Source organism: Cheilinus undulatus, linkage group 11 (genome assembly GCF_018320785.1).
Source record: "Cheilinus undulatus linkage group 11, ASM1832078v1, whole genome shotgun sequence".
NCBI lineage: Eukaryota > Metazoa > Chordata > Actinopteri > Labriformes > Labridae > Cheilinus > Cheilinus undulatus.
The window spans coordinates 9,814,970-9,937,581 of NC_054875.1; the positions used below are offsets into that span (position 1 = coordinate 9,814,970).

At 38.5% G+C, this 122,612-nt stretch overlaps 4 protein-coding genes across 12 annotated transcripts; 1 reads left to right on the forward strand and 3 right to left on the reverse strand.

The window, feature by feature from the left end:
- Nucleotides 1-1,725: 1,725 nt before the first annotated feature.
- On the reverse strand, nt 1,726-26,965 carry nr1h5 (nuclear receptor subfamily 1, group H, member 5). 3 transcript variants are annotated; one of them, XM_041799197.1, is made up of 11 exons: nt 26,872-26,965; nt 17,501-17,640; nt 8,342-8,740; nt 8,108-8,248; nt 7,867-7,991; nt 4,855-4,953; nt 4,630-4,726; nt 4,260-4,376; nt 4,069-4,158; nt 2,494-2,607; nt 1,726-2,270 (listed from the first exon to the last, which is right to left on the reverse strand). In XM_041799197.1, exons 2-11 carry the CDS (start codon nt 17,595-17,597, stop codon nt 2,068-2,070), a joined length of 1,482 nt encoding a protein of 493 aa, XP_041655131.1. In that variant the 5' UTR covers nt 17,598-17,640; nt 26,872-26,965; the 3' UTR covers nt 1,726-2,067. The 3 variants fall into 3 exon arrangements, with proteins under 3 accessions (XP_041655131.1, XP_041655132.1, XP_041655130.1); XM_041799198.1 differs by having other exon boundaries at nt 17,501-17,636; nt 26,872-26,947; XM_041799196.1 differs by lacking the exon at nt 26,872-26,965 and having other exon boundaries at nt 17,501-18,704.
- A 3,796-nt stretch (nt 26,966-30,761) lies between these two features.
- Nucleotides 30,762-45,288, reverse strand: slc66a1 (solute carrier family 66 member 1). Of its 4 annotated transcripts, none has more exons than XM_041800401.1 (8): nt 45,171-45,288; nt 42,097-42,293; nt 41,876-42,005; nt 41,013-41,100; nt 40,449-40,618; nt 40,255-40,347; nt 35,071-35,256; nt 30,762-31,721 (listed from the first exon to the last, which is right to left on the reverse strand). In XM_041800401.1, the coding sequence occupies exons 2-8, from the start codon at nt 42,285-42,287 to the stop codon at nt 31,635-31,637; spliced, it is 945 nt and encodes a 314-aa protein (XP_041656335.1). In that variant the 5' UTR covers nt 42,288-42,293; nt 45,171-45,288; the 3' UTR covers nt 30,762-31,634. The 4 variants fall into 4 exon arrangements, with proteins under 4 accessions (XP_041656335.1, XP_041656334.1, XP_041656332.1 ...); XM_041800400.1 differs by having other exon boundaries at nt 42,097-42,290; nt 45,171-45,277; XM_041800398.1 differs by lacking the exon at nt 45,171-45,288 and adding an exon at nt 42,900-42,988.
- Nucleotides 45,289-48,808: 3,520 nt separating this feature from the next.
- Nucleotides 48,809-104,630, reverse strand: trim33 (tripartite motif containing 33). Of its 4 annotated transcripts, none has more exons than XM_041799246.1 (20): nt 104,021-104,630; nt 96,367-96,485; nt 93,181-93,334; nt 92,724-92,856; nt 87,984-88,100; nt 87,728-87,842; nt 83,316-83,462; nt 82,826-82,943; nt 80,446-80,723; nt 78,421-78,615; nt 72,872-73,072; nt 71,570-71,699; nt 70,064-70,127; nt 66,571-66,724; nt 65,790-66,187; nt 59,413-59,524; nt 59,259-59,333; nt 55,973-56,125; nt 52,982-53,032; nt 48,809-49,648 (listed from the first exon to the last, which is right to left on the reverse strand). In XM_041799246.1, exons 1-20 carry the CDS (start codon nt 104,613-104,615, stop codon nt 49,427-49,429), a joined length of 3,531 nt encoding a protein of 1,176 aa, XP_041655180.1. In that variant the 5' UTR covers nt 104,616-104,630; the 3' UTR covers nt 48,809-49,426. The 4 variants fall into 4 exon arrangements, with proteins under 4 accessions (XP_041655180.1, XP_041655182.1, XP_041655179.1 ...); XM_041799245.1 differs by having other exon boundaries at nt 48,812-49,648; nt 72,872-73,075; XM_041799248.1 differs by lacking the exon at nt 52,982-53,032.
- A 3,653-nt stretch (nt 104,631-108,283) lies between these two features.
- On the forward strand, nt 108,284-117,024 carry bcas2 (BCAS2 pre-mRNA processing factor). The gene is made up of 7 exons (XM_041799513.1): nt 108,284-108,462; nt 111,659-111,751; nt 111,849-111,919; nt 115,686-115,847; nt 115,934-115,984; nt 116,072-116,152; nt 116,233-117,024. Exons 1-7 carry the CDS (start codon nt 108,370-108,372, stop codon nt 116,357-116,359), a joined length of 678 nt encoding a protein of 225 aa, XP_041655447.1. The 5' UTR covers nt 108,284-108,369; the 3' UTR covers nt 116,360-117,024.
- Nucleotides 117,025-122,612: the final 5,588 nt, after the last annotated feature.

A 122,612-nucleotide genomic window follows, 5' to 3' on the forward strand; every position in this document is an offset into this window, starting at 1 on the left:
TACCAGCATCCAAAAACACAGACTGGCTGATGAAGTAAAGCATCAAAGTAAATTATAATTTATGAAAGTAAGCCTATGAGCTGATGTGGATTAGCCTTAATTCACACTTACACATAGTGATGCTCTTTGCCAAATATCCTTCCTGTTCTGTCCCCTTCAGCTGTGTTAATATTAAGTGTTACACGTTTGTGAAGTATTTTTTTCTGCTTGAAAACCAATTTTTCAAATGTTGAAAAAATCTTTTGTATAGAAAGACTCACACAGTGAAAAGCTTTAGTTGACATCATGCTATCTTTTTGTCACTCAGTGGAACAATGTCATGAAAGATGTCCTGGGAAAGTGGAACTCACCTTACTCACCTCTCTGATAATCATGTGGAAAAAGGATGTATGTGACTAGATCAGGGGAGTCAAACCTGAGGCCTGTGGGCCAAATCCAGCCGAGGGTACAGTTACACCCTGGCCACTAAATCATGTCATATTTTTATTATAACTGGCCCACCAGGTCTGCAGAATTCCTCCTGTATAAAAAAGTAAACTTACCCTTTTTGATTTAAAATGTCCTTGGTTAGTCATAAAAATTAGAACAAGTAAAGAGTAAAAACAATAAGATAAAAAGTGATGATGTTATGATATCAATACATGTGTGTTGGATCAGAAGCATTGGTGCAAGCATCCTGAGCTGAAGTGTGTCAAACTATAATTGGGCTCTGATGTTTGAATGATTTCTTTGTGGTAAACCACTTTCAACACTTTTTTTCTGTTCAGCCACATCTTTTTGCCACTTTTTATCCCATTTTGGTCCTTATCACCCATTTCTGCCACATATCTGACCATTATTGCCCAAATTTGAAACAAAAAATTCTTTATAATATTATAATTTTCCATCAAGGCTCACTACCGTATGGTGATAATTATAAAAATCCATTCATTTTCTCGCTTTTTTTTCTGTTTCAGCAGCATCTTTGCAACTTTTTTGGCTAATATTGCCACCTTTTGCCTGTTTTTGCAACTTTTTGTCTAATTTTGCCACTTTATGCCATTTTCCAACCTTTTTTTCAACTTTCTGCCCATTTTTTGCAGCTTTTATCCTGTATGTGTCCTTTTCCACCCATTTCAGTCACTTTTTAACCACTTTTGCCCTTTTCTACTTATCTCTTCAACATCTTTAAACATTTTTTGGCTGTTTTTGCCACCTTTGGTCCATTTTTGCCATTTTTGTTGCATTTTACCAATTTCTTTTGCTGCTTTTCATCGATTTTTGCTACTGTCTGCCCAGTTCTTGCCACTTTTTTTTTCAAACTCTTTGCCACTCTTTGCCCATTATGTCACTTTTCCCATTTATGTCGCCTTTTGCCCCTTCTCTGCTCATTTATGCCACATTATTTGATTTTTTTTGTCTATTTTTGCCACTGTTTTGCTACTTCTATCCTGTTTTTGTACTATCTCTGTCACATTTTGTGTGGCCCCTTTTTTTGCTCATTTCTGCCACATCTTTGTGCCTACTTTCACTGCTCTTTGCCACTTTTTGTCTTTATTTGCAATTTTTGTTGCATGTTTCCCATTTTTGCTACTTTCTGCCTAATTTTTGCCCAATTGTAATTCTGCCTAGGGCACCAAAATAGCAAGAGCTGGCCCTGATCCCATTCAGATATGTTCACAAATCTCTGATGCAGCTGATATAAGAAATATGATTCTTTTCTTATCTGGCAAACATCACATAGTCCAAGGTTTACATATTTTTAATGTAACATTTCTTCTCCTTAAAAACAAATGTGTACATGTAAGCTGTATACAACATTTATAAAAAGACCTACTATAAAATACTACAAATGTCCATTACCACATTAATACACAATCTGAAATAAAAGGGCTGCAGAATTAAAGGACTGAATTGTTGAATTTGTGTCAGTAATTCAACAACAGAGCCAAAAAATTCAGTTAAGTTTGATTTTTAAAATCTGAATTGCTTGAATAGTTGTTCTATTTCTCTGCTCACACAGGTCCCACAAGTCTTTATATTTGTACACAAACTCCACAGAGATGACTGCGCTGGTTTTCAATATTTTCAGAGTCCCGGCTGCTGTCTCATAAGGAGGAGGTAGTTGTGACGGAGGGTTCGTAGCTCCGTCAGTCTGCCCAGCAGGCGGCCAAACCTCTGTGGTCCCCCTCGTGCAGCTCCAGCCTGGGCCCCACACACTCTCGACAGCAGGTCTAGAATGAGTTCCTGCATTTTCTCAACACAGTTTGCAGCATGCAGGGATGCACGGTCTGCAGGGACAGGGACACAGAAAGAAAACTAGAACTTGCTGAGCTTATAGTCTGACTGGGTGAATCATTTACAGGTGTAATTTTTCTATCACATCCTGCCAAGTTTCCAGATAGCTGACATTGTTTATTTACAGATAAATTGTGTGCCTTTTCCTGGACAGGTGATTGGAATTAATGCATGACAAACATCCCCTAAATGAGAATCAGAGATTGTTGTTCTGACCTGAGCAGAGCAGAGCTGTAGCAGTGAGCAGTGCGTATTCAGCCTCCGTCACTCTTAGTGTCGCCATGCTGTGGAAGAAGTTGAGCACAGGGCTGAAGAGATCCTCACTGCCTCCTGTTCACACAAGAAATATTTAATACAAAGGTACAATGTGTACACTTTTTGCAATGAAATGTCTACATTAAATAAAAAAAGATCACTCTTGTGTTATCTAGTTGAGTATTTAGTGCCTTTACAAAAGTATTCACCCCCTTGGATGTTTTATCCTTTAATTGATTTTATAAATCAGTCATGGTCAATATAATTTTGCTTTTCAGCAGAGATCCAGCTAATTGGTGCCAGTAGTCTCACAGTTAGTGAAATGAGGATCACCTGAGTGCAGTGAATGTGTCTCAAGTGATAGTAGTAGTATAAAGACACCTGTTTCTGAAAGGTCCAGTCACTGGTTAACCAGTATTCCTTTCTACCATTACACAACAAAGACAAAAGAAGAACACTCCAAGCAACTCAGAAAAAAGGTTATTGAAAAGTTTAAGTCAGGGGATGGATACAAAAAAATGTCCAAGGCACTGAACATCCCCTGGAGTTCAGCTAAATCCATCATCAAGAAATGAAGGAATATGTCACATATGTAAATCTGCCTAGATCAGGTCGTCCTCACAAACTGTGCAAGAAGGAGACTAGTGAGAGAGGCCACCAAGACACCTATGACTACTCTGAAAGAGTTCCAAGCTTCAGCAGCTGAGATGGGAGAGACTCTGCAGACAACAACTGTTGGCCGGGTTCTTCACCAGTCAAGCTATATGGAAGAGTGGCAAAGAGAAAGCCACTGTTAAAGAGAACTCAGATTAAATCTGGACTACAGTTCATCAGAAAGCATGTGGGAGACTCCATGGTCAAGTGGAAGACAGTTCTTTGGTCTGATGAGACCAAATGGTGCTTTCTGGCCATCAGACAAGACGCTATGCTTGGTGGACACCAAACACTGCACATCACCACAAACACACCATTCCCACTGTAGAGCACGTTGGTGGCAGCATCATGCTGTGGGAGGATAAAATGAATGTTGCAGAATATAGGAAAGTCCTGAAGAACAATCTTATTCAATCTGCAAGAGAACTACAGCTTGGGAGAGAATTTATTTTACAGCAAGACAATGACCCGAAGTATACAGTGAAAGCCACAGAGAAACGATTAAAAGACAAGGTAAATGCTCTGGAGTGGCTGCTCTGTCCCATCATCCTCTGCTGTTTACTTCCTGTTTTTGATTAATGACTTCAAATGGTAAACCTTGTTTTTGTTTCATTATTTAATTCCACATAATGAGAGAGAAAAGCAGTTAAAAGTGTTCTTTCTGTTCTGTTCATGAAATCCCAGAATGCTATCTGAGGAGCTCACAGGAAGGCCACTTTTAACAGCTTTTCTCCCTCGTTATGCAGATTTTATCCAAGAATCCATGTAGTTGCTTGTCTGTGAGCCCTCTGGCAGCAGAGCCTACATAGTGTGCATTTGATTTGCTTTAAGAAACCTTTCCAAACTTGCAGGTTTTATATATTTTCTAAGTGTAAAATTCACCTGAGTTGACCTGCGTCTGACTGTGGATGTTTTCCTTTGACTCTACATTTCTCAGCCAGTTGTGTGTGGACATACTGAAAAGCTGCAGGGCTGGTGAGAGAAGAAAAATGTTTTTTATCAGAGTAAACTTGCTTCATACTGAGTGAAAAGCATGCATCAATCTTTCAAAACAGGTCTGTTTGTGCACTCACCTGGACTGGGGCTGGTTGGGTTGTGTGAGAATAGCTGAGCAGAGAGGAGAAACATGACCTCCAGAGAGGAGACGGACAGCAGAGAGCTCTGATCGGAGAAATCCAGGAGGTCAAAACCTGCAAGGAAAACAGCATTTTTAAGTAGTTCTTTGAAGAGAAAAGGAGTTTGTTATAAACTTTATAAGTTCAACTTCCTTATAGTTAAAAACACCTGAAACTCTTTCCAATCAATGACCACTAACCTGACAGAGATAAGACTATGTAGTTCACAAAGACTAAACACAAATTTCATCAAAGGAGTGACACATTTTTGTGCTGATTTCTGAGAAGATTTTAGATAAATCAGGTCACATATTCCTATCTATCTCACCTGGTACCGCCCTGGCGAACTGCAGCAATCGTTGCAGGTTTGGTGATAAAACATCAGAAAGACTCTCCCCTTCCTCCGTGCAGGGCCACTCAAACAGCTGAGCACACAGACAAGAAACCATAAGGCTAACATGGAAATATAACTGTGTTTAGAGATTTACAATGTGACGAAGATGTGTGAAGATGAAAGTAAAACCATGTTAAATAAAAGTACTCTGTGTTGTACCTTGCAGTGGCTGCTGTCCTGAGCTCTGTACAGTCTGTGGGCCTCCACCATCCTCTCTACAATGTACTTCTGCTCTCTACTTAGACTGGACGACAGAGCCTGGAGCAAAGACATTAACACAACACAAGGTTAAATCAGTGTCAGGATGATTATATATCATTATAACGTACTTTAATATAATTACAGCATACAAAGTGCATGGCATTAAAGTTAAGTGCTGTCTTGTCTTGCAACAACAAACAAGCCCATCAACATTAAGACTGACTGTTTCTATAGTTAATGCTGCTGGGTCAGTGTCAGATGTACGGATGAACAGCACAATGCTGAAACAGCCTGTGTTTACTTTTCCGTTGAAATATTCTCACAGTCAGATTTGTATAACTCAGTGATAGCAGAAAGATTTCTGTTTTTCTGAGGACAGCCCAAAACCGCTGAAATAACATTTATAGGGAGACTGAAATTTGCCAAAGCTTAGGAAAAATGATGTAAAATATAATTTCCATCTTCATTTCAGCAGCCGAGGCCTCCCACTCATTCTACACTGAAAACAAAAGATGGCACAACATTTATTTTTCTGTTCTCTTAAACAGAGCTGCTACTTGGCAGCCATGACGTACAAAACAGATGTTCTCTCAACAAAAGACTCCCCCAGCTGCAGTGCCATGCCTGGAATAGAGCACTCAGTCAGTCAGTCAGTCAGTCAGTCAGTCAGTCAGTCGGTCAGCCAGTTTATCAGTCAGTTAATCAGTCAGTCACTCAGGCACTCAGTCAATCAGTCAGTCAGTCAGTCAGTCAGTCAGTTAATCAATCAGTCAGTCAATCAGTCAGTCAGTCAATCAGTCAGTCAGTCAGTCAGTCAGTCAATCAATCAGTCAGTCAGTCAGTCAGTCAGTCAATCAGTCAGTCAGTCAGTCAGTCAGTAAATCAGTCAGTCAGTCAATCAGTCAGTCAGTCAGTCAATCAGTCAGTCAGTCAGTCAGTCAGTCAGTCAGTCAGTCAATCAATCAGTCAGTCAGTCAGTCAGTCAATCAGTCAGTCAATCAGTCAGTCAGTCAGTCAGTCAGTCAGTCAGTCAATCAATCAGTCAGTCAATCAGTCAGTCAGTCAGTCAGTCAATCAGTCAGTCAGTCAGTCAGTCAGGAAATCAGTCAGTCAATCAGTCAGTCAGTCAGTCAGTCAGTCAGTCAGTCAGTCAGTCAGTCAGTCAGTCAATCAGTCAGTCAGTCAGTCAATCAGTCAGTCAGTCAGTCAGTCAGTCAATCAGTCAGTCAGTCAGTCAGTCAGTCAATCAATCAGTCAGTTAATCAGTCAGTCAATCAGTCAATTAATCAGTCAGTCAGTCAATCAGTCAGTTAATCAATCAGTCAGTCAATCAGTCACTCAGGTAATTAATCAATTAGTCACTCAGTCAGCCAGGCTGTTAATCAACCTGTAGGTCAACTCTCAGGGTTAATTAGCCAGTCAGTCAATCAGTCAGTCAGTCAATCAGTCAGTTAATCAGCCAGTCAGTCAATCAGTCAGTCAGTCAGTCAGTCAGTTAATCAATCAGTCAGTTAATCAGTCAGTCAGTCAGTTAATCAGTCAGTCAGTCAGTCAGTCAGTCAGTCAGTCAGTTAATCAATCAGTCAGTCAATCAGTCAGTCAATCAGTCAGTTAATCAGCCAGTCAGTCAGTCAGTCAGTCAGTCAGTCAGTTAATCAATCAGTCAGTCAATCAGTCAGTCAATCAGTCAGTTAATCAGTCAGTCAGTCAGTCAGTCAGTTAATCATTCAGTTAATCAGCCAGTCAGTCAGTCAGTCAGTCAGTCAGTCAGTCAGTCAGTCAGTCAGTCAGTTAATCAATCAGTCAGTCAATCAGTCAGTTAATCAGTCAGTCAGTCAGTTAATCAGTCAGTTAATCAGCCAGTCAGTCAATCAGTCAGTCAGTCAGTCAGTCAGTCAGTCAATCAGTCAGTTAATCAATCAGTCAGTCAATCAGTCACTCAGGTAATTAATCAATTAGTCACTCAGTCAGCCAGTCTGTTAATCAACCTGTAGGTCAACTCTCAGGGTTAATTAGCCAGTCAGTCAATCAGTCAGTCAGTCAATCAGTCAGTTAATCAGTCAGTCAGTCAGTCAGTTATTCAATCTGTCAGTCAATCAGTCACTCAGTTAACCAATCAATCAGTCACTCAGTCAGCCAGTCAGTTAATCAACCTGTAAGTCAATCTGTGGGTTAATCAGCCAGTCAGTCAATCAGTTAGTTAATTAGTCAGTCAGTCAATCAGTCAGTCAATCAGTTGGTTAATCAGTTAGTAAGTCAATTAGTCAGTTAATCAGCCAGTCAGTCAATCAGTCAGTTGATCAGTAAGTCAGTCACTCAGTCAGTCAATCAGTCGGTCAGTCAGTCAGTCGGTCACTCAGTCAACCAGTCAGTTAATCGACCAGTCAGTCAATCAGTCGGTCACTCAGTCACTCAATCAGTCAGTTACTCGGTTGGTCGGTCAGTCAGTTCAGCAAACGGTCACTCGGTCAGTTGGTCAGTCAATCAGTCACTCAGTCACTCAATCAACCAATCAATCAGTCACTCAGTTAATCAATCAGTCAGTCAGTCCATCAGTCAATCACTCAGTCAGTCAGTCAGTCAGTCAGTCAGTCAGGCAGGTTATCATATACAGACCAAGTGCAGTGCTGACCCAGCACTCAGCTGAAAATGTAAATACAAAATTTTACAATCTAGAGATATTTCATAAATGAGGCATTTTAATACTGAATTGGCTTGCAAAGCATACTTAGTTTGAATATAAGTGGGTTTGAACCCGAGGTAAAGTCTATGTTGTTTATTATCTCAGTAATATCTATCATGTAGACACCATCCTAAGAGGAAAACAGCCACTCCTGCAAACATCAGGCCCCCCACCCCTATTAGATGATGATGCACAGTGTATAAGTGGAATCATTCTGACATTTCAGCACTGCCATTCACTAAGGCATGCATCAGATCAATAACATAATGATTCTTTCTCTGTAGTACCTGTCCAGGTAGTCTGCTGGTAGAGCTGACCTTCCTGCTGTCTGCTCCCTCCTCCTCCTCCTGTCCTCTGCCTTTACCTCCTTTTCTGAGTCGTTTGGACTGACACTGCACCTCTGTCAGAAGACCTGAGAAACAAATACGTTTACAGATTGACATTAGACAAGCTAATCTGTTAGACTGAAGTATTTCCTATAATTACATAAGTGATGACATGTAATTTTATGTAATAAAAGTTAAGTACACTCAGCCAGCATCCCTACAGCGCGGCACTTCCTCAGTCGGCAGTCTTGGCACTTCCTCCTCATGTACATGTCCATCTCACACCCACCACCGCTCTTACAGTGATACACCGCCTTTTTAGTCACACTACGCCTGAAAAAACCTACAATATTCAGGGGAAAAAAGAGGTAAAATACCAGCAGAGATGGTTGGGACTCAATTGTAGGGGAAAAAAGTTGATATACAACAGAACTACCTTTGCATCCCTCACAGGTGAGAGCGTTGTAGTGATACCCTGAAGCTTTATCTCCACACACCACACACAGCTCGTCCTGACCCCTGCCCTTCCCTCCTAACCCCACCCGAGTCCTCCGCCCCAGAGGGATCCCCACCACCCCGAGCCCTTGAACCAGACCCCCACAGAGAGGCTCTGGACTGGGGTCACAGGGGGGCTCCAGGTAGTGAGGGCTGTAGTGGTACTGAGGATGGCACGGCTGTGAGGAGGAAGAGGAGGAAGAGGGAGAGGAAGTAGAGGAGGGGGGAGAGCCGTAGAGGGGGAAGGGCAGGTTGGCAGAGCTGTACTGTTGTTGGCTGTATGGGAGCAGCTGGAGGTCTGGGTCCTGCAGGGGGTAGCCCAGAGGGTCTGCCAGCATATCTGAAAAGGAGAAAGAGGAAAGTCAATGGGAAATATGTACCCCTTTTATACATATCAGAGATGAGCGTTTGAGGATGAAGTATCTGCACATATGCAGGCAGGTTCTTAGGTGACTTTAAATTTCTTATTCTTTCTTTGCCATGTCTTTGCCAATGTAAGGTTCTTTGAAAGGCCTCTTTGTTTGAATTGTTTGATACTTATAAAGCTGCTTTGCCTTTCTGTGAGATTTCTGATCTGATTAATTTATTCTGACAATACTTCCTGGGAAAAAACTCCAGAGGGAAACTTTGGAGAGCGATGCAAGCCGGATTATTTTTAGGTCTGACATTTCAAGACAATGAGGAAAGAGAACTGGAATTTCCAAGAAAACGTTACATTTCATTGAATCCTCGGTATTTGAACTTGATTGATGTGAGGGATTTTAAAGTTATCAAGGCAAAGAAAAACCTGAATGCTGCTGCTGGACTGGCCAGAGCTGCAGTTTTGTTAGAGCTGGGCAAAGAAGAGCACCAAAAGCTTTTCTTAGCTGGAGAGATGTTTTAGCTCTTCCATGACCTTTCTTGGGGATCAGTTTGATTCACAATCTGGCTCCACTGATGGTGGACAACGATAGCTGCTGTCTGTCAAGCTTATTGATGCTTTGCACGCCCACAATGTCATAGTTTTTGTTGATATACTATATGGACAAAAGTATTTGGCTCCCTGACCATGGATTGTAATGGCACTGGATTCCAGTTCATGCACTTTAATATGGGGTTGCCCCTCTTTGCAGCTGTAACAGCCTCCACTCTTCTTGGAAGGATTTCCACAAGAGTTTGGAGTGTTTGTATTTGGATTTGTGCCCAAGGTATTCTATTTTAAGAGGATTACCTTTGTAAGAAAGCTTAGTCGTACTAAAGCACAAATAAAGATTGTTGATTATTAGGGTTAAATATACTGGTTATCACAGCTTAACAGTGGACCATGGGTTTGCTGACCTCCATGATCCCCCAGTTGGCTGAGACTCAGAAAGCTTCTCTTTACCCCCCTTATGGGCGGCCTTGACTGTAGCAAGAGTCTATTTTGCATTGATATGAATATGGTGTGCCTTGAGATTCTGGTGAAACTTCAGGTGTGCCTTGGACAAAAACAGGTTGAAAATCACTGATGTAGAGCATTTATGAGGCCTGGCTCACAATCTCTGCTCCAGATCATCTCAAAGGTGCTTGATGGGGTTGAGGTCAGGGCTGTGTGCAGGCCAGTCAAGTTCTTCCACACTAGACTCATCAAGCCATGTCTTTACAGTCCTTGCTCTGTGCTCTGGGGCACAGTCATGTTAGAATAGAAAAGGGCCTTCCACAAACTGTTGCCACAAAGTTGGAAGCATAGCATTGACCAAAATGTCTTAGCATGCTGAAGCATAAAGATTGGCCTTCACTGGAGATAGGCCTAGCCCAAAACTAGTCTATCCCTCCTCCACCTAACTTCACAGCTGGCACAATGCAATCAGACAAGTACCATTTTCCCAGACACACCCATCTGACTTCCAAACAGTGAAGCACGATTCATGACTCCACAGAATACATTTCCACTGCTCCACAGTCCAGTGTCAGTGTGCTTTACACCATACTACCAGATGCTTGGCATTGGACTTGGTGATGTGAGGCTTGCATGGAGCTGCTTGACTATGGAAACTCATTCAATGAAGCTTCCACAGCAGTTTTTTGCTCTTATATTAATGCCAGTGGAAGTTCAGAGCTCCTCAGTAATGGAATCAGCAGAGTTGGTGACTTTTATGCACCATGTGCCTCAGCAGTCATCGACCCCCGATCAGTTTATGTGTTTGTCAGCTTCATGGCTGGGTTGCTGCTATTCCTAAATGCTTCCACTTTCTAATAATATCACTTACACTTGACTGTGAAATATGATGATGAAATTTCACAAACTGTGTTATTGCAAAGGTGGCATCCATCACAATACCCCATTGACCCATTTAGGATCACAGATGATTGCAAAAGGAGACTGCATGGCTAAGGTGCTTGATTTTATACACCTTTGGCAACAGGTTTAATTGCACACCTGAATTCAATGATTAACAGGTGTCCAAATACTTTTGTTCATATAATGCACCAAAAAGCATGACAACATGAATCTAATAGTATCTCTATATCCCATCCACACTTGTGTCTGTATTTCTAGACATTTCTAAGCAGCCACATTTGAGCCAACAAAGAACATTCAGGAAACTGAATCAGGTCTTTACATACCTAATCCCTCCTGGAAGCACATCCAGTTTTCTGGGAGTTAAGATTTTAGCTGGCTTTTGGAAACCAGTGTGGATATTCATATATGAGATGCATAATATCCATCTTAACTGTAGTGCAACCATATAATCCAACTTTTCACAACACATTGTTTCAAATGTAACAGAGAATAACTTCAGGACAGAAAAATAAATGAGCATCTCAGCCAGCACTGTTACCAAGTCAGTGTGCGTCATAGAAAAGTGGTCTTGCGTGACTGCCTGGACTCTCCTGGTCTTTATGACTCTTCGGGGGATTCAATAAAGAACTGAGAGTGAGATCTTGTGAACTTGTCCTGACTGCTGAAACCGGATGCAGCTGAGAACTTGTAAGTGCCATCACGGATGTTTTGATCCTTTTCTGGATACTTCTCTCCATACTGGCTGTTCAGTGTTGTGACGGGCTGAGACATCTTTAATGACGGGTCGGCAGTTTGTGTTTGGTGAGTCCAGAGTCCTCTGAGAAAACATGTGTGACCACTGGCAGCCTCTTAAAGCACAGCTGGACCAGCACGACTGTGGGATCTGTTATTAACTGATAAAACAGGGAGCGCCCACTCGACTGCTGGGGACGGGAAGTTACAGGGGGAAACATGGTGTGTGAAGATAAAGGGTTAACAAATATCAGTCTAATGATGTAAATAATGTGAGTTTAACACTGTAGATAGAGCTTTGGCAGGGAAAGCTTCATCCTCGTAGCTCTGTTTGGTTATTTAAAGGGTTAATCTTTGGCTAGATTGGCTTACTGAACACAGAGAAACAGTCTGACCCCCCTAAAGGAAAATATAATCCACAATCCATCACTTCTAAAGCTCATTATCTAAATCTAGTGACTTTGTGGCAGGGCTGAGGCTCCAGGAGCCGCATTCATAAAGCTTTCTTAGTATGAAGAGTAACAAAACTCCAGGAAAATACTTAAAAATCATGTTGTGTCCTAAGAATTTCCCCTTAAAACCAAAGTACCTCATGAGCCCTTAAAAGGGCTCATGAGGTGAAAAACTGTACAAAGTAGCTAGCCAGGGGGAAATAAGAGGCTACAGGTTTTCTTTAACAGAGGAAAGAACAGTGAGAAAGGTGTTCACAAAAACAATCATACCTCTGCCCCAGCCTCATATCAATAGAAGTTTATCAGAAATTTATCAGAGCAATGTAGTTTAACTTCCTGCTCTCAGGTTTGACCACGCCCCCATTTGTGTCAAATCAAACCCTAAGACTAAACAGTGGTAGATTAGAAAACAGTGGTAGCAACAGAATTAACTGCTTAAAGGTGCAGTGTGTAAAATTGGGACTATCAACATCTAACAGTCAATTCTGGAGTGTGATGCTCATTTCTCTGGTGATAACTGTGGGAACCAGTGAAGTTTAAAAATCAATACATGCTTAACTGTTATTTGATTCCTTCTATGGTGCCATAGAAACAGGCAAAATGCAAAAATCCAAGATGGCAGCGTCCTTGGAGGGGACCCTCCCATATATGAATAAAAGGCTTATTCTGAGTTAATTTAAAACATAAATTTAAAAAATGTGTTATCAGATGTCAACACTAATTTAGATCAATCTACTTATGAAAATGAAAATGTTATGTTTCATTTTAACCAAGCTTGTTTTGCTAAATGCTAATAGGCTAAATATTACACACTTCACCTTTAAATGAAAAATTGAAATTCATGGCCTGTTTTTTTCACTCTTAAAGGTCACATATTGTGCAAAAATCACTTTTTCAGGCTTTTCTAACCAAAATATGTGCCTCTGCCCTGTCCACAATCCCCCCAAGTACCAGATAACCCCCCACCACCACCACCACCTGTCAGAAAATGTGTGCTAAAACAAGCTATTCTTAGATTTTCTCCTCATGATGTCATGTGGGGAGTTAGCTCTGCCCCCAGGTTTGGTTGGCCCTCCCCACTTGGAAGAAAGTTCCACCCTCCTCTCCTGATCCTCTTCTCAGCAGGCAGCTGAGAGGAGGATCGGGAGAAACATCCATTGAGCCACATCCATTTCCTGAGGGGGCGGAGTCAGGGGTGGAGTCAGATAGCTTAGTAACATTTAAAGACCCAGAAACAGCTCAATCTGAGAAGGGCTGAAACAGAGGGGTTTTTAGCCATGCAAAAATCCAATACTGGAGCGTTCTATCAGCAACAGACTTCACAGGCATGTTTTGGGGACCTCTGAGACCAATATAAACTTGTCTTAAAAGGGTAAAATATGTCCCTTTTAAAGAATCAAGGAGGATAAAAGAAGAGCTTTGTGGCTTTAGGCACAAACTAAAGAAGAGTAAAGTGGTGAAATGTGGGATTGGTGCTTTTCACTGGACTCAAAGTCAGCAATCCTTCTGTGACAGCAGGATCTGTAGTCCAACAGGCTGTTAACAGACTCTTCACTCACATACAAATAAAATAACAGTGTCTAAAAAGTTAAGCTCCAACTGAAGCAAGGCTAAAATACACACATGGGGTATTTGTTATCAGCTAAAAGCATCTCTGGTCACATCTATGTGGGGTACACCATGCTTTGAGAAACTCACCATGCACGTTTTAATCCATAATGAAAAAAGTCCAAAAGAGGCTCAAATATCTATAAACCCTTTTCTGTAAAAAGATGTCTTCAGAAATACCAAAATATCCCTCTAAAGTCCAAGATGTTTAGTGAATAACTTGCCTGACAGGGGAGAAGTAACCTGACACTCCAGATTGACTGTTTCAGTGATACATTGCATGGATGATTTCACATTCATGTGGGAAAGCTCCAATAGAAAGTGTTAGAGAAGGGCAGGACTTTAAAAAAATGCTCAGAAGAATACAATAAGCATACAATAAAATTAGTTCAAAAGCAATTAATCCAGAGTGGCATGAATCTTAACATGAGGGGGCAATAAGCTTTATGCTATTAAGGAGGAGGCTGGGGGGGGGGGCTATAGAAGGTGGGAGGCGATAATTAGGATGGTGTCAGCTGATCACAGCTGGCTGTATGACTACCATGTCCTGCATAAACTAACAGTAAGAGTCCTCATGTGGACAACAGAGTCCATCCCACAGGCTACTGTGGATGTTTGTATTACTTTGAAGATACCAACAATGACCTTCTTCCTACCTCCACGTCTACCATGTTTCTTGGAGGATGCAGTGGGTCCGTGCTGTGCAAGGGCATGGTTTCACTTGCATCTCCCATGTACCATAGCCAAGTCCACATTACTTGTGCCAAGAGTCCCTCTTGATGCGAGACTGGGCATGCTCTTCAGGTACGGTACTCTTGTGGAGTCAGCTGTACTCGGATGTGGTCTCAGGTCCTTAATATAAATCTGAATGAGCATGAGAAGTCCCAGCATGAGCAGTAAGATGGGGTGTTTTTACTGTTTTTAGGTAGAGGCTGATGCTTTAATGGTTCCCCTTTGCTCTTACCAGTCTTCAGTCCTTATATATATGAAACTAATATAAAATACTCAGAAAGTTTTGGTGACAGGAGATTTAAAGAAGTGGTGTATTTAGTAAAAGACGAATCTCTCTGATTATGAAATAAAAACATTTGCATCATCACTTTCACCCATCACTCCTCTCTGACTGTCCTTCAGCTCCCTGTCTCTCTCTCCAGATGTTTCCTGTCTCTACCAGACTGCATGGTGACATTTTTCAGGGGGGGTCCTTGTTTTCTCAGTTTGTGACAGAGCCGTGATCCTCACTGTTTGTAAACCACTGGAACACTGTCTAAACACTCCTCAGCCTCCCCTCCATCCCACGCACGACAGGGAGCCAAACAACACCGGCAAACCACCCCCCATAGCTGCCCCTTCAACCACCCCACTCCTCGGGGCAGGAGGGGAGACAACGGGGGGAATTTGTTGATGATAGAAATGGTATAAATAGATCCTCCAGGGCACGCTCAGTCTCCCTGCCTCCATGCTGCGAATGCAGCAAGCCGGCTGAACGTCTTCAAGAATATTTGCTTCATGACATCAAGATCTCAGAGGCAGTAAATAAATGTTTAGTGACATTCATTCATCAGCTGTGTGAGGGGATAAGATGAGGCAGAGCGTAGTCACTCATGTCTCATTTGTATATAAATTATGCTCTATAAAGAGAGGCAGTGTTACTTTTGTTGATCTAAGTATATGTAGAGAAGAATAGCACTGAAATGGGTTTAAAAAAAAACACAAATCAAGCAAGCTGACTGAGGAATATCAGTGTTTACAGACATAGGCTACAGCATCCTCCAGAAGTTTACAACTGTAAGCTAAGATTAGTCACCATTAGCTACTTCACACATCAGACCAGTCCTATCCGTAATAGTGAAAGTGATGAGTGAGTGATGCACCACTGTGTAATTTGTTGTGCACAACTTTAACGTTTAAGATAAAGGAAAGTGTGAGTATTTCTGACTGAACTAGATGGACTAATTTACTCACATGTAAAAATACTGACTATTAATAGAAAAAAACGTCTCTCATGAGGGCCTGTGTCCACAGGTGCCCCTTTAATCGTCGGTACTGGCCTTAGTTTCAGAGAGCTTCACCCCAGCTTACGAAAGTTGACTTCTACTGGTTCAGCTAATTGGTGCTACTTAAGATTAACTGTTTTAAGGAAATATCAAAAAAGTAAGATCAGTTTCTCTTCCACCATTATCTTGTTTTTTAGACTGACGAAGTGAAGGAAAGGTGTCACTGACGAGCACGGAGCTGTTCCTGAAGCTGAACTGTTTTCAACTGGGAACACTGGGAGTGTGGTGACAGAAACAGCTGACACCAAAGGCATTTAATTCACTCAGTTACAAAATAAAATGAGCGGTTGGGATGGAACCAAGATCACATTAATGTAAAAGGCTCATTTCTGTTACCTTCCATTAAGGTTTTCTGTTTCTTTAAAGGGTAAGTTCACTTAAATTAGACACTTGAAAATAAACCAAAAGCAATGGTGTAACATCACATTACTATTCAGATTATTTCAGTTTGGCTTGTACATTTAATGTTGGCAAATATTGTAGTCTGTTAGTCCCAGAGGAATGCTCAAATACATGCTCTGTGGTAAATAAGGGGAAAAAAGTTCACTGATTGAAGAAAGAGATGGTGGTAGAAAAAAGAAAGCATACTTTTTATTTGTGATATTCAATTTGATCTTTGATTTTCAATTTTAAATGTTAAACTTTTGATTTTTATTTTTTTTCTTCTGTTTTTAATATTTTATCTTTTTATTTTTTAATTTTTCAATTTTATTTTTTAATCTTTAATTTTTATTTTTTAATTTGTAATTTCTTAAATGTTTAATTTTTTAATTTTATAAATGTTTAATCTTTTAATTTAAAATTTTGTTTTTAATTTTTTTTTTTTTTAATTTTTAAGATTTTTTTTCAATCTTGTCCAGACATGTGACACACACAGACCAAAATACACACATAACCAGCACCGCCATGGCAGTCGACTATTCTACATGAACTACTGTGTAAAGAAAGACAGTAATTTAAGCCTGAGGTAAGAACAGAGCTCCATTTAGTTCACTAGAAATAAAAAATTACTAATATGCCCTCTACTTGACTTATTATTATATTATTCGTAAGCTATCTGTAAACGCCCATGATGTTAAACATCATCATCATTATTATAAGTACTAAAATTATCTCATATCATGAAGTGAATTCAAAAACAGCTAAAATTGCATTTCTGTTATCATCTTTATATATACAGCTTTCTTTTTACCGTCGTTATTTTTTGCTAATGCCAGCATTACAGTGATTATTGCTTTATATTTTAACATCATTTTTACATCTATTATCATTGCTAAAACAGTTTAATTGGATCCAAGAGCAATACTACTATAATAAATTAACGCTGGTCTTCTTATAATAGGGTATGGTCTTTATTATAATAATAAGGATTAACAATGGTCTGTTAAAGCAGGCCACATCAAGAGAAGACATGCCCTCTTTGTAGGGTGTCTTGAGATAACTTCAGATATGAATTGGCGCTATGCAATCAGGGATTGATTGATTGATTGATTGATTGATGGATTGATTGATTGATTGATTGATCCTGTAGCTACATGTCACTGTGTAGCTAGGTAGTGCACTGAGTTCCTAATTGCTCCCTCTGCTGCATCAGTGACGTGTGAGTGGGAATGAATGGGATCACTTCATATTTATGCACACTTTAGAGAGCAGCCTCTGCCATCAGTGTGCAAATAGGTGAATGGGATCTGCAGAGTAAAAAGTGCTTATAGTAGTCATAAGACTATAAAAGTGCCATACAAGCTTATTTATCACTTCACATAAGACATTAACACTTGTGTGGATGTTTTGTGTTTCCTAGCTCAGCCTTCAAACTTCATCAGAAAGTCGACTTAAATCTATTGGCAGCATCTGTTAGGAAAATGCAGCAGAAAACAGTCTCATACATGTCCATCAGTCTGTTATTGTTAGAATGAAAATGTCAGATATTTTTAGAGAGGCAACAAGAAGAAGAGGGAGGTTTAGCAGAGGTGTTGGCGTGGACTCACCGTAGTACTGGAGCGGCTCTGTGGTGCAGTACCCATCCGTGGAGGATAGAAACCCTCCTGCTGAAAAACTCATCTCCCACTCAGTCCACTCTCTCATCTGGACAGAAGATCTCCTCTTTAGTTTGTTAAACTGGATCTATCTTCACATGAACACAGACATAAAGATAAGTACTGAGAGGATTCACACAGATATGAAGGATCTGGGAGACATTCCTAAATCCCCATGATGCATCCAGGTCTCTGAGCTGTCCAGGCTGATGTCCGGGCCTATTTTTAAAAAGCAGAGAGTGAGAGAGCAGCTGAGGCTCTTGGTCTGGGGTGGATGAAGTGCTGGAGGAGGTCTTAACCGATCCCTGGGGGAGGATAGACGAAAGGGAAAGCAGGGACACCCAGGAAGCAGAGGGATGGGACTGTGGTCCAAACAGCTGGACCTGGACTTGACTTTACAGATCAGAGAGCGAGGAATGATTGAGGGAGGGAACATGGAGGATGTGTCTCTCATGTGCGGATTGAGTGACACTCACGTTGTGTTTGTATTTGTGTGTTGGGATTTGGCCTGAATGGACGAGTCCCAGAGTGCAACAGCTGGGCAGGCAAAGAAAATATTGTTTTTATTTGATCTGCATCATTACAGCAATGTTAAATGGGTTTTACATGGAGTAAATACTGGGTAAAACTTTATGATTAGGTCCAAAGAGGAAGGCAGAGTTTAAAAGTAACATATAACTAACTAACTAACAGCTAAGGAACCTACACAAAAACCGGCTTTTAGTCAGCTATTAGTTACCAAGGAGATGGTCAGTTACTCCTCATTATATGGTCTTAGTATATCCATAGGATCCTTTATGATTGCTTAACCCAAGGGATAACTTCACTCATGGTGCTATTGTGTTTAACATAAAAAACAACAACAATCCACCAGAAACATGAGCAAGGAAACCATCAGGGATCCCGGTACAACAGGCAACACATACACAGTGATTACATGAATATTCACCCACCTTAAGGTGACTGACCTGAAAGAGGTCCAGCTAATTGGTACTAAAAGTCTCACAATTAGTGAAATGGAAATCCCCTGAGTGCAATGAAAGTGTCTCAAGTGATAGTAGTATTAAGACACCTGTGTCTGGAAAGGTTCAGTCACTGGTTAATTAGTATTCCTGGCCACCATTACACCCTAAAGACAAAAGAACACTCAAGGCAACTCAAAGGAAAGGTTATTGAAAAGTTTAAGTCAGGGGATGGATAAGATCCTAGATCAGGCCATCCTCACAAAGTGCCTGTGCAAGAAGGAGACTAGTGAGAGAGGCCACCAAGACACCTATGACTACTCTGAAGGAGTTACACGCTTCAGTAGCTGAGATGGGAGAGTCTCTGCACGCAACAACTTCTACACCAGTCAAAGTCTTATAGGAGCATGGAAAAGAGAAAACCACATTTGAAGAAAACTTTAAATCTAGATAAGAGTTCACCAAAAAGCATGTGGGAGACTCCATGCTCAAGTGGAAGAAAGTTTTTTGGTCTGATGAGACCAAATCATGCTTTCTGGCCATCAGACAAAACACTGCACATCACTGCAAACACACCACCCTCACTGTGAAGCACGGTGGTGGCAGCGTCATGCTGTGGGGATGATTCTCAGCCGCTGGCCCTATGAGGCTTGTCAAGGTAGATGGCAAAATGAATCTAGGAAAATCCTGGATGAGAGTCTTATTCAGCCTGCCAGAGAGCTATGGCTAAGGAGATTTATTTTCTAGTGAGACAATGACCCGGAGCATACAGCAAAAGCTACACAGAAGAGGTTTAAAGACAACAAGGTGGCAGAGTCAAGGCCCAGACCTTAATCCAACAGAGAATTTGTGGACTTGTAAAGGGTTGTTCACACCCAATCCCTGTGAAACCTGAAAGCACTTGAGCAGAGAAGATTCTATATTCAACTGTCAACTCTGACACTGGAATCTAACACTTTTGATTTGGTTGTACACTTAATCCTCATTCTGGGTTGTCTTTACTGAAACATTACTTTATCATTGGTAGTTATCAGCTGTTTATTAGAGCGAAGCAGTCATCAATCTAGCTGGCTCTAGAATGAGATTAAAACTCTGAAACAAGCATTTAGCAAGTCTGGTTCCATGGTCTCAAAGTCTATCGAGTTTTCAGGAAGTTGTCTGACATAAAGTGTGTGGTATATCAAGGATTTTTATTTTTTATAACCAACTTATTTCTGGAAGTGCCCCTCTTGAGAAGTCTGGAGGTCTTTCATGTCATATAAAAGGGTGCATAGAGTGCGCATGTGACCAGAACTGTCCCATTTTCAGGTTCTGTGTCCCAACAAAGGTCTACACAACACTCGTATATCCCATTTTTTTATCAACCTGATTTGAGCCAATGGAAATATGAAAACAATGCATCATGCCCTCAACTTTCTGTATGGATGTCAGTGTTGCTGCCAGTGTTGTTGCTGTTTAACTAAAATGAACGCATTAACATGCATACCAAAGCTCACCACTGATGTGTCAGTATTTGGTTTATTCACTTCCGATCATCAAAAAAAAAACTGTCTTAACTGAACTATAAACTGAACAGAATGTGTGTAAGTGTGTTTTGTGTGTATCTGTCCGTGTTTGTCCTCCAAGCCTTGGGAGTGTGTTTACTCTGCCTTTTGTTTACCGCTGCTCTGTTTGTGCTGCAGTTAATATTGGACAGCCGTTAGATTTAAGGGGCTCAGAGACCTCCGCCTCCCCCACACACAGTTAACCAAAGTGGCTGAGAGCAAAAGGAGCCGAGGCCTGAGAGACACCCAGAGGAGACGGGGGAGTGACCTCCTCTCTGGCCTGTAAATCTGTGTTTGACATACAGCATGCTTACTGAGGATTAACGGCATCCTCCCACCCTCATATCAGCCCCTCTCACCGGTTCATTATGGGAACCAGGAGTGAGTCCGAGAGCCTTCAGTGGAGAGATCACCATCGATCTCAGGGACAAATAACACAGGAATTCAGTTTTAGCTGCACAGTGTTCCCCTTTAAAGACGGTGTCCAAAGGGTAAAGTGGTACACATGTGACCACGATGACAACAGAGCCGAGAGATAAGCTGTACTAGAGGAACAAATACTGAGCAGAGCAAATAAATAAAAGCACATGCCAAATAAAACTTACAGTAAGTGTTGATGCAATACGTGAAGACGAAAAACATCTGAGTTATGCTGGTCAGTTATTACACAGCATTAAAAATGTAAATGTGAAATTATAAAGGGGGTTATGTGAGGTTATGAGATTTACCCTGCAGAACTCAAAGCTTAGTTATAGTATATTTGCATACATTTCATCCAAAATATTCCATTTCACTTTGGCGCAGCCTCATTTCAGAGTTTTATCCCTGCTCCTCAATTCTGAGTGTCCTATTGTCCCTCTGAAACACATTTATAAGGGGTAGTGGTGCTATCATCCCCCTCGAAATGGGATGACCCTTAAAAGTAAAGATGGGTCATCAGTGGATGTTCAAAAATCAAAAGGGCCGTTGAGACTTTATCATGATAGATTATTGTCATAATTTTTAGATTTTGTTTTTTGGGGGGCCTTTTCGTGCCTTTATTAGAGAGAGGAGGACAGTGGATAGACTCGGAACAGGGAAGAGAGTGAGGAGAGACATAAAGTTAAGGGTAACAGGTAAAGGGCCACAGGCCAGATTCGAACCAGACCGTCCACGTATGGTGCGCGCCTCAAACCCCTCGACCATCTACACGCCCAGTGTTTAGATCTTGTTGATGATTTGCGAGGCATTCTTGGAGATTTCCCATAACATTCAGTTTGCAGTGAAAAATCTTCATTTAAAGGGTCATGTAGCCTGAACCCTTTCTTTACAATAAGATTCAAGGACGTCCCCCTCTTAGATGTGGACACAGAACATAGTAGTAGGGCAAAGTGGTGGGGGCCATGAGCATTAAAGTGAGGCACATTAGTTGGCAAGTCCAAATAAACATCCCATTTTATGATATTTCCAGCAAAATAAGGCCTGAAGTGCTTGCACTGAGTTGAAATAGCTGATAATAAAGCAAGAAAAGGTGCTACTCACACTTACTTAAAGGTTCAGTGTGTATTATTTAGTCTCACAGCTTTTAGCAGAACAAACTGTAAAATTAAACTTCATATATATTAGTAGGACGAGCTAAACTAGTGTTTATTGCCTGAGTATATAACTGTTTAATTTTGCTTTTTATTTGCTATACTGGTGTTTAAACACATGCACAAAACTTACAATTCTCTCAAATTGATGGAGTAGGCTGATGTGTGATGCAGCAGGTAATATTCAGAAAAGTTTATTATGCTACTGGTAGACAACTGATGCTCACCATTATACTCGCTCATACATCCTTTTACCAAATACATTATAGAGGCATCGACTTCTCATTATTGTGTTTGCCTCTGGTTGTAATTCTGCCACATCTGTGCCATCATTTTCCCATCCATGACTCCAGATACACTATATTGCCAAAAGTATTTGCTAACCTGCCTTAACTCGCATATGAACTTAGGTGGCATCCCATTCTTAATCCATAGGGTTTAATATAACTTCAGTCCACCCTTTGCAGCTATAAAAGATTGAACTCTTCTGGGAAAGCATTCCACAAGGTTTAGGAGTGTGTTTATGGGAATTTTTGACCATTCTTTCAGAAACACATTTGTGAAGTCACGCACTGATGTTGGATGAGAAGGCCTTGTTCTCAGTCTCCGCTCCAATTCATCCCAAAGGTGTTCTATCGGGTTGAGGTCAGGACTCTGCACAGGCCAGTCAACTTCATCCACACCAAACTCTCTCATCCATGTCTTTATGGACCTTGCTTTGTGCGCTGGTGCACAGTCATGTTGGTACAGGAAGGGGCCATCCCCAAACTGTTCCCACATAGTTGGGAGCATGAAATTGTCCAAAATCTCTTGGTATGCTGAAGCATTCAGAGTTCCTTTCACTGGAACTAAGGGGCCAAGCCCAGCTCCTGAAAAACACCCCCACATCATAATCCCCCCTCCACCAAACTTTACACTTGGCACAATGCAGTCAGACAAGTACCGTTCTCCTGGCAACCGCCAAACCCAGACTCATCCATCAGATTGCCAGATGGAGAAGCGCGATTTGTCACTCCAGAGAACACATCTCCACTGTTCTAGAGTCCAGTGGCGGCGGGCTTTACACCACTGCATCTGACGCTTTGCATTGCACTTGGTGATGTTTGGCTTGGATGCAGCCGCTCAGCCATGGAAACCCATTCCATGAAGCTCTCTACACACTGTTCTTGAGCTAATCTGAAGGCCACATCACGTTTGGAGGGCTGTAGCGATTGACTCTGCAGAAAGTTGGCGACCTCTGCGCACTATGCGCCTCAGCATCCACTGACCCGCTTCATCATTTTACATGGTCTACCACTTCATGGCTGAGTTGCTGTCGTTCCCAGTGACTTCCACTTTGTTATAATACCACTAACAGTTGACTGTGGAATATCTAGGAGTGAGGAAATTTCACAACTGGAGTTGTTGCACAGGTGGCATCCCATCACAGTACCATGCTTGAATTCACTAAGCTCCTGAGAGCGACCCATTCTTTCACAAATGTTTGTAGAAACAGTCTGCATGCCTAGGTGCTCGATTTTATACACCTGTGGTCATGAAAGTGACTGGAACACCTGATTTCAACTATTTGGATGGGTGAGTGAATACTTTTGGCAATATAGTGTATGTCCGCCCTCCTGTCTGATTGTGAAATAGAGCTGTCAAACTTGCAAAAAAAAAAAAAAAAAAAACCTGAAACCTTCCTTAAATTATAGGCTTGACATGCATGTTAGAATGCAAACAGCCAAATTATTCACTCTGACTTTACCTGGAATCTTTCCTGTCAATGCCCCACACGAAGTTGAGTAAGCTGATATGCGAATGCAAATGGAAATATTCAAGAAAATCAACCACATGCAAGAGAGAGAGAAAGATGGCATTCATATTCTGCAACTTTGGAAGATTTCAGAGGCAGAACTTTCTTGAGATTTTTGGGAATGAATGTGAGAAAAAAGGCCTAAGAGGTGGGAGTTAGAGCAAGCAAATCATGCTGATTTTAAGGGCAGCCTGTCCTCAAATTTCATAAAAATGTAGCCGTTCATATTTGAAAAAGGTTAAAATAATACATTTGTGGTATTTTCTGGAAATGCTTTAATCCATTGCTGAAAGAGGAGTTGGTCTGTTGTCATTTCTCATTAATGACCAGTGCGTCATATCCAAGAAGACGTGTCAAGATAAGCCATCAGCCACCCTCCAACTGTCTCTGACCTCTGAGGAGCGGAAGAGGAGTGGAGTGCAGGCAGCAGTGCTGAGAGCGACACTAAACGATGGAGACAGTGACTGAGAGTGTGCAAATGTCACCATGGATCTTCTGGAGGTGTCACACTGTTGGACAGATTGCTGAACGCACTCAAAGGCCTGACTTTAAGGACTCCCCCCATGGGAGATGAGTGTTTCGAAAGCACGCTCACATCACACATGGTTAGTAGCTCAGTAGATGTATAATGAGCTTCTTTCCACCAAATACACCAAAAATATTGCACCAAAAGGAACAAGTCTAAGAGATAAAGACAAGACATCCAGGGCATCCAAGACAACTTTTCCTCTGTGCTTCAGATCAAAAGAAAAATGCGATGGCATGTTTGTACCCTTAAACTCATCAGTCCTGAATCACTCACAGTACAAGCCTGGAGATAAATTCTGCACATCATAAATCCTGTTTAGAGCCTCCTATCCGTGTGGCCGACTCATCTCTTTATCAGAGAGCTGCTGGCTGGCAGCTTCAGCTCGATAATGGCCCGGTCTGTTTACTGATCCCTGCCGGAGACTGACACTCACATTAATGTGGCTTCACTGATGGTGAGTAAAGTCCACGGCCTGTGTTTGAGCAAATGTGAGTCAGTGGGGTTTGCAGGATTTGGCAATCATGAGTGGGAATACAAATTTCGAAAGGGTGGTTATTTTTCTTAAAGTATTTGTTTGAAACCTCTTCTGTAGACTTTTAAACTATGTTGCCACTCATTTCTCCCACATCTTTCTGTTTTTATATCAACACAATGTACAGTAGATACAGTTATTCCTCATTTCAGTCAGGAAAACTCACCATACTTTTTACCATTTTATTGCAAACTGGGTGTACAGTTTTACTTGGTGGAGAAGGCTCTGCTCAAAAGATGCTCCCTGGGTTAGTCAAGCAGCATGCTTTGACGCTCTGGGGAGTGCACAGCTAGAAATCCCCATAAGGATGGACACATTCATGACCATGAATATTGAATACAATAAAATTAGTTCAAGAGCAATTAATCCAGAGTAGCATGAATCTGAATATGAGGGTGCAACAAGCTTTACACTATAAAGGAGAAGGCTGGGGTAGAGGAGGTTAAGCCTTGCAGCAGCAGCAGTGTGGTGCATCAGCATTAATGTAAGCAGGGATTCGCAACAAGTACGTCATATTTAAATACACCACTCTGTTGAGAGAAAGAGCTGTGATTGGCTGTGGGAGCTGGGAGGGGAATGACCACAGTGTCCTGCATGAACTAATGCTAGAAAATTCTGTCCATGATGCAGCATGTAAAATCTGAGAATTGGAATTAAACAATACCATTAAGTCACTCAAAAACTGGCATAGTTACTAGGTCACAGAAGAAGTGCAATAAGATCTGTATTTGTAACTAAAAGTTTGGGTTTGTATATAAAAAAACAATGGACACTAAGAAATGGACATTGAAGCCATAATAAGGAATAACAAAGGTCTTAATATAGATCCTTGAAGAACACCTGATTGAATAGTTCATGATGAAGTGCTGAGTAACTAAAATTATGGTGTTCTACTTTACAACTGACAATATAAAATGAGTGCGCTATGTTTTAGCAGGCCAGCCCAGATGTTAGCATTGTGCTCTGGGTTCTATCAGTGGAAAAATACAATTCCATGGGTCAAAATTAGCTTCTGTTTATCTGTTCCCGAGTCCATCATGAAATGGATTTAAGGAGTTTAACCCATTTCATGCTCCTACAGCCTGGAATCTGCTGCAGGAGACCTTATGCCTTCAAATCTACTTTTACAGAAAGGCTTTTCTATAGTAAATCTGTCTGAATAGTTTTATCTCACCTCTGAGTATTATGCAAATAGTTTTATTGTTAGATTATCAGTTTAGACCCTGTCACCAATTTATAGTTGCCTGTTTACCTTTATTTTGTTTGTATAACCTGACAGTTTTAATCCCACTCTGTTCAAACTATGATCTTGTGCTCAGTGTTTTTAATATTTTTTATTTATTTGATTTTATGTTATGTTTTTGTTTTAACTGGTATGCATTTCATTTTATGATGTAAAGCACTTTGTAACAGTGTTTCAAAAGGTGCCATATGAATTATTAGCAATTATTAATTGATTATGTCCTGAGGGGCAGATCTCTAAATCTTTTTAAAAGTAGTTGAAGTTTTTGAGGAAGATGCATCGGGCTGTAGATGTTTCAACTGATGACTTTCTGTTCTATGAGACTGAATTTGGCTTTTCTGTGATTGTAACTGCTCTGGTTTTATATTTGCATGCTGCTGCCTGTCTTGGCCAGGACACTTGTAAATAAGATTCTTAAACTCAGTGAGGTTTTCCTGGTTAAATAAATGTAAATAGATGAATAAATAAATACATGTCTGTCAAGTTAAAGGGCCTAAAAATAAATATACACCTTTTGAGATATTAACTTCTCAGGTTTTCTCCCATTTATTAACAAAGGATCTTTTTTTTCTCTGCACCCTGGCATGGAATTGTCATTTGAAATGTAGCTTAGCTCACTAAAATATAAGATTAAGATATTTGCAACATTTTTGTCAAATTCTGAAAATCAGGTGGGGCCTTTTTTCCTTCTGTAATTATTTAAGGGTGCTGAGATTAAATTTGGATCACTACATCATTCCTAAAAGAGTCTAAAATCGCATACGACATAAAGTACCTGGTAAATTTAATGAGGAGTTAGTCTGGGTTTACATGTAAATGCATGGTTAACTAGTAGTTAATTTATCATTCTTCCCTTGCTTTACTAGCAGTTGAGTAAGTAACTGCCAATTTTTGTGAACCTTATTGGAAAGAGTTCCCAGTTGCACATGTAATCCAAAATCAACTGGTTGGAACTGCATTAAAAACCAAAGATTATCCATTTTGTGCTCAATCAACACGTCATTGCATGGAGAATAAGCCAATCATGTCAATTGTAGAAATACACACTGTTCTCTAGGTAGAAGATCACACACAAATCAACATTGCCTTTGCTTGTGAGAATACATTTTATGTTTAAGAAGTTTGCTTAGGGAAATAGAGGACTCACCGTTGGTTGTTCTCCGCTCAGTGTCCTAAAGTCTTCTGGTTTTCAACTGTCTAACTTTTTGCAGTGCTGGCTTCAGCCCAGCCTCCATGCAGCACTTTTAAATACACACACATACACACACACACACACACACACACACACACACACACACACAGAGTAAACAGAGAAATGAGACAGTTACTCTTGATGTGTGTTGGAGATTGAACCTGACCAAAGATCCTCTTTACCTGTAAATGGAGCAGCGCTGAAGTAGCAACAACAAAACACAGGAAAAACTGTGCAAGGAAGCATTCAAATATGAAGGTGATTTGAGTCATCATGCATGTAAACTTAATGAAAGTTAAAGCATCATATGTGTCAGGATACTGACACATATGAATACTTCCAGCATAGGGCCTTATGTCTGCACTGGGGAATTTAACTTGCAACCACCCAGTCCCCCTGCTCTCCTCCCAGCCTGGCTCATAGGAATCATCTCATTAAGAAATTCCCAGTATGGAGTGTTTATAAACAGCTTCTTGTCCATGCTGGTGATGGATGGGTGCTTCCTATCACTGGCTCTTCCTGCTAACTCCCCAGCCTGCTTCACAAACTCTCTGCCACTGTTTCACAACCCCTCGATTCTTCTCTGTGCTCCCTCTGTGTGTGGGCCCTTACTGTTAAAGTGTGTGCGATGTGATTGCATCATGTCTAATAGTGAAGCAAAAAGTGTGTGGGAGGGGGGCGCTATGAGGGAGGATGATTCTGAGAGGCCAGTGTGAATCTGCTAATGAAGAAAAACAACATGGCTGTCAAGGCCTCCCAGGAGCAGGTCAAACACAACCACTGAGGGGATTCAGGGTCAGCGAAGGCAGAGGGTCAAACGTCAACATCAAGGCCAAGAGCAGGCCTTGACCTCTGCTGGGCTGGAAAAAGAGGGAGTTTAAGAGAGAACTGTTAGGGAGGAAGAACTTCCAGTATGAGGAGCAATTATAATAGCATTACTAGCTGCATACTATCATGTTTATACTAACAATGACTTCATAGAGTATCATTCAGAGTATGCAGTGTGTATGCAAGAAATCTGCAAGTGTATACTAAATTTGACATCATGTTTAAGTATGGGAAGATAGGAGGTTAATTCATCAGACTGAACTGTCCCAGAATGCATTGCAGCTCTTCATACTATCCAGTAACAGAGCTTATACAAAGGGGAATATTTTAAGACTTTTCTTTTAATCTTAATGAGTACAGCTTACAGCTCACACCAATCCAAAAATATCACAAAACACAGGTCCAAAAAAGACTTATAATTCAGAAATTATTGTCTTCCGGAACATTATTCCCATTAATGCACTCAGTAATTGGTTGGAGCTCCTTTTGCACAAATTACTGCATCTATGTGACATGGCACGGAGCCGATCATGGCACTGCTGGGATGTTATGAAGCCCAGGTTGCTCTGATAGCAGCTTTCATTGAGTCTGGTGTTTCAACTCCATTTGCACAAGGGCCATCTTTTTCATGACAGACACTCTGGGGGGCAGACTTAATAAACTAAAATAAAATAAATATTCTGGTCTGATTAAAATATTCTTGTAAAAAAAAATATTGTTTCTTTCCTTCCAACATTAATGAAACAGTGAGATCAGTCCCTCTCATCTGCAGCCAGCCACAAGGGTACTGAGAAATTTTAGCTACATATTTCTGGAGCCCTTTGGATGTCTGCCACTAAGTTTGATGCTAAAATGGCTGTCATGAATGGCCAAAACCACATGCAGGAAACAGATCTTCTGTATAGATTCTTAGAAGGCTCTCAAAGAGCCAAATTTGAAATTTTGATTTAAAAAAAAAACAGCAGCTTTAATCAAGATAAGAATGCTAAGTATGCATTTACCATGAAAAATTACAGAAATATAATACTTGTGTGCTTCTTGACTGATAAGCTGCAAAATCAAAGGTTCTATTTAAATGTAAAGAAAAAGTTCCTTTTCTGACTGAAATAATTCTCTGGGGGCCTGATGTGGCCCCCGGGCCTCCAGTTGATGATCACTGCTCTATGAGGTTCAGGTCAGACCAGTTGGTTGGCCAATCAAAATACAGTAATACCATGGTCAGAAAACCAGTTTCTGGTAGTTTTGGCTTCACTCTGGTCAGGTGTCTCTAAATATACAGTGTTTGGGCAAGGGCAGAGCCTTTGAAAAAAAACTCAGAGGGTGATTGGATGAACATTCTGTCTGTCACATCTTAACGGGCCAATCAGAGCAACAAAACACTTAACAGAGGAGTAAACTCCATAGAGAACTGCATAACGCAAACCATGGTGACTGTAGACATGTCAGTACACAACTTTTGTGGTTATTAAAAGTAAATAACTCACTGCTGTTCTTTGTTTTCCTTTTAATGTAGAAATGTTGTCTACTTCTGAGAAAACTGGCATTTCAGTAACATCCACGTTAATCTCTTCCGCCATAATTCTACTGGCCTCTTGTCACTGCTTGCATACGTCACGACTCTGCCGCACCCGACAGTACTGCTTCTTACTCCTGATTGGTCCTGTCACTTTCTAACCAGGCCCAAACAGTTCAGACGGGAGCTTTGTAAGATGGATTCACCAGTAAGAAACACGCTGCTGATCTTCCACCAGACTCTCTGACCTTGATTTCAAAATGAAATCAAACCCTGACCAACGGTCCAGTTCTTTGTTTCCTTAGCCTAAGTGAGATGCTAATAGCACTGCCTGTAGTTCAGGAGTGACTAAACACTAGCAACACAAAATTTATAATCCATCTCTTGGACCTGTCTGAGTGTAGTGGCTCTTGATCCACTGACTCCAGGCTCAGTCCACTCCTTGTGAAGCTCTCCAAAGTTCTGCTTTGTTTGATAATTCTCTGAAGGCTGCTATCATCCCTGTTGCTTGTGCAACTTTTCTTACATCACTTTTCTTTTCCAGTCAACTTTCCATGAATCTGCTTTGAAACAGAGTCTGAGAACAGCCTGACCTTTCAGCAGTGTCTTTCTGTGGCTTACCCTCCTTCTGCAGGGTTCCAGTGCTCGTCTTATGGACATTTGTCATGACAGCAGTCTTCCCCATGATTGTGGTTGTGTGTACTGAACCAGAGTGGGAGGATTAAGGCTCTGGAAACCTTTGCAAATCGGACTTTTCCACAATAGTCTAATATTTTCAGACAGTTGATTATGTGAGCTGTGATCAAGATTACAACAAAATAAGTCTTGAAATAATTCGCCTTGTATGAGATGAATCTTGAATTATATTAAAATTTCATTTTCTGAGGTAAATTACTGGAAAAAACACAACTTTTACAGGATATTCATTTTTGTAGATGCACATGAATGTATATGTGTGAATATCCTAGGTTTAGTTACATTTGCTAAATATTGTATTTACTGTTAGCATGTCTGTTATTTAAGTTTGTATACCTCATGAATGATGCACGGTGGGGTGTTAGAAGGTCTCACTTTTGCTGGAGGCAGCCCTGCACATGGTGGTGGTTAGTTTCCTCAGCCAGCTGGATGAAGTAACAGAGGTGTAATTGGGGAAACAGTGATATTATCACTTCCATGCTAATCAGGCAGATCTTTGCTGTGCATGCATGCCTGATTAAGTGTATCCCCGGAGCTGCTACGGTATATTTAAATGCCATGTCTCTCATGCCTCTGAAACGTTGTAATGTCCTGTAAAATTAACACACTGGGACGCCACAGTTAAGCTGTTGCAGAGGCTTTGTATAAAAGCTTAGTGAAGGGCTAATTTTTTATGGAGTAGTGTGTAAAGATAGAGCAACGGCAATGACTTTGAACAATTCAGGTCTTATCTACAATATGAAAAGCCCCTGTTTTTGCTGTTTTTTCTGCTCTACTTCTTCAAAATAAAGAATTACAAAGAAAAAAAGGGTTTTTATATTTATTTAATCTGAACAGTTCACTGACCAACTGAACACACTTTATATTTCTCAAAGTACAAAACAAACTTTTGTTGTGCAAAACAATGAGAATGAAACAAAAAAGATATGCTTGAACTAAAAACGGTACTAAAATCGACATTCCATCACCAGTGCAAACAAAACTGGTCAAGAGTCTGTATTTAAAAATAAGAAAATTAAATGGCTTTAATTAAAAGATACCTAAAATACATCAAAAACATGCATAAAACATTCATGTTGATTACACCACATAAAAATGGACTAAATACAATTTACAGTTGCAAACATATTACAAGATATTTCTTATTCTGTAGTGAGACACATCACTGAGGCCCCAACAACAAAGATTCAAGTTACAGGAGCTTTTTCTGAACGCTGTAAAGGAGATCGGACAGGGCTTCATGTAGTGGTTAGTGTCAGTACTGTTACGTTTTTGGCAACTTAAAAACACAAAGATCCTTTTTAAAAATGGCCCCTGTGTGGTCTGGTAAACCCTACCAGCAGGTTCCTGATATCTGTACAATGCCTGGCTTTGAATCAACGTTGTGACCTAAAGTGTGCAGGAGTTCAGGTTGGCATCAGGAGTTTTGGTCCATGTCTGACACCTGAAACTCTCTTTAAAACTTTAACATTAAAGGCAACTAAAACCACATCACTGCAGCTGAACCCACGTGCAGAACTTCATGCTTCACAGTACACTTGTTTTCAAAAACACATGGTAAACATGAATAAAAGAGCATAATAAATAAAATCATAAAAATGTACACTGCTAATCCTGATTTTGTTTGAAATTTGATTCTGTGATTGCTCGTGTCCCTTTAGTGCACTCATGGTTGCTTGGCTTAGCTCCTGATCAGAGGCGTTCTTTCATCGCTGTCGCTGTCCACCTCCTGCTGAGGTTTGCGGTAAATCAAGAACTGGATGGAGATCTGAACCACAGAGTTAAGGAAATGTAAAGACATACTGAGAGAGACAACATTAGTGGATATGAATATCAAAGAAAGACATCCAACCATATAGAGGAGAAGATTAGTTGTATGCATGCACAAATTCATGAGTGCATGCATACATGCGTATGCCTGTGTGGATCTGTCTGCATGAATGTGCATATATACACAGAAATGCCTGTCATTAATATATTAAAATATTTCCATTGTTAATATACTATGAATTGACCTAGGGGCAGGGCATCACCAGGGCGGGCACCAAAGATCTCAGGGAGGGCACGGGACCCTGTCTGCTCTGAAGTTGTCAAAATCGGATGTTTATATTTTTTTTAAATCATTATTAGAAACAAAATTTGGTGGCATATTAGAGCCAACCTAAAGATGGAGAAAAAAAAAGAGAGAATCCTTTGATTATTAGTAAAAAAAAAATTCAAGTTTTTGAGGTTATGAAGTTGTATTCTTACAAGAAAGCAAACTCAAAAATTCAGAATTTAAATAGTTGGAAATTTACAAGAAAAACTCGAAATTTTAAAGTGTAAAGTTTGACATTAGCAACTCAAATACTTGGACTTCTTAACTACATAATTAAAAAAATTCTAATTTTTGGTTCTCGTATATCTACAACGTTTAAAGTTAAAAATTCTAGTATTTTTGCCCCCTGTAGCTAAATGACTTTTGAAACCAGACAATTAATTTATAAATCCTTTTACCTTGAAAATAAACAGCTCATCTTTATCACTGCTTTCTCCAGAGTGGCCCTAACTGACTGCTGTAATAACAGATAATCTATAGTCAAAATCTTCACTGCATCCCTATCCCGTACTGGATTCAATTTAAAATCCTGCTCCTTACTTTCAAAGCCCTAAACACACTGACCCCTCCTATCTCACTGACCTCCTTCCCCAGCACACTCCCGCATGTAGCCTCTGTCCTTCTGCTGCCAACCTCTTTTCTCCCCCTTTAAGAACCAAGCACCAAACCTGGGGGGACAGAGCCTTCTCCATAGCCGCCCCTTCCCTTTGGAACTCTCTCCCAACTCATAATCAAAACTACACGGACCTACCCACATTCAAATCACATCTCAAAACACACCTCTTTAGACAATTTTTGTCTATTTTGTTTTTTTTTTGTGTGTGTTTTGTTTTGTGTTGACTTTCTCTGCTTTTATGGTGCTTTTCATGCAATTTCATCTTTCTCTGCATTGTACAGTGTCTTTGAGTTTTCATGAAAAGTGCTTTATAAATAAAATTTATTATTATTATTATTATCATAAATAGATCTTTAGTCATGAACAAGTGCATGTAGGCCTATTTTGTCAGGAGTTTGTTAATAAAAAAAATTAAAATTAAGGTTTAATGATTCCAAGGGAGTCCTGGGGCTGGAGCTGGAGCTACATGCAGCTTAGTTTATCATAAAGACTGGATGCAGCTAACCTCACTGTGTCAAAAGTGGGGGGAAAAAAAAAACTTCGGCATAATTTCTTCAAGTCTTCCACATATGCCAGAGCGGATTGCAGTTGATCCTATAATATAAGGCTTGATCTGAAAACCTCTGATTATGTTTAAAATACTAATCTGATTATGAATTATTCAGTTGAAGCTTTACACAGTTACTAAACAGACTCTGAGTCCTGCACTGAGGAGAAATGTATTCACTTCCACTTGATTTTTGAAAGTGTTTCCTGCCAGCAGATAAAATCCTAAGCACTGCAGTGTGCTGGGAAGCTCTGCCTACAGGGTAAAAGAAGAAGATCTTACAAGCATCTAAACAGAAATTCTAAGCTATGCCAAAATCAATCAAGTTTAAAATTCAATTCCGATTTTGGCTTCTTGTGGTAATGAAAACGTGACGTTGTGTGTTCGTATTGTCCAAAAGCCTTTGTCATCATGTATGGAAAATATTTCAGAGATTGATTGTACATTTTTACCACAAGACTAAATAACCACTACTTAAAAAACAAAGTTTATCCCTTTATTCATTTTCATTTAATGTGATTATTCTTTATTCATGTATTGTGATTATTTTCACTTATTTTCATTTATTGTTTTTTTTTTTTCAAGTTGTTCAGAACTGTTAAGTGTCAAGAGAATTTACATCCTTTAAATTAATGTAATGCCAATGTTGCAAAATCGAGAATTGATCTCAGTGCTTTGCGACAAAAATCCAAACAGCAAACACGGGTTCATATAGATCAGTTTAAAACTATGACAATTGATGGCGCGCCGATATACGCCATATACACAGGCGACCCGGGTTCGAATCCGGCCCGTGGCACTATTTTCTGCATGTCTCTCCCCGCTCTCTCCCCTGTTTCCAACTCTATCCACTGTCCTATCAAATAAAGGCCAAAAATAAATCTTAAAAAAAAAAAAAAAAAAAAACTATGACGATTGACTATTCTGTCTTTGAATGAAACTGCTTTGATTGTGTTGTTGCTGTTCTTTGTATTATTATTTTAGATGCATATTTATTTTGTTTGGTTGTTCTCCTGACGTTGTTGAAATGAGCACATGCCCTCAGTGAACAAACAAAGGTTGAATGAATGAATATTAATGAAAATAGTCGTGATTATGGTTGCTCACAAAGTGTATTGGTTAGGTGGTGCATTTTATTTCTGTTCTATCACTGTGACCTGTTCACTAAATCAAACAACCATACAGGAGGCATTGTGTGTTGACTTTATTAGTCCTGTTATGCCCCTCGTCAAGCCCATAGGCCCCACTTTGGGAACCACTGGGTTAATACACCATAAAATTTGGTGTACAAGACAGACCAAACTTACATCTAAAAGTTCTCTGTGACCTATATACCAGTATATTCCAGTATAAAATGCTGTTTACTGGCCAAATATAGTAGATAATGTTAGTTAATGGGTTGCCAGTACATATTGCATTTACACAACCATAGTGGTTGTTGTGTAACCAGTACAGTTACAAAAAAATTATCAAAATGCATCAAGGTATGTCAAAATAAAGCATTAAAGATTACCACTTTGAATCCAAATGCCCAAATCAGATATAAATCCCTGTTAGTACATTGTAAAAATGGACAGCAATAAGTCATCAGAGGTAGGCAGCATAACTAATATTCACTGAAAACAAAGCAGCAAACAGCTGTGAGACAAACTGGTCTGCCCACAACAAGCAATAAACCACGTAAGTGAGACCTTTGATACTAGAGATTGCAATTCTACGAAAGCAGTCATGAGACCTAAATGATCAAGAGTCTCTCCAAGCTCAGCACTTCCTAAAATGTAGCATGTATGTGGGATTAAGGAGAGCCCAGAGGCCCTGCAGCTGCAGCAGCTGAGAGTTTTCTTTTTAAAGGATACCATGAGGTCTAAGGAGAGGGTACCGAGGCTGCCGATGAGCCAGGGCAGGTGGTGAACCAGGTAGCTCCTCTCCCCGTGGCCGTCATCAGGGTTCTTCAGGAGGACACTCAGACCATATAAGGTGTTTCCCAGGATGACCAGTGCAAAGAGGAAGTACGAAACCCCTTCTGTGGACTTCCTCTTGTACTGTGAGGAGAAATGAGAGGACGGGAGGGGAAATGGACACAACATTAAAAACTTTAAAGGAACAGAGGATCTGTCACACAGTTGTCACGTATATACTTTCCAATGACACGTGCCTTCCTCCACCCTCTCCTCTCAGTACACACTTTTACTCCATTTGCACCACGTTAAGTGTCATTCAAAACCTTGGAGTGCAGAGAGTGCATTATTTAACCCTCCAACAGTGGATGCAGACGTGATGAATAAGCAGACGCTCCCTGAATTATAATTCCACGTTATCACCTGCACAAACTTGGATGCCTATTTAAGTCAAAAACTAGATGTATCATACATTTATAAAACCTAAAAGTTTGCATTATTTTAACAGTCCATTTCCAAATATTCTGGTCTTGAAAACTGTACATGTGTTTATTTATATGAGCCACAGTCAGCTGCCAATCTCACAGTCGAACACTTGCTTATGAAACAAGGATCATTCCTTTCCAATTACATGGGGGTGTTAAGTGCCTATTTTTACATAGATTAGCCTTTTTCCTCCCGATACATCATGGCTTACTGTCTATCCTGGTGTAAAAATAAAGTTACTAATGCTTAAATGTATTTCTAATGACAGTTGACACACTAATAAATCTCCTTCGTGTGTGCATAGACAAATGTGAGTTGGATTAAACTGTTTTGCAGAGTGATTCCAGCTGTCCTAAATCTTTTTAGATTTCCAATGTAAGGGGAAAAACTCAGGAGGGTGAGGGGATTTTAAACAAGTTAAAAATTAGAGCAAAAATGTTAAATGCAAGCTGGGTCAACAGTTATTACATCACTCAACAGCAAATAACATGACCTACTACTTAAAACAGGTAAGTAGCCTGCAGGCAAACCAAACTATCGGAAGACATCAGCTGCATTTATTTTTATGGTTCATCTCTAGTTGCAAAATGCAATTATGAACCAATAAGTACAAAAAAGACATGCAACAAGTATTTATCTACAAGCCAGACCTGACTAACCAGCTCTGAACATTAGAGGGAGATGCCCTGTTTGACTGTGAATTGATTTATGTTTACAGGGATGAGTAAAACCAAGCGTCTTGTAAACATCATCAGATTGGAAATGACAAGACTGAAACGCAAATCTGAGGAAGGCCACTTAATGCATGTTGTACGATCCTGTGACAGAGTTCAAGAGTTTTGGAACAGAATACATAATAATATTACTGAGACTATGAGAGCACTAATCCCCTTTAGTCCCAGACTATTTGTATTAGCTAACGACTCAGTTTTAAATGGATGCGATAAACATGTTAAAAGTATCGTGATAGGCAGATTATTCTCTTCCCATGAGCAGTTTGGAAGGTTAGAAGTTGACCTTAGAAAATGGGGCAATAATTTTACATTTTGGGCGATTTAAGATGACGGCCAGATTCTATGTGATGAGGTTCCTATTGAGTTTTTTCTGTATCATTCTAACTGTACAGACAAAGTCAAATATTAAGTGAACATTTTCTGCTATTTATTAAACTTTATTTTATTATGATCATCATCATCATTGTTATTATCAATTTTAGAATTATGATTACTGTTTGATTGGAGTATGGTTTGAATTTGCCTTTTTAGGGGGGGTACTTGGGGAGGGTTCTGTATGTTTGTATTTGATTTCCATTGAAAACCAACAAAAATTTAACCTGACACAACAGATTTGTTTCACACATCCATCTGGAAAACCTTCGATGTACAGCATTTGGGAAAGGGCAGAGCCTTTGTAAAAAAAAAACAAAAAAACTAGGAGGGCGACTGGATGAACGTTCTGTATGTCACATCTTTACGGGACAATCAAAGCAACAAAACACATGACGTTGTCGCCGCTACCGAGGAGTAAACTGCATAACAGGAACCATGGCAACTGTAGACATGTCAGTACACATCTTTTGTGGTTTTTAAAAAGAAAACAACTCGCTGCTGTTCTTTGTTCTTCCTTTAACGAATAAATTTTGTCAAGTTCTGATTAAACTGGAGCTTTAGTAGTATCCACGCCAATGTCTTCCGCCGTAACAGCACCGGCCTCTTGTTGCAGCTCACGACTCTACCGCACCCGAAAGTACTTCTTCTTACTCCTGATCGGTCCTGTCACTTTGTAACTGGGCCCAAACAGTTCAGACGGGAGCTTTGTAAGATGGATTCACCAATGAGAAACAAGGAGACGGGCGTATCTATCTGCTTTGCAAGGTTAACGAAAATGGAAAATCCCCACAAAAATTGAAGATGCCCAAAGGGGAGAAAGATTGCTTAATATTGAGGTATTTTTTCCAGGTTGTGGAGTGATTTTAAAGAGTAATCCTAACATTATTTATAACGTACTATTTAAGAGGCATACAACCATGGTTACACAAGTTTTGGTTCCCCTGAGCTTGCTGCTGTATTTAAACTGTCCACATTAATGAAGCATAATTCATTCAGCTATTTATTCAGTCATTAGGCATGGGGTCGAAAAGAGTTCAATCAATGTCTGAGTGTGTATGTGGAGGGAGTTCTTTGAAAAATATCCATGCAGTGGTATGTGCAGAAGAAATAAACCATGCTGCTTAAGCGTTCTACATACTTGCATTTTTTGTTGCTCAGATTTCATTTACCATGAGTTTTTCCACTCACACCATTACATAATTATTTCACCTTGTGCTGATTTTACACAAAGCAATATTTAACTGATTTTCAGTTTTTTTCTGTTGCCCTCATCTGATTTATCTTTAATCACACAGACATTCAGACATTCACAGATGAGACTCCAGACATATTAATTTCCCTTCGGGGATTAATAAAGTTACTATTATTACTATTATTACTCTTGCAAGTGATTTCAATCATGTGCATTTTTACATATTGCAGACTCCTCAATTTACTCTTAAGGTGATTGCCTGATCTGATTGTTCAGACTTTATACCAGACTATCTAGATTTCTTTTTCTGGAACTTGTAGGGAGCTATATTCAGTTTAACTTGTATTTCAGCTGCATTATGTGATGCTTGGTGGTAGCTCATTAACATCCAAGATTTGAAAGCGGTTTAAAAACACCTTCTGTGAATTTTTTTGTGAAGTTAATGACCCAAACTGTAAACAATAAGCATTCAGGGCTGCAGTGGGAAAAGAGAGATTAATGATGATGGCTCTTTGTTTTTGTCATTTTTATTTACGACAGCTATTCTATTGTTACTGACCCTCTTTCACCAGAACCCATCATAGATGTTGATTAATGATGTACTCAGAAAAGATTAATGAGCAACACGTCTAACTGATCAGTCATTTTTAGTGCCATGTCCATTTGAAAGGCCACTGACTGAGCCACTAAACCAAGGCTGACATTCTTTCTCTTTTAGTATTTGGTGTGTTTTTTATTGTTATTTGTTATAAATGACCTGTAAGCAAAACTTGTTTTTGTATAAAATGTGTGTGCACTATATCTCGTTTTCTCCATCTGGTAGTGTGGGCATTCAATATCAATACTGGCACAGTTTTGATAATCTTTAGAATAAAACAAGTGTAATTATGAAGTAAAAAGTCAAACCATCATTATCATCATGCTGATGTTTAAGGCAACAATATTTAGGATTTCTGCACTGAAATGCCTTTTTTAATATGAAAATGACTACCCCTGGGTTAAATAAATATAACTGCTGAGCTCTTACATTACACATCATATTTCCAATAGTGTTGAAAGCCAGAAGTTTTTTAAGTATTATTGCAACAGGCTCGTCTTGTTACAGTGGCTGTCATGACAGAGCTATGCTACAGACTTGTTTATCCTTGCCATGGAATCCCTAGATGTTATGTAAAAAAAAATGCTTCATAATACACAGTGAGCTGTGACTAGAGGCTGTCATTCTGTTGCTGCATCTTATTCATGGTTTGAGCTGCGAATTCTCTGCCAAATGCTGTGCGTTCCTCCATGATGCAAAAAAAAAAACAAAAACTAACGTTTGGAGTACCCTTTACATTTCAAGTAGGGGTGTCAAACAATTAAAATTTTTACCTGTGTAAGTCTTCGCTGTATGTAGCATTTTATGAAAAGTGCTTTATAAATAAAATGTATTATTATTATTATTATTATTATTATTATTATTATTATTATTATTTTGAATTCCACTATTTTGGATTTAAAACTGTTTTATTTTAGATTAAACTAAGAATAATTGACATTTTGTCTCACTAAGGACCTGCTTTTATTTTGAACTTAGAGTAAAATAAAGGTAAGGTTGTTAATGTAACCAGGGGAAAGGAATTTGTTATGGAGAGAAGGCAATGCAAAAAAATTGGAAAGTTTGGTAACATAAGGTGCAGCTGACTTGACCACTGAACTGTCTGTGAGTATTTTTTTGTTTGTTTTTTTAACCAAATGAGGCATTGAGGAGCAGTGGTGGACTAATTTTACATCACTGCTGCTGCAGGGAGATGCTGCAGTGACTTTAACGTAGTGTGCAAAAAGAATGATAAAGAATGCGATTAATGCAATTAAAAAATAAATTATGCACTAATTATGGACCTTAATTATTTTCAATAAATGCATTAACTGTCAGCCTGAGCTTTAAGTAAACAACGGAGATGTGTGGAGTTGAGCAGCACTAGTGTCTATTCATCCTATTCTGCTATATTTTTGATAGAGAGCCCGCTCTTGACAAATTAACATTCTGTGCATTTTAAGAAACATTATGTTGTTTTTAACATCACTATTATTCAATTGTATTTCACTAGAGAGGTGCATAGGTGAGGAATGAATCCACCAAAAACTGAGGGCAAACTCCAGCACAAAATGTTGCCAGTCTTGTGGTGTATTTCAGACTGCAGCAGTTTTCGCTGCAGTTTTTAATAATCATTATCAAGACATTCAACTGGGTGCATTAGGCTTCTATTTGTTGATGTGATTTCTTAACTGGTATTCATATTGTTTGATTTTTATCAGGATGATAATAAAATGTAAAATTCTGAAATAATGGCAACGCTATTTAGTCGTACTCACGTTTGTGTACATCTGTGGAAGTCTGGAAAAGAGGTAGAGCACTGACGACACAGAGCCGATGGAGAATCCAATAATTTCTTTGGGAGTAAATGGCTGAGGGGACAAAAAAAGGCTCATTATGCCAAAATAAAACAGACAGACATGGCTACATCAATTCACCCTGAGCACATATTAAACACAGGAGTTTCACTCACTTTAATATGGTCACTGTCAGTGGTTGAGAGCAAGGTGCGACTCCTGAACCCTGAGGGAATGATCTCCTGTTGAGACACAAGCCCAGGAAGGCTGATGAGGCTTGTGGTGAAGCCAAGGACGCAGACTACACCAACCGCATTCACGATTGTACTGCTTGAAGATGAAACACCTGTTTACATCATGGATATAGAGAAAGAGATCTCAGCAAATTCCTTCAGGCAAGGGTTACTGTGTCAAAGGGCAATGGTAAGGAAACAAACACAACAACATGAGGCATGTGATAACATTGTTACAAGGTAGAGGGAATCTCCTCTTCCTCTGTCTGGACTTGTGTTGGATCATTAAAAGTATCAGCTCTGATATAAGAGGTCTATAACTACAGTTAAGTGATAAGAGACACGTCAAGGTTCAGGTCAATATGTTAACAAAGATCGAACTAATGTGACATCAAAATTAAGGCAAGGCAGTGCAAATTTTGAGGCAATAAAAGCTCAAAACTTAAACTCAAGTTTAAATTTGATATTTAAAAATTAACAAGTTGAAAAAACAACAAAGAAACTCACTTTGATCCATTTTGTTCTTTATTTTGTAGTAAATGTACATGGCCAGCATCACCAAGTCAGCTATGACGTAATAAATGGCTGTGTACGTCTGAAAGACAGAGAGAGACATAGAACAAAGCCACACACAGAAAAAAGATTTTCTCTGTACAAATAAAGCCACTGCTGTGAAACCAAGTTTAATTTTAAGCTCTTTATGTTTGGCCAATGAAAAATGACTTTGTGGAATTAGATTTATAAAAAGTTAAAAAGTCTTGATTGTGGGAAATAGGTGCAGTAGCTAAGTGTGATGGGGAATATATTATATATGAAGAGTTCTTATAACGATGACAGTTGTATTGTGTTTGAAAAGACTAAAGTGTAAAGGCATATGCCTTGGATCAACTTCAAAATACCTTGATTCTTATATTTCATTTCCCCCTTCTTTTATTAAACCTTTCAAACACTTGTGTTTTTTAAAAATAAATCAGCTCTAAATGAGTTTACATTGTATCTGTGGTTGCTGTTACTTTTCATGTGCTGAAGGCTATTTTTCTGGGTTTTTTTTTTTTTTGCTATTCTTCCTTTGGTCTTAAAATGTACAAACCCATCGATAAAACTTAAAAAAAAAATGATCCAAGTTAATTGTTAATACACAAACAATAAAAATAAGCCTGCACTAGACTTTAAAAATGTTGAATTTTGTTTGCCTCTTAGTCATGTTATGCTCTGAATGCAAGAAAACTTCCAATGTACTAATTTTTGCCAATGAAAGATAATGGCATTTTTATGGAAATTATTCATGTTTTCAGTAAAAAGGGAAACAAAGGGTCACAGCTCTGTACTGTCCTGGTGATCATTAGGTTAATCATATCATAAAAAGTCACCTGAAGAGGAAGCTGGTTTGCCAGGAAGGAGCCCACCAGATTGCAGGAGTCACCTCCCAACCATAACAACAGGAACCAAATAGAAATGGCACTGTCCATGTTCCCTGTTCTGCATGAGTTGTAGTACTGTCTGCAATTATAAAGAAAAAAAGACATATAACTGTTGCTGGGGGAAAAGAAAGCTTCCTCTGAGAGGCTGTGGAAGTGAAACAAACACTCACGGTAGAGAAGACACCATGAAGCAGAGGATGGATATGAGGCCTGCATAGACACTGGCCATATCCCTGGCGTCCTGGGCACATTCTCCAAGACCTTCCCAAACCCATTTAGACCCATTAGGGCAAATGGAAGTGAAGTTTCCATCGCTGGTCAATCCAACAGGACTCAATGTAGGGACAGCTACCGTCCCCATTATCTGCTAGAGAGAAGAACCTTTGTGAATACCAAACTTATAAAAAAATAAACACATTATCCTTCATTTATTTGGTTCTAATACTGTTAGAAACTTGTTTATAATGGCAAGGAAAGCATAACATATGGCTGACATTACTTTCTGGACTATATGTCAGAGATGTAGAGCTCTCTCACATGATCAGATCTACTATTTAGACAATTTAAACACCCATGAAAGCCTATATTTAGACCACAAACTCAACATACTGTATGCTTTAGTTAAACTATGTCTTAAAAGGCTGTTTAAAACTTCAAACCAACATCAGAGAAGCCTGTTCAGAGCCACATTTCACGCTTGGTGAGTTGATTAGACACGGAAATCCACAGTGGCGGATAAATACTAACGCCAATCCTATTTTTTGAGCACTAAAGAAAGCTAAAGGGAAAAGATATGAAAAAAGTCAACATTAACCAGAGAATAATAACGCATAATTATGAGTTAGCCTCTTAGCTAGCAAGCAAAGACGACAACAACGACCAAACACAAGGCACAAATTATTCGTTTAACGCTCTAACGTCGAAAATGACAACAAATTCGCACACTTTGAATAAATATGACATTTTTTCTTGCCTTTGTAGCCGCCGCCATAACGGCAGAGTCCTTAACAGAACAAAAACCTCCCCAAGACTGAGGGGGAAAACACGGAAGCAGCGGATAAACAAGCGACCACAGCGCTCGTGAGCTGATTGGTTTGTTTGGGCCGAACGTCAGTTTGCGTCACTGCAGGGCTCACTAGAATAAACACGTGACTAGCGGCGCGTGAGCTCCAAAACAAATTTAGCACTTTTCAGAATAAAGCTCAAGAAATTATATTTTGTCAATGTAATGGATAAAAAAAAATCCAACGCTATTGGGTTTGAATTAGTTTCAGATGTTTATGATGATATAATTTACTCTGTATCAGTTGTAAATCATACATCAGAGCAGGGAGCAAAGGGTACACGTTTACTGTACTCTTACTACCAGAGGCAGTAGTTGCCCAGGATGCTTGAGGGGCTGGGGCTAATAATAAAAAAGGCCACCTGCTGTATGTTGTAGAACACCAGCGCACAAAACTTAAAATGTAATTGTGATTAACTTAATTTTAACTTAAAGCCAGGGAATTTATAGCACTCCATTATGTTCTTCACTACACTTAACTAACCATGTCCTAGAGGGCAACAAAGGGGGCAATTTTTTTCCATTAACAGGGCACAAAATAGGGCAATTTGATGAATTTATCCATTTAGAAGGCAACAAAGGGGGCAATTTTTCAAATGTTGTCCATTCAGAGAACACTAAAGAGGGCGACTGTTAAATTTTGTCCATTTAGAGGGCACTAAAGAGGGCAATGGTCAAATTTTGTCCCTTTAGAGGGCACTAAAGAGGGCAATGGTCAAATTTTGTCACTTTAGAGGGCACCAAAAAGGGCCCTTTTGTCGCATTTTTATAACATTACTGCATCAGGAGGGGCAATTGCGCCCCCTAACCCCTCTGAGTCCACCAGTGATGAGAGGGCAAAATTGTTATAAATGTTAGGACTCCCTTAATATGAAAATAAAGTTACTTATAATTCATCAGAAAGAGCAAATATACTGAGGCTTGATGAGCAGAAATTTTGATGTGTTTATGGCTCATATGGCTTGCTAATGTTGTCTCAAACGCCTGAGCAAAAAAAGACAAGAAAGTCTGTTTAACTAGTCTGAAGTTAATCTTCATCCTTCCCTTTTATTCGATGACTATGAAAAGAACTTAAAGATCTTAGAATTCTTGTTGTCAAGCTCATGTGAGCTGGGCTTATGACTATGTATTACACAGTTAAAAAATTAATTAGTATAGCATTTTTGCTTCTAATTTTTTTATTTTACTTGGATTTTGTAACACAAAAAGAGTTAACAAAAACAGACTTTTATATCTATTAATGTCTTATTTACCAGCAAAAAAGATTATTGTGGAACTATTTCTTTTCTCAAACAAATGCATTCATTTTTTGTGCACAGTATAATACACATCCTTCAGGTCACCAGTTGTCCACCCCTGCATAAGAGTACAAAGCTAAAATAGCAAACTTTGATGCAGTTGTTTTAAAAAGTTCAGTTGTATAATAGGTATTTGTTAATCAAATACATTAAGAAAAATGATGTTTGTAGAGCCCTTCTGTTTAAACATTAGTTCAACCTAATGACCTTTTAAATATTTCTGTCAAATGAATTCTAAATCACAGCTCAGAATCCAGTTAATCCTAAACTCTGTATTTTGATTTACGACCTAATCTGATCAGCATCAGCCTGAGTTAGGAGACTGTTCAATTCATGGCAGATTTATGAAGGCTGTGGAACAAGCCGATGGTATGCTTTCACGTAAATGTTACTTTTCTGCAGAACTGGACAAAACACAACGGTGCCTATCGGTTGTTCTAACACATTTCACACATTCTCCTCACATGTCTACACACCCTGCTAAACTGGACAGTTTCTCTCCAGGTTAATTCAGTCATTAGTCCGGGCTCATCATTAGTACTGAGGCCTCCTGCATTCTTCAACAAGCTTTGCATTTTAGTGTGCAGCCGTGAAAAACAAAGCAAAAACAATGTACTTCTAATATGCAGGCCCATGAGTGCAAATCCTTCTTGAACAAGCTTGTATGCAAATTTTTAAACACTGTAAGACATGGTCTGTCTGTAAAGTTATATAATAGCAGCTTTTTTTCTTTACTCACTGCTGTTTTTAAGTCAAAAATATGAGTTAATATATGAGTTGATGGCAGCTTTACTTTGTTTTGATTTACTTGTCTCACTCCAAACAGCCGTTACAAAATAAAAATGGTTAAATTGTTTGCACAAGCCAAAGAGAGGAAACCTACCTGGAGGATGTGATTGAATCCAATTTCAGACTTTGAGTGGAAGCAAAAGAAAGGAAGTTACCGCCGAGATATTTGAGATGATGCGGTGTTTGTCATCTGACTTTTAGTCAGACTGACGACTCAGCACCAAACCAAGCTGATGTCAGCTCATCCAGCCTGCTTTATGCTCAGGTTTACTGCAAGGCAAGTGTCTACTATGTCATGTGCTCTTTCCAGACTGGGCAGAGTCAAAATCGACTTCTTCCTATCATTGAATAAACTTTCAACCCTGCCACTGACTACATTATGTAATGTGGTTTTCTTTAAAAACAATGCATATATATGCTATTTAGACATTTTATTACTCTTAGAAAATGAGGGACGGGTAAAAAAATACAATGAAAATCCAAGAAAAGTTAAGTAGTGTTCATCCTACATGCCCCTTTCACTTTGCTCCATCCAGCCTCACAAAAACTACGGTGGCCCTGTATTCCAACTGCAAAAAAGAAATTATTCTAATGTAAAAATGATTCTATGAAACACAAAACATTTTGACACTAAAAATGTGTAGTACAAAACCATTTCCTAAAACTTTTAAAGTTCTTTCTCTAAGACTTTTATGTATCAAATGTTTGCGTTTTATATTAAAATCTTTAATCTCAATTAATCTTTGAATTTTTGTAGTTAATCCTGATAAATCTCACCCTTTTTATAGCATTTTGAAAATTCCTCTATTTTGCATTTTTTTCAGGTTCTTAAACTAAGGGTAATTGACTTTTGGAGGTAGATTGACAGTAAGAGCATGAACTTAACCAGGGAACGAGGAACTTGTTATGGATTGAAAAAGAAATAAGGGGTCATTCAAAAGGTTCAGAAGACCTTTGACTTGTCCACTGAGCTTTCTTAATGAGACATTAAGGAACACTTGTGGACTTGTTTTAACATCACTGTGGCTGCAGGGAGACACTGACATGTCTGAGATTTATGGAGATTAAGGAATGAGTGCACTAATTGTGGACCTCAACTATCCACCCATCCTCTACACTGCTTACCCTGTTGGGGGTCAGGGGGGCTGGAGCCTATCCCAGCTGTCATTGGGCGAGACGCGGGGTACACCCTGGACTGGCTGCCACCCAATCGCAGCGCTGACATATAGCGACAGACAACCAGGCACACTCACATTCACACCTACAGCCAATTTTAGAGTCACCAACTAACCTGATTAGCAGGTGTTTGGTGGTGGTTCATAAAACCAGTAAACCTTGCATAGATGATGGACTAGCAAGACTTGATGTCTGTGATCAAACAGATCCATCTTGTTAAATCTTAATCACAAAATCGCTTTTCCCAGTCTGAAAGCGACTGGAACGATCAGCATCATTAAAGGAGAATAAAGGACTAGCTATGGGCGAGGTTTAGTTGTAATGAAAGCCCATCAACAATGACTGTTAAAGAAGTTAGCTTGGCTACAGAGATTAAATTAAAAGAGCAAAGAACCACACTTTCTTGGTGGAAATGATGTTACGGACCAGCTTCAGCAGGAGTTTGATTCACACAGGCTCCACTGATAGTGAACAGTGATGACGCTACATGCCCAGCATGTGTTCTGTCGTTTACTTACTGGGGCTGCACACACCTACTATGCCATGTTTTGTCACTCCTCCAATCATCCTTCTACAATTGGATGAGAGCACCGTTTATAGGCTGTTGACCAGATAGATGTGAAATACATCCCATGCCATGGGTATGTGAAACTAACCTGACACGCCAGATGGATGTGTTCTACACATCCATTTGGGAAAGCTTCAACAGGAAACGTTTGAGAAAAGACAGAGGCTTTGAAAAAAACTCAGTGTGATTGGATGTACGTTCTGTTCGTCACATCTCTACGGGCCAATCAGAGCAACAAAACGTGATGTAGCCGCTATAGAGCTGCACGTGCGCAGCTACTGAGGCATAATGCAAAACATGACGACTATAGACATGTAAGTACTCGACTTTTGTCAATTGTGAAAACAACTCACTGCTGTTCTTTATTCTTTTAAAGAAGAAATATGATCAAGTTCTGATAAAACTGGCGCTTTAGCAGTAGCCACGCTTATCTCTTGCTGCTGCTTGTTTACGTCACAACTGCTGCGCCTGAAAGTACTGCCCCTCGTCGCTGATTGGTCCTGTCACTTTCTAACCAGGCCCAAATGGTTCAGATGAGAGCTTTACGAGATAGATTCGCCAGTGAAAAACAAGGAAACGGGCGTATCCATCTGCTTTGCAAGGTTAATGTGAAACAGTGTATCTGGAATGTCTGATTACAAAACCAAGGCTCATACTTAAAAAGCTTCCTACAGTAAGTTTGAAGCATCACTCCCAGAGGTGAAATTCTATGAAAATTCTTTAACCAAATTCAGACCAAAGATTTGCAAAGATACTAAGTGAAACATGCAACTGATTGCAATGAGACGCTCTGCATCGTTCTGGAAGCTTGTCAGTTGACACCGCTGCATAGTCCACTTACTGAGATCCCCTTCTGTTGTTTTTGAAAACGATAGTAAAAAGTAGAGGCCTTAAATAGGATGGGCTTTTATTTTGAAATTTTACAGTACCATTACCAAAAAGTCAATCACTTTTTGATGGTTTTATGCTTTTGTTGGTCAAATTACGGACATCAGTTACTCCACAAATGACATTCCATCTACCTCTGTTCTGTTGAGCAGGGTTCCTACACTCTTCAAAATCTAAATTAAGACTTTTTAATACCTGAGCCTGGAAAAATTAATACCACTTTTTGCACTGCAAAAATCAAAGGCATGTGGGATTTCCTTGTACACCTGAATCAATTCTCTGATTTTATGCAGTGTCTATGAAAAGTCAAATGGTATGGAAAAACTACATTTTCTGGCATAGATCCCCCAAATTTTTACTTTTTGGCACATTTAATACCTCTTTTGGATCAATCTGCCTTATAGCAATATTTATAACATATTTCAGCAGGAATGCTGAGCTGATTTTTAAACAGTGTAACTATTAAAAAGAAGAATAAAGTTTTGTCAGTGAAGAACTGTCAAAATAAGCATGGGCTGTACAAATATTTAGATGGGCAACTTTGTAAACCAGACATTAGAGGACTGGACTAGTGCTTGACAACATTATAAGGCTGATATAATCACAGTGAGTAATAAAAATTTAGATGGGGGTTTGGGGGTTTTCCAGAGGAAATTTAAAACATCCAATACTTTATTCCTGGCATTCTTATAAATATTTTTATATGTTTTCTGGTGGATATTTAGCTGAAAAACAAAATTATTGATTAATAACAAAATAAAGCTATATCCTTTATAAATCTTACATTATGAAGGCATTAATGCAAAAAGAAAATAAAGTGCTATAAATTTAGCTAGAAAACTAATGATTAATAACAAAAGAGATAGCTATTTCCTTTATAAATCTTAAATTATGAAGGTATTAATGCAAAAGAAATTTAAATCCTATAAATTTAGCTGGAAAAAAAATTGGAAAAATAAATATTCGTCAGTGGTCTTCAAAATTATAACCTCTCACAAGTAAAATGAGACCTTTTTACGTCAAAAGTCCAATTCAAGACTTTTTAAGGATCTAAAGGGACTGTGGTTGAGGGATCAGATATTTAAGACTAGTGTGTTAAATCCTGAGAAAACAATCAAAACTATCTTCATGACAAGCCTGCAACAGATTATTTTTGTTATGTTTGTTTTTCAGACCTCAAACCTAGTCGACACCACACATTTTCTTTGATATATTTCAAGTACATGTTTTATTGATGACGCACCCAAACATCTATACTGGAGGAATACCTTCAGTCGGCTAGATTCTCTTATTTACATAACGCTTCCACAAACTCATACAAATACTCGGTGGGTTTCAGGGCAAAGTATAGATATAACACATTAAGAACTGGAAACAGGGAATTTAAATGTTTTATAAAGCAACTTTCACAACAAATCTACAAATGAAAATGAATGATAGAAAAGAAACAACCGATCATTATCTACTCAAAAACAACTCCTACTTTTAACTCTGTACAGGCGAGTTCTTGAGTGTCCATGAAATGAGGAGGGATGCAGCTCTTCTATGTTTCTGTCCTCGAGTCCTAATAAAGGCAGACGTCTCGTTGAGTTGACAGTAATTCTTTTGAAGGCAAGGATGAGATAAACCAAGCAGTTTGTACAAGCAAATCTCGTCCTTTTAGTATGCTGCCGAGGATTAGAGTTTTTCACTTCTCTTGTTTCTTCTGTGGCTGGTTTTTACTTTATGTGGAGCACTTTTTCATCTGTTTTTAATCGTTTACGTCTGGGCTGTATGAAGTCCTCATCAGAGTCGTCTGATCCGTTCTCCTCCTTTTCCACCGGTTCTGGAGACTCAGGTTCAGGTGTGTCAGGGAAGTTCTGCCCCGGGAACATCTCCAGTAACTTCTCCTCAAAGCAAAGGCTCACTGCCTTGCCAGATATCGCCATCTCTGATCCCACCTGCCAGAGGAAGAGAAACAGGAGGAAAGACGTAGGGAGAAGAAGAGGATGAAGAGTGGTAAGGTAGAGGCAGGTATGAAAAGTATCGTTGAGCAGGAGGAAATGGATGGGTAGAAGCAGAGAGGAGGAAGAAGAGAATGAGGAGACAAATTAGATCTGGTTAACACTGCAGGTGGCAAGGCGGCTCTGGCTCAACCTTGCTGTACAGAGCAGAGATGTCCTGCCGCTCCGTCCCACTGTGGCTCCATGAACTCAGAATTAAGAGTCAAAGTTAAAACAAAGCTGACACATTTAAATTTAGTCTGCAGCTGGTGACATAAAAAGAAAAGATTAACTGAGCAGATTAACTACTGACAAGAAATGTGTGTTCTGATAAAAATGATGGACTTGAAAATCCCAAAAACAAAATAATGAAATTTGTACTGAAGCTATAAATAACATCAGCATCCTATATAACTAGGCCGGATGTTTAGCATTGGCATCTTTTTATTTCAAAAGCCATTGTTGGAAAATTACCCTCATACCCAACAGAACTAGCAAGTTTCTAAAAATGGCGTAAGCATACACGTTCCTTCAACCAACTTCTTTTGGTGTTTTCAAACGAGCCAGACTGGAAGTTTGAAGATATGCTTTTTCTTACTCAGCACCTCACTTCTATAACAGGATACAGCATCTTCTCAAAGGCAAAGGTCTTTTCCTGCATTTCAGACACCTAATTTTTTAACAGACACCTAATTTTTTAACATCCTGACTTCTATTTTAGTATGTGGCTGTGCTCTATTTATTGCATTTATTTTTATAAACTCATTCAGCTTAGTTACATTTTCAAACCCATTTTAGGCTTTTTCTTATTTTCTTTTTAATTTCCTTTAGTAATTTTGTCATCTTAATATCCTATAATAATATCCTATAATAATAATGATATCCTTAATTTTTATTTTGATGGCCTTGTATCAATATTTGCTTTTTAAAATGGATATGTCTTTCCTTTTAATTGACTATGTAAAGCCCAGATGCCATCCCAAATGAGGGAAGCTCCTCAATGAAAACTCAGTAAATACTTTAAAGTCTCACTGCTATACATGTTTGGTCATGGTTGGTTCTTGTGGCTCTCAGAGGGGGGAAAAACTTAAACTGGTTTCCTGAGTGACGTTTTCGATCACATCTGTCTTCACCATCGAGGGTTTGCATTCCTGCTAGCAGCATTATGCAAAGAGAGCTCTCTGTCTGCAGTGACTAATGATGCACAGACTCACAGATAGAAGGTTGCACAGGTTGTCTTTAACTGATGCATCTTTTCAATCAAACTAGCACCCTACAGGGTTTATTTAGAGGAATACACCGTCATTTCCTTTAAAAGCAGGATTTTTTTTTAGCAATTTAGGGAGAAAAAACTGTTAAAAAGTGGTGCTTAGCCCCACAGGTCTGGTCTGCATCACCATGTATCCCAGCATGTAGTGAGCCATGAAGTGGCTGCTCGTACAAATGAACTGAGGCAAATGTTCAAAAGCCTAAATCCTACAATAGGATGTTGGCAGCTGCACTTCTGGTCATGACGGTGCATGTCTCAGCACTTAACACTGGTGTGTTGGTCATACAGTGATCTAAGATGCAACGCTTTGCATCACAAAATAAGTAATTCAAGTGCATCTTATGCGCCAGATTTAAGCGTAAACATAAAATACTTACTTCCCTATTTTTTTTCTTCAAATAATCCAAACAATACACATGCAGTTCACCGCATTCATTTAAATCTGAGCTACATCAACTATTTGTTATGCAAAACTGTTGTTTCTTCACTGCAAACATTAATAATACACTGAATCTCTATACCAGTGTTAAATCTCTGATTAGAAAACACGTCTAGGCTGTTCCAGAAGGTTTGTGATTTAGGTTTACAGCTATGTAATGTATTTATTCAGTTTAGTTTCAACAGTCACATATTTGTTGTTATTTGTTAGGTAATCAATAATTCCCTAAGGAAAGGGGGAGGGAGGGTAGACTGAAGGTTTGTATTTGTTAAATGTATGGTTCACAATACTATATTAACTTTTTATTGTTTTTATTTTCTAATAACAAGGCATGAGGTTATAATTTTGTATATTCTTATCCAGATACATATATTTTTTATATTTGCACCTCATGTTTATACCATCACTCATGAGTTTCGCTTGTTACAGTAGTGTACAAAAGGCTGCCATGTTGAGTAGAGTCCATCCCTCTTTTCTAATCGTTGGCGTTTCTACATCTTGCAGAAAAGTGAAGGAATTCCTGAATTTTTCTTAGTCCATTTTAGCAAGGTAAATCTACATTCTAACAAAGTCACAGGGTATAAATTTGTTAGTTTTTGGAGAGCTCTACAGTCTTTGATCTAATGCCAAAATCTCACATAAAGTTTGGAATATCTTGGTTCAGTGAGTAACACTCAGGCAGCTCCAGAACGTGTGTACTGGAGAGCTTTAGGTCTTAGCAGCAGCTAAACTTTGGCACTTGAGAAGAATGTTTTTGGTTTCGTAGTTTTGTTCAAGCATTTTCTCAGGATTGTCTCAGCAAGCCATGACAAACCTGCTGTTTAATTTGGGGATATAATTTTAATTTGCCATTGTAAACTCCATAAAAAAGGGGCACATGATTTTCTAGAGCTCTAAAGGGTTTATTGTCTGTAAGCAGGTTGGTACAGTGCTGTTTGTTGCTCTGAAAAAAAAAAATGAAGCCTGGGTGTACTGTTGCAGTTACAAATACTTTTTGCACATATTACTTCAGTTTTTCATCTCTGAATGTCTCAGTTTGAAAAATAACATTATTTGTGCAAGTGCAGAAAATGCTTGGGGTTCTTAAAAATTGGACATTAGTAAAAATCCAAAATCAAAAAAATATTTAAAATACATTCATATATTTAAGAGCTAGCCTGCTAGACTAATTGTGGCTCAACAGCTAAAGAAATTACACAACCATTATCCTCCTACATACATTAATAGACTTGAATGAAATAAAAACAAAATGGTTCTAAAAGATAAAACATAATCAATGAAAACTTAAGTGAATGTTTTGCATGGTCACTTTTAAATCAATCTACAGTAAATTAAGTTTGAAACCTTAATATCAGCCTTATGAAGTCATAGCAAAAGGCAACAAAAGGCTTGGCTACTACAGGAGAGAAATGGTTTGTAGCATTATAACCAAACTTCCTGATAAAGTTAAAATTGTCAATTAAAACAAAAAGCACACTTGTAAACAACAACAAAAAACAGTATATCCCTTTTCAGGGACAACATTTTCTGCAGCCTCAGTGGGTGGGGACAGGACATCTGGGCTCCATTTGAAACGGCTTACCTGCGTATTAATCTGTTTCTCCTCATCATAAACCTGGATTATTCGAGACATCTAAAGAGGGGTAATGACATTATAACAGGCAGGTTAGATAATAACAGATCAGAAATCTGTTTATGACCCACTGTGCTTAGGCCTACGAGGAGTGTGTCACCAAGCTGTTACTACTGAAATTAACAGCAAGTTAAGGCTGCACTCGGTGGGAAAGTTGATCAGTTGTGTTTACATACCATGTGTATCTACATCCTCATGAAAAAGTGATAACAGAAATATCCAAAGATATTTATTCTCATTATAAAGTAGATGGTGATATAAATTCAATCTGTTGTCATAGGAACATCTTGCCTCCAGCTACAGAAGAAGATTTCATCACATGAATTTTAATTTAAAACAGAACTTTACATGTTAACATGTAAGCTCTATGCAATGATTTTCTATTAACTTGAAAATCAAATTACCTTCCAGGAATCAAATCTTGCTAGGGCTTCCTCTCATGCATTCTTAAGTTACACAAGCTGCACTGAGCATCTACCTGAGCATCATCACCAATCACCAATGTTGTTCTACTTTCATTTTGGTGACATATTAACACCTTATATTTGGTGAAGTTTTCCTCCGAGGCTCGGAGATGTTTCAATCAATGACTGCCTGATGAAGAGATGTCTCGAAGTAGTGAAACTGAAGCTCCCTCAAGTGGTGGGAAGGTGTAATGAATCATCAAACAGAATTTCTTATAAGACTAAACCCTTTTCAAGCAGGTCCGCATTTTATTACACACACACAAAGGCACCAGCATTCAAATGTGAAGATCAAACAACCAATATGAATTCAGAACATCACTCAGGGAAAGAAATGCTTGATATAAAATAGCAATATGACAACATCTAGTGATAACAGCCATTCATGATGATCTACAAGTTGCCATTATCACTGATGCAGACAGAGGTAGCAAGGTTTGGACGGCGTTCTGCAGCCAGTGAGGAGAGAGAACAGAGACACTTTTACACTCCACCCCCCACAGCCAGCATTAGTAGGAACATTTAACTGTATGAAAACATCAGGAGACTGAGAGCAACGCTCCTACTTTCTTATTTCAGACGTCTTCACATGAGGTTAGACTGATAGTTAGACCAGGCCTCACTGCAGCAATGTATGATGCTAAACGGTGATATATAAAGAGTTTAATAAATCCTTTCATTGTTTGCTCACTTTGTGTTTTCAATTAAATGGTCTTGATTATAAGTCCAGTATGAAAATGGTGAAAGAGCTAATGGTAGAGATGCCCCAATGATTTGCAGCAGATAATTACAGACCAACTTTCATGAATAATATGTGATCAGAATTAAATCTGCTTGTAACCAATCACCAAAATTGATCATCTGTGGTTAATACGCTGGCCTCTGAGTGAAGCACTGTGTGGGCTGAGCTGTGTAATTATGCGGGCTAATTGAATCGCCAGCCAATAACTGTGAAGCACATAAGCACTGTGAATCAAACTAAATTAAAACCTGGCACCTGAAACTGAAAAAGCAGCTATGGTAAGATCCCTCAATTAATCCAATTAGTTAAAAATAATAGAAGGGGTGTGGCGAGATCTCGTGCCACGAGATCTTGCAAGATTGAAATGCCACAAGATTTCTTTTCAAGGTAAAAACTGTCTCACGAGATCAATAAAAAAATATATATTGCTGTGGCAGCTAGTGGAAAAACTGAGCTGCTCTGTGAGCTGTTTGAGTTCATCATAATGGTGTGGAATGATTCATTCCTTCTGCTAAATACCTCTGCAGAGTCTGTGAGGAGATACAGTATCTATTTAGTTAACGTATGCTGGCAGACTCGCTCATAGAGTCTTTTTTTTACTTTGTAACTTTAATTTTTCACGTCTCCTCCTTGCTTGCAGCACAAATGCAGTATTGCATGCGTTTCTGCGTCATTATGAGAAATCTATTAAGTATTTAAGTAAATATGCTGTATGAGGTGCCATTTTTCAAACAGAAGCCTCAATTCAAACAAGTACTCAGAGGGAGGCCATGGAGGTGGGCCTTGGGGCCTTGCTGAGCAGTGCTGGTCTCAATTGATGAAAATGCAGGGTGTGGGAGGTTTCTATGTCACAGAGGTGAGTTCAGGCGACTGAACTTTGCAATCAATGGCAGCCTCCATAAAAAGACATGCCCTGTTACAATTATAAAATTAGAATTTCTTTTTTTGAAAACTGAAAGATACCATGAGACCTCAATTAAAAAAACATTGATTGCATAAGAATGGTCACTTTAAATAAATAGACTTAATATAGACTTCAGCGAAAATATTTGACATATTGTATCTTTCATATTGAATCAAATGTAACTGCAAGGGAAGAAGGTTCAGGTTTGTGTCAAGTAAATTGAATAAAGTTGTCTTGAAGTGAAATTTGTTGATGTACTTTCCAACACAAAGCATCTGCTCCGACTCTAATTGCCTTTTATGTTTTGGACTATTTGCACTGTTAAGACTACAGAATAGTCATTGGAATTTTTTGGTCTAACGATAATTGGACTAATTCATTCACATCAATTAATACACATAATGAATAAATCATCACTGTGCAATTCAGTGGTCCCTAGGATATTTGCTGTATTGCTGATTGGGAGGCTTTTGTACTGCTTTGTTGAACAGAGTAAGTAAAAGCATGTCGTTGACTGAATAAGGACGACTTTTGTTTTCCTTTTATCAGGCTAAGCCTCTGTCTGTAGGAGGTTCCAGGGCACTACAAAGCCAAGTAGACTGCGCTGAACCTGCTGCAAAGCAAAAAATCGTGACTATCTTAGTGTCAGATGATCTCAGTTATTGGTGATTAGTATCAGTGTCATTGGGGATCTGAATGACAGAATTATAATTAATGGCTAGTGATGCTGGCTGGTTTAACTTAATATCAGTCTTACTTTTCTCTGCATGCACACAAACTGAACAAGCAGAAGCCATTCCAATAGCAGATGTAAGGCTCATGCTGCTCACCTCATTATACTTTGCACAATTCTTGAAGACCAGACGCATATCGGATACAAACTCCTGGACGGACTGGTAGTACTGAGAGTTTCGTAACTGAAGCTTCTTCTTCACTTTCTTCAGGTCCATGGGCTGCTTGATAATTTTGTAGTAGTTTGGAACCTGATGGAGCAGATAACATTTCACGTTATTTTAAAGATTAGCAAAAAGAAAAAAAAAAGGTGCTTGCCTGTAATATAGGAGACAAAGAACAACTATGAAGTTTGAAATTATCAGAGGTTGACTAATGTCTCACATTGGAATCACTTCAGGGCCTGTGTCCATAGCTGGCTTCTTTAGCGCTGGCTGCTCTTATTTTTCATTCAAAACCATTGTAGTCAAGCGTTTTGAGCACTCAGCGTCTGGGTGGAAAAAGCACCCTCAGCATCAGCTGTTTAGTTGCTGCACTCAAAGTGCTCTCAGTTGGAAACTGTTCAACTTTTCGAACAGCACTGCATTCATCAATGTCACTTCTCCATCCCCTGCCAATCAAAATCAAAAAGGGGCGGGACTTCTGAAAATAGCGGTAAAGAAACCAATCTGACTTGGCTTTTTTTCATCTTTTTCGAGGGTAATTTTCAGGTCTGCAGCTGCCGCCTGTGTCAGGACCGAATTCCTTTACATTGTCTTCTGTGTGATATCATCTTGAAATATGGAAATATCAAGCACATAGAGCTATTTTAAAACATTACAGATTCAACCGAGGAAAGCGAGTTTTATTTTTTATAACATAGCAACAAAAATGCACAAAAAAAGGCCGGATAGGAACACAGCCTATTGAACTGATGTTCACTCTGACTGGAAATGTTGTGCTATCTGACTGCAGACAGAAAGGAAATTCAGTTAAGATGAAATATGGGATGCTGTGCCTGATGTACATAGGGAGTGTGACTCGGCAACCAAGCAAAACAAGATGTTTAAACAGCAGATACAGAAAAGAACAAAAAAAAGTAATCTTCCTTCATATCAACAGCCATCACCATTTATAAATACTGCAAATATTGATGCATGATTTCCACCTAGTTTCTCCTTTCATCCCTCTTGGAGTCACAAATCATCATTATTGTGAGGTTCCTGCTCTGAGGGCTGTTTGAAATTATGGTAATGTGCACCGTTCCTCATTCTGTGCATGCCTCTAAGGATATTATGAGCTCATTAAGTAATGATCCTGGAATGATTGTCTAATATCACATGCATTAATAATGAATTAGCAAGTTCTTCAACCAATCAATTATTAATCAGTGAAAAATTACACAATGCAGGTAGCAATTAAGTCAAACAGAAAATATCGGCACTCAGAACACAAATGTGGTTCTACCAGGAGTATTCAGAGTTTAGAAGATCTGTCCTGGTCTTAAAAATGGTAAATGTACCAAATTGTTTTTACAGGTTCTACAATGATTTAGGCCTTAGAGAAACACAGATAGTAGTGCGCCATGAAGTGACGGAGAATTTCTAAGGTTTATTGGAGAGTGGCTTGTAGTCAAGTTTATTTTTCACTCTTATGTGGATGGATTAAAGCATAAAGTTTAACGCTTGCCTTAAGGGATTTGCACATGGAATCTGTTTTGTTCATCTGTAATTGCCACATGTTAAAAAGAAACAAGATGCAATGCTTTGTTACTGATGTTTGCATCCCGACTGAAACTTGTAACCATCATTTTTTAAATATTTTGGAACAGGTAGGTTTAAATTCTTTTTATGGGCTGCCTCACTAAGGGTGCTTTCACATTAGGCCCAGTTGTTTCAAACTGTGCTGCGGCGCGATTCATACCCATAGACTCTCTATGGGGTTCAGGTCAGGCCAGTTTGCTGGCCATTCAAGCACAGTAACACCATGGTCATTGAATCAGCTTTTAGTACATGAAGGAACTCTGGGACCTTGAAGAGTGGAGAGGCACAGAATCCATGTTGCTTGAAGTCCAGTGTGAAGTTTCCACAGTCAGTGATGATTTGGGCTGCCATGGCATCTGCTGGAGTTGGTCCACTGTGTTTTCTGAAGTCTACAGTCAACACAGCCATCTGCCAGGACATTTTAGAGCACTTCATGCTTCCTTCTGCTGACAGGCTTTATGGAGATGCTGATTTCATTTTCCAGCAGGACTCGGCACCTGCCCACACTGCCAAAGGTACCAAAAGCTGGTTCAATGACCATGGTGTTACTGAGCTTGAATGGCCAGCAAACTGGCCTGACCTGAACACCATAGAGAATCTATGGGGTATTGTCAAGAGGAAGATGAGAGACACCAGACCCAACAATGCAGATGACCTGAAGGCCGCTATCAAAGTAACCTGGGCTTCCATTACACCTGAGCAGTGCCACAGGCTGATTGCCTCCATGCCACGCCGCATTGATGCAGTTATTCATGCAAAAGGAGGCCCAACTGAGTATTGAAGGCATAGAAATGAACATACTTTTCAGAAGCCTGACATTTCTGTTTAAAATTTCCTTTTTTTTTTAATTGATCTTATGTAATAGTCTAATTTTTTGAGACACTGAATTTTGGGTTTTCATATCTGTAAGCCATAATCATCAACATTTCAAGAAATAAAGGCTTGAAATATTTCACTCTATGTGTAACAAGTCTATATAATATATGGTTTTCACTTTCAGAAAAGAGTGAAAGCCTGCAGGCAGCAGACAAATTTTTTCACTTTGACTTCACTTTTTCAGCACATTATCTGGTATGTTTTCTGCATGAAGAAGGGGTGAGCCAATTTTAGAATACCGCAAGAAATAAAAAAAAAACCCAGGAACATTCATCACAAGCAAGCAGGAGGGGAAGGTAACATTGATATTCTATAACTGGAACTCAGCCATAGATTGTATGTGCATGAAAAGTGAGCCAAATACAGGCAAGAAAATGCTCCATGATAATATTATGAGTGCAACTATAGGAAGCATTGATGTATAAGCAAAAATTGTGCTTATAACATTTTAGAGCTGCTGCTTCCTCTGCCACTTCTTTATTCTTTTTATGTCATGTCTTGCCTGCTTAGAGCCCCACCACTCTTCCAATAAGGCAGAAATAGCATGTAAGGAGTGTCTGTGAATAACTCAACTCGGAAGTTCGACAGTAAGGAGCAGTGTGCCTGCAATTTTGAAGGACTTTGAGGACTTTTTGGGAAAATTGCTGTAGAAAGAGGGTAACAGGAATAAAGAAACAAGGTTTGGGTCATGTAGTAGTGGAGCTGGCCAATGTAGGTTTCTACTAGTGTGCAAGTGTGTGCTTTCAAATGATTTAGCACTACTTACAGAGCTAGGAACAGGTTCCCTGAAGCCCACGCTGAGCTCATGGCAAAAGATGTTCAGCAGGACGCGTTCACATCTCTGCAGAGAGAAGAGGGAGAATTAGCTGTTTCATAGTGATCATGAAAAGGCCTTTGAGGGTAGGGATTGCTGTACTGACCCTTTGGTCCTCTGGAGCCAGGCTCTGCTCTGCAGTGATTTTCTTACTGTCTTCACAGTACTCTATCTCGGGGGTGTTGATACTCCGGCAAAACGTGCAGAGAAAGTCACCCCTAAAAGAGTATCACACAGAGACAACAGAGAACAATTAGTTAATGTTTTATCCAGTTAAACCTGCAGTGGGGTCAAGTGACAGCTGGGAAATGTTTGCAAAGATACAAACAAAAATGCAAAACAAAATGGTGTGGTGGAGTGGCTTGTTTAAACAGTTGGATATATGTTAAGCTTTTTTCTTACATAGATCTCTTTACACCTTACATTAACTGTATGTTCATGATATATATTTAATCACCAGTAGGAAGCTTTTAGTACCGATGTGAATGATAAATTGTGGTCACATTAATACCTCATTCTAAGAGCAATGTGAAAAATGCGTTCTGGGCCTAACAGAGGAACAGACTTGTCTTTAAAAAAAAACAAAAACGGAAACATTACGTTGAGTGTCTTGTCTGTTTTTCTGGTCTAATTTAACACATTTCTTCTGTGACTTTTTAAAACCTTGGATTAATTATTCAATCCAACCATGCACTATGCATTAGGTAGGTCCACAATAATGTGGTACAAAAAGTATTTTTAAATGATTCATTAAGTCAAACCACATTTTAAACAGCGAGGGACAACCCCAGACGATTCTCTTCCCCTTTGTATATTAATTCATTCACAGCCAAAAAAAGCTCTGCCGTCAGTACACCTTAGTGCATCAATAATGAACATCAACACAGCATAAAACTGGTGTTCTCATGCATTACAGCCTCACACAATGTTGCAGAAGCATAATGAAGAAATAGTGTTAGCTTCACATACACACATTGGCCCTCATTGACCAAACTTGTGTTAAATCCAGTGCAGATTTGTGAGCAGAAATCATCACAGGACAAGGTCCATGTGTGATTTATGAAATATGCATATCTGGTCAATTACAATGTATTACTGAGCAGGTGTTGATAAATGCAGCAGCTGAAAACAACAGCCATTTAAGTAACTGGGCCCCCAGGGGGCGCCAAAGATCTCAGGGGGGATGTGGGGCTTTGTCTGCTTTGAGGTTGTCAAAATCAGATTTGCATACGCTAACTAAAGCCGTGTTTCCATCAAAGGGTCTGGTTTGATTCAGTTCGGTCTGGTATGGTTTGGTAAGCTAAACCCCAAAATAGTTTGCGTTTCCACAGACACCCGTGCTCTCACTTGGGTGGGCGGGGCTATAAAAGCATGCATGTCACAGACAGCGTGAGTCAGCTGTTCCAGCAGCAGAGTTATAGAAAGGATGAGTGACAGAATCAGTCGAGAATAAGCAGTAAACAGCTTTATTTCAGCTGAAAGTGCTTTTTAAAAAAATAACTATACTTTAATGATGTTAACCACGGTCAGTACAGCTCGACAGCTGATGGAATACGTGTAAAGAGACGGTTTGAGTCGTAACGCTACGCTAATATGTGAATATATCTAGTCTAGAACAGTTTATACGACAAAATATGAAAGATTAGAGCTGTACTGCGAGAATCTGCCGCATTAAAAATAAAGTAAAAGTTCAGCTGGTGTTAAAATCAAGCTAGATTAAGTCAGAAATCTGGGATGTGCTGATCTCCTTTTAAAACAGTCTGCAGCCTGAAGTTTTATGAGCCCGTTCAACAACCACAGAGTGATGTTTTCACAGGTTATCTAACATAAGAAGTTGATTAATAACTAGTTACAGATAAGAATGAACTGTTCTAAGGCTTTGTATTCACAAAACTTCTGCATTAATTTAGTTTCTCATCCATCGCCGATGGATCAGGCTGATATGAGCCTTTGGGCTCTGCTTTGTGTTCTTAAAATCATCCAGATAAACGTCAGGAAACTTGATTTGTGGCCAGATACCAATATTCATGGACTAGGAAACAGTTTGGATCTCTGTCGAGTCCAAATATTTCCCATTTAGGCAGATATTAGTCCATTTTTCTCCTGTTTTTGCCCGCTTCTCACAGCGCAGACTTCCTTGTTTGAAGCCCGGAGGCGAGCAGCTGAGTCACACGCTGACGTGACGTCAGTGCAGCCCCTATTGTTGTGTGTGTAGCTCAACCCTTTTGGTACGGTCAGGTAAGACTGGCACCCCTACGGAAGGGTGCTGAAAAGTGGGACGATACGGGTCGGTTTTTTGGGACCCTTTCTCTATGGAAAAAAAAAAGTGCGCCGTACCGCACTGAGCTGAGCCGGACCGTTCGGTGAAAACGACCTATAAAATCATGTTAAAATCCTCATTTAATAGTTACACAAATGCCTTTGGGTGTAGAGAAACACGAACAGACCTATTTTCTTCAGAGGTTATCAATGAAACAGTTAAAATCAATGTTAAGGTTTTACAATACTAGTCTTGGATGCCAGGGAACTCTGCTTTTCTTAGATAAAAGTAGGGGGTGCTACCATGAAAAAAGGTTAGGAAACACTGATATAAATAACATGTCCTGGCCTTGCCCTCATAGTTTACGATGTGGAGGTAAGTAATTCAGCAAAGAAACCTTCCCCCATTGTTATGGTGTTGATTTCCAGGTCAGAGAAGTAACAGAAAAATTAAACAGCATAAAAAGTAGCATTAAAGTGAGTCAGAAACACCACGTGTGGCAGGATATCACTTCTGAGGTTAACATGGTTGTTGCAGACCAAAATTACAGCTGATATTAGAGCAGTGGTACTCAACCTTATTCTACCAAAGAGCAACATTGTCTTGAACATATTTTAGCGAGAGCCACAATCCAAACGATGTAAGGCAGATTATAGGTCAGTTAATCCATAGTTGAACTGAAATGAAACCGTAAACTGTTGGATAATTGTAAGCTTTAATGTGATGCAGTAGGGTACAAAAATGTCTGTATAGTGTCAGAACAAACAATATGTCACTGATAATGAGAATATAGGCTATTTATTTTATTTATCACTGACATAGGTCAACAACCTTGTATTTCAATTTTTTATGATTTTGTTTTCATAAATCGGTGCAAGTGGTCACCCTTCTTACAGCTGTCAGAGGGTTTAAACCAATTCTAAAGCACTAAAGCGATAAAAAAATGTGCTTTTTACTCCCTGAAGTGTGGTGATTTTGAAGTCTTTGGCCAGGCACCAGCATTGTGTAAGTTCCACCTGGCCTAAAGATTTTTTAAGATATCAGAATAAGCTGAGTTTAAGCTCTGAGATACTTTTCAAAGAGCTGATGAATTATGTTTGGCTATTTGGGTATTTATATCCCACACTGGGACATTTACTGTTGTTCTCAGGCTTCATTCACATAAAAAAGATACTTTCTCATTTTTTTCCAACTCATTATTAATTCTTTAGTAAAAGGGGGAGGGGACTTATATTGCTCTTTGCCCTGGGCCTCCAAATGACTAAATCCAGCCCTGCCTCACACCTGCAGCTATAGCAGACCCATCGTTCAGCCCTTCCTCATTTTGGAGCATTAGTTTTAATTCTCTGCTCTTTTGACAGTATTTACTATCAGTAGTACATTAAAAATCAAACAAAACCCCCACATTTGGACAAGTTTTACTAGATATTACAATATCTCCACATGTGATCTGTGTGTGTTATGCTCATTGATGATGATGCGAATCAGCATAATCTTCATAAAATATGAGTTTGAGAGAGCATCAGGAGAAGTGACTGGAGAAAAACGTTAAAACGAGGGCATAGGAAGCTTCAGTATAAACACAAGACAGCACAGCTCAATGAAAGACCTTCCTGAAGAGACGCACCACCAGCTGACATCCTCTGCTCTCTTCTCTTACGCAAGCTCCTCCGTCGAGCGCGACTGGTGGTAAAATATTCAGATTGAAAAAATAAAGGTTTCAGTTTGGTAATTTAAGCCTGTCTTCTTTGTGTGGGTAACAGATTCATCGATGTGACTTACAATGAATCTTTACTGATGACAGTGTTTACCTTCATAAAGAGTTTTAGGAGTTTTTTTTTTTCTCAAGTAAGCCCTAAAAGAGCTGCAGCTTGTCACTAAAGAGCCACATGCGGCTCGAAAGCCGCGGGTTGAGTATCACTGTATTAGAGCATCTAATTAAAACATCCATGATTTACAATTTTTGTATGATATTATCACAATGCTTTACATTCAGATAATGATATAACCAATAGTCTTTACATTTGGGTTTTAAAATATATAGTCAGCTCTTAAGATGGCAACAAAAAAGCTTGTTTGCGCTCCCAATAGAAGCAGCATGTTAACAGGAGGAGGCCAGCTTGAAGCTTCCCAAGACTGAGAGGAGAGAGTGGCTATGATACCTCAAGTATTATTATTAATGCAGGCTAATTATAAGTCTCAGTGAGCCCACAGAAATATACTGGTTTACAGCGGACATAAAATGCCCTCTTTTACTGTTAATGAGGCTTAAAAGTCCAGTAGCTTTTAAAACAAAAGAAGTACTGTTATAATTTATATTTCATAGGTTCCTTGCCTAACATATGATTTGTATTCTTACATTTTAGAGCACTGGTTAAGGTCCAGTCTCTGTCTTAAAGCCTCAAGCTGTTTGTCTACATGCAATTACCCATGAGGCAAAGAAGCGGATTTGATTGATTATTTAAGTCTCCAGACATGTTGACTGTCTACGATCAAATGTAATTTTTTTTTTTTTTTTTTTTCATTTTTGATCAGCTTTTGGATTTTTAAAGTTGAATATTTTGGAGCAAATTACTCTGCTTCCTGTTAAACTCAAAACTCATTCACAGCAGTCTAGAAGATTTATAATTTAAGAAGCTAAACATTTAATTAGTTTGAGGTTCACCTTTTCCCCCTGGTAACATTTTTTTTCTAATGAAATCTAACATATTTTTCAAGTGATAGTACAGTGTACAATAGAAGTTTAACAATTGCTAAAGGCAGCCAGTCTATTTTATTTTTAAAGTAAACTGATAAATAAAAAGCTCATTCTTAAACAATAACAAGTAATGAAGAAATAAGCAAGCCCGCTCAACATCATTTAAAAAGCAATATTACCTGCATTGATTGCCAAAGGTTGGGCGTAATGTTAAATACATTTGAAAAGTCATATCTAATCTAACATCACCAGATTTACTCAGCACAGCACGTCTACAATGGGTTGTGTACACGAGCTGAGGCCTGGCGTGGGATTTGAGTTCTTATTCAGATTGATAAAAGCTGATCTGTGCATGGAAATGACTGTACATCCAAATTTCTGCTGTATGAATATTTGATAAATGAGGGCCATTAATTTTATACATCCTGCTAGTTTCCATGCTTCAGTTTTGCCATTTTCCTCTAATGCTGACTAAGCAGCAGGATGATTTAACCCCACCTTTACACCCCCATAATATTTACACTGAAGACAATGTATAACTGTCTAGTCTTGACCAGGCAGTGTAAAGGGGGATACTGATATATACACAAGTCCTGGGTTACACAGAATATCCTGGGCTGCCATGTCTAATTTGTTCATTGGTGTGCACAGCATCTGTAGACCCGCTACTATGGACCAGCCCGTCTACAACTGTTTCAACTATCAACATCACCCTTATCTCTATTATTGTTATTATAAGTGTTAAAGTGAGTTTAAAGGGCTGGCCATCTTCAATTGCTATCATTACCAATATCAGTCCTCAAAATGTCATTATGCTGATGCTAATATTAGAATGTTCAGACTTCTATCAATGATAGCTGTCACTGCCAGTAATTCAAGTACAGTTACCATTATTACTGACATTACCAACATATCTAAGAAAACAAGTTTAAGATAGATTTATGGCCAGAACAGCCATAAATCTATCCTTTTCACTGGTTTTGTTCTGCTTGTCTTTCTCTTCCTGCATCTCCCTGTCCTTTTTCAATCCCAACAAAGATCTAGCAGATGTCCTTTCAACATTTGTCTTATTCAATAAAGGTTTATGCCTAACAAAAGGAAGTTTTTTTCCTTGCCACTACAACTTTGCTGAATGTTGCTCAGTGCTGAGCTCATGGTGGATTAATGTCAATCTATATTAATATCATAAAGTACAGTCAAGACCCGCCCTCTTGAGTGTCTTGAGGAAACTAGTTATGAACTGGAGCTATACAAATACAGACTGACTGATGGGTGGAAGGATACATAGTTGATGTTTTATAATGATAACGATTAACATATTTATTTGCAAAGTATAGGGGAGTAAGACCAGATCACAGGTGGTCTCCATTCTCTTCAGTGACCTTTTTAGTCTGACCCTAACACTAGCTAAATAACACTGGCTATCAAAAGCGTTGTTGGTCATATGATCATAAATTCAGTCTCTAGCAGTGTGGAACAGTACTCAAACTGTTACAAGAATATGTCATCTACACTGATTACTTACTTTGGGAAGATTTTGATGGTGGGGACATGACATTTCATGTGGAACACCTTAGGGCAGCGGTCACAGCATAGCAGGTCACCACCATTGACACAGACAGCACACCAGTCTTCATTGGGGTCATCCTCTTTTCCACCAGAGTTGCCTGTGGCAGACGCGCTGCCTCCTGACCCTTTGTCCATGTTTCCATTGGTGAGCGGAGCACCTGCCATACTGCTGCTGTTCTTTGAGGATAATGAGGTAGTGTTACTGGAAGGAGAGGAGGTGGCAGCAGTGGAGCCATTAAGACCCGAACAAGGAGCATCAGAGTTTGGTTCTGTTTTGATGCGATCTCCTATGGCCCTCAGAGCATCTGAACCTGCAGATACGGATCCCACAGTTCTGTTCTCCGGACTGCTCATCTATAGAAATACACATAAAAAACATAAAGGGACCGTGTTGAGTTGGCAGTATATTTTGAGTATCACTCTCTTTCACACATAAAAACACAAAACCAGTAAATATTCAATAAAAGTCGCTTAAAAGACTGTTTGTTGTGGTTTATTCAGCACAATAATGGTCTTGTGTCACTGATGATGTTTCCATCATTTTTAAATGTATTAAGGGTATTCATCTGTTTCCAATAACATCATTAACCTTTTGTTGCCAATGTATGCCACCTAGAGGCAAAAAGCAGTTAAAATAAACAGCTGCCAACAAGCGCTGTCCATCAGTGTAGTATGTCGCTGTCACATGAAAAATCTATTTGGCTCATTTAAAAGGACTAGAAGAGACGTTATCTCACCATGCAGGCGCTTCTCCCGGCGTCTTTTCCCCGCTCTGTCTTCATAGAAGTAGCTGGACAGCTGTAGCTGTCATCTGTACCTGGCTCCTGCTTCACCCTCACCTGCTCCACAGCTGTTCCACTTCCTGGTCCAGCCCTCCCTGCAGAGCTGCAGCTTAAAGACAAAACAACAGACCATTGACAAATACTGTACTCATTTCTTTAAAATTATTAAAGACATCAAAGAGATTAAATACTGTTTTATGATCTTTGGGCCATTCTCATGTTTTGTTTCATAATACCTGCATGACTGTTTCACTGAAACTTATAAAGTGATGTAAGTAAAGTCAACAGGTGTCCCATCCTTTAACCAGATCAATGTGTGGATTTATCTGATTTTTTAAATAAATCTCACAGGTTCAAACAATAACTAGGGCTGCAAGCAGCACTGGAGGGCCCTCGCAACTCGGCTGCACGCCAGGGTGTGACGCAATCGCCAGTGTGTGGCAATAGTCGGGTGAAGGCGAACCCGTGCAGTGTGCTGGAGCACGGCAAAGCCACCAGGGCAATCCTTATTTGAGCGTCATCATGACAAATGCAGAAATGACCAATTTACATCACTTCCTGTTGGCAGTAGAGGTTGCCATGATGAGCTGTTTTCATGTGGGTTCAATGGGATGCTGTTGTGTTGCCATAACATTTTGAAGACCATAGAATGATATCCCCCAAAGTTACATCAGTTTTTAGTTTAGAATTGTCCAAGAAATTGCCTTATTTTGAAATTGGGGCGGAGGGAGTGGAATTCCTGTTGGGATTTTGGCATGGGTCCAAATGGCTTTTTTGTAGCTCTGATGATGATCCATATGAACAGTGAAAAACCACAGGCCTAGGGTGAAGGGTGTATTTTTGGTGAATTTTTTGTGGCAACCCATAAAACAGACATGAAAAATTAATACTGTAAATGTTCACCTGGCAGAAGGGGGCGCTGTGACAAAGTACTGATATTAATATATGGATGTATTCAGAACCAATGTGCGATGATTGTTGTGACGTTTGGTGATGATTGAAGTAAACACTAAAAAGTTATAAGGCAATATTGGTGTAATTTCATGGCCCAAAATTGACAAAAACGACAAACAATTTTGGGCTCCGATAACGTTACCGCCCTATGGTGAAAACTCACAGTTTGTACAACTTTGGGTCTCAAGGTTGTCTAGTTTAAGTAAAAAAATTTGGAGTCAATCAGTTGAAAGCTCTCGGACGAGATCACTCCAATACAATCCCCAAATTTACGGAGAGCAGATTTTTTAAAAAACAAAATGGCCAACTTCCTGTTTGATTTACAATATTTGTCCAAGAGACATTTTTGTAGGTCTATATGGCCAACCAAAAATCATAAGCCTGAGCTGAACCAGCTGAGGGGGCGTAAGTTTTAAAATTTGTAGGGGGCGCCATTGAGCCAATAGGCCATGCCCACCAACATACATCACATGACTTATGTCATCATGTTCATGAGAATGTTTTTGCCAAGTTTTATTGCTCTACACATATCACAAGCCCCTGAGAATTCTACTTCCTGTTTCATCCAATGAAGCTAGTGGACTTCCTGTTGAGATTTGGGCATGGGTCCAAATGGCTTTTTTGTCTGATGATGACAAACACGCACACCAAATTACATAAGCCTGGGTTGAACTAGTTGGGTTTGCTGAATTTTTGAAAATTTGTAGGAGGCGCCATTGAGCCAATAGGCCATGCCTACCAACAAACAGCCCATCAATATTGTCAACATGCCTGAGAGAATTTTTTCACCAAGTTTTATTGCGTCATACTTTTCACAACCCTTTGAAAGTTGTACTTCCTGTTCACGGCGAACAAAAAATCGCCAGGGCCACGCCTTTTCACGTAAAATTTTTTCCCTTGCAGATATAAGACATCAACTCCTTGGTAACAACCTGAGCAAATTTTAGCACGATTCGGCCAACCGTGTAGGTACTGGAATGTGAAAATGGCCATGTGTTGCCATAGGGGGCGCTATAACAATTTTCAAAATTTTAAAACATGAATGTGTTCTAGCCTGGACCATCATAAAGCACATGAAATTTGTAAGATAGAATGATGGTTTCCAGAGTTATGACTGTAAACCATTTTGGGAGAGCCAAAAAAGAAGTTGTATCATGAAATGGCAATGACGCTAGTGCACTTCCTGTTGGGATTTTGGCATGGGTCCAAGAGGTGTTTTGTAGGTGGGATCATGATGCTTGTTGTGCCCAAAGATGATCTGCCGAAGTTCAAAGGTGTAATTTTGGTGAATTTTTAAAGTCAGAAAAGTGGAAAAAGTGCCGAATTCTATGTTGTGATGTCAAAAGGGGGTGGAGTTATTGATTTCTGATGTTGGTGCATGATTTCATATAGCATCCATGGATGATCATCTGTGAGAAGTTTAGTGATGATTGGTGTAAGCACTCAAAAGTTATGGAAAATAGTTCTTGTTTTTACACCATTTTTTGGGCGAAAAACGATAAAAAACAAAGTTGTCAAAGTTTGGGGCCATATAACGACCCACCCCCGGTCAAAAACTCACCATTTGTACAACTTAAGATCTTCATCTTGTCTACTTTCGGGAGAAACCACTCTGGAGTCAATCGGATAAATCCTCTAGGAGGTGGAGTTCAAATGCAAGGACCGCAAATTTGCCAAAAATGGGCAAAAATTGCCAGTTTGTGCTGATTCTATCACTTCCTGTGCATTTTAGAGGATGGCTACATAGGATTTTTTGTTCGTCTAGTCATGATACATATGTGTAGTGATTTTTATGCATATCGGACAAACTTGTGGGCGGGGCTGCTCATTTGTTGGTTTTGGCACCCCTATCGGCCATTTTTGGAGTGCAAAGTCTGGGACCATCAGAATACAAAATTTTTCACAGATCCTGACGACATGAGCAAAAATCCAGGAATTTTGTAGGGGGTTTAAGGGCCCCAAAATCGACCACGAAGTGTCGGAAAAATAATAATAATGTGCAAAGAAATAATCCTTTCAGATACAATAGGGACCTCGCACAGGTCAGTGCTGGGGCCCTAATGAAAGGTTTTATTTTGTCAACAAACTGTCTTTTATATCAGGGGTTGTGGAGGGAGCAACATGCTAGTCAATGTCCTTAAATCTTAGTAATCAATGTTGAGTTGACTGCACCATATTAGTATTAAAAAATCAGACTTTGATCTAGTGTGTCCTTGTGATTTACAGTCCAAAACAGCTATTGACCATCCACCAGGCAGCTACAAACTTTACCTTCAGAATCATTACATTACAATCTTTTCACCTGATCTGATGAGTCTGTCAAATCTTGATGTATTGCTGTGACTTCAAAGCTAATCTAATTTGCTCTGCACGTGCTGACATGACTGTTTAGCTGCTGGTAACACCATATCAAAGTGATTCTATGTTACTCGGCTTGTTATGCTTTTTTTTTCCAGAATGCTTTGGTTTAAAAAAATCCTTTCTAATTTCTTACCTGCCTCGGCTGCCTGTGCTGGACGTGCTTGAAGGTCTTGCTGGTGTGTGGGCATTCGACAGACCTGCAGACACGAATGAAACAGGTAACGGGGTGAGAAACATTTCTAAGTCTTAAGTCTGGTATTCACTATGGGGTTCCAACAAGGAGGAAAATGTTGATCTCAGTGGTTTTTCTAAGTTAGATTGGCTTCAATGCTGCTTTGCTTCATGATTTACCACAGCACTGGCGGCGTAGATGAAAGACGCACACTGCTGTGGTTTACACTGATGACGTTTATCTTTTGAATATCCGTGTACATCGTAGCCTGCAGTTCAGCGGGCATTAGTGGGAGTTGTCATCATTCACTCTGCACACAGTCAAACTGAATGTCATATGAGATTGATGTCTCACAATGAAGCATGCCAGAAACACATCAGACTGCTCCTAGGAGGAATTATATGTGCAGTTATGTGACAAGATAACCATATTTAGGATACAGGATTTCTCATTAAATTAAATCAAGATGTTGATTTTGCAATTATTTTATTGAAGCAAATAAAATCAATTTTATGTGTGTAAAAGAGACTCTGTCAGCTAACATTCCTTTTTTGTAAGTAACAGGGTGTTAATGTGTTAATCACAACCTACTGAAGGTCCAAAATTAATGCATGAAGTTTTCTAAATGCATTAATCATATATTTTTTGTTGTTTAGAGCACATGGTAGTTAACCTTTTAATGGGACAGCAGCTGAAAACTCCTCTTTTCATTGTGTCTTCTTGATCTCCCAGTGAGGGAAAATAAGGACACCGCTGTGCCATTGAATGTTTCATTTCAATTTAAAAATCTCACAGACAGCTTGACAGACATGTCAAAAATAATCTGTACCTCATGATATTAAACAACTTACTTTCTACAATTCCCTTTGGCTATTTTTATTTGCTTCTGCATCCGTAGCAAGCTCTTCATTTATGGGGTTAAGCTAATTTCCTTACTTTTTATCTACCAGAAGGTCCTTATTTTCTTCTAAATAAAAACAGGTTTCTGTCCAAACAGAAAGTAAAGTACCTTTAGCTTAGACATTAAATTGAAACAGTTTTAGAAGTCTCTTAGCTTAATTGTTACCCATAACTGGGTTATTTACACAGAGAAAGCAACTCAACTGAAACTCCTTAAAAGTTTATTGTTAAATTAAAATGGAGCACAACTTCAGTGAGTCATTTTGTACATGCTCTCCTATATATTTCCTATCATAGAAAAAGTTATACACTGTGTTTACAGAATAAACACTTTAAAAGTCCCATGTAAGTACTGCAAAATAATGGTATTGTAAGCATGTGATTAACAATCTGATGAATCTCAATTAACCATGGAAATTCAGCATTTGAGTTGAAAGAAATTAAGTGTTTGAGAAACCCAAGTAGTACCAGTCTAAAGAGATAAAGGATCTGATTAGGGCCACTTTTGAAATATGAGAAGTTAAAATTTGATTTGAATGTGAATCCTTCTCCCTAATATGAGGGTACCTGAAGATCCAGAAGAGTGTGATGACAGTCCAGGTGAAGGGTTCATGTCCACTGAGCCGAGCTGGTGCTGCGTGGCTGAGATGTAGCGTGTTAAGAGGTGACCAAGGCTGCTGGATCCAGCATCCTCCAACTAGTGATGTGAGAAAAGCAGAGTAATGGGGAAATTATTCGTAGAAAATCAATTTTAATAACTCTCTCAATGCAGCACAAATTTTCAAAGCCTTTCCAACAAAAAAGATCCCTTTCATATTTATTTCAAGAGAGGGAGGAATTAATCAAAACCAAGAAGTTTGAATTATTCTGGGTGTTCTGGAGCCAGAATTTTAATGGGAGTTTTAAAGTATTGCAGTACATAAGTAAGACATTTACTGCAAAGTCTTCGTTTGCATTTCAGTTTTACTGACGACACACAGCAGGATCAATTCAGAATGTTTTCAACATTGTTATGCTTTTCTCTTTTGCTACATTTATATGTGTCTTGAATTCTCAGAGGATGGAACTGAATGAAGGACATAACAAAAAAGGAGCTTAAGCCACTAACTTAATAAAATCTTGGTCCCTTGGTGTCAGTTTTAAGCTACGCTAAATTGTGTGCCACATGTGGAGGCTTGTTATTTACTATATACCTACAATGCTTGAAAACACATTTGCATTATAAAACCTTTTAAGGCCTCACTCTGAAGCCCGTTAGAAGCCTCTACTTTCCTTGTCTCCTTTAAATGCATGAAAAGATCTGTAGGATCTAACATGGTAACAACTATAGGGCTACTTCCACTAATTTTTGTTCAAATTTCATTTACTTCCTTGAAGTATTATTTTACATAAATACCTTTAACTTTAAAGGGGAAGTATGCAATTCTTGAGAACATTTGTTTACTGAGCTTTATTGCAGAAAAAAACATGCCTCAGTTTAGTGCACATTTCCAGGGAAATGACGAATAACTACTTAAGATGCAATTTATCAAAACTTTCAGTAGGGGAGCTTTTATAACTACCATGCTGTAGCTCTTTCTGTTTCTTGTTATGGAGGGATAGATTTACAAGAGGTCATGTGATAACTGAAAAACTTAACCTGTTTGATCTATTTTTAAATCATACTATAAGGTTTCAGACTAGGTACTTCTTTTGTTCACCCATTTACAGAACCAGGGCTCTCAAAAAACATTCAATCTTTTAAGCCCAGACCCAAGACATACAGATGGTAGACAATGAGAGATACAAGGAGACAAGTTAGACAAGGAGATATTCTGTTCTTTACTTGAAATCTTTTCTGGTAAAAACAGATTATTAGAATGAGCGCACCTGTATTGGTGGGATCTCAGGTAGGCAGGGCAGGTTCTCTGGATTGGTGACAGAGGGGATGAGCTCGATAGGACCTATGATGGGACTAGCAGGGCCACGGTGGGCGTGGGCACTGGCCATACTGGCACTGGTAGGACTTGTTGGGTTGGCATTATGGAGGGAAGCCACTGGGAAAGGGCCTGCGTGTCCCGGGTTGGAATGCTGCTAAAAAAGAGAAAGTGTGGAATGAAGGCAGAGCAGAATGTAAAAAATAGAAAAACAGAAGTCAAAGGAAGGGAAAATAGGAAAAATGAGGCTCATCATTCACTAGGTTTTTATCAAATTTCCTTTGTGAAAGAACATGGTTGCATGCTCATGCATGATTTGGATGACAACACATGCTGCACAAGACAATGACAAAATAGGAAAAAGTGCCAAACCCCTGATTGTAGTAAGAAACGAAACCTTTGGTGGCTCATCTCAGATTCTATAGACATCTGGACACAAAGAAAAGGAGGCTGGATATAGTGGAGGTCTCTTACCTCGTCTGACATGCAGGCAGTAAATGTGCATATACAGACTGTACATGCTATTTGAATTTTCAAAAATAAATAAATTAAATTAAAATTTTCTGCTTATCAAGTAAAATGAATTGGTAAGGCAGAGCGAAGCAGGACTGAATAAAAAAAGGACAATTTGACATTGCTATGAAAAAAAATTGAAAAGGCTATTAAAATTGTCAACATTGTTTTAAGTAGCTTATTTGCAGCTTGGGAAAAGAAATTTGGTTTCATATTCTGCAAATTTTGTTCATTTTTAATTATATATAACACTAGAATAATTAATCAAATTTTAATATCAACATCTGAAAATGCAACCTTTAAAATAAGTATCACAATCCAAACTGTTTTTACCAACCCTTTTAATATATAAGTTTACTTTAATAAGTACAATATCACTGAATGTGGCGATGTGTGACCCCTGGCAGCCATATTAAGCCGTTTTTTTATGAATGGGCTTGTTTTGATTATTTCTTGCATGACAACACACATGTACACAGACACAGCTGATGGGATACACAGTCTTAAAAAGGCTGTCAAGCTACTCCTCTGGCCTACTGGTGGCAGTAACATGACTACAAAGCTGCACAGTGCCAACAAAAACAGTGAAAGAGAAGAATGCAAGCTTGTAAAAATAAACAGTGCTTGTGTAAATAAGCAGTAAACTTTGATTTTGTGTAGATTTTGGAGGGTCCTATAGTAAAAAATGGTACAAAGTATGTCTTTGCTGATCCTTCCCCCAGAATGCCATGAACTGGTTTTTACACTTCTGATGAAATGAATCCTTTGAGTACAAAGAAGTACACATAAACATATCTTGTGTTTATTTAAAGGACACCACTGGCACAATCAAACCTTTTGTGGAAATGCAAATGAAAACTGGAATTTTGCATTTACATTTGAATTGCAGCTCAAGATGGTTTACATATTAATTTAAATAAAGACAGCATCCCCTCGGCTTGCATGGAGGGATTTATGTAGCTGACCACAAAAAGAAGTGGGAGATATGATCTTATAGCCCCTTTGGGCATTACGGTCCACCGAAAGATTGTGTTTAACCAAGCAGTGAACTTGATTCCTCGTATGTAAACAGCCTGGAGTCCCATGAAATCACTTACATGCAATTTCTTTCATTTGTTTCCTTCACGCAACTGCTTACCTCACTCAATAACCAAACAGCAAATAAAATGAGGAGATTAAACTGCCCTTTCTTTTTGGAGAAGAACATCAGGAACATATCATGCAGTAAAGCACAGTTAAACACAAATTAACTTGTAAAGCCCAAGGAGCTAATTAAAAGGGTATGTAATACGGTTTGTACACCTAGGTGTGGCAGGAACAAATTTGGAAAATAGTACTGATCCAAAATCTAGTCAATTTGTTTGACTTGCAATTTTTCACACCAACTGCCACCTTTAACCTAGCACCTAAAAAACACAGGTCCAATATTGACTCTGTTAGCTTTCCTTTGTTTTCTGTGAGCTTACAGTGCCGTGAAAAAGTATTTGCCCCCTTTCTGATTCCTGAGTTTTTTGTGTATTTATCACACTTAAACGTTTTGGATCATTAAACCAATTTTAATATCTCACAAAGACAACCCAAGTAAATAGAAAATGTAGTTTGATGATGATGATTTCATTTATTAAGGGAAAAAAATCCAAACTTATTTGGCCCTATGTGAAAAAGTAACTGCCCCCCCTTGTTAAATAATCTGTTAACTGTGATTAACCACAGTTCTTGGAAAGGTGAGTTCAATTTCACTGGCCACACCCAGGCCTGATCACCACCAGAATTGTTGGATCAAAAAATCACTGAAATAGAAGCTGTCAGACAAAGTGAAGTAGGCTACAAGATCTCAGAAAGAAACGCACCATGCCACGATCCAAAGAAATTCAAGAACAAATAAGAAGCAAAGTGATTGAAATCTATTAGTCTGGAAAAGGTTACAAGGCCATTTCCAAGGCTTTGGGGCTCCAGCCAACTACGGTCAGAGCCATTATCCACAAATGGAGAAAACTGGAAGCAGTGGTGAACCTTCCCAGGAGTGGCTGGCCAACCAAAATGACTCCAAGAGTGCAACGACGACTCATCCAAGAGGTCACAGAAGAACCCAGAACGACATCCAAAGAACTGCAGGCCCTACAGGCCTCCGTTAAGTTCAGAGTTTATGACTCAACCATAAGAAAGACACGGTAAAAATGGCATCATGGCAGCTGCTCCAGGACCTGGACCCCTTGCTGTAATTGACTGAACAACAAATTCTGCTGTCCATCAGTACATGCCCTCAAGCTCAAGCACTCTAGGATTATGCAGCAGGAAAAAGAACCAAAAAAGTCATGCAAGTCCACCTCTGACTGACTTAAAAAACACAAAATTAACGTTTGGAGAGGCCAAGTCATGGTCCTGACTTAAATCCAATTGAGAACGGGCACTTCATTCTTGAAAACCTTCGAATATGGCTGAGTTTAAAATTTTCTGTGAAGAAGAGTGGACCAAAATTCCTCCGCAGTGATGTGAAAGACTCGTCACCAGTTATTGCTAACGTTTGATTTCAGTTATTGCTGCCAAGGGTGGCACAACCACTTATTTGCTTGTGGGGGCAATTACTTTTTCACATAAGGCCAGATAGGTATGGATTTTTTTCCCCTTGTTTTTTTATCAGCTGTGAAGCCCTCTATTGAGAGGTGTGTGCCTTTGCAAATCATGTCTGACAAATTTAACTAAGAAACTGAGGGTGAAATTGGGTTTCTTCTACCAAACACAGGTTTTCTTTTGTTGAAAGGAAAAAAATCATTCTATCAATGTGTTTGTCTGTAATTGATTATTGTGTAGTTTTTTACATACACTGCTTAACAAATTTATTAGACCACCTGTCAAAGACCATCCAGCATCATGAAGTGCTCTAATGCGGACTCTTTCATTTTCAGTGAGCTCTCCACGTTTTACCATTTTGAACAGGAATGAGGGATTTCAAAATGAATTCACCCAAATTTGAGCCAGCTCACTGGGCTTCTCTGAGAAGTCAGAAATTAATCAAGCATAACATTCAACCACTAAAACTCATTTTTCTGTTCAGGAATGCAAGTAAATAACTACTATTTGGCATATTAATCCAAAAATATTAATGTGCTTTACAATTTTTTCAGTTTTTTTGTAAATCAGTAAATTTGAAAATTCATGGATGACAATAATAATGATATTTTAGCAGTACAAATATCATTTGGGCTAAAGAGCTTCTACATATTGGTGTATTAACCATTGCAGAAACATTAAAAAAATGATTTTGGTAATTACCAATGCTGTTAATTTAGGGCAGCAGTGGCATAAACCTTACTTTGGTTAGGGTTAGGGTGGTCTAATAAATTTGTTAAGCACTGTACATGCTACCTCATCAAATGTTTGACTCAGTGTGCCATGCTGCCTTGTGTTATTTGTTTCAGGTCTGTTTTTTTGCACCCATCATTGTGTTATGTATGAGAAAGTTGGTTGGTCTTCCTTATACAATAGAAGGATGGATCATTGGTATATCTTTTTTTCTAAGGCCATTTCACTTGAATTACCTTTCTATCTTTGTTCCTCACTAACTCCAAAAGCTGTCAGTAGCTGTAACCTTTGTTCTAAGATAAGATTCTATAAACTTGCTCTGTTAAAGAGCTTTTAATGTTTTTGCTCCATCATCTTGGTCTGGGCTGTAGGGTCATCATAAACTTGACTACTGTGTTAGCTTAGGAGATTTTAAGGCCAGAGTTGGGAAACATCTGACCAGCATATGCATATGCATTTATACTGAAAGCTGCAGCCTTACTGACTGATGTAACCCTGTTGTATGTTCTGTTTTTGTCGTGTGTGAAACTTATGCTGCTGTCTGAGCCAGGACTCCCTTGTAAGAGATTTTTGTACATCAACAGGAATACTCCTGGTTAAATACATAACAAGGTGAACTCGCATCAAGGTGTACAACCATCTCAGCAAAGGTCAAGAGAAATGGAAGGAACCTGAGCTGAATTTCAAGTGTTGTTGCAAAGGATCTGAATACTTATTGCAATGTGATATTTCAGTTTATTATTTTAAATAAATGTACCAACATTTCTAAAATTCTGTTCTTTCTTTGTCATTATGGAGTACTGGGTGTATACTATTGAGAGAAAAAAAAAAATTCAAACAATTATAGTCGCAAACTGCAACATCACAAAATTGGAAAAAAGTTAAGGGGGTCTGAATATTTTCTGAATGCACTGTAACTCTGGAAATTTATCAAAGTTTAAAGACTTACAGGCACTGGCGGATGGTCACTGTCTTTTAGGGTGACCTTCTTTTAACACACTATTTTACAACTGCGATGGCAATGTGTGTCATCGTCACATCACAGGATGTGTGATGCTAGTCACATGGTCTGAAGCATGTCATGCATCTACCTCTGTGTGGTTGTATGAAAACTGAAACCACAAGTTTCCACCTTATCATGACTGATCATCAAAAAAGTCTGTCAAATATCAGCATTTGGAGAACTGAGCACTGTTCATTTAGAGTGTTAATTAAGGCTACAGGTGACACTGCTGATGCCACAGATACACTGGAATGATGCTCCAGGCAGATGCTATTATGGGAGGGCAGATCTTACATTAACTACAGCACAAATGCTACCAATATGTATCCATGTATCTCTGATTTTATGCTCACATATTAGAAGCAGGTGGTCTGTTTTACATCTGAATATTAAGTTTGTTAATTCTCTCTGGCTAACAAACTGTGTAATGACTTTGATTACTTTTAAATTAAGCCAACAATTACACCACAAACAAACAACTTGAGGTAGTTATGGCTACTAATTCTAATTCCCTTCTTTGGCCAAAAATGTTAAGAGATGGAAAAAAATCCTCACCAAACTCAAATTAAGTAAAACAGTTCATAGCAACATTTATATCAACAAATGGTCAGCACAAAAAAAATAGATTAAATCTCTTCATCTTACCAAACATACTTTCAAACCACAGTTGTGTTGGGGCTGACCTGTCTTTGTAGCTGAGGCTGCATCATTGATGGATACGGCTGTCCGTTATGTCTTGGCTGAGCTGTGGGCATTCTGCCCTGGGGTGGACCCGGGAGACGCATATGGTGGGAGGAGGGGTACATGGGGGGACCTGGCCCACCATTCATACCCCCAGGCCCTCGGGGTAGCTGCTGCATGCTGATGAGTCTTGGAGGCTGTAAAATTGCACAAATATGAACCAGGACTTAATGCAAAATCAGATCACTGGGTAAACACTAGCATGGAATTTAACGCAAAGAATGAAGGATTATTAGATCAATGTAATTGAGGAAACGCAAGATTTGATTGGTTCTGGCATGATCAGCAGCTTAAGTAATGTACAGGATATATTGAAAACTTGAACAAAATTCATCGCTTTTACCATTTAATCTCAAGACACCACAAACATTTACAGGTTAGAGCTTCAAAAAGGCTTTAAACCTTTTGCTTTTCGTTCTTTAAAGGAGGATAACTGCACACCCATCAGGTCCTTGCAGGACCAGTGATTAACAACAAGAACAGAGGAGTCAAACTCAAGGCCCAGGGGCCAAATTCGGCCTGTTGTACAGTTACACCCAGCCCACCAGATCCTATCATATTTTTATCATAACTGGCCCACTTTGAGGTCTGCAGATTTCCTCCAGTAAAAAAATATAAACTTAACCTTTATGGTTAAAAATATTCTTAAGTCATAGAAACTAAAAAAAAGTAAAAAGTTAAATAATTACATTTGAAAAAACACAGAAATGTGGTAAAATACATTTCTGTTTTCATTTTATATTGTTAATTTTGCATCTCACAGTTATGGCGCAAAGTTATCGTTTTTACTTTTTTAATTTCATATGTTGACCTTTTTAATCCACAATTTTGATGTTTAATTTTATTTTTTTGATGTTCTAGATCTTCAATTTTAAATTCTTATGTAATATTTTGACCTTTTAAACTTATGATTATGAATTTTTTTCTCACATTTTGACCTTTTCAGTTCCTTACTTTGACTTTTATCTTATAAATTGACCTTTTAGATCCTCATTTTCAAATTTTAAGTAATATTTTGACCTTTAAACTCAAAATTTAATTAATTTTTTTCTCATGCTTTGATGTTTTAAATTGATGACTGAATTTTCACATATTTCAGCTTTCTCTCTCATATATTTGCCTTTTAAAAACATTATTTTGACAGTCAATTTTGACTGTACTGAACCTTTTGAGCTAATAAGTTTGAAAATTTATCTCAGATTTTGAGCCTTTAAACTTATCATTTTTGACCTTTTTCAATTGCAAAATCCTTTATCATCAGTGCTTTGGTTTTATCCCCCATAACTCACTGCTGGTGAAAATGAGGTTGACAGTTTATGGTTAAATGCTCAGCCCTCAGGTTGGACCCAAATTCAGAATTCAGCACCTGCTGTGATTAAGTTTGTCATCCCTGAGCTAGACAGAGAAGACAACCCCATACATTAATCAATGCTCCAAAAACTTTGTTGATCAAAACCTCTCAACCCAATGGTCTTTTTCAAGCACAATTTATCATATATTTTTTAAATATCACCAGGAGATCCCATTTCATTCCTGTCTATCAATGCCTTTATTTGTTCCTTGTTCATCAACAGTTACTTTTTTACTCTTTGATTTTTATGGATTAAAATATTTCATAAAAACTAAAATGGGCTTGGAAGAGAGAAAATCAGTTTACTTGACTTTGTTTTTCTAAATCACCATTAAAAAAAAATCTAATCTCTGTATTTGTCAAACAAGCCAAGAATTGATTTTTTAAATACAACAATGAAAAGCAAAAATTTCTGGGAGGTAGGACATCTATCTTTAAACATATGCTTGGGAAAATTAATAACAGAACTAATACCGTTAAAAGCAATATTTTTGTTAAGTGAGGAGAAAAAATGGATTAAAGTTATTAAGCTCAATTTATTTTGGAGTCATAAGAAGGATAATTCGAAGAAAAGCTATTACAGAATGGCACCTTGACTGGTGAATGTTTTGTGTACCTGCTGCTGAGCCATGGGTGGGCCAGCCTGTCTGGCATGCTGTTGGGACAGTTGGGAAGCAATACGCATTTGTTGCTGAATCTGCTGCTGGTGCTGCTGCTGTTGTTGCTGTTGCTTCTGCTGTGCATAGGCTGCCTGCTGCATGTGCTGCAGCCGGAGCTGGGCCAGATTGATCTGTCCCGGGTGTTTGCCTGGGTGACCCTGACCTGGTGAAATGGGCGGACCTCCCACCATTACACTCGATGACTGGGCAGGTGGTTTCTCAACAACAAGACTACCTGTAAGAAGAAAAGAAACAGTGAGCATCATTAAACAAAGTGTGCATGTGCCTAACTCACATGTATTTTTAATTACAGTAAAATCCAGAGTATAAGATACATTTTTGATACCCACCCTTTATCTGCAAAGGGACCAATAGAAGTGTAAAGAGGTTGCTAGGAGATACATGCTACCTTAACCCTCGGATGCTACTATGTCTGTTTTGAGGACATTCATCATTTTTATCATCATTTTTTTAGTTAATAGTCACATTTTTAGAGATTTAGGCATCAAATTTGGCCAAAGTTATTATTTTTCTTCATATTAAAAAAAAAATTTAAAAATAAAAACCGTGTCGCCCATATAACGCCCATGACGCAAAATACCTCCATCCACCCTTGTTTGTCCGAAATTGGACACATAGACTTCCATTAAAAACACATTTTTTGACTGTGTGTCTACGGCACCAAAACAACTTATAACAACTGTTTTTCTGCAGTTAGTCGATTACCAGGGATCTAAATTTCACCATTCCACAGTGATCCAGCGGATAGCGCCAGCGCACCATTTTAACCCCTTCAGTAGCGCAGACATGATTTGCCACTAGATATGGATGTCTGAGAGTGGGCTACATGTGTAAGGAAAAGTTTGTGTGCTCCTGCGTGTGTGATTGGGTGCGAATCGGCATGTATGTTTACAACCGGAAATGCCGTAAGTGGAGTGTTTACAGTAGGAAATGTTACCTCTGGATTCTGCAGCCTGGGACTAAGAAAGAGTGACATTTGGACAACTTCAGCTTTGCCCTCACTTCATAGCAAGTGAATTTACATGCATGAGGATGCACGGGTCCTTTCGATCAACAGGTAAGAATATATCATATCTCAAAGATGCAGTAAATTTATATCTGCATGTAAGTGGCATATTTGTGGTCACATTTTGGTTAGAGGTGGAAATGCGCGTGTTCGTAATTCATATCCTACATATATCCTCTGATTCTTTATGCCTGAACATAAAATAAACCTAACATGAACAAATGCATTCGCTCGCATATGATTTGTTAGAGAACGAGGCATGAGAAAAGGAGGGTAAAACTGGCGTGTTTTACACACCAATAGACTCATCTGTTTAGCATGGACGAATCCAAGTCATAGGCATAGTGTTCAACAAGTGGCATAAAAAGGGTGTAACATCGATGTTTTTTGTTTTTTTTTTTTCTTTTAAGTGGTCAGGGTTGAAGTTGTTGAAGAGATCTGAAGCAGTGAAAGTTAAAAAAAAAAAAGCTGAAAAATTAGTATTTTATTAACACCTTTCTGCATGTCCATTTTCGGACAAACAAGGACAGATGTGGCTAAAATATGGCATTTTGCACTACAGAAAGAAATCTCAATCCATCAAAATCAGTTTTACTTCTTATCATTGGCATGACCCAGACTCTATTCATTTAAAAAAAGATTTTTTTTTCTAGATCATTTTATATGGGAATTATGGTGTTTTCGTGTTTTTTACCATAAAAAATAGCAGTGACAAGGTGTACAATAACTGGCATAAAAAGGGTGTAACATCGAATTTAAAGAAAAAAAAATTTAAGTGGTCAGGGTTGAAGTTGTTGAAGAGATTTGAAGCAGTGAAAGTAGAAAAAAAAATGTTGAAAAATGATTATCTTATTAACACCTATCTGCATGTCTGTTCTCAGGACAAACAAGGACAGATGTAGATAAAAATTACAAGGGAGCGAGGGGTAACTTTAAGTGCATGCATCTGCCCCTGTATCACACACTGAGCAAGATCTAACAAATACAAACAACAAAATTTACCCCATTTATTGTATATTCCAAGTGGCTGCTAAGCTTCTCAGAACATGCATGAACATGCATGCAACACAGCATGGCTGGTGGGGTTTGGCACCACTTTTTAACTGCTTTTTCCCTTCAAGGTCATAATCTTCCATTTAAAGAAATGGGGAGTATTTTGTTAAGTAAACAAACCTTGGAGTACTGGTTGGACAGCGATTACAGATGGTACTAAAACGGTGACACAGCTGCACTGAAACAGCATGTTATGTTCTTTCTAATATGCAATATGGCAATTGCATGCAATAAGAAATTTAATCAGACTATCTTACCTAGATTCACAACGTTTTTGGCCCAGAAGGTCGGGTCACACAAGAAGCGCACTGTACCGTTGGCCTTGGGTGCTGGCTCCAGTCCAGCCTGAAGACGCTGGTGAAGCTGGTACAAGATCTACACAAGTACAAACAAATATACAATAACATTTCTTTAGTTTCTGAGAGCACGTTTATCACAACAACAAATAATCCAATTGTAAGCTGCCCTTTTAGAGCTTAATTCCACAATATAGTTATCTCAATCATTCTCATAATCTCAATTGCTGACCGTCTTGTGGTAAGCCGTAAACACAAGAATCAGAGGTCAGTCTTACAATGCAGACAAAAACATCCAGTTCTTCAACATAAAATTGCTGTTCAGTCAAACAAAAGGGAACTATAAGCCTAATGATTGCAAACCAGTAATTAAATGTACATTTTGTTCAGAGTGCATTCTTCAATCCAGCCTTTCAAACCTCTGAAAACCTGGATCTCAGGAGGAACTCACCAGTCTCTTGCTGTAGAGCAGTGCTGTGTGGCTGCCAGTACTGATGGCCCAGTTGCAGAAGTTCAGCACATGGTGGATCTGTTGGGCCAGACGAGTGGTATCTTTGTGCTGAGCCATGAGTCTTATACTGCGCTCTTTGGTCACACTCTGGAAAGAAAGTCAGATTATTCTGGTTAGAGAGCTGCTATTGAGAACATCTGAACATTTGTTAAATAAAAGAATCATAAACTATCTCATAAACAGACAAGAGCAAAGCAAATGTGAAAAATAGACATTTTTTAACAAATTCGATTAAATTGGATTATTCAGACAGCTAGCTCAAGGCAGAATATTTACTCCCCTTTGATGTTTTGCAAATCACTGACTGACACAGAGACTTAACATGGTGACCCCCTCTGTGCCAGTATCAGGAAAGTGTTTGAAGTTCACACAGTAGCTCATATTAAGCATATTAAAACAACCCCAAAACCCCATTAAAAGGCATGAGACTGCAGGAGTGAGTTCACACTCTAAAACACACACAGTAGGAAAGGTATACTATTGCCAGAACTTTATTGATACTGATGCTGCTTATCAACACCAACATTTATCACTACTCCACTGATACTACCCTTGAAAATAACATGGAGAAATGGCATGGAAAATGTCTAAATTGGAAATATATTAAATATATAACTGAAGATTTCACCACAAGAACATTAGTTTTTTTGTATAAGTTTAAATAAAACATTTTTAATTTAAAATGACTTTGTCTTACGATGACATACAATTTTCAGTACTTTCTCCAGTCTTGCTGGGTTAATTAATCTATTTTGACATCAATCATAATTTTGGGTTTCCATGATTCTAAAAACAAGAAAATCATAATTAAACTAGAAAATCCCCCAGAGAGTGCAGACCTCTGCCATTAGCTCTATCTCCCAATAGTAAAGAATCCTTTAAAAAATTCCTGGATCCAGACGGTGATCCGGATCATTCCCAAAATCTAATCAGTTCTTCCTTATGCCATTTCTGCCATTTCCTGATAATTTCATCAAAATCCGTCAATAACTTTTTGAGTAATGTTGCTAACAAACTAACAAACTAACAAACTAATAAACCCTGTCGATCACATAACCTCCTTGGCGGAGGTAATGATTACTGTGCTGCATGACATTTCTGACTGCTTTGTCCACAGGTTTGTCATGTGATTAAGATTTTTTTTTTCTTATATGTTGGCCTTAGAAGTATTTTTGTTTCTGCATTGATTGAGATATCTTTATCTCAAGGGACTACCTGGTTAGTTAAAGGTTTTATTAAAAAAAACAAATATAGAGTATAATTTTATGTTTATCTACCCATTTATCCTTCTTTAATGCTCGTTTGTCTAAGTGTTAAAAGTGTCGAGGTTCAATAAATACATGTAATGCAGATGTAGTAAACTCAATGTGTAAAGAGTTTCATAAGCATAAGCTCAATACCAATTAAAATACCCAGGGTTATGTTTTTGAAACTCTGACAGTAACATAGGAACTCTAATGATTTTACTATATGGTTTTTATTATCATTTAGTTAGGCTATTAATGTGTAATTCTCCCCAAAGCACTCTGTCAAGTATCTCCAGGTACACCTGGGTTTTTTTATAGCATAAAACGGGTCCAAATTATTCATAAAATAAGTATCAGTTAAGCAGTTAAATAGGAAACAATGAAATATACAAATGGTCATTAAAAGGTAATGTCTATCACATACATCCTGCAAAACTGATGAACACAGTTGTACAGCACAGCTGATAAAAAGAAGGATGGGATGGATTTCATAAGAACAGGAGGTGTTCTTGTTCTGTTTGATATTTTGGGAAAGGATGTAAAGAGCACTGAGTTATAGAAGAAGTAGGGTGTATATCAGCAGAAACTGTGACTGAATTCATTACAGCCCTATCTGGAGAGGAAAAGACAAGGGCATATTTCTAAAAAGAGCATATGTGAAGGGGACAGCAGGATTTCAGATTAAACAGGTAACCATCCCCCAACGCTGTTGAAAATCCCTCAAAACATTCCAGCGACGTCCAATCACATGCTAGGGATGAACATGAGGGGCAATGACCTTTGACCCATGACCTCAAAAATCTAACCAGGGGCGCTGCTGTAGCTTGGTAGAGCAGGCACCCATAAGCAGAGGCCATGGTCCTAAACACACTGGTGATGGGATTGATTCCTGGTCTCAATACATGTTGGTGCATATCATCCCCCATTTTCTCGCCCCATATTTCCTGTCTCCCTTCAGCTGTCCTATGATTTAAAGGCAAAAATGCTCAAAAAATAATCTTCAATAAAATCTAATCAGAGAGAAAATTTGAGCAAAGGTTACAGAGAATTCTTCAAAGCAGATTTCAGAATCCACACTGATATCAATGGCCTGGACGGACAGGAGGACAACCCAAAAACATAACGCCTTAAGCCCTTGCTATCTGCAGCTCAGAGGCTGATAAACAGTAACCTTGCAAAGCAGATGGATACACCGGTTTCCTTGTTTCTTAATGGCAAATCCATCTTGCAAAGCTCCAGTCTAAACCATTTGGACCCTGTCAGAAAGTAACAAGACCCATCAGCGATGAGGGGCAGTACTTTCAGGCATGGCGGAGTCGTGACATACGCAAGCAGCAACAAGAGGCCTGTGCAATTATGGCGGAAGAGCTTAGTGTGGATGCTGCTAAAGCGTCAGTTTTATCAGAACTTGACAACATTTCTTCATTAAAAGAAGAACAAAGAACAGCACTGAGTTGTTTTCTTTTAAAAAACCACAAAACTCATGTACTGACATGTCTACAGTCGCCATGGTTCATGTTATTCCTCTGTAGCTGCACACACACGCCTTGTTCGCGGCTACATCACATGTTTTGTCGCTCTGATTGGCCCGTAAAGATGTGACAGACAGAACGTTCATCAAATCACACTCTGAGTTTTTTTCAAAGCCTCTGCCCTTTTGCTCTTTCCCTTAGCATTGAAGGTTTCCCAGATGGATGTGGGAAACAAATCCATCTGACGTGTCAGGTTAAATAAACAGTTCTTCAATCCTGAAACTTTATGCAAATCTAAAGTTAATATTTGAGTAGATAACTAAGTTAAAGAGCAGCATCTCTCTATTAACTGGCACACAAAGTAACAGTTGTCTCATATGAATGCTTTTTTGACAGGTTTAACAGGCATCAGTTGAGCACTGTATTAGTAGGTGTCGAAAATAATTCTTCAATTACTACCATGTGATCTGATGTGTAAAGGTAACTTAAGGATTTGTTGATTCATCAAGCTTAGGCATACATACATAGCTTATTGGGACAACGTTTTAATGCAAACTGTGCAGACATCCTTGTGCCACCACTGTTTTTCAAAGCAGCCTACACTCATCATTATTCTGCATGGATCACTCTAATGCTTCTATACTGAACCTGAGGCACATGCTTCTACAATGTCCAGGAAACGGAGTGAAATTTTCATAAACCAAACTATTTTATTAGAAACAACTACAGAAAACAGAATCCAACTGTAAATACGTGAGTTATCCACTGTCTGGATGAAAGCTGGCACTTATGGGAATCCCTGCAGCACTGTTATTGTAAATACAGATGAAAGCGCAGTTTGCCAATAAGCTTAGCAGTACTTCCAGTGATGACCAATCAAATGCTGGTGCCAAAAAGATACTGGTGTTTACTTTCATTTCATTTCATTTCCCATTCCCAAATCAGATGCACACAGAGAAAAACATTGAAAAGAGGGAATTAGTTCATTAATAAAAGTCTAAACACAGCACTGGAGATAGAAACATAAGAAAAACATTGATAGATCTGAAATGAATGAAGTACTGCTGAGAGAGGAAAACAAAGAAGCTGACATATTTATCAGACAATAATCAGTCTCAAAATGTTTTCAGGTTTTCAGTCATATTCTTAAGCAAAAGCTGTTGTTGTGTAAGTGAGCGAACACTGACTAAAACACTGGCAATGTTTCTGTATCATCACATAGCCTATGTATTTGTACTGAATGTGGAACATGGCAGCTTGGAACCAGTACCTTCCAACAGCAGCACATCCACAGTTGCATCCAGGTCCTCTTAAATTTCCTATTGTCTAATCTCAGATGACACACAACAGAGAGCACAGCTATGCTTTCTTGGATAGCTTCAACACTGGGAACAATCTTTGAGGCCCTTTATGAATTGATGTCAGCTCTTAAATATGCATAGGTGGGTTTTTTCAGTGTGCCCAGATTTTGTTGTTAACATGTGGATTTCAAAATCTCCTTAAAAATGCATCAGCGCATTTTGAGAGAAAACTGTTTTCTAGGAACTTCTGTTGAATGAGGTCCATTGTGTCCAATTAGTGAATAACTTTGTGGCATCTTTTGAGGTGTTAAGCTATTTTAATATATTCTTACCTCCAACTGCTGAAGCAGGGATTTGCCCTTCTTGTTGATCTCATTAATGAGAGTAAATACTGCAATTTTGATCTCATGCTCCACCTTCCTATGAGTCTCATTTAGCTCTTTTAACCTGGAAGAAAAAAAACATTTATGTAGAGACAGCTGATATCTGTACATATGTTCACTGTTTATCTGCCCAGTCAAATGCACTTTTTCAATCAAAACACAAAAGATGAGGGCCAATTAAAAAAAAAAAAAAAAAAAAACTCACCTGCTTTGGACCTGATTAATGGAATAATGGACATAGTTCTTCTTTTCTTGTAGCTGTGCCATCTTGGTCTCAATAATGCCTTTGTGGTTCTGGCAAGCCTCCTCCAGAAACTGGTACCTGGAAGTTCATGGGAAAATCGTTCACATCAAAAACTTTGATTATTATAAATAAGGCTCAAATGAATAAAAAGCAAGGGCCAAAAATACAACAACAGAGGTTGACAGCCACCGATGCAAATTCTGCCTCTCTTTTACGCACTACAGATTTATGGGAATCTGACATTGGATAATTGTTCTTTAAGTTGCAGTGGATTTGTTGCCTGTGCTACATCTTTGACGTGGAAGTGTCAAAGTAGTAAATCAGTCCCTGAACATTAAATACGAAGTATTTAAGACCCAAACAACATAAACTTAAAACTACTTAATTCATCTAGATATTCCTTGTCCTAAATTCTATAAAATACTAACGATTTTCTAAAAAACTACAAATATGGCCTTTTGAGAGGGTACAGTGACTTTGGTGGTTAAAAGCATATGCCTTCCATCTCTTTGGTAAAGGTTCGTCATTGTCTCATCAGTCCATAAAACTTTGTCCAAGAATGTTTGAGGCTCATCTTTGTACTTTTTGGCAAATTCCAGCCTGGCTTCCTGTTCTTCTTTCTAATGAGTGGTTAATATCTTCTGGTGTAGCCTCTGTACTTTCGTTCATGAAGTCTTCTGTGAACAGTAGATGGTGATACCTTCACTCCTGCCCTCTGGAGGTTGTTGCTGATATCACTGACAGTTGTTTTATGGTCTTTCTTTAGAGCTCTCACAATGTTTCTGTTGTCAGCTGCTGCCGTTTTCCTTGGTCTACCTGTTTAACATGTTACTGAGTACACCAGTGGTTGCTTTCTTCTTCAGAACATTCCTAGTGTTTGTACTGGCTATGGTCAATGTTTGTGCAGTGGGTCTGATTCATTTTCCATCTTCTCTTTACTTCACAATCGCTTGTTTTTTCAACCATAGAAAGCTCTCTAGTTTTCATGTTGTTTACACCTCTAATTATAAATGCAGTCTGCACAGGCAAAACTGAAACTCAGCGTAGACATTCAGCACTATTTGTTGTGTGAATAATCAATGTAATAGGACACACCTGGGCAACAAAGCACACCTTTCAGTCACATGTTACAATACTTTTGCTCACATGAAAAATTGGGTGGGTTCAAACAAATAATGATATCTTCAAAGTGGTGTGTCAGATCCAGATGTAAATACCTGGAAATAAAAGCTTAAATATTGATCTATTGTCTCATATTCATCTTTTGATGTCAAACCAAAATGTTTTAAGTCAACAGTGAAAATAAAGATATTGGGCCAACTGTTCCAATACTTTTGGAGTGGACTGTATATGTTGCAACCTAAACCTCTAAACATAAGCAGGCACTCCGTCATAACCTGATGTTCTAGGGTCAAGATAAACTTCAATATGTGATGCTTTTCAAAGGAAACTTCATTGGTATTGTTGCAGTCTGTCTGGACTTCACTTGTACATTGTGTGCACTCAGGTCACACATGACCATCAGACCATACAATGTGAGTACATAAATTGTGAGCATTAGTCATGAAGTGAGCTGACATTCCTCTACAACTGTTACAGAGAGGCTTAAAATGGCACAGCACCTGTCTAGGAATAGTAATTACATCGCTGGCACACAAGTCTTGCACTGATAGGAGGATTGAAAACCTGTGCTAGACAGAGTAGTACAAAGCAGGGCAAGTAAATATCAGTACCTCACTCAGCAGTAGCTGTTCACGTTCAAGAAAACGAGGAGGACTAGGACTGACAGAGGCCTGTTTGGCAACAGGGATTACGGCACTGAGGTGATTTATAGCTGCTTTGACTCTGACTCAGGGGACAAGGATGATGGCATTATGGTCCGGTCAGGCCAAGGATGCAAACTATCAAGAAATCCAACTCAGTACTATGAAATCCTTCAACCTCCGTTTATGCAAGAGCAGATGTATGTTAGAACTTGTCACAGCACTGATTACTTTTGACAGTTAAACAAACCTTCACTCTGTATTGTCAGAAGAACTTCAACAGTAAAACTGTTTGAAACCAAGCACCAACTTCCAGTGTTGAAGCAGGAAGCCAAAGCAAAAGTGCAAATAACTGAAGATTCTCAAGTGTCTGCTTGATGTTTGATGTAAAAGCCCCGGAAGCCCTATTAACAGCCATTAAAATGCCCGTGTACACAGAAGAGTCAAATCAACATGCAACATGTTTACAGCAGGGTTTTTAAATAAATTTGAACCTGAATTGTTCATGTCTTTTTGGTTCACACTGTACTAGGTGGGGTTTTTTAGTACCTATTCTTATCAAATCAAGGTTTAGAATTATGCATACAGCAGGCATGGCTAGATAAAATGGCAGGGAGGTGCACAAGAGTCTTTTACCAGGAGTCTGCTGAGATGCCTGAGCTCTACTTTTTAGCCTAGACTACATCATTGTCTTATACAGTCAATGTTTAAACCCCTAGCTGGACATGAACTTGAATAAAACATAACTGAATTAACATACAATCCCAATTCCAGAGAAGCTGGGTTATTGTGTAAAATGTAAATTAAAACAAATGCAACGATTTGCAAATCTCAAACACCCATATATTATACTCAACAGAACATAAACATATCAGATGTTGAAACGGACATTTCAGCATTTCATGAAAATTAGCTTATTTTGAATTTGATGGCAGCAACACATCTCAAAAAAGTAAAAACAGGGTCATGTTTACCATAGTGTTGCATCCCCTCTTTTTAAAAAACAGTCTGTAAACATCTGTGAAGTTGGGAAACCAGCTGCTGGAGTGTTGGGAGAGGAATGTGTCCCATTCTTGTCCAATGTAAGATTCTAATTGCTCAAAAGTCCTGGATTGTCTTTGCTGATTTTTTTGTTTTATGATGCGCCAAATGTTTTCTGTTGGTAAAAGTTCTGGACTGCAGGCAGGCCAGTTTAACACCCTCTTCTACTGGGAAGCCATATAGTTATGATGGATGACATACAGTCATCGGCAAAAGTATTGGCACCCCTGGAATTTTTCCACAAAATACACCATTTCTCTCAGAAATTGTTGCAATTACAAATATTTTTTTGGTATACACATGATTATCTCCTTTATGTGCACTGGAACAACAGAAAAAAGGAGAAGAAAAATGCCAAAATTTACATAATTTTACATAAAACATAAAATGGGCTGGACAAAATTATTCGCACCCTCACCTTAATATTTGGTTGCACACCCTTGGGAAAAAATAACTGAAACCAATCACTTCCTATAACCATCAACAGGCTTCATGCACCTCTCAACTGGAATTTTGGACCACTCTTCTTTTGCAGACTGCTCCAGGTCTCTCGGATTTGAAGGGTGCCTTCTGCGACAGCAATTTTGAGATCTCTCCATAGGTGTATAATGGGATTTAGATCCGCACTTTTGTCAATTTTGGCTCTTTTCCTCTATTATTTTGTGTTGTTCCAATGCACATAAAGGAAATAAACATGTGTATACCAAAAACATTTGTAATTGCAACAATTTCTGGGAGAAATAGTGTATTTTGTGGAAAAATTCCAGGGGTGCCAATACTTTCCTCCATGACTGTATGTGGCTTAGCATTGTTTTAATGAAATATGCAAAGCCATCCCTGAAAGAGGCGGTGCTTGGATGGGGCATATGTTGCTCTAAAATGTCTATGTTTAAGCATTGATAGTGCCTTTCCAGATGTGTAGAGCTGTCCACACCATGGGCGCTAATGCAATACATATCATCAGAGACGCAGGCTTTTAAACTCTGTGCGGATAATGAGCTCGATAGGCCCTCTCCTCTCTAGTCCACAGGACACAGCATGTGTGGTTTCCAATTTTTTCTTTTTTTAATCCACCTGACCACTATACTGTTTTCCATTTTTCCTCAGTCCATTTTAAAAGAGTTTTGGGCCAGAGAAGACAGCAGCATTTCTGGTTCATGCTCATATACGGCTTCTTCTTTCTATGATACAGCTTTAAATTGATTGTGGATGGCTCAGCAAACTGTGTTGACAGACAATGATTTCTGGAAGCGTTTCTAAGCCCATACAGTGATTTCCAGTACAGAATCATGCCTGTTTTTAATACAGTGCTGCCTGAAGGCCTGAGGACCACAAGCTTCCAATAGTGACCCCCTGCTCACAGAGATTTCTCCTGATTCTCAGAATCTTTTGATGATATTTACTGTAGATGGTGGTATAGTTTGTGCAGTTTTTTTCATAAGCATTTTCCTAAAATGTCCACAATTTTTAGACAGGGTATTTCACACACTGGTGAAACTCTGCCCTATGCTCCTTTTATAATCAGTCACGTTACTGACCTGTCGTCAATTAACATAATCAGCTGCAAAATGCTCCTCCAGTTTTTTTTAATTGGCATCACTTATTCTCCAGCCTTTCATTACCTCATCCCTCTTTTTTTTGGATGTGTTGCTGCCATCAAATTCAAAACAAGCTAGCATTTTATAGCCTCAGTTTCAACATCTGAACTGTTAAGTTCTATTGTGAATAATAAATGGGTTTATGAGATTTGCAAATCTTTGCATTCTGGTGTTGTGACATAATGACTTCGGGCATTTTAGGTTATAAATACAAATAACATCAATTAAAGATGCTCACAAAAAGGAAAAGGCACAGAACTTGTGATTAAATAGATGTGTGATGTGTTCTGCTGAGCTACCTGTGCTCTTTATGTTCCAGCAGCTGGCAGTCTCTACAGGTCAAAGTGTCACACGTCTCACAGAAAAGCTTCAGTGGCTCTTGCTTGTGGATGGGACAGAAAACAGGCCTCTGTCCTGATGTACCAACAGACTCTACAGGAGAAAACATAAAAACAAATAGACCAATAAATCAATCATAGAAACTGATGCAAGAAAGACAACAGTGACAAAAACAGACAGCTAAAAACGTTTTCCAAAAGCCTGGGTAGTTAAGTCTGGTCAGAGCTGCAGGGTATGTTGGTCCCCTAGGCTAAAAGTACCATCCAGGCAGCCAGATTCTGCAGTACTGTTACCATGGTAACAGCCTATCAGCAGCACCACATACACTATGCTTTAGTTAGGACTCATCTTACCAAGGCTTTAACAGTTTGCAGTGAACCTCAGTAGGGTCCTCAGAGTGAGGGTCAGCCATCTTACCAGAAGCGTTGTCAGCATCGTCCTTTGTGTGAATCTTGTGGTCCTTTGTAATTTTGACCCTCTGGTGGGCCTCCACGCAGGTCTTACACAGCCATTCTCCACATTCCACACAAAAGCCTATAGTTCCTGCGTTGTCCTCGCAGCTTGTGCACACCTTCAGGAGACAAAACATCAATGAAAATCATGAAGAACCCCACCTCTGGACAGAGCTAGACCCAGACCATCCAGTATTACATGCCTAATGATCCGGCACCTCTTGAAAGTTTCTCAGATAATCAAATGAGGTTGCCTTGATGCCTCATTACTTCAATAAAAATGCTTTGAATCCCACAGAATGGAAAAAGCAGCATCAAATTTAAGGAGGGGGCACATGTATTAGTTTATTCAATAATACATTCTCTGTTTACAATTTTTAAATAATTAAAATCTGAATTTAAACTGGATTAAATAATGGATTGAATCAATAAGTTTAAAAGCTTTGAAGTTAGACTAAGCTTTCTGCTAGCAGAATATCTCAAGCTCTGTGAATTTTTAAATTTAAAAACTAGTCAGAAAATGTACTCAAATACAAAAACCTTTCAGGAACCAATCTCAGAATAACAAAATTGGTAACCTTTGTTAGCACAGAGGCTAATCCTTCTCAACTGAAAGACCCTGCACACCCCTAAATGGACTCATTGGCTGAGACACGATGCAGCACCTTGAGCCTGAAACGCTCAGATACACATTACATGACTCCTCTGACTAATTCAAGGAAACATGGAAACACGTTATGGATTATATCAAAGTCAAGCTCATTGCCCCTCATAGCTGAACATAACTGCTAGAGACATATCAATGGATAACAAATAATCTGTTGCTGCCATTGTAGCAATCACTAAATAAGTAGATTTGATTTGTTTCTTGTTACATCTGTCTACATGTCAACATTGGTTTGTCTTCTGTTTAAGTTGTTGTTTGGATGTCCTGTAACCTTTGAGAAGAAGTAGCAACAAAAATATGTTTAAAAAAAACGTAAAAATGTTTATACATTTAAAAAATATCATCATAACCAGCCTAGAATAGCTATTCTGCTCAAACAAAGTTTCTGTTCTAATAGCTTGCACTTTATGTGACACTATCAAGCATTGAGTTACATTTTATTGTCTAATCTTTAATATCACAAACAAAGCAATAATGCTACCTATAGCCAGCATGTCCATGTGGGTGCCAAGTGGGGTTTCATGGTGGCCCCACCTGTGGTGCCCACGTGGACTCCAGCCTATACTGGGGCTTTTCCATTACATTGAGCAGCTTGGCTCTACTTAGTTCGACTCCGCACAGCAAACCAACGTGGCAGGGGATTTGCTTTTCCATCACAGCCAAGCTACCTGTTTGAGGGCATGTCTAGGGCTGATGATGCAGCTTTTTGAGTCAAATTAATCAGCTGCGCTTCAGTAAGCACGGTTTCATTCTGCCTGAAGAAGAAGAAAATGTTGTTTCTACTTCAAAGTTTCTTCTTCTTATATTCTCTCTTCTTATATTGGTAATACAAACGGTTTTGGGCAGCTGCTACTTGAACACGTCTATAAAACGTCCCTAAAAGATGAAAAACCGCTGTGATGTCACACTGGCATGCTTGGATGCAGTGCAGGTGTACTTTGATCCTGCACTAAAGCAGGACCATCCTGGGCGTGGCTCACCATAGCCCAACGCAGCCAAACTAGTGATGGGAAAGTAAATCAGAGCAACACTGATTAGTTCGCGCGGCCAAAAGTCATAGTGGAAAATTACATACGTTCTTTCAAATGTATGTCATTTTTAGGCCAACAGTGTGATCATTCCCTATATCGCAGCCAGCCAGCATAGTGAATGAAAAACCCATGCAGAAAAACTGCACTCCCAAAACACCTGAAGCTGAAAGTTTCCATAGAAAGAGGCAGTTTTTATCAAGAACGAACTGATAAAATACATGTTTAGCATAAACTATATTTGCCAAAAATGGCTTACTGGGGATTTCTGAAAAATGGATGAAACATAAAGTCAATCCTGATTAAACTGTTTCAATCTCAGTTGTTTTTGGAGTCGTTTTAATAGCTGTAGGAAGTTGATTAAAAAAATGTTTTTTTGGAAAAAAAACACATTCCCAAAATATGGCAATAATTTTACTCTAGAATTTTCCTCTGCATGTATTTCTAATTTGATCATGTCCTGGGGGCCAGATGGGAAGATACTGGAGGCCTGGTGTGGCCCCTGGCTGCCAATTGATGATCACTGCCATACAAGACCCAACTTGGGTAAAAGTCCACATAGGCACCACAGGTAGGGCTACCATGGCGTCAAACCCAACTGGGATCCATATTTGCAGCCCACATGTGACCCATGTGGTGCCCACATGTGACGCATGTGGTGCCCACGTGGACATGTTTTTAAAAGATTTGCTTTTTGAAACAGTATTATTTGATTTGACAGCTATGGGGTCACTCATTAGGAAGATTTGTCCGTTATCAAAAATGGTCATGGGTTATCTTAGAGCTCATTCCACTGCAAAGCTTTATATACATTGCAAATTTTGAGTCAAAATAATGGTTCAAAAGGTATGAGGGTTTTGGGAAAACCAGAGCAATCAAAACAGAATCAAACAAACAGACTACATCCCATTTTCAGTGCAACTTGGATGATTTTTTTCTTTTTTATATTTTGCAAAGCCACAGACAGTCCTGTGACACAAGACCAGCATTTGAATAAAATACTCTTAGCATATTGCAAGCAAATTATGACTCAAAGATAGTTGCATGATTGCTATCTCATCCAAATAACTTGACTGTAAAAATAATTAGATAAACTTTATAGGTGGATTTGATTTCAAGTCATCTTGAGACACATCCCTGCCTGTGTGATATGTAATGTGTCTAAATTTGATTACTGAAAAATTACATTCTCAAGTGACAGTGTTTTCTGTGTTTACTTTGCTTTAAAACAAATACAGAATAGACAGAATAGCACAAGCACATTTAGATAGAAATGGTACATGGTGAGATAAAACTACCCAGAAACGTGGATGATTAATGCCTAATTAGAAAATAATTCACCATTGCCCCTTGGGTATGCAAAGACCCCTCCAAACAGCAAAGGAAAGCCTAGAAATCCTAGTACTGATGTTAATAAAGTTAATACAAAACGTAAATGCTAACCCGTCTGACATACCTGTGCAGCCTTTTCATCCGCTGTACTGGTGGCCTCTGTTGTATCTTTGACGAAGTAATTGTCGATAATGTCACTTTGTCTGTACTCTTGGTGGCACACCAAACAGTGCATAACATTAACTAGAGACAGAAGAGACAGAAGGGAGAGGAATTTAGTGAAAACAAGAACCAAACACAGGGTAATAATTCAGTGTTTATTCAGTGTAGCACTGATGACTCATCTAAAAAAACACAAACTTAAATAAAAACGTAAAACCAACCAAGCAATCCCATTAGGACAGGCTCATATTTAGGCTCTTCTCTGACATCTGAGGGCCCATGTTACCTCTGGGCTGGGAATATTCTTTCTTTAAACAAAAGAGGATTAATGGCAGGCCTTCGGCAAGCTGCCTTTGCTTATTTCCATAATTTCCTTTAGGTAAAAATCCTGTTGTTATTAAAATTCTTGGCACTGCAGATACCCACTATCTATTTATGGGAGCTAATTGATTTAATGCTTGTCAGAAGAATCAATCTTGTCAACCTTGGCATTTTCATTACAATATTAAATCACATGGCCAAATTACAAGGAGTGTTTTACTTAATCGCTTTAGTAGGAATTGGTTGAATTACTGCTATAATCATACTACCCAACAAATAATTAGTTCAGCGCATTAACTTAGCTGCTTATTTTATAATACTATGCACAAGATTAAACTTCATATAAAAGATTTAAATTTAATCACTCAGCACAATATATTGCCCCCCCCCCCCCCCCACAACAGCCCCAGCCTCATAAATCCATAACTCCCCCCTAACCCCATTAACCAGCCGGCTGAAGTGAAAACTGGTCTAAACCAGTTTGAGCCAGTCTACACTGGCTTGAGCAGCACACAGCAGGTTTGTGTAAGCTCCAGCTGCATTGGTCTCTGAGTGATTGGTGTTGAGAGCAGCTGGATGGGGATTGCCTTGATGAACACACACGTGCACATGCACACACACAGCATGTACAATAACAAATGGACAGCTGTCACTTTGAACTGGAGCAGCCCACACTCAGCTGGGCCTTGATGGATATATATGCAGCCTCCAGCAAGAAAAATAACACAATTTAAACTTATTTTTTAAGCATTTTAAGTACTTTAAAGGATTGGGGCTGTTTTACATCCTGCCTTTATCTAAAGCATACCCTTCGCCAAAGTTAAAATGAAGGAAAACGAGAACATATCTTAGCTCCAATAGCAGGTTGGCTTCACTGGGTTTGGCATTACTTAGCCAAAAATGAGCCTACTATTAAATAAGCTCATATTATCAGTATAGTAGTAAAGCAAAGAGGGCAACCAATGATAGCTGTCACATCATTTCAACATGGTAAAAATCTCACACCAAATCTCCCTGATATGCATGAGGAAAGCGAGAAATCTGAGGGAACAGAGAAGAGGTTGATCTTAACTCTGCCTGCAGTGACTTTGGTTTAATTAAAACAATATATAAATACAAATATCTCCAGAAGCAGTGATTAACCCTGTGAGATTCAGCAGCAATTCTAGTCCAGGAAAAACTGTTCATATCCAAGTCATTGTGAATTATTTCCACATAATTATTGGAAGACAAAATAATGACTCAATCAATCACAGAGAAGGAGGGCTTTTCTTGTTGTCAAGTAGTGTTGGGCATGGTAATTTCCCACTTAGCTACATGCACTGGATAAAGCATTTTTTAAGACCTATCTGACAGGTCCTTCAAGATATTTTAGACACCAGATGACAACTTGAAACATTACAAGTTGTGGCAAGCTATCACAGGAGACATTACACAGCCACAGTAGAACTTGAGGAGAAATTTCATTATGAATTCTAACAGGTAAAGTGCGCAATAATCGGAATTGCTATGGCCAAAACGTAATCATTAGATTTTTTCACTGTGAAAAGTGGGGTACCATAACAGCAAACGGTAATGAACATGTATAGCACTTTTCTAGTCATTTAACTGCTCGCTCAAAGCCTTTTTTCCTACAGTAGGTCATTCTACCCCATTCACATCCATTCACACACTAATGACAAAGGCTGCTCTATAGAGTGACCATCAGTCTTAACTAATCCCATTCATACAGATTCATACACATGCACAATCTACACACAAAGCAACTACAGCAAATCAGTGTCTTGCCCAGGGAAGGATTAACATTTGACTTCAGAAGCTGGGGATTGAACACCGAGCCTTCAGGTTGACAGATGACCAACTCTATATACTGATCCACAGCTGCCCTGAACTGTCCTACTTTTTGGCACCCTTCTGTTTGTAGTTCTACAGGATTTGGATCAGGTATTGATTGCAACAGCAATTAAACTGGAAAACATTGCAACTGCAATTACAATATAAATGGTACCATGAGCCCTCTTACTTGGTTGTCAAGGAAAATTCAGAGTATATAGAGTAAAAGTAGCATAAAAAACAAAACCTTCAGTTTTACAGTACTGCTTTTAGGATCATTTTAAAATGTTTAAAGTGTTTCCTGAAAAAGATACAGGTACTTCTATTAAGTGCAATTTAGTGCAACAGTGGCGCTATTGTAAACTTTAAAGCCTTTCTGCAGGTTTTTTTGTAAAGCCATTCAAGTACTACTTTCTACATTAATAACTGCAGCCTTTTATGTGATTATGTTATTGCATAGCTTGACTTTTGTGATGGCATTTAGATTTATTGTGCAGAACTATTCTGCTCTAGAGAGTAGAGCTAGAGTCACTCATGTCCAGTGATTGGTTGAAAGAACCGTCACTCCATGTGTGACAGGAATAATACAGGACAAATCCAAATGTTCCACATTATGTATGGAGCTAAACAGCTTTTCTCCCTCATTTTGTGGGAGAAAAAAAATCAATACAGCATAGTATTGCCATATTTTGTCTTGTGATATATCGTATCATGTCGTCCACCAAGTATTGATTTTTTTCAAATTCATTGCTGTATATGAACTGTAGTCTATGATAATGGAAGAATAAAATCAATTGTTTGGACAACTCTTTGTCCAGTGAGGTCAGAAGAGGTGATGGTTATAGAGCAGGAGAAAGTAAGTACAACAAACATGGCAGCACCAGGGAAAGGACATTTGGAAGGCAAGCAGGGCACAAATGAGATGGACATGACACGAAGTTTGCAAGAACTGCTACATGAAAATAAAATACTGCGGAAATACGACAAACATGAGGGCAAAACTAATGCTTAATCAGCTAAACAGTTGAAAAATAGTATAGATCACAATATATTGCAATATAGGATGGATTGCAAAATGTCTAAAATCGCAATAATATCAAATCGTGATCCAAGAATCAGGATAATATTGTATTGTGGGGCCACTAGTGATTCCCACCCCTATCAATTTGACATAAACACGCTTTTAAAAGAAACTGAGACACACTATTTAATAAATAAACCTTATTTGAATGAGATGAAGACTCGATATTTGACAACAGGTTATGAGCTGCTGTGATGTGCCATTCAAAAATGAGCTGGCTTTTTATGTGAATGACAGGAGTCAGCATGTTTGTTGTTGTTGTTTACGAGACATAAAAAAGCCTAAATAGTTCAAAATAAAGAGCCACTTGGGGGACAAAAAGACCAGCTCTTACTACTGATCTAGACCAAATGATCCAGATCTCTAAAAAGAGCTGCAATTTCCATGACTGTGAAAAACACACACAGGTTTTGGTAACGCAAACAAAGTCATCGTTTACTCTAACAAAATGTTCTGAAGCAAACCAGACTGCTTGGTGTTAATGCACCATAAGATCAATCAGTAGCTTGCCTGTGTTGCAGGATGACATAGTACCTATGTCATTCTTTGTAAAAAAGCAATGTTGGTAAAAGCTATAAATCAGGTCAGTTACAAACAAACTTTTGGTAGGGTTTAGCTGCTGAGGTGTAAGTGGTGAATTATCATTTTCTGTTATGTTATTACAAATTTGCTGTGGAGTTTAGTGCTTTGTTACCAGCTGAGGTAAAACCCCACACTGAAAATATCTAGCTCAAGTATGTCTGAGTTTCAGTGCACGACTGTGACCAAAGGAGCATTTCAAGTATAAAATGTAGTCCAATGTAAATTTCTGATTAATGGGATTGAGACAAATCACTTGAGACAGAAAAGCAAACTAACTCAAACCTAATCCTTGTTTTCCCAAGAGGCAACTCTTTGAGGTGACTGGAGCTCTGCAAATACACTACTCATCATGTGATACTGAATCTCTCCTGAAACCAATACTAATGTAATTCCTGAAAACCACATTTAGACCACGTGATTAAAAAAAAAAAAACACTTCACTGAGGGCATGACTAATCAAATTATATTCAGTGTGGCTGCAGGTACAGTATGGAGGTAAAACCTAAACACAAGTCTAAAAACAGAAGCATATGTAGTAACATGAGACGGATCCATGAGACACCTGTAAGACTCACTGCATTGGCACTGAAATCTGACACTTATTTCTGACAGACTGCCAGTGCTCAGGTCTACTTCATACTAACGTAGTTAAGTTTTCTAGCTTGCAGAGTGAACTGCATCAAGAACTGATGGTTGTGTCATTAATAAACACATTAACTGAGTCTAGACACTGGTTAGTATGATAGCAGTGGTGTTCTATAAAATGCCAAATGTTGATAGTACCAGCTGAGGTTTACTGTAATTTGCTCATGTCAAGAAGCTATTTGAGGATCACTTACTGACTAATCAGTACAAATGATACTGAAAACAATTAGAACATAATCATGGCATTGTTTTGTCAACGGATATGTGACTCAGAGATCCATCAGTTGTATGTTTTCCAGTTTGCACTGATTGGACATTTTGTGCAGAACTATAATGCATAAAACAATGCATGGGGTGTTTTAGAAATGGTATTGTCATATAAATTATCGAGCAGAAACGCTACAACTAACTGTTCATCATACTATTAGCACTAGCTTATTTAGCAAAACATCATAGCCAAGCAGATGGTGCTTTGTAGTAAAATTGCCTCAAAATGTTTAATCATTATTTTAATAAGGAGGACAAAGCATCTTCTCTCTTTTATCAGTCAATTACCAACATCTCTTATCAGGCAGACTCTAAAAGATATACCTTCAGTCTAAAAGAGCATCCATAGCAGGAGTTGACAAATATTGTTTTTCAGGGCTGATACACTATAGATTATTAATTCATTAGACCGATAACTGAAATCTGGAACCAATATGCATGTATTATGCTGTACAAAATTTACTTCATGTACCAAAAGTAAAACTGCATTATCTAAAACATGAAGAAAAAATTAAAAATGTAGCCCTAACTCTATCAGTATGAGAAATGGCACAAAGCAACACAGTAGGAGAAGAAAACCGGAAGTGATGTCATACGCTCACTGTGTCAGTGACACCCGAGCTTAAGTGTTGATTGGCTAGTACTGATGACATCTAGCAAAATGTTTCAGATTATGTTGTATAAAGACAATTTGTTGAGACTATAAAGGGTAAGAATAAAGCCACAAGAGAGGACACACTTTGTTGTGGAACCAAAGTAGTGCATCATTTGATTAATTAACTTTATCAATTATTAGTAAAATAAAATGCCAGTACCTATAATTGGCTAAACACCAAATATTGACCTCAATAATCAGTCAGGCCGATAATCAGTGAGCACCTAATATATAGCTACTTAGTATGGCTAAACTATTTGGTAATAATTTTCAGTTATCATTTTACTAGACAATATTGCGATTTGCAACTAGGATATAGTACATAAAAGGCATCATGAGTCTACTTGCTTGATTATCAACAAAAATGCAAAGAATAAAGACAGTTTTGAAGTAGGTATTTCAACTTAAAACATAAAAATATTAGGTAGCATTAAAAAATCTAAAAACTTGAGATTTTATTGTACTGAATTTCAGAATATCCTGCATCAAAATCTGTTTTCCTGGATTGAAAATAAAGATACTTCTACAAAGTTCAATAGTGGTGCTATTGTAAACTTAAGGTCTTTTCTGCATGCATTTTTGTAAACTTTTCATGTACTATTTCATACAAAAATAACTATCGCCTTTAATGCGATTGTGTAATTTCCCAGCCCATCATTGCGATTGTGTTTAGATTCATTGTTTGACGCTTCTTTTCAACCTTATCTATTCTAGATCAGGGGAAGTGAAAACAGTGTTGAAACTTAGTTTTGCTTTAGTCTGTATTTGGAGTTAAGCTTTTGGTAAATCAGCAGAGAGGCTGTTGATTGACTCGTGGGGCCATTGCCAACTAACTCATCCAGGTCCTGAAGTCAACCACACAAAGTGTGACGTGTGGATCTTTTGATAGCTATAGGGGGCAAACAAATGAAAAGACATGCTTGTAAATGGCGCAGCATTGAGCAATTAAACAAGTTTTAACTCAACAGATCATAAAAAACGAGATCAACAACACAGAACGATTGCTGCGCTGCAAGCCATGTCATTCTTGTTTTGTCCATTACATGCGGTAAATGGAGAACACCTTCCCTTCTTCTGCAGCACAGGTGCCTCTCCCACTAAAACAGCTCTCACTTTAAGTGAGGAGCAGAGGGAGCCATGGCATGCCATCTGGTAAGTCTGAAAAACAAGAAAGCTAAAGAAGATGACCAAAGGGCAGCTGTTTTTAAACAAAAAAAGGGAAAACAGTCTCATTTATATGGAATCCCTTTAGTTTTGAAGAGTCATAACTTGAACGATGCAAAATAGTTTGAAGAATTAGTTAAAAGGTTGTGGCTGCCCTTAAAGGCAATACAACAGGTTTAATAATAATTCTAAATTAATGCACAGATGCAATTGTTGCCAAAAAACTCAATATGTAATGGTGTTGAATAATCATTAACTCAACACTGATCCAAATAATCATGATTGTGATTTTTGCCATAATTGATGGGTCCCAGTATAAACAAGTGTTTTACAATATATTCTTCAAAGAGAGAGATTACTCTCATAATTACAAATTGCATATCGAAATGTTTCAAAGAAGAGACATAATGACACTATCTCCACATAATGCTAAAAAGAAAATCTCAAACTGTTGGAAAAAATCAGAGCAGCATGAATCAGACCAAAGCCTATTCTGATACATGTCATTTAGAAAAATAATATAGCTCAGAATTTTATCAAGTGATTCTGGTATTTCTTATTTCCAGGAATATAGTAGGAGTGCTTTGCACTTTGATGATTTTTGTGATAAATTTATTATTCTAGTCTTTGGTGACTAGAGCAGTAGCTGTGCAGTGTTTTACCAATGATAAGGATCCAGGCTGACGAAATTTCTGGATGGTAGGGGAGCATAACCCTGAAAGACTAAAAGGCCAGATACCATTAACTTTTAAATTAATAATACCTATCTATTCATATTGCAGAAATTATATTTTAACATGCACTCTGTTGCCATGGTTTCAGCAACAGTATTGATTTGGCGTAAATATGATTTCGTAACAGCCCTTTAACGAAATAAAAACAGAACGTTTTTTGCTGGATTATGTGCACAGCTATCAGCCGTCTGCTCCCAATCCCACCAATGGGTTAAACAATTTACTTTGCCCCTTCACCTGTCCAAAGCCAAGACTGTTGAATAACATACTTTGATGTTAACTCGTGGTTACAGTTGATGGCGTAACGTCTGCCCCAGCTCACGTAAAAACTCACCTATATGTGTGTCAGGTTGCCCGTGTGGTCCAGTCACCTGCACGCTTACTTGTCTGTCTGGTTGGGGAATACATTTTAGACAAAAAGAGTGCAGACAAGGCAGAAGTTTTGGTTCACAGTCCCGGCTCTGAAGACTTTGTTTACACACTGCGCACGTATCCAGTAAATTAATAGGAGCTGGTACCGGTGTGGCCGGTGTGGCGGCTGGAGCCGTCGGAGGGGGGGACATTTCAGTGGATAGTCCGCCAGCTTGAGCATCCCCAGCCGTTGCTGGTTCGGCTGCTGTTGGTTCTGCATTGGTGCTGCTGCTGGTTTCAGGCGGGCTGACGGCGTTGCTAGCGCTACCGTTGGTTTCCGCTCCCGCTCCAGCAGCCCCGCCGCTGCTATCGTCCCCTCCTTCACTGGTGGGTGTCGGTGTCGGTGCCTCAGTAGCGTTATCTTGGGCCTCTGTTTCTTCGCCGCCCTTTGAATTTGCTTCATCAACTGTTACCGCACTGTCGACTTTCTTCTCAGGCTCTTCATTATCTTTTGCTGAAGGCACTGAGTCCGAATTAACAGACGGTTCCATATCCTCCTCGCCTTTGTTATCCGCCATCTTCCTTCCTCTTTGAACCGCTGCACGTCCTGCGTAAGTTCTCGAACCAGGAGTACGTTTTGCGTCATGACGTCAGCCAAGGCCTGACGTTTGTTTATCTGCTCATTTGCTGGTTTAGTTCAATGATAATGAAACATCTTTAATTTTGTAGATCACAGACCTGGCTTTCAAACGGTTATTTTTCATCTTTACATCATTTATCTCGCAATATGCGTTAACGAAAATAACCCATTAATGATTTAAATAAAGCAACTATTTTGTTAGACATTTTAATCGACATTTTTATCTCGAATATATGTGTAGGAGAGTTCAAACAATTAAAATATCGTTTTTGTTAGAAAAATGATAAACGGGGAAATCAAAAAATGTCCAACGCCATAATTTTGTTTCGATATTCAAAACGGAGTGGGAGAAATTGCTTTGTAATTATTGATATTACCAATAATCTTAGAAAGTCTTGAAATGTCAGTAACCGAAGTCAACCAATTTTATCAATGTGTACTTCTTTCATCACTGAATGTATTATGATATTTGTAGTTTTTACAAGCTTCACTCTAAGTGTATATGTGAATCTGATGGTTTATGTATAGATTTGCTGCATATAAAGTAGTCTTGCCCAAATTATTTAATCAAAATGTGATTATTTTGTATATAGATATGAAGCTTCAACAACATTTGTTCCATGCTTCAGCCAATAGGAGAAAGAGAGAGGGAGGAACGATCTGAGTGTAATTGACTCAGCTGGCCTGCATCTGGGCTTAATTTTTCTCAGTAATTATGTCAGCAGCTATTAAATTACAGCATCATTACACATTTTAATCTGAAATCAAAACTAGTTCACATTAAAAGAATAAAATCATACAATATATGATCAAACCAAATACATGCTAAATAACATATTCGCTCAAAATTCTCTCAGACCTGAGAACTGTGACTAGCAACAGAAAAAGAGTGAAAAATTCAAGTAGCTGGACCCATTTCAACACAGTGCTGACACTGAAAAAGCACTGCAGCAAACCAGAACAACATGCATTTGCAAAATGACAGCTGATTGGTTGATGAGGAGAGCTTGAGTGAATAATGGCCTTGTCCTAAATGATACTCTGTAGTGTTCTTCTTGTTTGCTGTGACAACAGTGCTGCAGTGGGCTGCATGAATCCTCAAGAATGCATAGAGATACTGAGCCTGGAATCTTAAAACGCAGTTGTAAAAAAAAATACTATGACTGCAAAAAGTATTTCCTCCCATGTAAAAAATCATTTCAGGACATGCAAAAATATTTCTTGAAACATCATAAAATCCTTTATTTTTGGCAGAAAGTAAAAATATTTTTCATAACTCATACAATATTTAACACAGAGAGTGAAATATTGGTTGCAAAGGGTGAAATATTTTCAAAGAAGGTGATGCTTCTGTGGTAGGTAAAATATTTAAGCAGAAGATGAAAAAATATTAGTTGCAGAAGGTAAAATGTTTTTGCATTCAGTGAAATGTTTTTATTTATCTGGTGACGGTTTCCTTTACAATCATGCAAAATAGCTTGCTTTAAGAGCCATGATTATTTCTATCTTTACCCCACATCATATCTGACTTTTGTGTGTGTGTGTGTGTGTGGGGGGGGGGTTAAGTTCATCTCTGACAGCTGTCTGTAAGACCATGACTGTCTGCAGTTCAGAAGGAAACTTCATGTTCTGCTTCTTCAAGAGGGTATGGAGAAGAGGTTTCAGAGACAAGGACAAAGCACTTTTAGCTCATTCTTGCATCACAAGTGACATTTGGTTGGCAGACAGCACTTCAGCCTTGTACAACCTTTGGTTTAAGGCAGTTTGCAATTTAAACTGGTTCTAATTTATAAGTAGCCCATATAAAAAATGTCTATTACACACTGTTGTTCAGATTTAGAATCATCTGTCCTTTTCAGCTTTTTAAATTAGATATTGAAAATGCAATATCACTATAAAAATAATTTAAAAGCCTATAAGATAATAATGGAGTCATGATGAGAGCGCAATCTGCAGAAATAAACATGGTAAGGTGTGTAACTATGTAACAGATGGGATAATTATGCCAAACAAAAGGTTGATGGGTTTTATTGAAATGACCTCCACTAATCAAACCAAATTAGGCTTAACTGTACTCTCTTTGCACCTATACAATATAATAGATATGAAATAAACAGCTTCATGCAGTGGTAAGGTACTAAATCTCTAAGTTTTCTACGTAATAGTGAGTGTCAATGTGAGCAAGCTGAAATAGAAACCTTTCTTCAAAAACTAATTTGCATTCTGAAGGGTGGAAAATCCATTAGGCTGAACTTTATGTTTTGTTTTCAAGTATTTATTTTGAAAAAGATGTGATACTTCTCCAACTCTAAACAAAATTACTCAGATTTACAGGTAGTGTCAGTTTTAACCTCCTAAGACCCTGCATGTACATGGGAGGACAATACATGTATTACTGCAACATAGTAATAAATGCTGCTGTTAGAACTTGTCAGATAATTGGCTTGAATTTCCACACAGATTTATGAAAATTGCTTGGGATGTTGGAGGAGTTTGCTTTGACATCTTCAAACTTCTGGGGTATATGTTTGTATATTTTAGAAAGCTTAATTTTACATTTTTAGGTACTTATAAGGGTATTTGGGGAATTTATTTGCAATTTATTAGGGAATTAAATTGGCCACAGGGGGAAGTTTGTTCTGATTTTTCTGTAATTTTCCATGGAATTTAGGGGGAATTTTCTTTGTAAATTTTTGTGAATTTGATTGGAAATCTTGAATAGACTTTCCTTTGAAATGTTGAAATATTTGCTTGAATATTCCAAGAACTTTCATGGAAATTTGGGGGAAATTTTGTATTTAAATCCTAAGGTTTTTTTCATTAAGTCTTTCATGTAATCTTAAGATGCACTTGACAAATGGTTGGGTTGTTTACTGTAGCCCTGAAAGTCAGCTGTAAAAATGTTTTCTCATTGAGTCACTGAAAGTTTTTGTCTTTATTTGAGGAAATTTCTTGGCATTTTTAATGCAATTTTTGAACAAGGATCTTTTGAATTTTCAAATGTCACATTCTGATTTTTGGTGATGACTTGAAAATTTCAGAGAATTTGGTGGGATTTTTCTATTTTTTTCTTTCTGAGACTTCCAGAACTTTTAATGGAAATTTAGTTCCTACTTGGTCTTAAGAAGTTCTTGTTGTCCATCATCAGAAAATGGCAACACCCTTTACTGACAGACATTTTTCTCCCTGACTATATGGCCCCCTGTTAACTGGTTGACACAAAAACAAAACATCTGGTCAAAACCCCCTCAGCAGTGTGTTGTTTCTGCAGAAACAAGGCCTTCTGTAATTGTGTTGTGCTTTTTGTCTTGGAGCCGACATATTTTGCACTTAAATATATGTTATTTGTGAAAATTACTTCCTGGAAGTAAATAAACTTTTTGTGTGTTTTGTAAAATAAGCCTATTCACCTCATGCAGACATTTTGGTGAAAATGGTAAAGATGAGGCTTAGGTTTTACACTTAGGTATTGACTTGTCCCACATGAGAAGGAGACAAAACAGAAGCCTGCATTTACATTCCACTCCGCTAGATGTCACCAAAAAAAAATACACGTTACTCTTTCTATACTTTTATTTTGAAATTTGTAACCGGAAATTGTTGCCTTTGGCCCGCAAGGGAGTTCTTTCAACTTGTGGATACAAGAAACAATCGTATAAGTGATCAATCTCTTTAATTGGGGTTGATTAAAAATGGCCGGAACGGCATCAGTAGCTGGAGAAGTGTTTGTCGATGCTTTGCCGTATTTTGACCAAGGTTACGATGCAGCAGGAGTCAGAGAGGCGGTGAGTAAAACGGGGTTCATTTGTGTCAGACAGGAGATGCTAAATTAAGCATGTTAGCTGATCATGCTTCGTGTGTAAGTCATATTTTTTATTAATGAAAGAATATCCGGAAACCTAAAAACTCAACCTTGTTATAGGGGTATAACCATTAGTAATTTGAAGCATGTTCATTTGTTACGTGTAGTTAGTGTTAAAGTTAGCCGTTGTGTATTAGCTTCCGACGTTACTCCCTGGGGTCAGCTAACTGAGCCAATATATATCTGTTGAGCCGCTAGGTGATTAAACTGCTCAGTATAATCCATTTTAAAATGCAGAAAGTCGGTGACACTTTATAATAGGGTTCACACATTTTGCATCATTACTGGTTTACGAATTATAGGTACTTACTCAGTAATGAATCATACTTAATCTTCAGTTACTCGTTTTGTGTATCCTCTAGTAAAGTGAGACATCAGAACTACTCAGTATGATGCCTTACTTTACAATAGGGTATTAAAAATGAGTTGCTGATTATTAGGCAGTGATTCCTTCCTGAGTTACTACTCATTATGATGCCTCACTTTACAAGAGGATACACAAAATGAATCACTAATGATTAGGCCATTGGTTAGTTATGATTCTCTACCAAGTAAGTACAAAGTTTGTTGCAGTTCTTTTTTTACAGTTTAAGTAATAATTAGCAACTTTAAAGAATGATATATTAAAGTTACTTACTATTTATTCATTAACTAATGGTAGTAGTAGTAGTAGTAGTTTGTTATACATTCGTTACATACTAACTATGCAAGATTTGTGCACTTTATCTGTTGGTAAGTTATGGTTACGTAACAGTTTTAGCTGTTAGTTACTGATTTATTAACCAGTAACTATCCTAAGTAAATATGTGTACCTTAGTGCAAAGTGGCATTGAAAACTCTTGTGCATTTAATCTTTAGTTTTTAAAAGCTAATTCATTATATTTATGTCCACCTTTCATCAGACCACCACTGCACATAAAGTGGCCCAAATTAGGGCTCAGCCAAAAATCAATCTCAGCTTTTTTTTTTTTTTTTTTTTTGGAAATACATGGTATATGTCTTGATGGTTTTTTTTTAATCTGTAAAGAAATAACTTCAACAAAGCCAGTTCTAAATAAACTCCACACTAGCCAAATATCTCACAGGGACTTTAACAATTAAAGACACTTAACCTATATCATGTTTGAAAATACAGTAATATAACTTAAGAACACTATATGTAACCCAGCCTATGATACGATACCAAACAATATTTTATTCAAAGAAGCCATTGTAATACCAATGAGTTTTAGACTGAAGGTAATACATAGGAATAGATTATTTAAAAAAAAAAACATTTCTACAATCATAATTAAGATACAGAAAAAATAAAGTATAGAAGTGATAAAATATAAATGCAGTGGACATCAGAAACACAACGTAGATGTTAACAATCTATGGGCGCATTTTTGATTACGTCAGTTTGAAATTTTGAGGGTTTCAAGATTGAATGGAAAGCTCCATGAAGCAAAAGATGCTACAATTTTGGATTTTATTGAAAATATACATATCTGTCATTTTTTCTATGGCACCAGTTTCAAACCAGCACACCCAAGAAGTCAGTTGTAGCACCAGTGTGGTGTGTAAATCAACACAGACAGACACACCACCAATTGTAGTAGTAAGAGGAGAAGAGATCTGACGACTATAAAAATGGTGTGGGTCAGTGTGTAAAATGTACCCATGCTGAGTGAGGAAGCATTGCTGGTATTCCTTTGATATGTCTTCTTACATATTACTATAAAGTCAGATTTTTGTGATGTGTTTGTTGAGGGATGCATAATATTATTGGCGTGTCAATATCGAAAGTTTTAAATCACTAAAGTCAGTGTCAGCAGATATGAACATTTCTACTGGTATTTATAACTGATATATCAGCTGCAAATAGTGTAAGCATTGGCTGTACACTGATATTCATTTTTGAAGTTTTATGCTGAGCCAACAGACATATGTCAGCTTAACTAAGTTTTTTTGCCAAGTTCCATATTGCTTAAAATTTAAAGTTAGTTTGAAGGACTGAAGTTTTATGTCTGAACTAGATTTAAGCATTTGTATCGCTATCAGATAAAATAAAAAATCTCATCATATCAGATATCAGAAAAAAATGCTCCCCTATGTTTACCGCACTGTTTACTATGTTTACTACATATTCTGGCAATGATAACAATGCAATTTAATGAGAAGTCTGAGTGGCTTTAGGAAGTATTTTAAATTTATCAAAAATATATACATATTTATTGATCATAGCTTTTGCATCCTATGAAAAGACCTTGCCAAAGCAAGTTGGAATCCACTTGTAATGCTTTTAACATAATAATAGCATTTACTGTGTAAGTCTGACAATTTTCCTTTATTTTAAAGTTTGGTATTAAGACCGCTTGAGTCAAATTTGCTTGCTGACAGTCTCTATAGCAAGTAATGAAACTGAAAGAGCTGTCACTATAAATGCTTTTGGCTTCTTTTAATCCTTAAAAACAAAATGCACAATAATGAACAGTGAATTAGTACTAGTTTTGGTGTCATAAAGTCAGACTTTTCATATAAAAATTAGGTGATCTGTGATTCATTATCTCACTGCTAATAGATAAGGTTTTAAGAAGTGGATTTGTCATTATGAAATTGGATTAAATGTTCTTCTACAGTAATTTGTCCTCTGTGGCTGTGCCAGTATGTGTACTATTTCTCTTTGTGAATTTCAGCATGTGACTCCATCCCTTGCCTCCAAATATGCACTGTTCATTTAGAGGTTAATGACTTGGCTCACAGCTGACTTCTTCAATAGAAAACTCAAAGCGGCTTCATTAAATATCCTCAAAGCAAGAGTATTTAATGTAGTGCTCAGTGAAGGGTTCATACATGCAGCACTTATTAACAATCTGCGCCTTTTAAATGAGCTGCTTTCTCTATAGTTGTAATGTCATTCACCCAGTCTGATACCAGTTAGTTTTAATTTTCTTGACACAGATCATTCTTGGAAATGTTGAATTATCTTTTATGGGAATAAAAACCTTAAAGAAAAAAAAAGAAAATTGAAAAATACAGGGTTTTACATTTTTTACCAAAAAACTTTTAAAGTGAATGCCTTGGTAGCTGCAGAGGTTTTATATAAGCAGAAATTATTTTTTGCCTTTGTCAATCAGGCTGCAGCATTGGTGGAGGAGGAGACCAGAAGATATCGACCTACCAAGAACTACCTGAGCTACCTGCCCACACCTGACTTCTCTGCTTTTGAGGTAACAGACTCCCCAGACTTTAACAAATGTCTTCACTACAGAAAAACCAAAATAACAGCATGCCCTTTCTTGTTTCCTTTATCTTGTCACCCTTTAGACAGAAATAATGAGGAATGAGTTTGAGCGGCTGGCGGCTCGGCAGCCAATGGATCTCCTGACCATGAAAAGGTAAACAGCAGAAAACTTTGTTCATACTGAAAGACTTAATGCGTCTCTATGGGCCTATGGTGCAAACATAGCAACATTTAATTATGCAAAATTAATCTTGGATCAACATATGAGTGGTTGGAGTTCAGCCAGAAGATTAGCTTTGTCCTTAAATGGCTTGTAGTGAGTTCTGCATGCTTACGTTTCCTAGCTAGGGACTGAATATTACATTTCTTCTATCATGTTATTGTGGGGTTTCTTTGTAGTTTTATTGAAACAGGATGCAAAAATATAAAATTCATAACTAGTTATTTTTTTACAAGCATGTTATATTAGGTGTCTTGCAGACTTGCAGCAACCCTGCAATAAACCAGTAAGTTTAACTAAAGTGCAATTAATGCTCAGGTTTCATGCTGTATTGTTTACAGATAGTATATTTTTCTTTTGATCTTACAATTTTTAAATGTTTTAGACTTGTAAGTAAATGTGAAAGTCAAATAACTATAATTTAGACATTTTATAGAGCAGTAGTTCCCAACTTTTTTCGTTGGAGCACCCCCCCCCCCCCCCTTTTTTTTGTTTTGTTTTTTTGTTTTAAAGAAAAGCTAAGCCCCCCTAAGATAAAACACATGTAATTTATGTACGTCAAAAATCAACATCAATTCAATGAAGCCTAATGCTAGCTCATGCAGGACACAGAAGTCATAGATCAGCCAAGATCAGCTGACAGCCAGCTGATCCCAGTTATCCCCTCCCAGCTCCCACAGCCAATCACAGCTCTTTCTCTCAACACAGCAGTCCATTTAACAGTGGTGTACTTCTCACTAATCCCTGCTTGCATCATTGCTGATACACTATGCTGTTGCCTCTGCCGGCAAAGCTTAACCTCCTCCACCCCAGCCTCCTCCGTAATAGCATAAAGCTTGTTGTACCCTTATATTCGGATTCATGCTACTATGGATTAATTGCTTCTGGGCTGTTTTTATTGTATTCAGTATGCATTGTCATATATGTGTCTATCTATATGGGGGTTTCTCGCCATGTGCTCCCTGGAAAGTCAAAGCATGCTGCTTAACTAACCCAGGGAGCATCTTTGAGGAGAGCCTTTTACGTCAAGTAAATCTGTAGATCCAGTTTGCAATAAAATGGTTAAATGTATGAAAAGACTTTTTTTTTAATCACCATAAGACCTTTGTATAGAGACAAAGCCCCTCCCCCCATCAACATGATTTTTGGCATCTGCCAGGTTCTGAACCATGCATACAGAGTTTAGCCCTCCATCCATCCATGTTTTTCCACTTTTTCAAGGCCTGGTTGCTATAGAAGCAGGCTATGCAAGTTGACCCACAGGGCATTTCAAGGCCAGATGGCATATAAAATCTCTTCATGAGCGCTGGGTCTACCTCAGGGGTCCCCTCCCACTGCATCCCCCTCTTCTGTCTGTGCTTTTCCCCAACCCCCTACCCCCATATTCCCTGTGAACCAAGCACAGCTTCTGCAGATGGTTGTTCAACTTGAGTCTGGTTCTGCTCGAGGTTCCTGCCTATTGTTTGGAAGGTTGTCCTCTCAACTTTAATGTTACTAAATGTTGCTTAAGGCTAATGGTAATTAATGTTAGATCTTATCCATTTTATGTCAAAGAGTACGGTCTAGACATCCCCTCCTATTTCTAAAGCATCTTGAGATAACCTTGGTTATGAATTAGTGCCATACAAAGAGAGACTGAGACTGAGGAACTAAACAGTCCGTGCACAGAGATGTCCTTTTAGGGTCCTTAATTTGGGCATTGGCAGCGTATAGACCAAACTTGTTTGAGCACTTGGCTTCTGTCATAGACACTGATGGTCATTCAGTCAATCAAACTTTATTCATAGAGAATCATTCAGGCAAATTCTATTACAGCTTAGAAGGCTTCACAAGAAAGTAGAAAAGGTGACTGACAAAAAGACAAAATTGTAAAAGGATTAAGAGGCTAATTTACACCCATATAAATTTACTAAAATAGCAATGACAAGATGAATGATTAAAATAAAGAGATAATAAAAGGTTAAGCAATAAAGTATGAATCAATAAAAACAAACATTGAAAGGTTGATTAAATATAATCAAAACAATGATAAAAATTTATTTTAAAATATCTAAAATGATTAAATGCCTGTAAAATGGGTCTCTCTGGGCTGACTGTTCACTATTTGAACTATTTTTTTTTGTTATACACTGGAGAAGCTAGAGTTGTTTGGAGTGTGCTATTTTTTCCACTTTTCTCCTCACAGTTGGACATGCTTGAAAGACCTGCAACGGAGGGCAATGGGGGTGTGCTTTTTTCAGGAAATGCATGTTAACTGAGAACATCTTAGCTAGGGATGAACGATTCTATCGGCCTGATATCGGTATCAGCAGATATTAGCTAAAAAAGGCAAAGATCAGTATCGGCAGATATCAAAATTTCTGCTGTTATTTACATCCGATATTTTGGTTGTGAATATCAGCATATATCAACTGTAAAATTTGGTCATATATAATAATAAATTAGTGAAGTTTTAGGCTGGACCAACAGACCTATACAAGTTGAGATCTTCTTCTGTACGCATCCCCATTCTTTAAACTTCTAAGTGTGTTTTAAGATTTTTTTTTCTTTTTTCCTCCTCAATTCTTACATTGGGTTCAAAGGACTGAGTTTTTAGTTATGTAAACTATATTTAAATATCGGTATCAATATCGGTATCTGCTACAATGAAACTGTAAACATTGGCATATCGGTTATTGACAAAAATCCATTATCATGCATCCCTAATCTCAGCCCATATGTATCTGTAGATAATGTTGTGACAGAAATATAAAACTGCATTATAGATAGATATTCTTCAGGAATTAGGACACACTGATTCAAGTGATGCTGTCTTGCATACTTATTAACAGTCTGATATCACCTGAACTACCTCAGCTAGCTCCTTACAATGAGAAGGGGCAGCTTCCTCCAGAGATGAGCTCCTCACCTTGTCTAGTAGTGTTGGTAGTAATTTGTTTGATCAGCATTTCAAGTTTACTCTCAACAAAATAAATAGTTTTACCTTCATCATGAATGAAATATATTAAGGGATTGAGCTAACTGAAATGGTGTAGGCTGAATTTCATGCTCACTATGCTTACCCCCTTTACAAATCAAATTCAGAAAGAAAACTGTTAAATTGGTTGGTTTGGGTTACATCATAACACTTGAGCACAATAAACCTTTTGAACTTCTGAAAAACAAACAAATAAATGCTGTAATGATAATCCAAGCAAACAACCAGGAGATTCAGTATTTTTCATAATTACTCATATAAATACCTGCTTGTATCCATGATCTCATTTTAGTCACTACCCAAAGCTCACGACCATATTTAAGTGTTGGAACAAAGATCAGCTGGTAGATCGAAAGCTTTGCATTTGGCTTAGCTGTCTCTTTACTTCAATAGTACAACAGAAAATCTGCAAGATGTGGCACCAATCCATCTGTCCATCTCACCCTCCATTTTTCCCATGAAACCAGACATTTCTAAACTCTGCTTAGAGCAGAGTCTCACTCCCCTCTTGGAGTGAGCAATTCACTTTCTTCTGGCCTCAGACTTGGGGATGCTGACCCTCGTCCTGACAGCGTCACACTCGGCTACAGTCCTCATTAAAGTCTGCTGCCTGTACATGGTTTACAGTAGAAAAATGGACTGATGGTGCAAACAACTTGTAGTTACTTCTGCTTTCTGTGTGACTCCAAATGTTGATCATTTCCTCTGTTTTCTCATGTGTAGATATGAACTGCCAGCACCTTCAGCTGGACAGAAGAATGACATCACAGCATGGCAGGAGAGTGTAAACAACTCGATGGCCCAGCTGGAGCACCAGGCGGTCCGCATTGAGAACCTGGAGCTCATGTCTCAGTACGGCACCAACGCGTGGAAAGTCTACAACGAGTATGTGTCAGCAGCCCATCTCTCTTTCACTAACTCAGTGCTCTATAACAACACTGCTAACATTTTATGTGTTATTTCTTTTTTAGTAACTTAGCCATCCAGATTGAGATGGCCCAAAAGGAACTACAGAAATTCAGGTGACGATCACAGAAACATTTTTTTTTCATTTAAGTGTTATCAATTAAGTTTTATTTGTAAAAAAATCTTTCTTTTTTGTTGCGCAGAAAGCAAATTCAAGACTTAAACTGGCAGCGAAAGAATGATCAGCTGGCAGGAGGAGCCAAACTGCGAGAGCTGGAGTCCAAGTATGCTCTCTGAAGAGTTTATTTGCTTTGAGAAATGTAGGTTAGATTTTTCTCTAAAACATCTGTCTCTCCCCTAACAGCTGGGTGTCCCTGGTCAGTAAGAACTACGAGATCGAGCGAGCTATCGTCCAGCTGGAGAACGAATTAACGACGCTCAGGCAGCAGCAGGGGGACGAGAACAAGGAGAACATCCGACAGGACTTCTAGTGCATTTAATCTGAGCACGGATCTACAAACTCATGAACTTCAAGTCACAAAGATGTCTTCTTTCAAAACTGACTGAAGAACTACACAAAGGTCCATCATCGAGTAACTTCAACAGTCTGAATGAACTTTCAGGGAACCTTTGTGACACGTTAGCAGACTTCACAGATAAAATCTGTCTGTAAAGACACAAGTGGAATATGGTCCATCAAAGCTGTACTGTACTTACAGATGTTAAAATTTATATTTATAGTCTGTAACAGGATAGAACTTGTCAGTCCTCTTACAATTGAGAGTAAAATTTGAATGCACAGATGCAACCATGCAGTATAACTTTGTCCATGTAGATTTGTGGTTAAAGTCTGTAATGCTAACTTTGTTTTTTAAAAGATCGAACCTTAAATTACTGAGTGAGTTTACTAGCCTCAAGATTCACTTTTTGTGCATCCAAGAATGGCATTGTCCATCTGACTAGGGCAAAAATTACCTGATCCCTCTTTACCATGTGACTCTATACCAGCATGAAGGTTTCACTCTCAGGCGAACAACACAGATGTGTGTTTAGTCTGCAGTGTAGATATTTGGTCAAGTCTGTCAATGACAAAATATTTTGTTTTGTTCTGTTTGTCATTTTTTAGGATGTTTTAATAAAATAAACATTTGTAACAACTCTGAGTGCTCTGTGTTTTGACATATCCCAGATCGATGGAACAGGGTCAATTTTGTCCACTAAAATATGACTAAAAGTGTGTCTGCTTCCTTTTTTCCCTTAGGAAGACAAGACTTAGACTAGCCAAAAATAGATAGACAATGGCATTAACTCTGATGAAACTTAGTTTCAGTTTGTCGTCACAGAGACTTAAACATCCCTTTTTATTTCTCCACTCTGTGTATAATAAGTAAAAACACAAGGAGAGATTTGTTGCAGAACATTTAAGGTATGTCAGTATTTTCATCAGTGTATTTAAAGTAAGTGACTGTTTTAAAGTTAAACATTAGTTTTGAAATTTCACTAATTAAATGAGTTTAAAAACAGTAACTGTCGACTGAAAAATACTGTAATATGAGGAATTTTATTGACCATAACTGGACTGAAATGTTTTAAAGTTTTTGTTGACTAAAACGAGTTCGATCAGGAGAGAACAAGAGTTTGACAATGGTTTATTTTACACGTTTAGACATGTTTTTAAAAGGGAAATGTCTTTAGCGCATGGACTCAATCACGATGTCTGTATGAACTTGAAAAGGAAGTGAGGCTGACAGCAGGATAGGATACCCCCTCTGTGGACTCTAGACTCTGGTGGTGTTGGAAGGAGTAGGATAAGATGAGGAGCTTGAGCCAGACACTGATGAAGTGACTTGGAGGTGGCAAGAAGGAATGCAGATGGCATGGAGGAGCTGGACCTGGACATCATTGAGATGTAATGGAGGCGGCTGGGGTGGAAGGCGGTTACAGCAGTCACACTGAAACAACACAGAACAGATTCTAAAACATGACAGCAGCAGGATGATTGGATCTAGAGATGTCATGGCAGAATGGGATTGGCTCAGAATTTTTAGTGAGTAGACGCACATACCAGCTAATTAGCAGAGTAGGACAGGGAGACACATGAGAAGTGCTTATTAATAAATGAAAATGAAACAATCTTCCTACTTGACCTATGCTAAGCTTCACACTTAAACTTTGGAGAAAGAAAAATAACTAAAATGTCACTAAAACTGTAAGGAAATTCAAATTAAAGACTAAAACTAAATTCAGAATAGCTGCCAAAATTGATACTGCTATGGAAATATCTATCAATGGGATTTAAACACAGTAATGTAGTGCCTTTTTATAACAGTTAAATAGTAGTGCATTGGAGGCTTTCTTGTTCTATATAAATGATTTATGGCACTTCCCATTAAATAAAGACTAATAAAGATCTAAAGCTGTTGAATTAGAATCTCAGAATGATAACCAGATATGTATCACAGCATTGATGACAAACTCTCATAATAGATTACATCACTTCTCTTGCATTGATGAGTTTATTATATATTGAGTTCTAGCTCACTAGACTTATCACATGGAGCTCAGCGAAAGTTTAAGCAGGAACATTGTTTCTGCTCACTCTTTAGTCACCACTCGTTCACATCTCTCTCTTTTCCATTCCTTCTCTATTCTTGCCTGGTGATCAACTGATTATGGGCGTTCACTCTCCTAAGTACTCAGCTAATTAGATTCTGCTTGGTTCGACCAATCATCATGCACCTGTCAGATTTTACATCTGTTATTCTCTCTGTCACTGTCAGCCAGCTTTCTGTGCGGATGCTGCAACCCTCCTCCACCCCAGCCACCTCCATTCAGTTAATCAGGAACTAGTCCAAATCCTCTGCTCATCTTGTTCTGCATACCTCCATGCCTTCCTCCATGCCACCTCATTGGTTCCTGGGCCAGCTTCTCAGAAGTCTACTCCTCGTCTGATCCTCCATCTTTCAACACCACCACCAGTGTCTAGACTCCATAGGGGGCCACCCTGTTCCTGCTGTTTGCCTCACTACCCCTTCAAATACATGAAGTCATCACGATGGAGTCTAATCGCTAAGGACTTTGCATATTTCATTCATCAAATTTGTAAAATTACTGTTTAACTATTTAGTCTTTCCTGATTAAACTCGTAGTTGTACGTCCCCATGAGGTAAGTAGTGAAAGTACAATGACGGTACTGATTCTCACCAAAATTCATGCAGTTCATCCTTGAGTCTGAGTGGACACTAGTGCACGGTCTGAGGAGAATCACTTGTAGCATTCTTGAGATATGGCATCCACAAGCAAGGGATGAAAATGAGGTCAAGTGACCTTGACCTTTAGTCTACAAACCCCTTTAATATTATCAGTTTATGCGTCATGCATTTGTGTACAGGGAAACCCTCAAGGCAGTTTTGAGATATTGCATTCAGAAACAAGGGATTAACATGAGGCCTACTGATGTTGACCTTTGACCTCCAATGTCTAATCAGTTCACCCTTTAGTAAGAGTGGACATTGCTGCAAAGTTTGAAAACCACATCTCAAAGTGCTTTTGAGAAACCACATAAACAACAATGGTCCTGACAGACTTATGAGAGAAAGACTCAGTATTTCATGATAAGCCGATAACTCAGTTTTCTGAATATTAAATTAAAGTCATGAAATAATGACGGAGCATCTAAAAATACTGAGTTAGCATCTCAGTATAATGAGTTTTTCTCATAAGGAGATAGCGTCTCCAAATATTAATCAGCGTTATAAAATAATGATGTTGTTTCTAAAAAGGAAAACGGTTATTATTCAGAACTTCTCATTATGACTGGTGTATTTTTCCGTGCACTGGCAGAAATTCAACATTAAATTGTACTAAAGGCATGGATAATATTCGATCAAAGTTTTGTAAGGATTCTGTCTGATGTTTTAAATCTTTTGCCACCTCCCATTGTGACTTTTCTTTTCCATCTTACTTTTCCAGGAGCTCTTATATCTCTATTTTGATGTAAAATGCCTGTTTACTGATTGTACTAAAGGCTCAGTAAATTCAAATCTCAATCCCACTCTTGATATGATAAACAAGCAGCCTCTGGTCAACGGACAACTGAAAGTTTCACCATCTGTAGTGCTGGCACAGGCCTACAACACATTGAACAAAGGCTGTTGTTTTTCAGAAATCATTGTTTTCTTCTCATGTCAACGTTCTGAAAAGCTGTTTGTCAGAAATACCAACATGCCAAGAATCCAAGGCTGATCATGGGCGGGAAAATGCTTCACTTTAACTAAATGACGATGGAGTGAGTGCACACAATGGTGGTGTTTCAGTGGTTGGGCTTTCTATCAGTCATCTACCTTGGCTTAATAATTACACAACTACAATAAACTGCTAGTCAAATATTCGATCCTCCGTTAACGGATCATAGAGATAGAAAACCACCTTTGCTCTACTGTGAAAAAATGCAAATAATTATCAGTTTAACATACTATTGACTTTATTTTATATAAATAGATTTTACTCAAAATTAACAGTTCAATGAGCGCAGACATAAACTGTGATGATTTCAGTTGCAGAAAGAAATGCAGGGCAGGAAGTATTTGCATTGCACCATGGGTATGTTTTCATTGCTGGAGCATTTTGCAGGAATAAGAAACTTTCAGTAAAGTCCACTCTGATTCCTCCAAAGGTTGTGGTCTAAAGTTAGCTTTCAGGGATTTTACCCCTAAAAATAATGTAGAATATATACATTTAAGAACTACATTGTGGGCCTAACCTTAGGTACTACACTGCATTCCAAATTATTATGCAAATGATATTTTTCTCTGATTTTCTCAGTATAATTTTCAAGTCATCAACTGTTAAGAGCATAATTCAAATTTTATTAAACAAACCCCCAATGAGATATATATATTTTTTTTTTCAATAAAAACTCAAAATGCACTGTTCAAAATTATTATACACAACAGTTTTACAACATTTTATAGGTTGTAAAGAACTGAAAATGGTCATTTGTTAAATTTGCAGCATTAGGAGGTCATATTTACTGAAATCAAAAGCTATTTCAATCAGAAACATCTTAACAGGCCAAGTTACATGTTAACATAGGAGCCCTTCTTTGATATCACCTTCACAATTCTTGCATCCATTGAACTTGTGAGTTTTGGGAGAGTTTCTGCTTGACTTTCTTAAATGAATGAATTTCTTTGCAAGAAGACGCAAGTTTTGATGTGAACTGCCTCCCACCCTCATAGATCTTTAGCTTGAGGATGCACCAGAGGTTCTCAATAGGGTTGAGGTCAGGGGAGGATGGGGGCCACACCATGAGTTTCTCTCCTTTTATGCCCATAGCAGCCAATGACACAGAGATATTCTTTGCAGCATGAGATGGTGCATTGTCATGCATGAAAATAATTTTGCTATGGAAAGCATGGTTCTTATTTTTGTACCATGGAAGAAAGTGGTCAGTCAGAAGCTCTATGTTTGCTGAGGTCATACTCACACCTTCAGGGACATTAAAGAGGCCTACCAACTTTCTCCCATAATTCCAACCCAAAACATGACTTGGCCACCTCTTCCAGAGATACCAGCAGCTTCAAATACCTGTTTGCTGCTCTGAAATGGCATTTTAGCAGCAGCTCTCTTAATCAGACGAATTTGTCTGGCAAAAACCTTCCTCATTATGCCTTTATCTGCACGAACCCATCTATGCTCTGAATCAGTAACAAATTTCTTCACAGTAAGATGATCACACTTAAGTTTTCATGAAATATGATTTCATACCTTATCCAAGGCACTTCCACAGTTTTTGGCATCAGAGATCCTTTATCTTTCCCATATTGCTTGAAACCTGTGGCCTGCTTAATAATATAGCACATCCTTCTTAGGAAAGTTTTTCTTTCATTGGGCTCACCTGGCAAACTAATTATCACAGGTGTCTGAGATTGATTTCAATGATCCAACGAGCCCTGAGAAATACCATCCATAAGTTTCATTGGAAAACAAAAACTGAATGTTTGTGACACTAAAATCCAATTTGCATAATAATGTGGAACGTGGTTTAGACAAACTGTTTTAAAAACAGAAGACCTAGTAGGTCATGTATGTGTGTGATTGCCTAATTCCATAGCAAGATTTATATTTATTAAGAGCTTTTATAGAGAGCATTTTAAAGATCGGGCACATGCATTAATATGAAAAATTCAGATCAATGGAGGGCCCATTTGCAATATCTTTCAGGATCCTAGTTGTCACTTCGGGCAGACCTGTTGAAGTGCAGCCCTGTGAGGAGTTTATGATTCAGCTTAAGACTGTGCCCAACACAGAAAGAGCAAACCGCGACCCTAAATCCTCAGGAAGGTGGTCTAAGGTGGACATCTATACCGAATTTCTAGCAGGCAAGACCAACAGATGAAACAGTGTCCATCAGGAACATAAAACTCTGCATGCAGGGACTTCAGGGCAGATTCAAGGCAAACAGAGCAGATACACATGATATTTTAATATATGCTGTTTTTTTTGTTTTATTTTGCTTCATGTTATTTTCTTTTTTAGCTTTTAATCATACGTTTTAACATATACAGTTTTAAAGTTGCTTTACGGCTGGTCAGTGGCTAGCATGTCAACTCAGCAAGAAGGTGTTGTGTGGTGACAGACAGTGCCTTCCTGAGTGGAGTTTGCATGTTCTCCCTGTGCATACTAGTACGTGTTCTCTCCAGGCCCTCTTGCATCCTGGTGGCCCTAGATTGCCCGTGAGTG

Coding starts and splice junctions, on each gene's coding strand:
- nr1h5 (XM_041799197.1), bottom strand. CDS start 17,597: ATGAGAGAGTGGACTGAGTGGGAGATGAGTTTTTCAGCAGGAGGGTTT. Junction 7,992..8,107: donor TGTAGGGATGCTGGCTGAGT/GTACTTAACTTT, acceptor TTTGTTTCTCAG/GTCTTCTGACAGAGGTGCAG. Junction 2,271..2,493: donor TACAGCTCTGCTCTGCTCAG/GTCAGAACAACA, acceptor CTGTCCCTGCAG/ACCGTGCATCCCTGCATGCT.
- slc66a1 (XM_041800398.1), bottom strand. Junction 41,101..41,875: donor CAAACCAGCTTCCTCTTCAG/GTGACTTTTTAT, acceptor TCTGTCTTTCAG/ACGTACACAGCCATTTATTA. Junction 40,619..41,012: donor AAAGAACAAAATGGATCAAA/GTGAGTTTCTTT, acceptor TGATGTAAACAG/GTGTTTCATCTTCAAGCAGT.
- trim33 (XM_041799245.1), bottom strand. CDS start 104,615: ATGGCGGATAACAAAGGCGAGGAGGATATGGAACCGTCTGTTAATTCG. Junction 93,335..96,366: donor CGGATGAAAAGGCTGCACAG/GTATGTCAGACG, acceptor TGTCTCCTGAAG/GTGTGCACAAGCTGCGAGGA. Junction 71,700..72,871: donor CTGAGATCCCACCAATACAG/GTGCGCTCATTC, acceptor TCACATCACTAG/TTGGAGGATGCTGGATCCAG.
- bcas2 (XM_041799513.1), top strand. CDS start 108,370: ATGGCCGGAACGGCATCAGTAGCTGGAGAAGTGTTTGTCGATGCTTTG. Junction 111,752..111,848: donor CTGACTTCTCTGCTTTTGAG/GTAACAGACTCC, acceptor GTCACCCTTTAG/ACAGAAATAATGAGGAATGA. Junction 115,848..115,933: donor GCGTGGAAAGTCTACAACGA/GTATGTGTCAGC, acceptor TTTCTTTTTTAG/TAACTTAGCCATCCAGATTG.